The 111,142-nt window shown below is 40.3% G+C and overlaps 3 protein-coding genes and 1 long non-coding RNA gene across 13 annotated transcripts; 1 reads left to right on the top strand and 3 right to left on the bottom strand.

Annotated features, from left to right (window-relative positions):
* Positions 1-4,219: 4,219 nt before the first annotated feature.
* LOC142042405 (uncharacterized) lies at positions 4,220-49,402 on the bottom strand. Of its 2 annotated transcripts, none has more exons than XR_012653755.1 (7): positions 47,746-49,402; positions 25,708-25,876; positions 20,333-20,547; positions 16,869-17,074; positions 10,069-10,791; positions 5,930-6,115; positions 4,220-4,733 (listed from the first exon to the last, which is right to left on the bottom strand). It is a non-coding gene; the product is annotated as an uncharacterized LOC142042405 (long non-coding RNA). The 2 variants fall into 2 exon arrangements; XR_012653756.1 differs by lacking the exon at positions 47,746-49,402 and adding an exon at positions 26,883-29,918.
* Positions 49,403-50,756: 1,354 nt separating this feature from the next.
* Positions 50,757-87,125, bottom strand: MTRR (5-methyltetrahydrofolate-homocysteine methyltransferase reductase). 2 transcript variants are annotated; one of them, XM_075052277.1, is made up of 17 exons: positions 86,990-87,125; positions 86,523-86,711; positions 85,957-86,092; positions 83,045-83,237; positions 78,481-78,634; positions 76,308-76,425; positions 74,848-75,220; positions 71,757-71,879; positions 69,967-70,120; positions 66,173-66,261; positions 64,331-64,511; positions 62,464-62,506; positions 61,834-62,020; positions 59,436-59,554; positions 57,910-58,002; positions 57,645-57,824; positions 50,757-56,644 (listed from the first exon to the last, which is right to left on the bottom strand). In XM_075052277.1, exons 4-17 carry the CDS (start codon positions 83,186-83,188, stop codon positions 56,500-56,502), a joined length of 2,103 nt encoding a protein of 700 aa, XP_074908378.1. In that variant the 5' UTR covers positions 83,189-83,237; positions 85,957-86,092; positions 86,523-86,711; positions 86,990-87,125; the 3' UTR covers positions 50,757-56,499. The 2 variants fall into 2 exon arrangements, with proteins under 2 accessions (XP_074908378.1, XP_074908379.1); XM_075052278.1 differs by lacking the exon at positions 86,990-87,125 and adding an exon at positions 86,802-86,952.
* On the top strand, positions 87,057-97,123 carry FASTKD3 (FAST kinase domains 3). Of its 6 annotated transcripts, none has more exons than XR_012653751.1 (7): positions 87,057-87,188; positions 87,736-89,202; positions 92,493-92,578; positions 93,196-93,358; positions 93,685-93,945; positions 94,551-94,620; positions 95,946-96,013. XR_012653751.1 is itself a non-coding variant. In XM_075052279.1 (7 exons), the coding sequence occupies exons 2-7, from the start codon at positions 87,765-87,767 to the stop codon at positions 96,940-96,942; spliced, it is 1,971 nt and encodes a 656-aa protein (XP_074908380.1). In that variant the 5' UTR covers positions 87,057-87,188; positions 87,736-87,764; the 3' UTR covers positions 96,943-97,123. The 6 variants fall into 6 exon arrangements, 1 of the variants encoding a protein (XP_074908380.1); XM_075052279.1 differs by lacking the exon at positions 93,685-93,945 and adding an exon at positions 96,844-97,123 and having other exon boundaries at positions 95,946-96,060; XR_012653750.1 differs by having other exon boundaries at positions 93,685-94,620; positions 95,946-96,025.
* A 3,074-nt stretch (positions 97,124-100,197) lies between these two features.
* Positions 100,198-110,674, bottom strand: CFAP90 (cilia and flagella associated protein 90). 3 transcript variants are annotated; one of them, XM_075052043.1, is made up of 3 exons: positions 107,692-108,059; positions 104,174-104,290; positions 100,198-100,537 (listed from the first exon to the last, which is right to left on the bottom strand). In XM_075052043.1, exons 1-3 carry the CDS (start codon positions 107,839-107,841, stop codon positions 100,358-100,360), a joined length of 447 nt encoding a protein of 148 aa, XP_074908144.1. In that variant the 5' UTR covers positions 107,842-108,059; the 3' UTR covers positions 100,198-100,357. The 3 variants fall into 3 exon arrangements, 1 of the variants encoding a protein (XP_074908144.1); XR_012653689.1 differs by lacking the exons at positions 104,174-104,290; positions 107,692-108,059 and adding an exon at positions 108,392-110,674 and having other exon boundaries at positions 100,304-100,537; XR_012653688.1 differs by lacking the exon at positions 104,174-104,290 and having other exon boundaries at positions 100,317-100,537; positions 107,692-107,831.
* Between the last annotated feature and the right edge of the window lie 468 nt (positions 110,675-111,142).

Below are 111,142 nucleotides of genomic sequence, written 5' to 3' on the forward strand. Positions count from 1 at the left end.
CTTCTTGTGGTGGTTCCTGGCAGATGTAAGATAATAAAGCTTCATTTTTCTACAAAATCAATCATCTAGGACAGGCAACAGAATTTTACTGTTGCGGTCCTGTTTTTCCCTTTAAGAACTATTTACAGTCCCCTTGTGAGACTGCTTACCACAAAATTCTTTCTTTCTACAGTATCTTTCATTATTCAAAAACTTCCTTGTCTTAGTACTATTTTATGTCTTTATCCTGAAGACAAGTCCTAATGCAACTGATGTATAGACAATCTTGTTCTGTGATACAGTATTAAAAGTTAGAAGTTTTCATTTCCTTTTTCCTTCTTTTTTCTTTCAATCTTGTTCACAATGATTTCTCAGTTGTCATGTCTGTAAATTCTGATATCCACTCCAGTAAAGATCCAGAATCTATGCTGCACAGTCTTTGAAGACAATATATTTCATATAATCTGTAAGTTATTTTTCAAAAAGCTTTTTTTTTTTTTAATAAAAATTCAAATTTAAACTTCTTCAAGTAAACAAAGTTGCTGAACCTTATTCTATGCATTTGTGCCTTCAGGAATGTGTTCCAGAATAGTTTATGTGGAAAGTACTTTTGTTTTTCTCTTTGACTTTTCATGTACAATTTTTAAAATTAAATACTTCACTTCTCAGTTGATACCAGACATGATATTTCAACTAGGAATATAATGGTTTGAGAAAGTTATGAGAAACCAAAAATAGGGCTAGAGATGAAAATGCCAACTTACATATAATGCAGCTAGCAGCCATGATGCTGCATTAGAGCAATGCAGTTGCTTTGTCTGTACTTTGTACTTTGTCACAACTGGTTTTTACAGCAATTAAACATTATTAATTCCAAAGCAGTCTCTCATTGTCTGCAAAGCTGTGTTGCAGTCCCATTTCAAAATAAAAAATTAAATAATACTGCAGTTAGCCTATCCATTAAGGTCTAACAGCAATAATGGTATCAATGTCAATGGAAATTATTGGCACCATCGAAGCATTTCACTACTCTTAGGAATTTTTCTTCAAGATAGTTGAGTACTGTAGCAAAAAAGATAATTCCTTAAGTAATATTACTTTGTTGAACACACTGCAATAATAAAGGCTTCTAAGGAGGTTGATTCGAAGGAATCAGCAGCCTGTCTTCATTTGAAGGCATAAGAACTTGGAACTCTGCATATCTGAAACATCACTGCCAGAGAAGCTAGGGTCATGTTAGCTAGAGTTTATTACTTCACAGTTTAAAACTACTTTCATTCATTAAGCTTTCATGTCAAAGGGACAGTAGAAAACCATATCAAACAAAAATTTTAACATAAAAATATTAAATTCCTTCGATTTTGTCTTGACCAGTAGCTAGAGAGCCATCCAGCAGAAGTCATTACTGGAAAAGTATAGCTTCAGCTTCAGTGATTAAAGGACTATGAAATACAGCTTATACTCTGTGGCACAGATATTGCCGAGTCAAAAGCAGAAACTATAGTGAATGCATAAGGAAAGCATCTCCTTTCAGAGAAAAGCATGTTGATTGTGCAATTCCACATAATGTTCATGGTAGCAATTCAATGGCTCTAAGGGATGCTTGTGAGAAGCTCCGAAGCGATGTCTTATAACACACTTTTAATTCAAATCTTGCTTTGTTCCCAAACCAATTCACAACACCAAATTTCTATAAAGCTGTCATGAGAAAAGGTTGAATAAATGAAAACTTAACAGGTAAATAAAAGCAACAAGACATTGCTCATAATTACCCAAGGAAGCATCATCCACCCATGTGTACACATTTTGCAGCATATTCATAAAAATGTGTACTAGTTTTTGAAAGACAGCACTTGCACAGCAGTGTGTTATGAAATGTTTCGTTGAAAGACTGTGGCTGCGTAGTACAGGGAAATTTGCGGCTCTTCCAGTATTTACTACTGCACTTTGGGGCAGGTGAACCCTTCAGGAAGGAAGGGGAAAACATGTTTTCCCTGGGGACACACAAGTGTCCGTCAGCCAACAGAAGCTTTTAGAGCGCAGGGGGAAATGGGAGCTCCCTGGGAGTGCAGTTCACAGAGCAACAGACACGGATTGCTCCAAAGGAGCGAGGAGCAGGCACGCCGCGAGACCTCCAAAGGGGTGGAAGGGCAGAATTCCTGCAAAGAGACTGCGCTCTGCTGCTACCTAGAAAGACACTTAGGAGTTTGAAAACAAATCCAGGAGATAGGATATGTCCTGCAAAGACAACACAGACAGAGAAGATCTTATGTCCTGCAAAGACAACACAGACAGAGAAGATCTTATGTCCTGCAAAGACAACACAGACAGAGAAGATTTGTCCATGACGCCCCTTTTTTTGTCTCCAAGTGACTTTGTGCTTTCTTTGTTTTAGAAAATTCCATGGTCTGCTGCTGAGTAACCCCTGAGTTTTAAAACCTCTTCAGTGTTTTGATGTGCACACCATAAGGGAAGAGTTGAGAAAGACTCAGCTTGAAGTGCTGTCATAAATACACATTGAAAACATAATAAAAGCCAACACACATTATTTTTCTGAAAATGTTCCCTCAGAAGTGTGTCATTCATTGTATATAGGATCACATAATTATCAGAGGCCATCTAGGTCCCTGGTTCTCTACCTCCTCCTTCCCCCAAGGTTTGTAGGGAACAATACAGTAAAAAAGCCCAGAGAATATTTCATCCACATGTAAGAAATGAGAAATGCTTCCCGCATCACTATAACAAACTCAATAAATTCTAGTACAAAAGGCAAAATCTACGAAGAGCTAAGGTACCCTAGGAAAATGCTGGGGAGATCAGAGGCAGCCAGTGTGTCCTGGGTTAACTGGTAAGCGACGGTTCTGCCACTACATTTCTGGTAACAGGAGGCAAGCAAAGTCCCAAAGTGATCTGGGGAAAAAAAATAAAAATCCTTCCCGAACTCCAAGTTATCAGTTGCAGATTTGAAGGGGGAACTTCCCACACCTTCTGCCAATTCCTGTGGCACCAATAAGGGACACCTCTGCACGGCTACAGGCTCGACTGTACAGGGTCCTGGATGATTTAGCCTTGGAGTTCAAGTCTTCCCTTCCACCCTTACCAGACACTCAACCCGGCCCACGCTGCAGCTCCTAAAACGGCCAGAATCGGGATGAGGAGAGCCTTCCACACCCTTTCCCGTGCTCCCGCAGGGCCCGAGAAGCCCAAGAGCTCCTGCGGAGCGCCGCGGCAGCAGAGCAACGCTTCTCGGGTGGGAAGCGTGCCCGTGCCCGTGCCCGCGGGTGGGAGAGGCACGGGGGAGGACCTGGTCGTGGTCACGGCCGTCCCGGGAATGCTCACGACAGGCAGGTCCGTCCACAGCCTGCCCGGACGAGGTCTCGGCAAGGACAGCAGTCTGCTCCCGGTCTCCTCCGCGGTGCTCCTCCTCCCCGCCGAACCTCCCGGCCGGCCACCCCCTCGCCATGGCTCGGGTGCCGCAGGGTGGACTCACCACACCTGGAAGCTGAGCCCGGTACGGAGTTGTCCTCGGCAAGCCTTAAGGAAGCTCTTGACCACTTGTTGAGCCATCCTGTCCGAAGTCTGCCTCCAAGCAGTCCTTCCAGGATAATCTGTAAGAGAGAGGCGCCTCCGCAGCTGCAAAGTCGGTGCGCGGGAACTGCAGGTGTCTGCGGGGGAACAGGCACAGACAACCGTGCACGGAGCTGCGTCTACAACTGTACTAAAGAGTACTCATTTAATTTTTCTTTTTTTTTTCTTTCGAGGAACATCCCAAAGGGAGAGTTCTGTCTCCAAGCCCTTTCCAGGGCTGCCCCAATTTGAATTATGAGCTCCCTGAAGACAAGAGATGGGAAGCAGAGGCTGAGACACATAGCGGGGATGATCAATACTGGCAGGAAAAATGGTCTGTTCTGACTTGGGAAGTAATGGCTTGATGTAACTTCTCTACCGCACACTTTTTTAAAGACAATTTTTTTTTAATGGTCGATAATTTTTAAGTGCTGGTTATTTCTTAGAAGTCATAGATATAAGAATTGTTATCAAAGGATGGGCACTTCAGCCCAGCTCTCAGTTTTTATCATTTCTTGTAAAAAAAACCCCAGGGTAATAGTGAATATTATTTTAAGTAAAAGCTAACTGCTAAATGGTGGAAGAGGCTACCACTTTAAGAATAAAATTATTAGCCAAACAGCGTTCATGAGTTCACACTGATACAAATTCAAAAGATAATGCATGTATTTATTTCACACCTGGCAATAAGAAGCTAACAGGGGAAGACAGATAGCAAAGATCAGTTTACAGATAATCTCATTACAAGGCGTCCTTCAAAAAGAGAAAATTAAATTTACATTTATACCTGTATTAACCTAATCAAGACAGATAGTACAGAATTAAAAATTTGGCTTAGGCCACGAAGTGAGTCTATGTAAATAAATATATTCAGACAAAAAAATCTGCAAATTTGGTACCCTCCTTAGTAAGTTCCTTTTTCTTGTTAGAAAACCAGAAATCTTGTGAAAGCCAGATCTTTGTGTCTTCAAATCTCCTCCTGTGTGCCAGGGAGGAATAAAAGGATGGGGGCTTAAGGAAATCCCAGGGTGATCATGACTTCCTAATGGGAAGGCTGAAGCAACAGCTTCCATTTTCTCTGTTGGCAGCAGTGCGTGGTGCAGATGCTAGTAGAAGTCCGTCTTTGTAACGTGAGCCTTGACATTTTCTTTCCAGTAGCTGAGTCCCTTGTGAGTGTTGCCTGTGAGCTGGTGAAGAAAAGGCAGCTGATCATGTTTTAGCTATGACTCAATTTTTTTTTGCAAATCTGTTTTAAAATTATTGAAGGAAGAAAGGAAAATGTACTGTATATTACCCTGTCAAGTATTTTTACAAGAAGACAAGTAAATGTCCCCCAAGTTGAACACACAAAGTTGATCATCCTGAAATAATGTGGGTGGATTTTTGAAGACTAAGGAGTTACAGACCTCTTTGATTAATTTTTATCCTCAAGAGCCATTTGATTTTTGCTCAGGATCAATTTCCATGTTAATCTGCAGCATGCTGCACCTCTGATTTCTGGCAAACACCTTTGATATGTCTGGTGTTCTGTCACTATCAGAAAAAAGTGATGCAGCTTTAGGCATATTTCAAATCTGGAATTTGTTTTAACTAATTAAATCTGCAGCTCACTAACTAAATCAGCACAAACTTACTCATATTAAAGCCTGACATTAAATTCAATTTATTTTATGCTTCATACAACATTATTTTTTTATGTTACATAATTATATGCTGAGAACATACAACTCCATTGGATGCTGTCTGGGGAAATGTATCGGGTTTAACTGTTGTTTTGAACTGGGTTTCCCAAACTGTAGATATAAGAGAATACATGCATAAGCAAAATTATTTGAAATAATATGTTTTTAAAATGCTACTGAAGTATCCATGTCTTCAGTTGCTGGGGAACTCAGTAGAAGACATATGGTAGGGACACTAGATTTTTGTGTGTCTTTTTAAATTTGGGGTTCTCTAAAAGCTGTTTGACAGGTTTAACTTAAAATTCTAGCAAATCAGATTTCTACAAGACTGTTGAAGAAAAATGTGCTCCTTGAAAATGTATAGCAAAGTGACTGTGAGAAAGAGAGTTTCTGTGGAATGTGGATTATTTTGTTAATAATTACATGATATTACAAATAGTATTTTTAGGATAAATCTTATGTATTTATATCTCATTCATTCATTTATTCAATATCAGTGACACTACCGCTGTCATAACAGCAAACTCTAATATCAGCTGTCTACTGAGTCACAAAGCTCAGCTGTGGCCATTTGTGCTCCAGCCACATCAACACAATAAGGACTATAAACGCAAGCAACTGTGATCAACAAACCCTGAGAATCTGAATGCATAAAATACAGTGCTAAGTATTCATAATAGAAATTTAATTCCAGTACCCACCTACTCATAGCACATATGCTGCTAAAAGAGGAAGCCAGTTTTCCACCAGTTTCAGTGAAATGTAGCTGGGTGTCCCCTTCTTTCCAAGAGACTGTTTTCTCTTCCCCAAATATATTTATCAGTAAAAAGACCTTCGTCGGGAGCAGCAGTTAAGAGAACTTCCATCTTTTCCAACTTGTGCAAAGTCTTGCAGGACGAAAAACAGATATCAACAAAGAAAGAACTGAATCTTGTGACTCCCAATAATTCAGAGCACTGTGTTTGGCACTCAAGCTGCTTACATAGTGCCTGGGCAGGGTTAAGCATCTCACGGTAGAAGTCAAAATAGCCCAGGTTTTCAGCTGTTCATTCCTAAACCACTGGAAAATACTTAGAGGTAGAGGTGGCCACTATAAGGAAGGAATTCCATCCATCCGTGGTGATTCAAAATGAGAGAATAAAATTCAGTGGGAGAATAATTTATCTGTATAACAACATTCTGTCTCCTGAAATGTTTACCTTTGTGTGGCACATAACTTTAATCTTAGTTCCAACCAAGACTGCTATTTGACAATTAAACCTCATATCCTTTCAAGGATAGAGTCTATCCTCAAGACTGAAAAAAAGGTATTTGCATAAGCATGAAAATTAACATTGGGTGGAGGAATAAAATGTACCCTTTACCCTAGGTGGTTTCTAAACCTTAGCTGATGGTGCATATGTTCCCTGGCAGACTCCTCAGGGAACCACGACACCAATGTTGGATAGAAGCCTTTAGATACAACTGCTGTTGCTAACTCATATATACTGAGTAGGTTTCATCTTTAAGTATCCCAAAATGTTTTACATGGGTTTTTTTGCATAGATCCTTTCATTCTTTAACAAAATGTTTGAATTTTTGCAGTAGAATATGATATTTTGTTCCATTACCATTATAGATAATATATAAGAAAGGATCATTGCAAAGACTGATTACAAAAAGGCTTAGCTTTTAGTACTACAGTGAACATTTCATTAATAGCACCAAGGCAATTATTCTAGCAGGCTCAAGGAGACATGAGAATCATTTCTAGTAACACCCAAGTTTGCCTTAATGGATTCATTTGATCTTGGTCATATTCAACCTGAGACTGTGGTTCAAGGGGGTATGTCCATAAGCATTAGATGCTAAAAATCTAACAAAGCATAGCGTCATAATGTTCTCTACAAAAATCATAAAGTCATCATGCTCTATAACTAATCAAAATTCAGTTCTATGGAGAACTGGATGGGCATTTTTCAAAAAAAAAAGGTTTTTTCTCAGAGATTGGAAAATACTGATCCATCAGAAACAGAGCAAGAGTTAATGATTCTACAATTTAGGGTTCAGATCATTCATCTGAATCGAAATAGAACTAGATCAGACTCTGTGCTTTTGTTAACATTATACTTAATATTAAAAAAACCTAAAAAAACATAAAAGATGCTAGAAAGCAGTTGTCCCTGGCTAGCCAATACCTACACGACTGAGTCTTTTTCATGAGAGGAGGAATACCTAGAGTTCAGACTAAAGGCCGCATTTGGCAAAACAGGAATCCAAACCAGCAAATTGCATTCCAAGTGAGACTTCTCTCCTGAAGCTCATTGGGTCTTCTGGGCTGTCACTCTCGTTTTTGCAGTCTTCGCCAGGTTTGGGGCTAGCTTACTCCACAATGGGAAAATCCTTGAAACTTCAGTAAAGTTATGGCAAAATTGTTTCTTTTACAGCTCTAGTTCCAAACATTTTTTCGTCTAATCCCATCAGGAATTAGTATACCTTAAAATGGATTAGGTAAATCATATTTTACACTACCCGTTATCAGGACAGGTTTTTGCCACCATTCATATAAGAGTTGTTTGATATATATTCCCCACTAAAAGGGAGTAGCCCTCAATATCAAGACAATTCTCATTTACGAATCATAAAAATTTACATCAGAGAATGAGTCACTGGGGATTGAAAAATTAAATTTAATTCCACTTTCCTCATAAAAAGAAAAATAAAGTGCTTTAGCATTTCCCCTGGTTACTTAAAAATGGTATAATTGATTAGCTTTGAGAGGGAATACTTATTGAAATTAACCCATAAGTTGTCAAAGATCAAAATATTAGGAACACCCACATAAAATGCCTCAAAATTTAAGCTTCAGTATTACAGATTGTTATTATATCTCTGAGCAGATGGGTAATTGCTTGAAGCTGAGCTGATCCACTGCTTTCTCATCAGATGTACTTATTTCCTCGAAAAAAAGTTCTAAAGACATGACAGACAGGAATGCCTTCAGAAAGATAATTTTTACAAAATCACAGTTCCTCTGATTTTTAAAAGCACAAACTTCTGAACTGTTTACTTGAAGCTCAGTTTTATCCTATGAAGCTACTAATACAGAGGATGATTAATATGAAAGGCTTTATCAAAATGGCAGTTCAGTGCTGTTCTAGTGTTAGAAGAAAATTGGGTTATGTTTGATGATTTGACAGAGCTGATTAAGGCAGGAGAAAAAATTTATTAACGTCGTGTTTAATTTGGTAAAGCTATTAACCTTTTTTTTAAGCTTGTAAAATAGAATGGTTTATTACATTTTTCTTTTCCAAATGGTCTACACAACGATCATTTGATCACTACCAGCCTGTTTCTAACTACAACCTCGAGAAGGGTATTAAGTCACTCATCAGTTTAAATCCAGCCATTCTCTAACATGCCTTCTTTTCTAAGGCTGACGTTTACTTTAAAGAAACATATCTCTACTGTCACAACATACTTTCCTTCTTGCGATCACAACCTTTCTGAGATAGTGGGAACGATGCTGTAATGGCAAATACATTAAAGCAGACAAGAAAGAAGACCAAGTCAAGATTAAAAAAATCACTCCTCAAAAAAAAAAATAAAATCATTGTTATCCCAATGTATGAGAGGCTTGTTTTTGTCATTTATATTTTCCATGGCAGACTCTTGGACTGAAAGATCAGAGGGTGAACTGGCCCTAGTCAGCAGCACGCAAGAGATTCCTTTTGTAAAATCTTTCCCTTTCCTCTTCTCCCATCCTTCCAGAAACAATCCCATTATTTCCACTTTCAGTATCCTTCCTCAGAAAATATTCTATATTGTTTCCAGAAAATATCTGCCTTTTGTCTTTGCTCTCTCCTCTGCCAGTCTTGTGAAAGATCATGCCTTCCCACACCAACAGCTCAGATTTTTCTAAGAGGTGATGGAGTTTCTGTGGCCATTGAAAGCAGCTGTGGTAGCCAGGGATTTTGTTTGCAACTTCTGGTTTTGCAGTGCTTCCTTGGAGTAGGAGAAAAATTCTTGCAGTAAAGAGAAAAAAAGGTTAGCTGTGGAATAAATTCTGCATGGTGTCCTGGTTTCAGCTGGGATAGAGTTAACTGTCTTCCTAGTAGCTGGTGCAGTGCTGTGTTTTGAGTTCAGTATGCGAAGAACCTTGATAACACTGATGATTTCAGTTGCTGCTCAGTAGTGTTTAGACTATAGTCAAGGATTTTTCAGCTTCTCATGCCCAGCCAGGGCACCTGACCCAAACTGGCCAACGGTGTATTCCATACCATGTGACGTCCCATCTAGTTTAGGAACTGGGAAGGGGGGGGCAGGGATTCGCCGCTGGGGGACTAGCTGGGTGTTGGTCGGCGGGTGGTGAGCAATTGCCCTGCGCATCATTTGTACATTTCAATCCTTTTATTACTACTGCTGTCATTTTATTAGTGTTATCATTATCATTATTAGTTTCTTCCTTCCTGTTCTATTAAACCGTTCTTATCTCAACCCACGAGTTTTACTTCTTTTCCCGATTTTCTCCCCCATCCCACTGGGTGGGGGGGGAGTGAGTGAGCGGCTGCGTGGTGCTTAGTTGCTGGCTGGGGTTAAACCACGACACATGGTCATGGTGTCTTCTAGCTAAAGTAAGGCTCAGCTGGAGTCTGCATACAGCTGGAATTATAGGCTCTCTCTTTCTGCTGATAAGTTATAGGGAAGATGACATAAACAGAAATCAAGACTATCATTTTCAATAATGACTAACATGACAGGCGATTCAAAGAATACACACTCCTGCAAACTACCAGGTGTGCAGGTCAACCATTCTATGACAGACTTACAAGAAGAGGTTAAGGGGAAAGGATTTGCTTACCCTGGAAAAGAGGTGGTTGATGGCAGCTGCGCAGAGATGAACCCAGACTTTTATCAGAAGTGCACAGCGAGAGGACGAGTCAACAGTTGCAAATGAAAAATTTGAATTGGAAATAAGTGTGGCTAAGTACTGGAAAAGGCTGCCTGTAAAGGTTGTAGAATCCCCATCCTCGGGGATTTTGAAAACTCTCCTGGACGAGGCCATAAGCCGCCTGATGTAGCTTTGGCGTTAACCCTGCTTGGAGCAGGAGGTTGGACTTGATGGTCTTCAGAGGTCTCACAGGGCTACAGATAAGCAGCAGGAGAACTGCTAACATAAACTGGAGAGAATAGTTTTTGTTACAGAAAACATAGCTGCGCATAATAAGATGAACTTCATACACTGCAGAAGTGCAAGTTCCATGAAACAAGTCCAACATTTTCAGATCCATAGGCCCATGAAAGCATTTACTATATTTTGTTACTGTAGTCTCAGCAATGCTGTTATCTTTTCCTGTATAACTGGGTTTAGTAAATGAGATGTTCAAAGAGCAGTGTATGTGTCTGTGTGTTTTCTGCTCCAACCTTTTTCCATGACAAGGTAATTGACACTGCAGCCCTGAGCCAGAGTAAACTCAGTGGAAACACCAGTCACCTTTGTAAAGTATTCAGTGTGAAAACATCGAGGCTGATAGCGTTGCTGCGGTGCCTTCAGATGCCACTGCTTCTGCCTTCATGCTGCTGCCTGGGAACCAAAAAAACACTGGGTTTAATTCTTCTCCACTAGCTGGCTAGGTGTCATTATGATTCTGATATTTGACTTTCCCAACGGGCAGTGGGAGGCTTCCCAAGGTCCTGCATTATGCTGAGAAATGCCTTACACTGTTAACGTCAAACCTTCCTTGGGAATTGTATTTTAGCTAAGGTCAGACACAGAAGGCAAACTAGAGATAGAAAGAAAACTTAATTTCCCAGAAAATTAAATAAATTAGGTAACAAAATCAACCATATCCTAAAAAATTTAGTTGCAAATAAATAATAGTACATGAAACACATCTCTAATGTAGTCCTTTGTAAGTCTCGTCATTACAAAACATTTGCAGAAATCACCGTTTCTGCATATGAACAGCACATTAAAACATTTTAACTTGTTAGTGTTATAATACCTATATTAACTATATAGGTATGGGAACAAGACACTGTATCACACAAATCACCCTTCTTGGCTTTTAAACTGCATTTTTTTCCTCAAGTTTTTTCTACATTAACACCTTCAGGTTATTCTGCTTTCTTACGTCATATCAGGGAATTGCATAATTAGTTTTTGTAAGCTAATTGTGCAATTTATTTCTGGACCTAAGTACTGTATATTGAACTCACTTAACTTAAATGAAGCACCCTGTCTAAGGATTTATCATCTCTGCCTTTTGAAACTATAATTCTTGTATAGCGTGCCTGGTTTTCAAACTGCTATCATTCCTGTCATATAGTGCTTCCTTAGCAAAATGTGTAACAGTGTAAAATACTTAAGGGAGCTTTATGGCTCCTCTTTCAAAACAACAGACATTGTTCTTAAATATATACAGGATTTTCTATATTAGACAATAAAGCATAGATGGCAGCCTCTTTTACATAACATGTCCTACTACACGGCTCACTAGAGAGACTATATTGTAACGTATATTTTTCTGATGCATTTCTCAATTAGAACAAAAGGATTAAGGCTAAAATCATGTTCTAAGCAAACCAGGTGAAAGTTTCCTTTGTATTAGTTCATAACTATTTGGAAATTCTGTGTGTTCTGGGCAGCTCGTACCTGACTGAAATGTTGGGAAGATGCGAGTTTCTTTTATTCAAGACTGAAAAACACATTTTCATACAAGTACATATAAATAATTCAAGTATTGAAATAGAATATTTCTACAGGAGTTTGTGTATGATACCATTACACATACCTTTTGTTCTAGCAACAGGTTGGGGAGGAAAGGGTAGCAAAAGGGATGACAGGAATGGCAGGAAAACCAGAGTAACTGCAATGAATTTGTCTTTCTTATCAACTCCTGATGCTGAGTCAGTTTTCTGGGACTATGGCTTGTTCGTTTCGTTGTGATCTAAAGTCTAAACGAGCATTATACTGACTCTTCCTTATCAAAGGCTTCTTTACCTATTATGACTACAGAAAGAACACTTAGATGCTCCTCAGTTTGGATGTCACTAACTTCTTTGCAGGTAGGAAACGGGCATGAAAAAGCTGGGCAAGCACACAGCTGCTTTAATTCCAAAGGCAGCAACAACTCAAACGCTGCATGGCAGGCGCAGGTATGCTGCCCTTGCCGTATGGAAGTCTGGGACGTCACGGTTGTCTTTTGGAGAGGGTCGCGTGTCTCGACCTTCTGTTTTGACAAGAAATGTGAGGTAGTTTTACACATGCTCCTTAGAAAGGATACAGACCCTCTGAGGAGGAGGAGGAGTTGCCCTTTGTAGCAGAAAGCAGCTGGAACAGATGGAGCTCTGCTTGGGGACAGACGATGAGGGCTTCCACAGGAATATCAGCAGCAAAGGGAAAACCAGGGAGTGCTAGGAATGCCGCAGTGCTGAACGGGGCAGGACCCTGGTGACGAGGGGCAAGGAAAGCACTGAGGTACAGAATGTCTTCTTTGGTTCTTTTTTTTTCTGGCTAGAATTGCTCTCAGGAATACCAGGACCCTCAGACCCATGGGAAAGTCTGGAGAAATGTAGACTTACCCTCCACAGAGCAGGATCAACTTAGGAAATGTTTAAATGAACTTGACATGCACAAGTCCATGGGACCTGAGAGGATGCACCCTTGAATACTAAGGGAATTGGCACTGTGAGGCCACTCATTATCATCTTTGAAAGGTCACGGCCATGGGGGAAGTTTTCTGAGTACTGAAAAAAGCAAATGTAAATCCTGTCTTCAAGAAGGGCAAGAAGGAAGACCCAGAGAACTACAGCCTGGTCAGCCTCCCTGTATTCCCTTGAAAGGTGATAGATCAAATCCTCCTGGAAGCCATTTCCAGGCATATTAAGCACAAGTTGGTCACTGGGATTAGTCAGCACAGATTTATGAAGGAGAAAAGCCTGACCAACCACCTTCTATGATGAGATGACTGGCTCAGTGGACAAGGGGAGAGCAGTGGATGTTGTTTATCTTGACTTTAGCATGACTTTTGACACCACCTCCCATGACATCCATAACAAATTCTTCCTCCTTCTCTAACATAATTTCTTCTCCCTCTCTCAGAAATACATATATTGATGTGCTGAGATTTTATCCACAAATTGTGCAAATTATTTCCTGCCAAAGTGATTTCACCCATTTTGTTCAGATTATCGCTTGCCCTCAAAACTGAATATTCATCTATGAGCATATTCATACTGGAAATTGGCAGACATGATAGACTGTGTATTTATTTTGTCCATAGCTCCAGTGAGGCTTTTAGCTTGCATTTATATTTGCTGTTAGCACATGGAACACGTGTCAGAAGATCTGAGAATTAGGATGGCATAATAAAGTTGACAACAGAAAGATAATCAAGAAAACAGATATTTTTCCACAGGCATTAGTGTACTATGAGCTTGCCAATAAAACCCAGTCAGAGCAACACTGACATAGCATGGAGAATTACTGATACTGAGACATCAATAAGGCAGCAGTAATGTTTTAAGAAATACCCCAGAATTTTTTTTAATGAATATCTGTCTAATATGCTTTTATCTGTAAAAGTAAAAGCTGCATTAATTTTGATAAAGGAAGAGTCTTCTATGTTCCAACACTACAGTTCTTTGTTTTGTATCATAAAAGCTGGCTTGTACTCTTTCATATCACAGATGTTGTGTTCATATAATGATCCCACAAGCCACATTATGCAGACGACTTTGTTACACTTAACACACTGACTGAACCATGCGCATCTCAGAAAACCTCAGAAGAAACACTTTTTTTTTCATTTGGAAACTTCTGAAAGTGACATTATAATCAATGGAGTGAAAAATATGGAGGAAGCACAGAAAATTGGAAAGTTTTAAGAGGTTGGTGCTTTTGAGATAGAAGAAAATAGTCTAGCTTTCCTGACCTTTATCTTAAAAGTTATAAGGAGATCACCAGTGTGGAAAAGCAGAGAGCGCAACCAGAGATGAGTTTAGCTGACAGACGAGAGAGAGAAGCAATAATTGGAATCAGTAATGGACCTGGAAACAGAGAAAGGATTCTACAGAATGGCATCATTATTGATGTAAAAACACACCAGTATTTGTGTTTGGCTTTGTGAACGGGTGTCCAAGATATTTCCACTTGTTCCCCCAAGACTAGATCAGTCATCTGTGCAATTAAGTGTTAGTTTGGGGAAGGAAGATGTAGTACACTGGAGGAGAGTCAGGAATCTTTATTCTAGCAAATATCAAATTCCAATTTAAAATTGAAGTTGAAAAATGAAAATGAACCTTCAAATATCAAATATCAGATTTCTCAGCTCTTAGAAAGGAGTGGAGTATAGTGAAGGGGATATAGTGAAATTCTACCTTCCATTCATGTCATTTTTCTATAATTTATGTCATTCATGTAAATTATCATCAATCATTTATATACACTATAATCCTGTTAAAAAGCAACGCTTTTTTCCTTTGTTAACCATTACAAGCACACAGCCTATCAGGCATCTGAAAGTCAACTTGAAGATACAGTCAACAGCTAAAGTTACATCTCCTCCTAGACTAATGCTAGTTCAGGCTTTCAATGTATGGCAGAGCAACCTGCAGATTTAAGCAGCTGAAACAAAAATGTCCATGGTCTTCCCAAAGGGCTGCAGGGGAATCTCTGCTCCGGCACCTGGAGCATCTCCTCCCCTCCTTCTGCACTGACCTGGGGTCTGCAGGGCTGGGGCTCTCACATGTTCCCACTCCTCTCTTCTGAATGCTGTTGCCCAGCAGTTTTTTCCCCTTTTTAACTCTGTTGTCCCAGAGGCACTGCCACCATCGCTGATGGGCTCAGCCTTGGCCAGCGGCGGGTCTGTCCCGGAGCTGGCTGGCATCGGCTCTGTTGGACATGGGGGAATCTTCTAGCAGCTTCTCACAGAAGCCACCCCTGTAGCCCCACCACTGCCAAAGCTTTGCCATGCAAAACCAATACATTCCACCCTTTGTCTCTGTGAATCACATATTTAAGAATTATCATTAAAATACACATTCAACACACAATCTTCATAAACTTCATTTCTGCTGCAGGTTTTTTCTTTCATCACTGTAGCTACTGAAGTGCAAAAGCACAAAAGTACTACTCAGTTTAGGCTGAAGTTGTACTTTTCACTGGAAACCTGAATACCAAGGCAGACAAAATATTCTGCTCCAAATAGGGGACTAAACCCCACAGGCTTCTACATTCAAGTGCCCTGAAAATGTACATAATCTCAAAAGTAGAATGCAAAATTGCTGTTCTGTTCTATTCTGTACTACCCTAGTCTAGTTTTTATGCAGTCAGTTCTATTTGGGTTCATAAAGTGAAATCATGTGGGAAAGAAATGAGAAATTAAGAACAGGTTCTAGCAAAAAGGTGGTAGTGTTATAAGCCATTATGTCCATGACCCAGCAGGCCATTATTTTATTTAAGCACAAAAATATCAGTTCATAGCAGTCTTATGAGTCATTGCTTGTAATTATTTAACCAGTTAACTTCCTTTATAGCTCATTTTGAAACTGCTTTCCTATGTTTGCAAGTTGTTTTATCAATATGGTTACATCTGCTTTCATAAATGATCAAAAAGCAAGAAATCAGCTTTAAGAGCAGATATGGACCTCATTTAAACTTTGCACTTTGAAAGAACTATTTTAATCTGCAGAGTGCATCAGTGATACAACTCTAAAAATAGAACCCTTAAGTCTGAGAAATCAAAAAAGCTAAAGTTTGCACAGCATTTAGTCTGAAGAATCAAGTACTCAAAATTCGAAAGAACATAAAAGGCAATATGGCCTTGCCTCAGTCCTATGGTACACAATGCCATGAAGCAAGTGGGGTGCGGAAAATCCCCTTGGAGGTTTTCAAGATTTGCCTGGACAAAGCCAGGGCTGACCTGATGTTGTGCTGGCAGTAGCCTTGCTGCAAGTCAGAAATTGGATGAGCCACCGCCAGCGGTCTCTGCTAACCGTACAATGTCTGTGATTCAGTGAAATACGCCTGAGCACTGTAAGCTGCTGCTGAGATTGGCACTATCCAGGACAAGAAAAATGAGCAGTGGCGATGACTGGAAGGAGCCCAGGGGTGGGAATGGGACATCCAGTGCTTCAAATATCTCTCCCTGTTTTTTTTTAATCATCTCACTGTGGTTCAGACTTCCTGTCTTATTAAATCAGAGAGGAAAATGCCTGCAATTAGTTAGTGCTTAACTTAACCTAATTACCAAAGCCAAGAGAAACAGACTAATTTTCCCTTGGAGAACAGAGCTGCCCATAGCCTATTGCCCAGTTGTTCGTGCTTTGGTTAAAGGAAAGGAAAAAAATGCATTTTGGTGATTCTGAATAGCAAACTAGTCTTTAACTTCTTGTTCCAAACTACTACTGCAGGATAAAAGCCATGACAAGTATCATTTGAACTATAGAATACCTTGGACTGCATTTTCGGTAGGGTCTTCCAAACAGAACTTTAAGTTTTGTAACAGGTATTAATCAAATTCAGCCCAGCAACAAAACAAATTCCTTTTGGAAAACTTGCTAACACACAATATATACACCGGGGTGATTTTCATACAAATAAAGTGATGTTTAAAAATATGTTCTGATGGTGACTAGTACTTATTTACCTAAATTTACCTTAGTTGCTGTTGAAAAGCAGAGACTGCAGCCATTCAGGAACGCTTAATACTCCAGGCAAGCAGCAAAGTGTAACTGCTGACAGCATTGCCACTTTTAGAGCAACCTTTATAAAAAGGCATGCCTGTTTAGTACTTCCCGTATCCGATCTACCCGATGAAATGCAAATGCTCTGGTTTCTGGTCTCCTCTGCTGTCAGCCATGACCTTTAAAGGTGAAATTTAAATCAACAATGTTTTTCAGTAAAATTATCAATATAATCTTACATTACCCTAAAAGATCAAGAACTGTTACTTCTCCTAATTTATAGAAAGGTAGCTTGTCACATAGAAACATTACAAAAACTGATGCAGAAAAGAACAAATGTTTAAAGTCGGATCCAAAGCCTACTGAAGTCAACAGAAGTATCTGGAAATACTTTTACTTGTGTGCCTAATTTGCAAAAAACTGACCTTTTTTTTCCTGGCAAATTTTATATCTGTAAACATAGACACCACAATTTAGCTAGTCACAGGTACAGCTATATATAGCCACTAGCTACTGCTGATAATTACACCTGCAAATAGTTCTACAGCAACTTTCATAGGCACCTTTGAAAGGTAATTTAGACATGTCTTAACAAAGGACAAACAGAAAAATTTAAAGGCGTGATCAGGTCTGGAGAACTGAGCTTCTTTTTCTCCATCTTATCAGTTGACATCTCTGTCAAGTGAATTTGTCAAGTCATGGTTACTAGAAGCTCAGTTGATAATCTCTGCAAACATTTCTTCTTTCAAGAAAACAGATTTCCCAATAATCCAAGTTTATGTGTAAAGCCCATCACATTTTCCTACATACCTCACCATCAAAACAGTCTCCATAATAACAACTTACTTTGTACATAATTTTACCATATCTTAGATCGGTAAGTGATGATATAAGAGCAAGTATAGTTCTATATTTTCCACAATTTGTGTATTTTCTGCTTCAAAGGATCAGGTGTCTCAGACATTTTCTTGGCATTACTTCTGAATGCAATATATTCTTCTAAATAGCCTGTCTTCTTATTTATTGTATTTTGCAAAATTTGAAGTATCTTTAAGGGTTAGAAGGGATACGATTACTGTCTATAAATACATCATCAGAAGCACAAACTCTGGGAGGAAGAAAAACCTACTTAAACTAAAGGACATTTTTTGACACAGGAATAAATGGTTCTCTGTTAATGAATAAATGTATGCTTGAATCTAGAGGTTTAATTCTACCTGAGGAGTGAGTTCTGGAACAGCTTTTTAAGTGACACAAGGGAAAAAACACATAATTGGTGTTAAAGATGTAGTTTCTATCAGTGTATGGAAGAGATCAGGTAGTGTGGCTGTCTGCAACAGCAGGAAACTGGTCTCAGTGAGCCAAGTGGCCCCTTCCTTGTATATGTTCCTACTCATTTGGACAATAAAATTAGGCAAGAAAACTTCAGCCACTGAAGTACCAGCACTGCAAAACTTGGAAAGCTCTTCATAATGGGTGACATTTATATTACTTTTTAATCCAGTAAAAACTGCTTTATTACACAGAATTTCATCTCATAGTAAAAATATTATCTTCTGGCATTTTCCATCCCAACTGACATTAAGCGGCACCTGTAGACCAAGATGGGAATTATTTAGATTCATCTATTTAGATGAAATGTGTGTTAAAACCACACACATACATCACTGAAGACAAGCATTTGAGAAGAGGAAAAAGTATTCATCTGATTTGAACATTTTGTGCTAAACACCTTCCCTAAATGCAAAAAGAATTGTCTCAAGTTACCAGGTGGTGTTGGGTTATGGACATGCCACTGCAAACTGCCTGGGGAACAACCTGGGGTGGAACTTCAAATGAAATTCTCTTCTGAGCCTTGTGTTTCAGCAGCATACTGATTTCACTTGATTGATTTGACTAATGTAATTTTGGGCAAGCCCTTCTCTCCAGTGAGAATCTGATACTATCTTTATCTTTATCCAGAAATTTTAAGCAGAAAAATGTGGCTGATGCTTTGTATCTTACTCTGCCTTTTGAACTCTTCGACCTAACTTCTCCTTCCTATTCAGGAATGCCCTTCCTGGGAACTTGCAGAACGTAGGACCTTTTCCTTTCAGTTGCATACATCACCACCAGTTGCTTTAACTGTTGAAGATCTCTTTGGGTTTTATATTGTGCCATTTGATATGAGAAACCCTTTAAGATGCTCTACACAAAGTTTACTCATTGCTCATGCGGTCCAACTTTTTGGAAGTATGTTTTAAGAAAAGGAGGCTACAGTATGACCAAGATAGAAATGCCTACACAACAGTGTTGTTTGCAGCTGCAGTTTCCTCACACGGGATGTTGAAATCTGGCAGTGCTGTGATCACTACTAAATACTGTCATCTTGCAAGTCATTCTGTTAATTCACTGCACCAGAGCTCCTGTTGAAACCCTTCTATGTTCCTAGACTTTGTACTGTTGGGTGTAATAAACAAATCAAAGACAAGTTGTACATTTGATCTGTGAGGTATTTTAAGTCAATATAAGCCTCCAAGCAGCGGAGTTAATTCAACGCTTGTAAATAGTCAATCCGACAGGACTTCATTAAGCAGAGGTCAGGGCAAGAGCCACCACATGATTTCTAGGATGCTCTTCCTTTCATTCTCTTTGCAACAAACTGATGGGAAGAAAAAATAGGTGATCACAAGAGAAGTTGACTCAGAACGAGGAGTCCTGAGAGAGCATCTGAGAGGCTCTTTGAAAGCTAATGGTTACTGAAAATCATTGACTTGGTTGTCCAATATTTCCCGTCTTAAAACTAAGATATCTTTTGCTCATGGACTTTGCAATAATGCTGCATTCCTAATACATTGCCTTTGTCTATTATGCTAGAGAATCCACTGGCTTTACTTAAAACTCTGATTGCTTCCACCTATTATCCTCCACTGGAGCACTTAATTAGCTGCTTCACTTGCAAATGCTTACAGTTGGTTTCAAACTGCACTTAAGCAATATTTTGTAGGCAGGAATTTGATATCACTGGAGACTCATTTAATCTTTTCTTGATTTGTTTTTCAATTAAACTAGCTGAAAGTTAGTTGGTATATTCACACATAAGGACATGAGGGTGTCATGAGACTTTTTTCTGTGTGAGTCTAAGAGCTACTAGCAGCTGTACCACAGCTAATTTTACAATAGATAGAGTTTAATACCAAGTGCAGTATCTGTAGGACATTAATCTGATGAGAAAAGCATGTATTTCTTGATCTTTTGAGAATATTGGAGAAGTAACCTTTTACCGGTATGCACCACTTCTGAAAGAGCAAAAAGAGGTACAGAATAGCGTAATGAATTGACTGTTTTGATATCCAGCTTCCTGGTACCTGAATAACTAGGTGCCAAGTTCTGAATTTCACGCAGGAACATGGCCACTATTATTCCAGATAGATTAGGGAATTAATGTCTTTACTCACCGTTGCTCTGCATTGTGTTTCTTCTGTGAGGAAAAAAGCGGTTTCTTTCTTCAGGCCGCCCTGCAGAAGGCTCTGTGGGGCCCACTGGAGCAGCAATTCCTGGGAGCAGCTGTGCTTGGGAGACAGATGTTTCCAGACCAGCAAGGCAAAGGAGGAGGCAGGGTAGGACAGACCTAGCCAGCTGGGAGCCTTCTGCAGAACCAAGGGCCTCCAGGCTGCGGAGGAGAGAAGAGCACACCGATCAGCCCCGGGTGGCAGAAGAGAGGTGGGGTGGGGATGTGCACCATCCAGTATCGTCTCTGAGCTGGGCTCAGAAAACCAGACAGAAAAAGCCATTTGAATTCGAAGGTCCTTTTGGAGATGTTCACTTTAGGCAAAAGAACAAGAGCAAAGAGCCTCAAGTTGCACCAGGGGAGGTTTAGATTGGATATCAGAAAAAAATTCTTTACTGAAGGGGTTGTCGGGCATTGGAACAGGCTGCCCAGGGAAGTGGTGGAGTCACCATCCCCGCAAGCATTCAAAAAACACGTAGACGTGGCACTTCAGGATGCAGTTTAGTGGGCATGGTGGCGTTGGGTTGATGGTTGGACTCGATGATCTTAAAGGTCTTTTCCAACCTAAATGATTCTATGATTCTATGAAAAGGACAGCCTGGGCAGACCAACCCAAGCACTCAGCATGACCTGAGGTCCCACCACAGTGCCTGTGAAGAAATAGAGCCTGCACGACTGTAGCCACCTCTGCACCATGAGACAGTGTTCATGTGATAAGCCTACAGGCAGGTTCCCAGAAACGCAATGATGTTGATGCTTACACCCATCTTTTCTCGTTCGGAGAACTTGAACAACCTTCCCTAATGCATCCGGGAGGCCAGCTCTGTACAGGCAAGCATTATTAGCACCCACAGCTTCCTTGTTCAGTGTCTCTGGCATGTGCATTTTCAAAGTAAATAAATACAGTTGAAACTCAATGACTGTTTCTACAACAGCATGGAGTTAATTCATCTAGAGAAGCAACACACCAGCAGCACAGGCTATGAAGAAATAGCACAGCAGGCAACTTGCATGCTTGTCTAAACTCTGTTGTCTAGGTGTGAGGAAAATGCCATTTTTGTCTCCTGCAGATGCAGTGTTCAGCCATCATTTCACTTACTGTGGTTAATTTACTGAGAAAAATGCAGTATTTTATGTTGCTGTCAAAAGTAGCCCTTGTTATTTTTTTGAGTGCTCAGACACTGGGATTGTTTCCCTGATGACTTCACAGTGTTACAGTGCATCACCAAATGGGACTGGTTTTGCCCCTTTTCCCCTACTCTGAAATCCCTGCCCTTTCAGCTATTAAAAAGAAGGCAAGGACTAAGTGGCAAAGGAAAAATCTACTCAAAATTTGATTAATGGTATTTATATTTATATCTCACACATGGCCAAGAACCAGTCGCACACAGAGCACATTTAATGTCTGGCTGAGAAAGTGTTCATTTACATTTATTCCATTTAGGTCATCCTTCATATCAGCAGTGCGCCTCTGTTGTGATTGAAATGCCAGGTTTTAATATAGCAGTATTAACGTGCTGGGTGTGGGGAGGGGAGAATAGGGTGCTTTATCATACAGTCTCATTTTTATTTGTTTATGATTTCAATATTCATGATGGGCTGACAAGTTTATGAGTTCAAGTCTGGGGATGAAAAATACGAAAAGGGCTTGTGGGAACATAGATCCTGAGAAGATTTCACTTTCAAATTTTGCAGACACAACTTATATTCATCAACACCCCCATATAAATGATCAGCCTTTAAAGCCCACAGGGATGGTTTCAAGCTTCACTCTATTGTAACAACATGTCAGCCAAAGAGTCGTTAGTGAGCAGATAAAAGTGATGCAGTTAGTTATATCTGAAGGTCTCAGGACTGAAAGGTATGAAATAAAAATCGTAAATGCTGCAGCTGGAGTTATCGAGACTAGAATTTGCCATCGTTCAGAAGCACAAGGTGAAAATGGAGAATGTGATAACATGATAAATGGAACTGATCATATCTGTGACAGTCTTTTGATCTTCAAAAGCCCAGAGGGCTTGAATTTTGCTGATAAAGCTTGCTATAATTACTTCATGTCATTCAAACTCTATGCGGCACAAGACTGGAGAAGGCTGCAGGTGATATTGCTATGGAAAACGGGGGCTTGTGAGCCTTCTGATCACCCCTGCATGCAAGATGACAGGAAAAAACAAGCTGCAACTGATGGGATTTGCACTGACAAGTAGGTTTTTACTGTTTCTCATGATCCCGGGATTTCTTGGGCTTTCAAGCAGCTTTTAGACATAAGGCTCATGTATCTTTCAGACACACAGCCTTTCTGAGAGATTTAACTTCTCCAGTTCAGTAAGGAAAATACGAATTCTCCAGTATTAAGTAAATTCTACTGCAAGTCTTTAAGGCCTGTGTTGATTTGCTACAGTGATTTGACCTGTATTTTCTAATCTTTATTTGTTGAAGTATGACTTTAAAGCAGTGGTTGGCCTAAGGAGGAGCACCTGAAAACAGTCCCTTCCCCAGGAGAAGCTAAAGCAGGGATTTCTGTGTGTGACACCTGGGATCACCGGTCCTGCTCCGCAGCCCTCGGAATCTGCTCCCGTCGTGCAGGGCAGGCAAACGCTCTTGGCCCCAGAGGGGAGGGAGGGAAGGCTGAGGAAGCCCAAGAGGGTTCCTGCTGCCTCTAGCATCAGGACCCCAGCTCGTGCAGCATCCCCTGGGCCCTCTGAGGATCGAGAAAGGGCCGTCTGGAACGGGATCAGCCGAAGCGAGAAGGGGGCTCCTCCGCCTCCTGGGCCAAAGGCACGGCGCTGGGAGGCCAGCGTTCCCACCTTCCCGAGGGTTGGCTCCATCCTGCGTGTACAAAACTCTCACCAAAAAGGGAGGAGGGGGTCTGGAAAGCGGAGGGGGATCCGTAACCTCGCCCCATAGGGTTAGGAGGACCTGGGGTGACTACAAATAAATAGCAGGTAGTATATCATTTCGAGGGTAGACTAAACTATCTAAAGAAAATTATTGCCGGCAGATGATGGGGAATCCAAGTCAGAGTGAGTGAATGCACATGACTGCTGTATCCTGGCAGCAAAGATTAGATTTCAAGATATTCTGAGTTCTAGCAGAAGGTAAGGAAAAAGGATTTAAAAAAAAAAAAAAATCCTGTATCTAAATTGCATTCTGCATATTCTTGACCCATTTATTTCTAATGGGAATTTTGAGACAGAGAAATTTTCCAAATGCAGAGCTTCTGTGAGTTAGAGACCTACCAGAAGTAGTCTCAAGGAGTTTCATCATCACTCTACAGCAAAGAAAAATGAACTTACACTCTTCCAGTAAATGATCACACATCTTTTCTGTGACTAGTACAGAGAGGGAGGAAAGAGCAAACACAGCAGCACTGCTATTGTTTATTCCCAGCAGTAGTCAGTTCTTTTGGATGCAAACAAGAACAGTGAGCCTTAAAGAGCTGACTAAACAAACCCTTACTATCTAGGGAACCTCTGGAAAACACGGATTCTGGAAATAGCAATTCATGTGGAAAAAAATAATATTTCTTCCTGTGTTCATCTTAAGACAGACTGTAATAAGTTTGACAGACTCCGCTGCCACAGTGGTCACTTCTTTTGGTAAAGGTACAATAGTTCTGGCAGAAAAATTGGCGTGTGGAATAATTGTCCTCACCTATTAAAGGAACATGTTCTTCTAACTAAGCAGAATACCCTGAAGTAAAAACCCAGCATACATGCAGAAATTATCTATGTACATTTATTAATCATAGGAGAAGACTGCAGAGGACTTCCTTGGATAATTCATGGGGTAGCATTAAAAGACACACAGAAGTTCATCAAGGCCAGCCAGGTTTGTGATAACTGGAAGTCCAGTCATGACAGTCACCATAGCACTTAGCCAACAAGGAATCTGTGAGATTATGAACATGTGCCTCGGTGCATGTCACATACCAAACAAATGTCATTTCCTTCTAAAAATACCACAGTCTTCACAAGGATAATGACTAAAAGGGATTTTGTTTTAAAGAGAAAGTTAAACTCATGTTGGAACGTTATTGAAAAATATTATGTTCTAAGTAGGAAAAGTGTGAAAAATTAAAAAAGGGTTTTCTCCAAAAAATAAATTTGCCATGCTAACACAAATTCAAAATTAAATTTGGCATACTATTATCTCAAAATAAATCTGTAAAAGCCATTTAATATGAGGGTTTATCCCTGAACTAGAGCACAAGAAAAAAGGGAAAACAATTTGTTGGTTTTAGTCAACCTAAAATATGAAGGCACACCCTATTTATTAGTCTGAATACTGTTAAAATGTGTTGCACCAATGATCACTGCTGCAAGAAAGATACATCATTACTGAATTTCTAAGGTGCATGCAATGGCATGAACCCTTCTACTAACACTGAGATTAGAACTGGAATTAGCTCTCAGCTACTTCCTCAAAAGTAGCTAAGCAAAAAGATACACCAGACACTGTTCAAAATTATTTCAAAATAGTTCAGAACTAAGATACAGTACAAAGGTTCTCTATATAATCTAAAATTAAATTATTAACTCCTCATTTTCAGGCATTGCAGTTTCTACTGTAATGTCAACTACCACCAGCTCTCTCTCACCACACTCACAGTCACCTCTGTGCGAGGAGCAAAACCACAGCTACGTAACGCCAAATCGACCAGGGGAGTACATCATACACTCAGATCTGGATAGAGAGCATTCTGGAAACCTTATGCCAGAGAATGTTTCATTTAATCTGAAGGCTATGCAGTTTGTAGAAGGTCCTTGGCTTGTTTGAACTTGTCCAGTTTGACTGGCTAAAACCACCTAATGTTCAAATGCTGGGCATACTGAATGTGTTATACGTATAAACACATATGATACGCAAACAATATATTAAATACATATATATTGATTTTTTCTTTGAATCTTAGTTTTCCTGTGACACAGAGATACATGGAAAATATATAAATGTTTACTCAGTGATTTTTTAACTGATGGCATCTTTATCAGGTATGTTTTCTTCTACACCTAAAACAAGCTTTTGCTGCAATTTGTCTGTAACCATTTCAGATCACAGGTCCTGTAAGGCTACTTTTAACGCTACCGAACTTGTAATATCACCAGGAGCCACCAGAGGACACTGTTACAGAAAATGCTTAAGAAGAAACTGGTTTTGTCAATAGTTCCTTTTAATAGATTCCATGCATCAATAAAAAAGTCTGTTTCCACCTGACTGTCTTACTGGGAATTATTTTCTAAGGTATCGCCTAGTAATTATCTATTCACAAACAAATGTTTTAAAACATCAGACTTTATAAGGAAAAAAAAAAAAGGTCACCTCATTTTTCTGTTCCTAGTGCCTTGGAGTAGGGCAGTGAAGGGCTTGTCCAAGCTTCAACAAGTTGCACTAAGCTATGGCAGCTGTTTCACACATTTTTCACTCAACTTCCAGGTCAGTGCGTAAGTCCATTCAACATAAAGATGAAGATACAAAACTTCTCCTTTCACTGAGAAAAAAACAAGCAGCTGTTGAGACAATGATGAGAGAGGACAAGCTGAGGCAAGGCAGGAGGACCCCTTAGGAAGGAAGAACTGCAGGATAAAGCGTAGCTGAGTGAATGAACCATGCATGAGAGGACGGAAAGCTGGAGTAACAACCCAAACTGTTGGCCAAAAGCCCCAAGTATCTGTCTGATGCCAAATGTCTGAATCTTCTGAGAGTCCCCGATACAGAATCCCAGCCAGTACAGCCATCGCTTGTTTGGACTTGACTGCAAATTCCTACCTGCTTTATTAAGCTGCTCTCATTTGATCTTTAGCCACATACGTCTCTGCAGTTTACTACAAATGGAAGACTTTCTATCTTGCCAATGCCAATGAACGTTGCCTGCCAGGGCTGGCAACTGGGAATTGTACGGACATGAGCACATTAAGAAACCCAGCACATGAGGCAAAACCTTTTGTGGTGTGACATTAATCCTAACGATACCTCAGTAAGAACAACACAATGCTTGCAGAAACATTAAGTTAGTATATCAGTGATTGGATAGTGGAATGGAGTGAGTTAAAATATGAGAGATCTGTAAGGTGTCTGAGAGACTGCAGAATCCACAATCGATCAGGCAGCCAGAACTGGAAAATTAGAACATGCCTTGTAACAACTCAGTAGACTGAAATGCACAGAATCAGCAAGAATTTTAAATTGGTTGATTTTTTGCTGTATTGGTCATTTATTTACATTTTTTGCTTTTTACAAATGTCCTATTATATATTATGTGAATACAGTCTATTTACACTTGCATGATTTGAAGAATAGATAAGTGAAATAGGTGTACGCTAATGTTCTTGCCATCTATAAAAGTAGCCTAAATTAACTACAGTTTTGAGCTGATCTCAGTAATGAGCTTACAGTGAACTTCTGTAAGAATGGCATGTTTTTAAATGAGACAAAGCAAAATAAAAAAAAAAAGGAAAGCAGGTTTTATCTTGTATCCAATAATGTAGAATACTTACTTAACTTTCCAACCAGAGCAAGTAAAAGGTGACAAAAACCCCTAAATGATAAAAATGGGCAAATCAGAAATTTTAAAAGCTCATAAACCAGCACACACCCCCCGCCCCCCATCTATTATAGTCGTGCTTTCAGTTTAATCAAGAATTTTCTGGACTGCATGAAACGCTGCACGATCCTCGTCAGCCCTGGGGTTTCACCGTCACCTCTCAGGCGCAGGTTTTGTCTGCTCCCTGTCCCTCCCGGAGCGTCTCCCTGTGAACCGCAGGCTCCAGTTCTTTGCCTCTGCCCCCAAGTCTGTGGGCTCCAAGACCCCTCCAGGAAAAGTCTCAGCTACTCCCAAGAGAAAAGACAATCATCTGCCCTGGAGGATCTGATCCACTTACTTGCTTTCTGAAGTAACATAGCACACAAACTGAAAACAAACCAAAAGAATGGATGCTCTCCATTGCCCCCTGCAATCCCTTGGATACAATTTGCACTGTGGTCCAATATAAACAATCCCTGTAGTTCACTATTCTTCATGTACACAAAGAGCTGTTTAAAAAGGAAAAAAGAATTGCTATGTCTTCTGCCTTATAGCAAAACCATATAGGAAAAATCCTTAGAGCTTAGAATGTAATAACTATTTATTGAGATGGATGATTTGTCTGCAATGAACATTTTTCCCCTACTTTCCGCTATACAATAAACTGGCTGAGTTGTATTGCCTTGTTTTCATTATATGCATCTGCTAATTTTTTTGTATTTCTGACTTGGAATGTTATCTTTTGAAAAGACAGCGCACCCCTGAAAGCAAAGAAACCACACATAGCAAAGCTTAAAACAAAAATCAAACCCATTTTGTATATTTAAGTAATCCATTCTTGAATCAAATATGCTATAAACACACTGCTAGTCCTTCCGGACAGTATTGCTATACATCATCTTTGAGAGACCTGAAAGAAAGAAAATTGAGTAGGACCTAGAGATAGACTAGCCTGAAGGGAATCAGTCATTTTGGCCAGCAGCACTTGAAATTTGTTTTCATTAAACACTAGAACAACTGCAGAAACTTTGCACAATATTATCGTTAAGAACCGAATTGTCTGGGCCTAGAGATGAAGCTGGCCAGGGAGCAGGGAGGAAGAGCCCACTCACGCAGCTGTGAAACTCTCTCAGATGCCTTTCCCTTCCCCACAATTTTTATTAAAGTAATTTCAACTTTAACGAAGGTTCATTTCATCAAAATTAGTTTTGACGGGCTCTTAGTAATAGCACTAACAAGTACACTGAAGTGCAGCACTTACAACGGAAGCCGCTCCGATTCCAGCGGACCCAAGTTACTCCAAGGAACAGCAAGCGAACTCGGTCTCTGGCACAGCATACGGCATCTCCCAGCAGAGCCATCGCCCTCCAGCTTGACAGCAACCCTTCCAGGATTAGGAGGGAATCCCTGAGGGCTGACCTTGCATGGGATTTCTGCTCTCCAGGCTGCCTTGGTTTCTGCCGCTGCCTACACCCTCTCCCACTGCAAGCCTCAGTCGAGCATCGCGTACGGCAGGACGCAGGAGTGATGGGAGGACGTGCGCCGTGTGTGCAGGGGTAGTGGAGGGGATCGGGGGGGTTCTGAGCGCAGGGTCCATCGTAGACCATCGCCTGCGGGAACCTGGAACAGCTCAAGGCATGTGAAAGCAGCTGATCATCAGGGAGAAGCACGAGGATTGTAACAGCACAGGAAACAATAAAAAAGAAGAATGAAGAAACATGGAGATAAATACAGAATAAAGCTAGAATGAACTCTTCTGAGAGTGCAAAACACTGAAAGATAGGAAATTGGATGTTTCAGATAGACATAGAAAGTTCATGTCAAAGCGTAAAACCTAAGAACATTTATTTGGGTTTAAACTACTTCTGCCAGCTTCCTTGCAAACTCATGTCTCAGTCCCAAACGCCACATGGCCGGTGAAAGGAGAGACTGTGCAGCATGACTCCTCGTGTTGGTTCAGTAGGTGTTCTTTGTGATCCTGGGGCTGTTTCAGCTCCTGCCAATGCAAGTATCTGCTTCCAAAGTTCAGGCTGCCACCTTAAATCCTTGCGCTTTATCGCTCCTGGCTCCGTCTCCCGCCTGTCTCCTGCTGCAGATGCCAGAAACTGAGTCAAGGTTTCTCCTCTGGAGGTCCTCAGTTACACAGAGTTGGAAGAACTCCAATGCTATCCCTGCATGAGTTGCAAAGTGCTACACACTATATGCATCGATGACTCTCTTGCTTTCCTTCTACTGCCTCCTTCAGTGGCAAAAAAAATATCTCTCAAAAATGCAAAAAACTTTGAAAAGTAGAAACTCATGTGAGTCAAATGGTTTTTCTAGACCATGAACTCTCTCAACAGGTCAAGAAGAGAGTTTGTGACAGCTTTCCTAATGATCTTCAACTATGACAGCCTGAAGTCTTGGATATTACACCGTTAAGAGTTGCAAGTTTTAAATCAGATTTATAAGTGCTTCATTCTACCATGACTTTGTGTGCAGAATCTCCTCCAGGAACCACCAGGGCTCAAGTCCTGTCTTGTCAACAATTGCAGTTTCACTAAGTGCTGCCAAATTTTAAAAATTCTTTGATGCTTTCCAATAGTCCGAGCCAGGCGAGTGGTTGTCAGCTCTCCACATGGGCTGTCAGGGTGGAATATTAAACTAACCTGAGCATTTGTTTCTGGTCTGCTCTTGTCAGAATTGATTTGCGTGTGAAAATTCCCAATTCTCAGCCTGTATATTTAATACATTTCTCCAGCGAAGTGCTTTGAATGATCTGCTAAACAAACAGCCGCAGGGATTTCTTTAAATTCAGGGAGAACAGCATGAATTCTCACTTCCCGGAGAAACTGGGCTAAACCCCAGTGATCATTACCAGTATTTGTGAATATGCAAACAAAGGATGCCAGGATCTTACTTCATGTCAGATGCTAACTGTTCACCTTCAGGGGTCAGGGAAGGATATTCTACCCAAGTGTGGCATAGTGTAATTGTCCAGCCTTTTTATTACTTTTCTGGAAGTTAGCTCTTGACAGCTGCTGGCTACAGAGGATGTGACCAGCTAAATTAAGTGTTTTGAAGTAACTTGAAGGTGAAATCATTTGTCGTCTTATTTCCTGTTTGAAATTGGAGAGCTTTCCCCGGGAATTCAGAAATTACATTTTGGGTGTAAAACCATGCATTCCTAGCGACACAAATACAACTTCGTTCATGTTCACTAAGGAAAAAAGATGTGGAATATGATTCAGTTTCATGCTGAAGCTTCAGATGAAATTAGGATAACTGGATATCAGATCCCATCCTTTCTGGAGGAACTCTATATAATTCTTAATAAACCTGATAATTCTTGCAACATAGATTTCTGACATCGGACATCATTTTGATGAAACACATGTAAACCTTGTAGGCACTCTCTCCAAACTGGTGTAACTGGGGACTCATTTCAGCCTTCCACTCATTCCACACACTTACAGCATTGTCCTGGTCCAGGGGACAGCACATCGTCCCTGACAAAGGGTTAAGAAAGGGTTGCCAGTTCAGACACAAATCTATTTCACCAGTATTTATGGGTGATTGAGTCTGATGAAGAAATGTTTTTTCACTGATTTTCTCTGATTCTTACAGCCATCCTCTGGATAAATGATAGGAAATTAGAAATGGCTGATGTGTACAACTCTACAACACATTAATGCCATGCCTCCAGGACAGGTCACAGCAGGCCCACCTATTATTTTCCATTGAACATCAGCAAAAAGAGGGATGGTTTGTTGCTTCTAACACTATTTTTGTGTTGCTGTGGACCCAAAAGAGCCCACAAACCACTGTTCTAGCCATCATGCAAGTGCAGTAAAAGCTATAGCATTTTCTGAAAAGGTTGTAATGCAATAGTAAGGTAAATACAAAGTGGAGGAATTATCATTATCGTGTTTATACAGCTTGTATTCTGAACCTACACAATTCTCCAGAGGCCACATAAGAATTGTATGGCAGAACCACAAATTAAAACAAATTTTCTGAGTCCTGCACAAAAGCCTTACTCACAAGGCCATTCTTTCATGTTTTCTCTGTACTCGTCACCAACAGCTGATAGCTTCTAAGTGCTGAAGGAGCGTGCAATTTGCAAGTCACGATTTTCCTGACTGACGCTTATTAATGAAAGACAATGCCTACAATAGGTCAGCCAAAAAATAAGTAAGTAAAGCATGTGATGACTGAAATAATCACTGGAGATAGAGAACTCTGGCGCTGGACAGAAAATCCTACCAGTAAATCACACCATTAATACAAATACACATGTTGTACTTTACTAAAGTCTCTGTGTGTAGGGATAAGCTTATTCCAAAATATAAATCATTCGAACAAATTATTAATTTAGATAAAATGAGGAAGGCAACTGGATGTAAAATTAAATGTGAGGGATTTTGTATTTTTAAATAGTAAATTCTCAGGCTGGGAAAATCTCTCATGGAAGTACCAGATGAACTAGACTGTCTCTAACAACCAACAGATCATCTTCTGTGAAAAAAGTGGCATATGGGTGAAGCTAGTTCTGCGGATTTCATTTATATACTAAACAAACAATAAACAATGCTTCAGCCTATTCTGCAACAGCTTCTACTTTTATATCGAGATGTCCATCTTCCTATCCTTTTGGGGCTTCTTTCTCTTCATCACCTTTGGGCTAGATGTGAAAAATCTCAAGCTCTTGCTGCCCTGAGGCCTGACTATCTGGGATCAATTCGCTCAAAAAGAAATTCATAATGACTTGGGTGAAAGCTAGAAAGGTGAACAGACCCAAATAGTGTCCTGTGAGGGGAATTGAGTCCAAAATGCTGGCATTTCACAGCTCAGCTGCAGTTCCCAAAGACTGGTACTACGGTGACTTGCTGGGGGTCCCAGAGGGGATCCCTTCTCTCCTTCCGCCTGCTTTTACACCCTCTATCCAGGAGCAGCACTTGTGCAAATGAAGGTGCGAGGACAATCGCATCCACCGGCTGCTCCCCACTGTCACCATAACAATGGCAATTTTTCCACAGCCTTAACAGTGAGTAGTCAACCAAGTCCACAGGCAGCCAGAGAGGGAGAATAAACAAGTCTCAGCGATCGTGAGGCTTTCTGTCTCCTGAAAAGCAATGGTTTAATCTGGTTTTTGCATGCCTATCATGCAGAAGAGCAAGACTACAAACCTTGTACCACCAACAGGTTACTCAGATACCAAGTCGGGGGTTTTTAGCACATAATGAAGAGATCTTTGATAGCACTTTGATTTCACGTCATTCTTTCTGTAAACATGCAATTGTAAAAGGGCCAGTCTGCAGCAATTCATCACAAATGGACAAAACGTTTCTTTAGGACAAGGTTGTTCATAGCGTTTATAAATCGTTTCTGTTAGGACCTTTTAATTCAAACATTGTCAGTAGAGTGTGACCCTAAGACAGTGAGTATTGCCAGAAGCAGGTCACTTTTAGCTTAGGATTTACTTTATATGGTTACCTGGGGTGGGACAGGGGAGGCCAAGGGGTCACTTTTGATAAGGCTGAGCTGTGCCTGTAGGATCCTCTGTCTTAAAATTGTGCCGATCCTTTTTAGCTGCCATCTGAGGGCAAAGTTAAAGCTTAACATTTGGCTTTAGGGCACAACAAACTTGGGGTTTATTGGCTTATTGTGGAAAGTACATTTAAGAGTCTGCTATACCTCTCATTTTCCTACCTCTTTCCCATCTTTCCCTGAAATGCTTTTCCAACACAGATATCCAAAGAAAGGCAATATATTTGTATGATTTAAAAATTATTATTAAATGATATATCACAAAAATGAAATATTCGCTTTCATAATTATTTTATGATGTCCTCAATCTTGATGTAACACCAGCTCCTTCTAAAATCAAACTTTGTCTCACACAGCTTCAGTTTTTAGAGATTGTGTGATGGTAGTCCTTAAGGCATGCCCACCCCCTTCACTTTCCAAAACACTGAAATCTTCCACCATTATTTGAATTTAAAAAAGAGGTAATATCACACTTCTCAGCCAAATCAGTTCTCAAAAGAACAAAGGTTAAAATAAAATTTTAAAAAATCACTGTTATTTCTGCTTACTTTCTTACTTTGGCTTGATATGTTGTTGTTTTACATAATAAAATTTATTTTGTAAGTGAAATTAGAAAGTAAATAAATCAAAGTAAATAATAAACAAAACCAAATAATAGATAAAACAGATTAAAAAATTATTATGTAAATAAGATATTGTTTTGTTATTATTAGGACATATGCTCCAATTCCTTAATCATCTTTGTGGCCCTTTGCTGGACATGCTACAGTATGTCCATGACCTTCTTGCCCTGGGGAGCCCAAACCCAGGCACAGCAGCCCAGATGTGGCTGAGCAGAGCTGACCAGAGGGGAAGGACAACCTTTCCTAAGGCAGCCCTGGACGCCGTTGGCCCTCTTAGGGGCAAGGGCGCACCGCTGGCTCGTGTTCAACTTGTTGGCCATCAGGACCCCCGGGCCCTTTTGTGCAGAGCTGCTCGCCAGCCACTCGCCCCTCAGCCTATGCTGGTGCATGGGGTTGTTCCTCCTGGTGTTTAGGACTTTGCGTTTCCCGCTGTTAAACTTTGTGAGGTTATTGCTCCCAAGCACAGGACTTGGCATTCCCCTTTGCTAAACCTCAGGAGGTTCCTGCTGGCTCCATGCTCCAGCCTGTCAGGGTCCCGCTGAAGAGCAGCACATTCGTCTTGTTAATTAACCACTGACCTCCCTGGCCTGGTTCTGCATTATCTGCCAACTCGCTGAGAGTGCGCTGACCCGTCATCCAGCTCATTAATGACGTTAAGCAGGATTGGACCCAGTACTGGCCCCTAGGGCACGCCGCGAGGGGCTGGCCTCCAGCTGGGCTTCGTGCTGCTGCTGACAAGCGTCGGAGCCCAGCAGGTCAGCTAGTTTTCAGTCGCTGTCTACTCACCTACCCTACACTCCACCAGCTCGTCTGAGGGATGTTACGGGAGGCAATGTTGAAAGCCTTTCCAAACTCATGATAAACACCACCCACCGCTCTCCCCTCCTCTGCCAAGCCAGTCATCTCATCGTGGAAGGCTGTCAGGTTGTTCAGACTTGATTTCCCCTTCATAAATCTACGCTGACTACTCCCAAACACCTTCAGAGTGCCATTACAATCTTCTTGATGTGGGTGAGAACCCGTGTCTCTGCCTTTAACTGCAGCCACAGATTCTCTGCTTCTTTCTGGTGTGATGTTTCCCTGTAAACTTTTTCAGGTCATACAATATGGCAATCTGCAAAGAAATGTGTTGTGAAAGGGAGATCTGGGGATAAACTGGAATTTTAGAAGAAAGTGTCCAATGACTTAAAAGAAACCTGCTTTTAGTTAACCCAGAAATTCTTCTTCTACATATGCTACCTAAGAGCGAGCTCATCCAAGAAAATCACATTGTCCTAATACCAGAAACAAGTTTGCAAGTGCTGACATGCTGATAACAGGCTGTCACACAATTGGTTGTCATGCTTCTTTCTAGCGTCAGTACAAAAAAAAGTTTCATTCCTTCCATTGCAAAAACTTCACTTGTATTGATTTAATGTACTTACTATTTCTCCCTTTGCAGTGGAGTAAAAGGGGCAATTTCTGAACCACCGTCCGTATACTCTGTTAATGTTTTTCTGGTTTAGCAATAGATGACAACAGTTGATTATTCTCCAATAATTACTATTCTTTTAAGTAGAGAAATTGTATTATTACGCAGTAAAAACACCAGCACATACTAAGAACAGGATACTACAAAACGTGAATATTGACAGGAAAGAGATGGAATTCAGGAGATAAAATAGACACCAAGAAAAGATTGTTCCCTAAGAATAAGCAATACTTTCAAGACCAACTCTTTGCATAAATCAAGTCACTGTGGAGATGTTTAGATATTGAAACTATAGAAGTTAAATCACATATAATGAGATCTTCAGTCATGAACCTCTCTTCCTATTAGTGGTAAGACAGGCAAGACATCACGTATAGTAAGTAGTATAGACACATTCAAATATTACAGACTCTTATAAATGAATTTACCTCATCATTTTTAATAACCAAATAACATACCTAAAAGCATACCTTTTGTGTTGAAAAAAGTTTCCTGTTTCAAAGGCTTAGAATTATGCTCTGACTCAAATCATACCTATACGCTGCCCAGTTCTGTATATTCAAGGTTCATTCCGCACACCATCCTACACAGCTTTTAGTGTTTATTCCATGCCTGAGATGAGGCAGAACACCACAAACTCCAGGAAAGCAGCTCCTCTCTCCCTTTCTGTTGATTTTACAGATGTCGTAGAGTAGATCCACCAGCAAAGCTGTGAAACTTTCTAAAACTAAACCAGAATTTTTTAAAAAGAGACCATGTTCCACTCTCTTCCATGAATTCCCTCTGTATAACTGTAACAGTTTCAGAATTTGAAATGGAAAGCTAAACTTTGAAAAGTTATACTGATGTATGTATAGATATATGTCCTTCTCTACCCTTAGCAGTTTTTGAGCTGGCTGGACAGTGCCCAGCTGACCCGAGGTGGTGCTGGTGGACGGAGTGCTCTAAGCAGGGGGTTGGACTAGAGACCTCCAGGGAAGGAGGGCTTCCAACCAACAATTCCCAATGTTGCCTTACTTTCACCATGGAAAAAACAACACTGGAAAGGGAATCATTGGTTTAAACTCCTTTGAGTGGTTCTAGAACATATTGTGAGACCTTCTGAACACTAAAGCAAAAGCCTAACTAAAATTAATGAACTATTTTACTGAACTGTAGCTGCAAATATAAAAGAATTAGATGAAAATATAAAATCAAACTAATTTATATTATTTTTTATAATATAAAATCAAACTGATTTCACAGTTCAGTTTGAGTACAATTCAAAATTATGATGTGTATTACCTTTGGGAGCCAATGGAGCCTGTCATTTTCCAGTTAATATATACTTTTAACAGACGTAATAAAAAATTTGCACTTACCCATTTAAATCTGAGAATACTTTTTCAAAGCTAAATTTGCCACAGGTACAAAGAAATCAGTCAGTGTTTGGATTTTACTATTTATCTGCTTTAAAAGCTTCCATGGCATGTAACTTGAGTGTCTGAGAGAAAAACGGGCTGTACAGGCTAGATAAAGTAACATGCTACAAGGAGAGAGATCATTATCTCAACCATTTTAAATTGAATCCTGCTAACACTTGGCATGCAAGCTGAAAAAACAAAGACCTGACTGCCAATATTTGTTAATAGTTTGAATTCACTAAATCCCTTGTGCATTGGGAGAAATACAGAACAAAATTAAAGTGCACATTTAGATATACAAACTTTTCAAGACCAAAGGGTGAACTTAAAAAAATGTCCTAGTGTGGTGCAGTACCGCACTGCAAAAAAGACTTTGAACAGTATTTCTATATTTCCATGTAACTCATAATGGAAATGGACTCAAAAGTGTGAAAGAATAAAAAGGACTTGATAAGAAAAACAGGTCCTGTAGTTGTCCAAACCAGCAGTGCCATGCATGGTGCTTCCTACTTCATCACTTTGGGAGTTGGACTCCTGGACGTTCAGACAGAGTCGTCTCAGTCAGCCTTGACCAATTCCCCCACAGCAGTGATGACAGCTGATGGGAAATCTGCTCAGTCGTCCATATTCTCTCTACACCTACATTATCTCTTAGGCATATACGCTGTCTTTATCATTAAGTATTGCTATTTGCTAATGGCTTTTTTTCCTCTCCCAGCTGCGGGAAGGACAGTTTGCTTATTTTCTTGCTTACCTGGGCACATGAATGCATACAGATAACTCCACTTCCAAACCTGACGGGCAAAATCTCTGCCTGCCCCTCCTTCAGCGCAGTGGGGAAGTCGGGCTCTTGGACCCACTGAGTCTCAGAGAAGCCCTGTTAACCTCTTTCTCATCACTCCTGGTGCCGCATGCCCTTGTGACTGCCTCCCACACTCCCTGCCCTGCCAGCACGGATCCTCGACAAGCGCACACCTCCCGCGCCCTTCAAGAGCATCTTCCAGTGCCCAGGCCCAGCGAGGGGCCACGGGCTTGTCCTGCAGCCTGAGACCCGCAGAGAGGCATCTGCCTTCCGGAGAGAAAGTCAAAATCCCCATCTGTATATGCAGACTTCAGTCGTTATTCCAGCATTTTGTAACAAAGACTTCCATTTAAAGAATGAACATATTAACAGCATATTTTTTGCCACTGCAGAAGAGACGCTTTTGTGGTCAGGAGGATCAGTGCGGGGATGGAGTAAGATGCTTTCCCAGGATGGCAAAGGAGCACCTGGATGGATGAAGTGAGGATCCTGTGCTGGTTTCCATCCCAGGCCTGAAGACATCCGTCAATACCCTCCACTTGGTAACAACATCCAGAATTCAACTTAAATTTCCCTTTATTCTACTGCAAACATTTTCAGTCACTTTGCAAGCTAAAAGGCTGTTTCATGCAGACTTTTTGCAAAATGACTGAAAACAATAAACAGACATTATGTTGTGATATGTTTGCAGCATAGCATGGAATTGGACCAGTCATTAACTGGGAACATGTTATGCTATCTTAAATAGCTTATGGACTGTGGTGCTCAACTTTTGCAAATAAACAGAGAGACTATTACTGGTAACATTTTGAATGCCTGTGGAGCAAATTGTTAGCAAAAAGGAGACGCGTTTCTGCAAAGTTTGGGAGGTTTCATGTCACTGGGCATTTTCAGGGCTCCTGCCCAGGGCGTCTCAGCGGTGAAGGTGGTTCTGCTGCTCCGGGACGTTCTGCTTCAGTGGCGTAGACTGAAGGCACCTGCCACAGGCAGAAGGACTCGGCGTTGGCAAAACAGTTGTTGACGCCTAGAGCTCACCAGAAGAGCAAAGCGGGTAGAAAATGCTCTGGTTCCAGAGAAAACCAGACAGAGAGAATGAAACGTCGTGACGGAGCCATCTCCCCTTGAGTAGTAGAGACAGCGTGGTTATCTGTGGCTGCAGCAAGCACAGACACTGAACATCTATCGGATTTGTCGATTCAGTAGAGCTGATAACACAGAATACTAAACCTAACCAACCTTATTGTACAGTCAGCTGACAACCACTGACAGCAGCAAGTCCACACTTGAGATCAGTACAGAACAGCAGGTTTATAGCAAAATTTTAATCCAGAAAAATGTATGGTAAATTCTTGATAAACAGGTGAGAAAGAATTCCTACGATACATTCCTATGAATTAGTATCTGCCATCCACATTACAAATGTAAATGTAATACTCTCATTGCAGCAATCACCTAAAAACTGGCTCTGAAGATGTCTTAGCTTCTCAGGTACCACCCCAAGCCACAGCTGTAAAAACTTTCCTTCTCAGATATTTTGTTATTTACTTTATTCAGTTCTGGTGTTTCTCTGCAGTATGTAAAAATCGTGAAAATAAAAAAGATATCACAAGTCCAAAGCACTCACTCCCTATCAATCCCTTGCTATGAGCCTGGAGATGAGGTTTTGGGTGAGTTATCATATGCAGGGTTAGTATGGAAATGGAAGAAGTGGCAGGTTGTGTGCACTTGGGGAACCAGATTTGTTACAACTGTTTGTGTCTGAAGATTTCCTGAAGAGCTGTTTTGGGAAATGGGCCTGATTCAGGTGCCACACAGCTGCCAACACCTCTTACCAAAGAGAAGAGAACAAGAGTTCTCCTTTACTTCCAGAGGCCAAGTTAAGTTATTATGAAGGAGCCAGTCTTCAAACAGTAATTCTGAGTAGAAGAAAACTCCTAGAAGAAATGACAGCTTAAGACTTTCAGGCTGAAGCCTTGACCTCAGAGCAGAAATCAGAATCAGAAGGGGCTTTTCCTTTAACACTTGCATTTGTTCACTGCTCCTCTGAGTGAAAGAAAACTGCAGGAGATGCATCTCCATGACATACTAGGCTTTTCACTAGAAGAGTGTGACCAAATGTCCAAAAGGCCCTTTTTCACGTTAGAGCTGCTGAAGTGACAGTAGCCATTTCAAAGATGCCTGGAGCTTCTAGGCTTTTCATGGACCACTTGAGGCAACATTCAAGGACATCAACAGTGGTCTTCTAAATCTTGCAGCTTTGGGACAGTTAGCAAAAATGACTGCTTTCAGAATAGCACTGCACAATAATAGGTAAATGTGTTCATCTCCCATTCAGTTGCAGCTTTTATATTTTAATGGATAGGAAATGTTATTACTTAATTTATCGGGTTTTGCACACAACATTTTAAACAGATCAACTTGAGTTTTACTTTGCTAATAGTACAACTGTCTGCAAAGTATTCCTCATTATTTCATGGACAGATCAAAATGCTTATTTAACCAGTGCTGGCTCAAACAAAGTCTGAAAAACATAATGAGAAAATAAGAGAGGGGAAAATGTCATTTACTAATACATTTGCCATAAAAAATAAAACCAATAAAGAAACCTCAAATAAATAAATACGAAGCTGATGGGCGTGAATTAGTTTCTTCTCACACACACACACACACATTTAGCCCTTCCTACCTTTACAAAAATAAAAAATATGTTTGTCCAAATATTAACCATGTTTGTTTCCTATCCTAAATGTGAACGAAAGCAGCTTTATAAGCTTTACCACAACAACTATGCTTAATACCTCCAAATCTAGATTTTTGTAAATGATTGAGAACACCTAATTTCCCAAGTCATATTTAAATAAGTTTAGATTATGTGAAAGTTTCTGAGTTTTAAGGGTAGTTTTCACTCAGGCTCTCAGCCCAACCTCTTACATTTCAAGGAACTGAGCATGTCGCTTTCAAAAAAAGGATACACACACGTAATACTTCTCTCTGCTGGATGCCAAAACCTACAGAACTGCACACTGTACAAAACTATTAGCATTATGTTGATTAAGTATCTGAAGGCAGATGAGCCTTAACAATTATACTTGGCAATAAAATAGATTGATCTTTTTACAGCCAATAAAACTAGAATACATTTTAAATACTGGAATTTTCTTTTCTGGCCCTCAAAATATATGTACTCCTGAAAAAGGTACTTCTCTCTGTAAACTATCTCTTGATTTTCTGGCAGCATCAATTGCTTCTTCATGTATTATCCAAAACCATAGCTGTGGAGATAGTGGGATCCACTGTAACTGGGTCTTTTCATTTGTGGTTTTTTTTTTATTTACAGGCAGAAAGCATCTGATTTTCCCATATGTCCAAAGAAATAGGACTAACAATTATTTCTCTAATGCTCTTCTGCAGAAACTTCTTCCACAAGTCAGTGGCTGCTTTTAACATTTTTGCTTGCAAAAGACCCCAGTGCTGAATTCCTAAGAGCAGAGAGAGCTCTGAAAACGTTATTGAAGCTAAACAGACAGAACAGCCATTCCGAACTGGGGAAGAGGACTCAGACTGTGATCTGATGCAGACTACACTTCTTCATTACCCAAAAAGTGGAAATGGACACTGCAAGTAAATTTGTCCTCTCCCTAGGTGGGAACAGGGGAGATGGCTGTAGTTTTTGCTTGCCAAATGAAGGTTAATGACTGATGACTGGCTTTTTTGCCTCCACCCCTGAGGTAGTCTCACTGAGAACGATGATCTTGCAAAGTGAAAGGGCTGCACCAAGTATTCGGCTCAGTTAGGTCAGGGCAGACTAGTTCCACGCTGAAGGAGCTGCAGGCAGCTTCACCAGAAGTTTTTGCAGGAACGAGCATGCCCTGCTCTGGTGGACGTCTCCCGGCCAACCCGGGCGGTCTGGGGGAGAGCGAGTCAAACGAAAATCACACTACAGCTCCTGAAGCCTTCCATGCTGAAGCCTGGATAAGTAACATTTTTGCTCCCTGAAGACTTAATACCAACTCACTTACTCTATACTGCAGAGATTTCAGTTTTGCACGTATGTTTTTATGTGGTCATACCTAATGGGCTCCCACTATCTAGGAACCAGAGCAAGAACTTGGATTTCTAATGTTAACAGGCAAGTACTGATGTCAACTGAAAATTATACCATCCTTCAGCCCCAACCAAATGAACAATTCCCATCATCAGGAAACCTGTTTAGTTCATTACTTTTTCTCTCATAAGAAGAAAAAAGATGAGGTCAAATAAAATACAGAATGTCTGGCATCTCACTGTTGGTATTTTCCAGTTTCCCTAGTGAAAAGGTTCAAATTCTTACCCTCGAGGGCAGTAATAAAATCTACAGTTTTTTGGCTTTTGGAGATAAAGGAGAGATCTCCCTAAGGTAGAATCTGAGGACAATTTACTTCAAAACCAAGATGAATATTCAGATTGTCTTTTCTTTGTTACCTGTGATCTGGAGAGCGGACCCCAGGTGATGACCAGCCTTGCCTCCAGCACTGCCTGTTGCAATGGCAGCACCCCACAGCTACTGGCCTTCACACAAACCTAAGCAGAAGCTCAGACAGGAAACACAAGGTATTAGTCATTTATTCCATTTCATACCTCAAATTGTTTTCCTTAGATTTTTGTTTGCAAAAATTAAAACAACAAGTTTGAAAAATCAGGCAAGTTGGCTTCCTCATTTAAAGAAAATTATATTACGCTACCTTAACAGATTATTAGATGGGTTTTACCTAACCTGCTATGCATCCTTCCTGACTGGATTTAAAACACCAAAGCACACAAACACACATGCAAAAATCCTTTTTATTGTCTCTCACAAAAAAAAAGCAATAAATGCAGATAAATAGACTTAAGGCTGAATGTTCAATTGCTTTTGTGCAGTGGGTACACATGTTTTATTTATACTAACAACTGGTATCGTGCCTGGTTGTTTTGCCTCAGTGCAATCCTGCAAACATATATCAAACATGATACAGATAGTCTGTAGCTATCTAATGGCACTCAGGAGGTATTCAAAAATTGTATCAAAGCTGATTTGTTTTGTTATTTTGGAATTCCCTACATATGGTATTCTGGAAAGAAATAATGCTTGGTTTAGCTAGTAGCACATCCACACTCTTCAGCAAACTGTTTTCCTCATAATGAAAGAAAAATCATAGGTAATTCCACGCCATGAATATCCTGATAGGGATCCAAAGTCACCTCCACCATGCTGTATTCTCCTCACATTACATTTCATTACAAACTATCACTAGAAGCAGATTTATTAACGCATCCCAATTCATACATCATTGTAGGAAACAGACATACACAAGCGTACGCTCACATGCACACATTATGATAAAACAATTCTCTTAATGCCCAGCTTCAGGTGAACTCCAGACCGAGCACCTTTTCAGAGAGCGAACGGTGACACGAATCAGTTGGTCAGTTGTGTCCTGCCGCTCCAGAAACAGAATCTCCTGGCAGCTAGAGTTCCTCAAAGCTCTTTGGCTTTGTCCTTTCCTTTCTTACTCACTACCCTGCCAAGACGGCAAGGTTGGCTCTCATTACGCGGCATACTTCAACACACGTATAGTGAAAAGCACTGTCCCTGCTTCAGGAGGCTGCCCTGGTATTTGGACCTAAAGATTAATTTTGACTCTGCAACTTATGCCATGTTCATAGGATCACAGGATAATTTGAGTTGGAAAGGAACTCCGCAGGTTTCTGGTCAAACTTCCAGGTCAAATCAGAAATCTAACACACATTTAAATACTAGAGCAAAGCAATGAGAAAGAGTGGGTGGGAAGGAAAGAGAATAAAAGATAACCAAATAAACTCAAATGCTAAAATGCTAAGGACAGGGTCAACTTTCTAAACACATCCAATTAGAAGTGTAAATAATTAAGCCCACTTGAAAAATCCTGCCAAGCTCTGGTATGTGTCTATCTTTGGGAGAGCAGAAGCACCAACATTCATAAAGGTTTCCCTAAACTAAAGCCCAGCCAGGCACAGAATTCCAGCTCCCAGACACTCTCACTGCCCAGTTTGTTAGTCACTGCAGTTGCCTAAAACTTAAACACCACAGTTAAGCCATACTAAGAAGCATAGATACAAGCCTGGAACAAAACCACCAGTTTTGAAAAACAAGTCGCTGCTTTAAAAATATTTTCAAACTCATTGATGTGTTGGGGTTTTTTTGATATCTTATTAACAACAGTTTCACTACGAAAGATTATAACTCCTAAAAAGAAAATTAAACAGAGCATCAAGATTGATGAATCTCTTTTGTAAGATGTGACTTTGTGGCTACACTAGGAATTTGCCTTACCTTCTATTGGAGATCAATCCTCCCATAGGTCAATACAAAAGATTTCTGCTATAAGGGTTTTAAGAGGCTATTTCAGGCCTCAGCCAAAATATATCATAAATCAAGAAGTCTATCTGTCATTGCTTCTGAATTGAAGCTAATTCCACCAGCCAAAAATGATAAATAGAAGTGCTCGAGGTTAAATTTGTTAAACAGTCTCTAGACTTTGCAATCATTTTCAGCTCTTCTAAAATTGTTCTGAACTTAAATCAATGGACAGCCTTATTTTGCTTTCTCTCCTACTGTTTTCTTTTAAAGTGATCTTTTATTTACTTCTGAACTTTGTCATGATACTTTCAACTCTCCTTACAAATGTCATCACAATGGCTATCTCTTCATGTGCACTCTCTCTGGTTGTCTCCGCTTGTATGGTACTGATGCTATTGAGGCATGTCCACACGAGCAAGAATAGTACAAAGAATATAGCCACAAAAATCAAAAGAGTACAACCAGCTAGAGCTCTTGTATTCTTTCTCTGATCCAATCGGCAAAAATAAAACTGTGGAAAGAGAGTAGAGGAATATATAGGTAATGACAGGTAAGTGGAACGGACTGAATGTAAAACTGTAGAAATGGGTTGTCAGGTATTAGCTAGACTAGAACACAAACATCAGATGGCAAAGGATCATAGCAGTAATTATTCACTGTGACACAATGAGGGTGGACACTGCAAATAACATGTTTGATCATCTGAAATAAAGACACAATGGATTGCTTTTATGTTTCACCCTTAACGTTATGTTTTCACTGATGATTTCACAAAAGACTTGTGAGAGGCTGTGCCAACAGAGGGGTTGTGCCAACCATCCACAATCCTTAATTTAGGACATAAGAACTGATGCAGATACCCAAGCACAGATTTCTGCTGATTGACGGTATTATTTGCTCAGAAGTTCCATCCCTGTTCACTTCTGATATAACATCATATTTTGCCTTATTTTAATTAGAGTAACAATTTTCTCTAAAGTAATTAGACATTTTTTTCTCCTAGTAAATCTTAGTGCTATCCTTACTTCTTTTCTTTCTACAAGATAATGTCAGACAACTCCTTTTAACATCACCTGGGCTGCCATTTCCAAAAGCATTTTACCCTTTTCACCCTTCCCCACCTCAAAGAAGGTAGATATTATAAACACCACCAAAATGTGTTCTCTGGCACTGCAGCTGCCCAAGGCCCTGGCAATGAGCGACTGGTGATATAGTCTTCGTGTAACAAGGCAAGAGTGTTTGAGGAGCACAGGACGCTACTGTTGATGTACTCAGTAGCATGCAACACACCGCGGGGCACACTTCTTCTCCTGCAGAGGTCGAAGACTTCACCGAAGGCAGACGTGCATGCCACTCTCCAAAACACTAGCTCACCAGGAACATGAGCTGGCCAGAAAGCACTCATCCTTCAAAGCAGTGATTGACTGTGTTGGTTCAGCACATTTCCCATGGTCCTGACTTTGATGGAATTTTTATCTAACTTCAACTGCAAATTAAAGCTGACAGCAAGACAGTAGAGTCCCCAGCAGCTGACAGCAGTGCAAGCATCCTCTGCCTCCTCAGAAAGCAAGTCCACCTGTGGCAGAACTGCCTTTATTTTACTCCTCTACTACAGTTTGTTAGCAGAAATAAGGTGTGCCGCCTGTCTCAGAAAAGCCGCTCTGTTTACTCTGAATGATGCAAGCAATGAATCACAGGCGCCTTGTCAAGAAATCTTCTTAACCGCAGCATGCAGCAAGGAGACAAAAATCTGAGAATGAAAACCAAGTATACTGAAAACTAATACTCGTGACTGTTCAGATATGTTATTCCCCCTTTAATGATCCTTCTCCTCCTGTCTTAAAAAAAGGCTGATGCATATACCATGGGCAGATTTACAGCAACAGAAATCTGTGTGTGCTGCATCAATCACTGATCGCTTATCTGCTGGCTTACCAGGGGCCGATTTCCACACACAGACTGTGCCTGGGTGATGACAAGAAAAGGAAAAAAGAGGATGCACACTCTTTTTCTGTCACCTTACACACGACCAGTGCTGGATGCATGTATATTATGAATGTATATTTTTGGTTTCCCTTGACGGGAGATTTTTGAACCTGGAATTAAATAAACCCAAAGGGTGACATGGCTATCTGCATCATATTCACTAGGAGTTCACCAGTATCAGTGCTAGATAAAACAGTATTTCCATCTCTTTCTCTATGCTGAATGGTCTGTCAGAGAAGAAGGACATATCCTCTGCAGAGGACAACCCAGAATCTGCAGAAATTCCCTGGTATGAGTTCAGAGACACAGAACCAATTCATTAAGAGACGAATAAAGTATTTTTCCTATTAAAAAAGGGGGATTTTACAGCAGTCATTTCTGAAATACACAGCAAGAGGTAGGAAAAAGTTCTTGCATTGCCGACACTTGGCTTTCAGCCATTTCTATATGCATCTTTACACTTTGTTGCAACAGAAGTCCCAGATCTCTACAAGAGAAAAAAAGAGACGGAGTTCCAGCCTAGATGCTGCCATTGGACTATTGCCATGAAACACAAAAATGCATGGAAAACATGAGATAGCTTCAGGAGGGCAGAACCACCTTTGGAAGTAGGTATATTCAATTGCGAATATTCAAACTGCCAACAGGATACCTTGTACCATGAGAAACCCAGCCCCAAGTGTGCAGAAGAGAGAGGAGAGGGTATCAGAGGAATACCTGCATCTGCAAAAGAAGATAAGCAGGTGACAGAAGTATATACGTGAAGGTGCAAGGACAAAGAAGCAAGAAAGAAAATTAAAAAAACCAGAGAAATTAGCTACACCTTTTCAAAGATTCTACACGGTTACACTACAGAAAAAGAACTCTTTAGTCCAGCTTTTCCATACAATTAACAGCGGGAGTTGGCGATAAGGTATTATACAAGAATTAAGAGGCATGGAGGTGGTTTGTGCAATCTGATAATGGAGGATCGCACGATGTGAGATAAATTGTTAAACTAAAATGTGCATAATACTATAAAACATTTGAAACAGCTTGATTTACAGTGGTTAACGTTTATACTCAGAGCCACACAGAATCTGAAAAGTAGTTATTTAACAAAAATTATACATTTGTGGAGGCTTTATGCTTTTTAATGAGAAAATAATTTAAAGCAACTGTGTTGCCCCAAGTAAGCATAACTCACCAGTGAGTGGAGTAAGAATTTCATGGAGATCTTTGGCAAAATGAACCAGAACTCCCAACAGTAATTTAACTGCTATCTTATCATATATGATAAAACATGGATTGGCATGCTGCACATACAAGGTGATGACAAATAACTTGTGAAACAGTTCACTTTACTATTCAGCCATCAGCAGGTCATAAATACAAGAATTTACAGAGTCCCTCACTGACAGGAGCACACGCATTCAAAACCTGTGAGTCCCTTATTTCAAAGTAGAGTGCTGTGGGTTAGCCCCAGTAGGCTTAGCTGTATATTAGCATGTACTTTCTACTTGAAACTTTCAGAGTTGTCTACCCTGCACATCAACATTACAGGTAAGTATTAACCACCTTCTTCAGATGCATTAGAAATTTGATTATAAGTGATCATCTGAAACCTGGATCTCTGTCCAGATCGAAGCTGACTATCCTCCAGTGCTGCAGAGCTTCAATACACAACTCAAAAAATAGCAATGTAATCATTCTTCGCATGAGCCCAACAGTAAAAAGATAAAACAAAATTTGGTTTATTAGGCCAGCTGGCATGTATAATTTGTCTTACTGAAGCCTGTATGCACCCTTTCTTGCAGCCTGACTCACAGTAAGTCAACCAGTTTGATTTTAATTTAGCTCTGTTGAGGATGAACTTGCCCAGATGTAGTAAATTGCAGAAGTTCATACCATGCCTTGAATATTTTCTTTTAAGAGATTAATCTGGCTTTGGCCCAAAACAAAGCAGGAACACAAAACAAATGTAGTCACATACCAGCACTTAAGATGCTGCTGAAAATCTTATAATGGAAAAGTAGTGTTGAACTTCAACATAAAGTTTTATTAGGAAACAAATGTGACCACTTTTAATGCAAACATCAGGGAAAGAGAAACGGCTCTACTGGATAGACTGCAGCCGTGGTCCAGGAAATCCCCTTCCCCAACCTGCCCCTTCCTATGTGTAATATTGAACATTTCAGAAAGCACTAAGTGTCAGGAAAAGAAAATGTAGACCATAAACCACCATGTAATGCTGTAGATATCAGAGGCATCAAAGCACACCTCAGACTCCCTGATGCGCAAGCTCTGAGTCACCTCTGCAGAACTCCCTCTTCATTTTAGGCTTCCTCGGCGAATATCTTTCCAGTGCCTGGAGCTCAAGTCAGAAACAGGACTGGACCCAGTACTGTCCCCTGGGGCACACCGCTAGTGACTGCCATCCAACTGAGCTAATCACAACCAGTGGAGACCAGCAGTTCAGCCAGTTTTCAATCCACCCCACCGTTCACTTCTTTAGTCCGTATTTCACCAGTAAGACAGTGTTGAAAGCCTCACTGCAACTGAGATCAAATGACATCAAAATGACTGCTCTCCCCTGATCCAGCAAGCCAGTCATCTTATTTTAGAAGGCTACAAAACATTGGTCAGGTACTATTTCCTCATTATCCATGACAACTAATCCACTCACCATTTTGCCCTTGGAAATGGTTTCCAGAAGGATTTGCTCCATCACTTTCCCAGGGACCAAGGTGAAGCTGACCAGCCTGCAGTTATTCAGATCTTCCTTCTGGTCCATCTTGAAGACAGGAGTGACATTTGCTTTCCTCCAGCCTCAGGAACTTCTCCTGGTCGTCATGACCTCTCAAAGATAATGTAGAGCGGACTCACATCTACGTGTTGAACACATAAATAGAAAGAATGGATAATAACCTATTTACAAAATACACAGATTCTCTCATTCCCCTGTATTTTGACAGCAATGTCAGCTGGTAATATGCAACTCTACAAAAGCCTTTACAGTCAGTGAGATTAATATGAACTAGATCAGCTGTGTTTCTTCATGTGTTTGAAAGCCCCTAGCAAGTTATAGGCACTACAAGAAACAAAGAATGAAGGAAATAAGTATTTCTACCACATCTGTACAGCAGTATACAGATTTATGCCCTCCTTTTTATTTACCATTTGTACACTCATAAGGTTCTTTTCTCTCTGCAAAATGAAAAAGTAAGGAAAACCCTACATCCTTCTGATAGCCTGAAAGAATAAAGGGAACTACACAGTGTCTATTTTTCTCTTAGAAGTGTTCATTTGACATTTTCTGAATAAAGGTCTACATATATCTTAAAAATACAGCTGTGTAAACTGAAGGACACAGTTATCCAGACAGATATTTCAAATTATTGTCTTACCTGTAAAGCAAGGACAAAACCTAAATTGAGATCTTGGCAATGCATAGATATATAGATTTAGATTTAGATATATACATGCATGTGTATAAAGAAAACAAAGATGTTTTACACAGCCCATTAAAAAAGAAAAAGCAAAACAACTACAAATTGCTGAAAGAATTATTATCCCCATTTCCTATGAGTTCTAAATTGACTTTTGCAGGAAGTTTTACAAACATGAAAAATGTTTCCATTTACCTTAAAATGCAATACTCTTCTTGTGCAAAGCTGTAAGAGCCTTAACAAACTTGCCCATTGGTAAAGAAATATAGCCATTTCTACTTAGGAATTAGCTTTCTGTTTGAGAATTTTACAAAAAAAAAAAAACTTAAGAAAAAAATCAGTGTGTTCTGCTTCTCATAGGAACAGATGGTTTAAAAACCAACTTGCATGAAATTCTTGGACATCCAATCATATCTTTAAAAAATGTTACAGGATCCCTTTCTCCCCCTCCTATCTGTGTTTGCTCCAGCTGTTCTTAGGCAAGGAAAACCTAAAAATTTACTACCATCAAGCTGTGCCTCTGGGGCTTCCATTGGCACCAATACCACCCCCTCCCAGCATGTTTAAGACCTGTAACATGAAAAAGGGAAAAAGAGATTCTGCCTTGAAAAGTGTCTTCCAAGAGCCACAAGCTGCTGATCTGACTGCAGTTTTGGTAGCTCATACACCGCTCCTTCCTCACCTTTACAGAAAACAAAAAGGAGTGCTGGTGACATGAAGAGTGGCTTATTCTATAGGAATCTGTCCCCACCAGAAGGAAAAGAGCGCAGTGTTACCTTAGTCTCAAGAAGTAGTGGTCTGTAAGACCCACAAGCAGGGAGCTGGCATTTAACTGGAAGACAGAGTAGTTCATACAGACACACAGGAGGAGATACATGTACGCACAAGTGCCGATTTCAATACCTGGCCCTGCCCCAAAACACTGAGTAGTCACAGCCCCATGATTCTGCTTTGGTTTGGCGATGTTCATAAAGCAAGGGCAACTGACACCGTTTTCTTACAACACCTGAAAAACAATTAAAAAATGCCATTGTGCCACCATGGAGGAGAAAATACTGGTAACAGCCTTGCTGATCTTCTATAGCAAGTTACAATAAAATTAATTTAAAAAAAAAAAATTAAGGAAAACCAATCGATCATCTAAGCAATATTAGAAATTAATATCCCTGACTGATGGAGCCTTACAAAACTGTTTTCAAACCAACTGTAGGACCTTTTCTTTTTTGATAAGCACAATGGGCTTTAACTGCTTTGTCAGCGTGACAAACCTTTTCCCCAGAAGTGGAGCATTTATTCAAATGCTAATGAAAGTGAATGTAATTTGTAGTGGTGCTGAATCAACTTTTCAAGACTGTAATTTGCATTTGTATAAAACTCGGAATTTTCAACATGAAACATATTTGAATAGGGTTTTGAGACTAAACAAATTGACATACTGCTTTTGCCATCAATTTAAAAGTATTTTGATTTCTTTATGATAGGCAACTTTAATAATACCGAGGAGCTTTTTATATTTACAAATTTTCTTCAACTGGAGAGCAGACTCTCAAGATTCATTAAAATAGTCTATAGCTCCTATATTAAACCATTGTATCAACCAGTTCAATTTCCAGATCCAAATCAATTGCTCGTACCATTCTGCCAATGTAGATTCATCTCTCAATTCATCATAACTGACCAGGGCTTGTAGACCATAACTTTTAGCGATGTAATATTCTTCCTGTAATCACCAGCAGGCATGCAGCTATTCTCCCATTTTTGTTCCTCCACAACACCCCCAAAACCAGCACAGAATAGAAAGTAAACTGAAAATATTCTGTTATTTATTATATAATCACTGTCATGTCTCAAGTTGGACTGCTAGATTCAGTTTTGTACTTCCCAACTCAGATGAAGCATAACTGAAGTGAAATGGATCCAGAGATGGAGGCATAAAGTTTCCATTTGAAGAGCAGGAAAAAATCTGAAGCTGTCAGGTTGAGACGCAGGATGACAGAGCTACTCAAAAAAAAAAAAAAAAAAGTCCCTTTTGTACAAGGGACATCCAGTGAAACTGAGACACTAATAAATTGGGTGTGCAAAGCCATCAACATATCAAACTGCTAAATGCATAAATATGCAATGAGAATATCCATATTTACATTATAGAAAATAAAAGTTGCAAGCATATGACTTCATGTGAACCGTAAAGCTTGATGTTGACCTTTGAGCTTCAGGCAGGTCATTTCATATCTGTTTGCTGTAAGTGTTCTTTTATTCTTTAAAAAAAAAAAAATCACCTACAGAATAATGGACTGAATATATATGGTTATTTAAGTGGAATTTAGCACTATATACAGCTGCAGCTGAATTTGTCCATTCAAGCAGAGGATTTGAGTCAGATACATTTAAAATTATCTATCGCATGGTGTTGACAAAGGTTTTAAAAAGCACAAAGTCTTCAGGTATGGGCATCTGATATCATATTCACCACGGACACTACTTCAGCCAAGCACGCAACCTGACAAAATATTTCTACCCTCAACAACACAGATATACTATCATCTGGGAAGTAGTATTAGTAAGGCTACATGATAACATTTAGGTAAAACATGCAGTATATATTTTCCGTATGGTTTATGTGACAACACATCTTTGTCTAGTAACAGTAATTGCTATTAGGCAGCATAAAATATAACTGCTGGAGAAGTATTTGCATAACATTCAGGGATGGTTTCAAAAAAGTTAGGATTTTCAGAGTATTTACAATAACTAACAGCACAGTAAGCCACTGATTAATGGAAGAGTCCACGTAGAAAGTGCACAGATGCCACTAACTTTGGCATTCCACACATCTCCTGCCCTGTGCAGCAATATGAATGACTGCAAAGGACAAGCAGGAAACTGAAGAACATCTAACAAGCAGAAATGGAATATTTTTTTCATTGAATATATTGGAATAGTAACACTTTCACTGTCTTGATCGTCTCTAACCAGCTGAATAAAAATTGAACAATATAACCTGCCTGGTAAATGCTCTTAAAAGCCTTAATGGAAACTAATTCTCACTGCTGCTGGGCTCTATTAAAAAAAATAACCTGAAAGCACAAGAAAAATAAATTAAAATCATTACAGAAGGATGAAGGGTCAACTGAGGAAGATGGTTCCACCAGAAGTATCTTGCTGCACAGATATTTCTGTTGGGCAAGGAAGAGAAAAATCCTTCAGTCCAGGAGTCCCCCTAAGAGCAGGACATATCCGAAGCTACCACCTAACAGGGGGTGCAGTGGATGGGAACAATCAAAAATACACCTTGTCAAAAAAACAAGGAAACAAACAAACCAACCAACCCCCACAACACGATTTCACCATGTTCCTGAGGATAAGCCAAGCAGTACCTGGGCTTCAGAGACCTCTGGAATCTGCACAAGAACACGAGAGGTACTGCTACATTTGACACTGCCTTCACATGTAGAAAAACAGACGTTCCCATGTGTGACCTCGTCTTCTGTTACACTGGATGCACTACCAGGTGATGAAACATAAAAAAACCCAAAACCCAAACCACAAAGTTTTGACAAATACAGGCTTGGGCTTTTATTTAAAAATACACTTAAAAGTGCGTTCTTTCAGGGATGAAATTTGAGGGCAAGAACACTCCCTGGTATACACGTAGGTGCCAGTCTGTATCAGGCCCTGATCTGAACTGGCAGTGATGCCAGGTCCAAGCAGCGGTTGTCCCTCTCTCGCCCTGACCAGACTAAAGGTCCTTGGTGGGAAATATATACATACATACGTACAAAGTGGATCCCACCTGAGGCTTAGATTTTCCATCCCATTGTACAAAAGTTACTCAAACTTATCGTTACAAAACACCTCGGCTCTTTTGGAAAGTAACCAGATTTTCTGTGATATCAGACAGTGCAATTAGTGAGGAAACGCATGAGAAAGATGGGATTCATGAGCTACTCAGTAGCATGGCACTTGGAGAAACAGCAGCTCAAGTCTCTGTTCATCTCATTTACTTCGGGCAGTTTGGTGTCCTTTCCTTGCCTGGGTTTCCCTTTGTATAAAATGAAGGCAAGTTCATCTAAGAGCAGCGCAGAGCAATAGCTGTTAGGATCGTGTACATAGCTGGCAAGTGCTCAGATAGAGTAACAGAAGTACCAAAGACAGAAAGGAAGAGAGTTATGAGCACAATTCCCAATTACATCACTGATAAACCTTAGCAGACTCATTTTCTCTTAAGCTAATACTTGTTTCCCCATTTTTAGTTCCAAAGTAAAACTGGAATGCAGTTAAGCCAAAACCTGTGGCCTTGGGGCTTAAATTCCAAAGGAAACAAGCAGACAGCAATACACCACACATTCCGCGGGAGTGATCAAAAATAGGATAAGGCTTACGCATGAAACAGGTTCAACCAGCACAGCATACAACTTGATGTTGCCCTGCTCCTTTGAGGTAAAAAGCAAAAGTTAATCAGCCAAGGGTGTGTGTGTGTGTGTGTTTTTTCTTTCTTTGTTTGTTTGTTTTAAAGTCTTTTCCTATCCTACTCAGGAAGCTGGACAGAACAGAAGTATTTACGGAGGCCAAGTCAATTTTACCAAATAAACCAATGTTTGGAGAACGCAGCAATACATTTCAGCTCAGTGATCTAAGTTTCCTTAGAACAAAACATTTCATTTTGGGTAAAATGATGTCAGATTCATCTCCAAATCATAGTTGCTGATAATTTGGAATGGTGCAAGAGGGAAAAAGCTATTTCCACATTTTCAAATTGCCTACAAACTCTATGGTTTGCAACAAGTCCCCTGCCTTATTCCACAAGCTTATTTTATTTTGAGACTTAATCAACTTTGACTTTTACTTCCAATAACCTCCCCCCCCCCCCCATTCCTGTGCCATTCAACACCTAAGGTACCATTCAGTAGTGAAGTTCAATCCTTAAATGGACATGCTAGCCATGTTCTGTGATTTTGACACTTCTCTCATCGGGCCTTGTTATTTTTCAGAAGAAACTTCCCAAGATGCTCAGTATCTTCAGTGAGCTGTATTGATCCTATTTCTGCCAATATTCTAGATTTTCTGAAAAGCTGGGAGATTAGGGGAAGGGAGAGGAAATAAAGGTGCAAAACACATGGAAACACTACTTCTGCTTCCAGATGCAGTGAAGTCAGCTTGAACTTAGAAGCAGCAAACTGAAAAAATACGGCATGAGTTTAGTAACTTGAAAAGTAAATCCTATTTTGAAACTGTAGATTAAAAGAGAAATTGTAACATCAACCCTATTTCACAAATTCAGAATAACATTCAAAAACTGATGAGAAAATAGGCCATAAGGAATGCTTCACCATTAATGCTTCTCTGGAAACAACAGCTTTAGCATAATAACCAGTCCTTGTTACCAGCATAAAGACTATAAGCCTCTCAAATGTAGGAAACAGTACATAACCCTCACTATTTCTTTTAAACAACAAAGGAATTCTGTAACCAATTCTGGAATTACAAGGAAAAGCACATACATGATATTCCTCTAATGAAAGAAAGCTGAAAGACGTTAAAAAAATCCGCTGCTTAGCTTTAGGAGATACTAGTAAAATCCATCCCATAATGCTTTTCTAAGGCACACTGAGGAGGAGTCATAGATTGGCACTATCCAATTATACGGAGACACAATTTAATTAAGAAAAACGTACAGTTCTTATTGCAAGCCTTCTTCATCCCCATGACTCCTGTATCTCAGAAGTCCTTTCCTCCCTGCCTTTCCTGCTTATTCCATGTCACCGAATGTGAATGCAAAAATACATCCTTCAGGTAACATGTGGTGGTGTTTGTTAGGGTTATTCCAGTTTGTTTGAACTTTGGGCTTCGCACCATGCAGTTATAAATTTAAGAGTAAGCTGCAACTATTTTTTGTTGTTCTAAGAGGTCATAATAAAGCTCATGTGCTTCACTACAGACTTACCACTACATTACTACATAACCCAAGTGTTTTAGTTTTGTAGAGAATGGGTAACAGGAGCGGGGAAATACATGAATATCAGTCGTAGATCAGACCCTGTGAAATGCAATGCACACAATCAGAAAAGGACACTCAACTGTTAATATCCCAAAAGGTGCTATGCTATTACCTGTAGTATTACTAAAATGGTCATCGCAACTTCCGTATTGTGATATGATAAAAATGAATGCCTGTACGAGATCTGGGAAAAGCTGCAACTTGCAGTCAGAAAAACACTGTTTTCTCTGTAATCTCCAAGAACTTCCAAGTGGCACTGAAAACCATAAATCCTATCTGAGAAGACACATGATATAATAAGTGCTATTTCCAAACAAACTCCAGTTAACAGAAGGTAATTAATGATTTATCTTTACTGTTGCAATACTGGTAGCTTTTTCTTTTATTAATAATTTTTAAAACCATTAAAGGTGATTGGCTGATGCAAAATGTTGATGTTTGTATCACATTAGTCATTTCCATTAAAGTTTAAAATTGGAGTATTTTTCAAAAAGAAGCACTTCTTCCCTTCTTATGTGCCAAAGATCAAAAAATACAGTCTGCAATTACTGTAAGCCATCTCTCCCTATGGAGCTTTTTTTGTAGAGATTACTTGACAGTGATTGATATAACCGCTCTGCTGAAGAATTTCTGCAGAAAATTTTAGTTGATCTCTTCCAATGATATTTAAATAATCATTACACAGGTTATATCAAAACCTTAATAACATGCACTTCACTACAATGTTTATTCTTTAAACACACAATTTTATTCTAACTGATTGTCCTATTTTTTCCATATGTTTTTCTTGATTCACCTACCAATTAACTAATAATCACTAGACAACCACAAGACTTGGAATAAGTGGATTATACGTAAGGCAAAACAAAACAAGAATCCTCCCTAGGAAAAAACCAATGATTTGTCTAAAAAACTCTCTCAGACTTTGTATTAATCTTTAAAGATCTAAGTATGACAAGGAACCAAGAAGACAACACGGATGTTTAGAAGTTAGGAAAAGCAGAGGGAAGAGAGAAAGGATTTGAAGAGAAGCATGGATGACTGACACTTTTACTCTTTCACCTGTGTGTACTCCAAATGGCCCTTGTTAGAAAGAAGACCAGATACTTCAACAATTTGCTTTCAACAACTTGATTTTTGCAGTGGATTGTCATATGTAAGGGCAACTGCTTTCAAAACACTACATTTTACTATGTCTTCAACTTAAAAAAAAAAAATTAGCTTAGTAATCTGAGAATATATTTACTCAGCAGTATTTCTCCAGCAACCAAATTCAATGCAACTGGTGAGTTTGCCCATAAATTAAACCACAAATATTTTAGAGACAGGAATGAAAATAAATTCAAAAGACTTATGCAGGAAAATCTGATAAGGGTTAGCATGGAGTGTAGCAAAACTTTGAGATACGATGTAGCGATAGAATGAAAAAGCTAAGTATTTAAAGAAAACTTCAGCGTTGAAATTCTGCAGTAACCTTTCTGTGCAACACTAAACATTCATTCCTTTTTCCAGTTACTGTCACTGTGTAAGCTGAAAATATATAAATAGTCTCAGGAAGGATCTAGCAAGTGTTTAATTAAATCTTGGCAAATCAGCAATGTATTTGATGGTGCATAGATCAATGTGTAATATATTTACTCTGTAGCTTCTTTATGTACGCATTATAGGAGACAATATATGATGTAATGTAAATATACAATTATACCTGTACTAGTGCAGAAGTTTTTACTTTCTACATTAAACCAAATCTCAAAATGAGAGAATCAAGGCACTGAGACAGTCCATTAGGTAACACCGTTAAAAACACCCACACTTCAAAAGGCAGCCTGGTTTGTTGTCATTTAAAAGGTTTCACGTTCCTGATTGAAAGGTCAATAGAGAAAGTTAAGATTTGGGTGACTACAGGCAGCACTTCTGACAATGACTTTTAGTCAAAAGCCTGTGTTTGAAACAAAATCTTTTGTGTTACAAAAGCATAGGAAAAGCTAAATATTTAGCTCCAAACATCCTGCAAATATCGTTTTGCTTCTCGAAGCGTGGCCAGGATTTTCATTGCTTCCAATTTGTCAGCTTCCATTTCCATGCTTAAAATGTCCACTACAGCATCACTTACACCATCAGCCATGTGCTTCTTATCTCTGAAAAAAAAAGAAGGTGGGGGGGAGGAAAATGCATAATAGTGCATTTTTTCTTTTATCAATAGCTTCAGAGGCAGGATAATATTGGAAAAGAGGCATTTAAAAAATCCCAAACAAAAATATAGCTTGTATGGCAAGATTCTTACTGAGTTTTCATGTAGCTGAGCATTGACAGTGACAATGGTTTCTCTCAATCAAACATTACAAAGTTTTCAGCATGCTGTAATTTATAAGAAAAAAAAACCCTTGGAAGCTTAGTTGAATTGTCACAGAGTAATTGTTTTCTTTTAGGGAGAATTGGACCTGCTGAAGTATTTTTTATTATTGTATCACCATAAGGGTCCAATATATAAAAAAAACCCAAACAAAAAAAAACCCAAACAAAAAAAAACCCAAAAACCAACAAACAAAACAAAACCTCCACTTACTAATAATGCTATTTTTAATACAAATAGCTGGCACTTATTCCTGAAGAAGAACATATTGACGTTGGGCTCTATATTCAAACAGTTTGTCCATTTATCAACAAACTTCCTACAGATCTCAAACCTCCAGGTAAGTTAGCATCCACAAAAAAAACTTCCCACTGTAAAATATATTACTATTACAGAGCTTTAGCATTCTGGCCTACCCAAGCCCGCAAAATAGCAGAAGACTCTTGCTATCTCACAGCTGTGCAGTTTATCATCACATGTACTCAAATATCTCATTTTCTCAGGAGAAATCTTTCAGCTTGAAACCTCCTATAGCTTAACTGAATACTAAAAAAGAATAAGAAAGAATAAGTGACTAAAGCAACCACTGAAACTGTGTGGCTACAAGCTATGCTTTCAAGACCATATTGGAAAAAAACAGACATAGTGATGAAATTCTAGGATTCCAGGAAGGCTCTTTCAGCATCATGTTGGTCCTTTCTTTCAGACAGCTCTAAGCCTCTCTAAAGCCTCAAACTTCTGCTAACTCTGTTATTTCTGAGACAGTCCATCTGCACGCTACTCACCCACATACATAGAAGTAACCTCTCTCTTTCAGCAGGACTCTGGCAACTTCCTTAGCATAAAGCCTAATGATGTCTTGCACATATTTAGGCTGGGCTACTTCTGCAGTTGAAAAGTCTCTTGAGAAACAAACCTTAAGATGAGTTAACGTGCCATTTTCAAGAAAACATCTGAGCTCATCTCTGAAAGGCAATAAAAACTGTTAGTAATGGCTCAGAGATCAGCATTCCCTCATGAATACAAATGAATGCTAAATAATGAACTTGCTTGAACAAATAGTCTCGATCCTGATGCCGACAACCAAAAAACAGCCATGTCTCTCCAAATTCCCAGTCTGCATGTTCTTCTCTGAGCTTTTGCCTAAAGAAACCAAAAAAACCAAAATCCAATCCTGTTTTATCAAGTGAAGAATCTAAAAGGTCTACAACCTAGTTCTCATTTAAAATAGTGCTTTAATAAACCTAAGGATTGGCAGAAGTGTGAAACGACTTAAGGTAAATCGCAGTAAAACCCTCCTTATTTGATTTTCTTGACTACTCACTTTTGGCCCAGCTCAAAATCAATCAACTTCAAAAGGGGTTTTTTTGCCATAGTTTCATATTGGAATAGTCAAGACTGACACTTCCAAACATCTTACAAAACTATCCTGACTGCTGAATAAGGAGATCATTACCCTTTATCCTTCACTGGAAGCCCTATAAAAACACCTGGGAAAACTCAGCACAAAGCAGTTTTAAGCATGCTTTCCATTTAGCTGTAGAAACCTGCTAGACTTTATGAATAACAATCTATTTACTACTATATCATCAGGAGAGTTATTGCATTTTCTTGAAATAATGCTGAAGGTATTACTTCAGAGGGGGTTTAGCTGCAACTTTCTAGTTACATTTTGAGATAGAGATTTCATTTATCATTGATCAAATGATTATGAAATGCAATAAATCCTTTAAAATAAAATGCAAAATACTTCTGAGAGATAAAGGTATATTTAGGAGTTAAAATTAAAGAGTAAGGATTGTACATAATGATTTGCTTAAAGCAGAAGCATGGAGTCAGACACATCATGGCAAAATTTCACTTTTCTCTCAAATAAAATGGTTTAAAAATAATTGTTAGAGGACACAAGAAACTCCATTACCTTGCCGGAACTAATGAGTCACGTAGGAATGATATATGTTGATTACCTATAAAACTTGCAACCATTCCCACCCAAATATTCCACTCTTCCCGTTCTTCATTTGCTCCAAATGATCATGTTTTTACACCTCCTTGGTGATGTGGTATCTGTCACTTTTTGAACAAGCGTCTCTTTGCCTTGCAAAATTACACTGCTGAAGTTGGAGGGGGGAAAAAAGGGAACTACCTTCCCTCAAATACAAACCCAAGACTACTGCCCAGTTGTGGGTTCAGGTGCCAAGCTCCTCATCTTAAAACATCAAAATGTGTAAACACACAGAAATAAGGAAATGTGGGAGAAAACTTGACATTCATCATGCCAAGACTTTTAATATAGATGACACTTCTGGAGGAAACGGATTTTGAATACCAAACTTAAGCCAATCAACACTGTTTCTAAAAACTACCAACCTCTTACAGGACTTCCACTAGCAACACAGAGATAAAGGACTTAATTTCTTATTACTGTTTCTGCAATTCACCCAATTCCTCATATATTCACTATGAACATTAAATACAGTCAGATGAAAGTATAAGTTGCATTTGTACTCAAAACCTGAGGCTGTATTTTCTTCAACATAGAAAGGCTGCTTTCCATGTAACAACTTGGTACATACCTATGTTGTAGGAAACCAATAAATGGTGAAATTCCTGTTCCTGGACCAACCATCATGAACGGGACAGATGGGTCTGCAGGTAAGTGGAAAGTATTGTTTGGACGAGCAAAAATAGATATCTAAAATGAAATTACATAGAATACAATTGAAGAATATTTTTAAGCAGTGAAAATACCATGAAATTTTTAGAACCTTCAGGGTATTTACATAGTGTATGTGTCCAAACACCCTTCCATATCCTAAGCTTCAGAGTTTAATGCCACATAGACATTTAGAATAAAATTTCACGTGAGTTTCTGAAAAAAACCACACCATATTTACAAACCTATTAATCCATCTGGAGGAAAACTAGAGAAAAACACACAAACATGAGTTTCTGAATATGAAACTTGACTGGACCATAAATGTGGGGAATACTGTTACAGAATTCATGGAAAGTTTGGTGTTGGTACTCAAAGGGATGTAAAGCTAGTTTATTGCTATTATAGGCAACTCAACCTTCTTTTACATTGTGAACATCTAAAAATATTCCAATGGAGGTGAGGATTTGCTTATAGGGAATTGAAGCCTACTGATCCTGAGCTCGCTTTCTTAATTTTCATAAAAGTTTTACATGATCTCCAAAAATGCATATAGGTAAGAGGAGGCACATAACTGCTCAAAGATCTTGGAAAATGGTTCATATCATTCCACTGATAAACTCTAACTCTGATCTTCAGATCTGTGTCTGAAGGGAAGTCTAAATGTAATTTTCATAGGAACTCTACAACTATTCTCTGAGGCATGGCTAACATGATATATAGAAAATGATAGATGACTATTTTTAATTCTTTAAAAGATTATTCAAGACTTAGCAGCAGCCATAGCAGAGCTTCATCCATTAGTCATAAGCAACCATCCAATTTATTTTGCATATTAATTATGAAAAGATTTGAATTTACTTTCAAGTTTAAGGAAGGAGTGAAGCACTAGACCAAGTTATTTTAACTTTGTTCTGTAAACCTGAGTCGTTTAGCACTACTCGTTTCTTATCATTTAATTCACTACAGATACTACAACATTAAAAAGGATTATTTTTCTGGTTTCATGATGGTAAGAAAATAGTATAATTCTTGCTGGTGAGGGGCAATATTTGTATTTCTGTTACACTTACTACTTCAAATCACGCTTGAGTTAGGAGGACATTTTCCCTATTAATGATTCCAAACGGTCATTCCTTTAAAAAATACTGCAAGTGGTAAACACATTTATACTGTAAAGTGTCTTCAATTAATCTAAGGTATTTTGCATAAGATCACACTCATCTATTTTGTACTGGTATTCCACATATTTCTGCAATCTACATGTATTGCTGCACATTTACATATGCTGAATTCTAGCTTGCACAGCAGATGCAAATAGTTCTGAACTTTACTCAGACTCATGTTGTAATAAACCTTTTTTTTTTCTTTTTAACTCCACCTCTTTTTCATGTTTGATCTTTAATATACTGCAAATCAATTATATTTTAAATAAATAACAGAATACTGGAATAAGATATATGATGCACATATTAATGAGTTTGTCTTTTGAGTTAGTTTTAAAAAATGAAGATAACTTGTATGGGGTTTCCTTCCATTTTGCCAGACGAACACCTTGAATTATTGGCACAGTTTTCTTGTAACCAAATTCTATGCTTGTTTCCATTTTTCTTAATCAAATATAGATTAGACTGGCAGTAGTTCTTTTGTCATATTAATTATATAGTAGAATTCCAAATTTTTAATAATTAGCTTATGCCTAATAAGTCTGAGACCAATTAATTACATAGATTCTCTGCCATGAAAGGAAAAGGAGGAGGGAGAAAGTACCTTCTCCTAATAATACCAACCATGCCAAACCATCTTTGATGGACATCAGAAATACCACAGACAACTGTCCCGTGTCTTATTCAATAACTGGGCCTTTGCAAACTGTGTGAGAGCTGACAAGAAGTCAGTTTTACAATTTCTCTCCTATTACCTGCACCCGTTCTGGAAGTGACCAAGTGCCTCTCTCCTACAACACTAACAGTCATAACCATTTAATTGCACAGTGGTATTTTAGTCCACAAAAACATCATCCAAGACTCACTTAGGACTACAGTGGGGTATAAAACAACTCTGGCCTTTCAGCAATGGGAAGTTTCACAACTCAGGTATCCACAGATAAAGTAAAATGTAAGTTTAGCAACTTAGCAATGAAGTTCTAGACATGTTACAGGGGGAAGGGTAAATTTACAGGTAGGGTAGAACTGCAAAATGAAGGTGTATACTGCCAAAACACCTGCATGATATCAGAGCAGTGAACAAAGAAACCTGCAGTTGTTTCAAACATGCATAAATTTAACGGTTAAGGAGTTTAGGTCTAATATTCATACCTTTTCAGTTGAAGAGCTTCCTCCTTCTGTATTCAGAGTGTTTTTATTGGGGTGCAGTAGAGGTGCAACTAACTCAGCAAGCCACCCTGTACATACTCCTTTCCGTGAGACTGGTCTAGCGGGACAGGCAGGGAACTCCACAATATTAAATACAAACCACAGTTTTCCTGGCTGATATAAGTTTGAACTGCAAAGACAAAAGTATAAAAAGAAAAACCCAAACCTGAGAGATAGCTGTACAATCTCACAGCAGGTCCATTTGCAGCCCAAACCACCTCAATTAAATCAAGATTCTCAGTGTTCAAATAACCATGTGATAATCACATATAGCTAGAAAACGCCTTAAGGTTGGAGTCAAGAGGCCAGTGCCTACAGAAGGGAATCCAAATTCCTACCAGATTCACGTGAGTGTGAGCTTGTTCTTGAGAACTCTACCAAAGTCTTGCCATACACTCAAAACAATGTTGTTTGAAACAGTCAAATCCTGTGGTTTTTTGCAACAGGGACACAATCACTTTTTCCTCAGGTTTCATTCCTTTCTTTCTTCTTTAGATCATAACGTACACACACACATTTGAGAAAAATGCATACCTAAATTACCAAGGAGATATAGTTTGAATATTTCATTACCTTGACACTGAATAGGATCTGGCTTGTAATTTAGGAAGATGTTCTGAAAAATAAAAAAAAATTAAAAAAAAAAAAAAAGCATCACTTATTATTTGATTCACCCCAATGAAAATGAAAATGTCATATAATCAGTGTTTACACTACAACAGATTACAAGCATATTATAATTGAACTGTAATTTTATCCTATTAACATTCAGTGTTTGTGGTTCAGAAATAAGCTATTAAGTCATGAACTCTACTTTGAATGTTTTTAGAGTTTATGGAACATCTGTTAGAGATCCTATAAAATGAGGCCATGACAGTTAATTTATGGGGTTCTTGGTCAATTAAAAACAACTGTAAGGTGCACAGAAGAGATGCCAGTAGCTAGTGGACGAGGTGAAGCTTGAAATTTAATTTTCCCCACTTTTCATCTAAGAGCTCAAAAGCTCTCAGAATAGGAATTGCTTGATTGAAAGTTTCCTATATATCATGTCCTAGAAGCAGATATGCCAGTTCAATTTCAAACCACTATGAGTACCTAAGCAAATTTTTGAAATCACAGCTAAAAAAACAACAGAGACATAAGTTTACTGGGCATTTTTTCAATGAGAAATACACTATATATATATCACACACACACATTTATATCTATGTATGTATGGACATATACAGAAAAGGTCAAACTCACTGGTGCCTTCAAAGGAACGACTTGCATGCAGACTGCACATTTTGGCTGAGGAGAAGGGCATATTAAAAGGAGACAGACTTATCACTAAGTGAACAATGTGGTGGGGAATGGTGACAATAAGCAAGCAATACCAGAAAAATTGGGTGTAGCAAATGCCAGAAAACATACAGTGGAGTAACAGGGTAACATGCAGTTTAACTGCTTTCTACTTGTTTTTCCACATGTACCACTGTTTTGCAGATGTTCCAGCTAGTACCTGGACATCCTGACATATTTTAAAGATGCTCTGCTACATAAGATAGTTGCGAGTCAGAGTTAAGAAAAGCTAGTTCAGTGAAATCACTTAAAGAAGATGCTAAGCCCATTCAGCACATTACTTCCCTGAGGCAACACATTTTAAGAACTTTCAAAATTTCCTTTTATTCAGTTCAGTTGCTACAGCATGTTCCATACCACTTTGAAAAGCTAAGTGTTTTTGCTTTCACTGTGAAAAATCATGTATTTGTATAAAGTGAAGCAGAGATTGTATTTATTTTCTTAAATCCCCATAGTGTACTAAGGAGGAGAGATTTGGTGTAGGCGTGGAGAAGACGATTGCAAGAATATAAAAGGCAATTTTTTGTTTCATATAATGAAGCATATTAAGAAATTCTGGTTTTTAATCTGGAAGATAACTGCCAGTATTTTCAGATGTATTTGAGATGGTTACAGCTGGAGTCTCGTTCCTTCAATGTTTCATATAAGGAACTCAGTGAGTGTGTTGGACATTCCATAAATACAAATATACTGGGCAAAGCTTTCCATTTTAACAGGTAAAGCACAAGAAAAGAACATGTAGACAGGGAAATCAGGAGTTGTAAAAACATGTCTTTTTTCATTGTAAACAGTTGATGAACTGTTTCTTAAAGACCCTAATCCTGCAAACACCTTATGCTTAGTTTTTATGCACAGGAGCAATCCAGAGTCAGCTGAAGCATAGATATGTGCCTAAGTGTTTGCAGAATGAAGGTCAAAGACTACAAACTGGAGAACAGAGCTTTGATCCCCAACAATAGTTTTAGTTTGATCACTATGGATACTATAATATTTCTAAAGCAGTTAACTGAAAAATTATTCCCCTTCCTTGGGAAATTGAACATTTAGTCTGATGCATTTTCAGAAACCAAATCTAATTATATTTAAATCAGACACTTACCAATTAACAGGTTAAGTGAAGGCTTGCAGCTTGGAAAAGCATGAAGTAAATCCAGCAAGCATACATTAGAATCTCTAATAAAGCGTGTGTAATCAGAGGCTCCTTGTCTGCTGCAAAGCTCTTGAAGCCTCCGTTTTTCTCCCGCATCACTGGTACATTCTACAAGAGCTCGCAAAAATGCCTGCAGGGAAGAATATAAGAGTGAAGCGTAAAAAAAACTTGTCCACTTTGGAAAATGGTCACAAAACTGGGTTGTCTGGGGACAGGAAGCAGTCACCTGATGGGTTAATGGATAATACAATTTATTTCCCAATGCACACTTTCACCTACTATAAAAAATTTACATTTCTCTCTCTCTCTTTTTTTTTTTTTATTGGCTGTTCCTCTAATGTCTGGGACAAGCTAGCAGATCAGAAAATCCTACTTAGCCTGAGCAGGGGAGAGACAAATAAACAGGCACAACCCATTCCCTGAAAATTTCCAAATTTATGAAAGGCTTTCTTATTTATGTATTTGCACTTTAGTTAAGTAAACAGCTCCATAACACAAATTAATTCAAGACAAAACACCATTTGTTAAGTAACAGAAGCTAGGAAAGGAATAATAAAAAGCCTTAGAAGAGATATTACTGTAAATAAAGTATGGTATTTAATGAGTCATGTAAATATCACTGTGGTGTTTTATTCCATACTTTATGCCTACATAATAGTACTGCAAGCTTTTCTTAAGGGAAAATTAAATTGAGCATTGTGATATAAAGTAAAAATCAGATGTAAATAGTTACAAGGTTTTTCCAAAAGCAACATGGAAACAGACACAGGGCATAAAAGAAAAGTGATCCAAAACACCAAGTGCAATCAGATGACATATTCTACACAAATGAATACCTGGAAAGTAATTTGAGTGTGCTCAAACACTGAGCTTCCGGACAATAGTTTTGAGTATGGAGTTAGATAAAGCACATTCTACACTGAACAGGTAGTAAAGCAGATAGGTTATAAAAATTGGCTTGGGCAATATTCCCCAGCCAGCACTCTCTGCCTACTCTTATTGTTGAGACAAATTTTCAAAATTGTTAAATGCAGTTTTGAAAAGGTTGAAACAGTTGGAAGGTTGTCTTCTCTTCTGCTGCAAAATCCACTAAATTGAGTCAAAAGGTCCTTCCAAAAACTGATTTCCCTCAGAGACCCAACCAACATAACTGTTTAGCTTCATCCTTCATACAAAGTTATCTTTAAAATGTGTTTTGACAATACCAGCAATACACATGCATTTCCAGTTGCAAGCTTTCAACTTTTTGCAGGCACAGAATGAAAGGAAGAGAATATTCGCATGTTGTAGGAATAAATACTGTACAAGCAAAAATCTTTCTTTGCATTCTGCCAGGTTACTGAAATGCTAAGGAAAGTTTTAAAATAATTTAAAAGACATTATGGTATGTTTGCATACAGCAACATCCGTATTTTCAGTGACAAAACTTGACAGATATGGCTTCCTCTGATTTGAAAGAATGATTTCTCTAAAATGCCTATGGGGCCAGGTTCAGTCAACCTTCCAGTTATCTGGCACCAAGTATCTAACACTTTTCTCTTTACTTCCAGACTAGTTAGGAATCAAGGTACTGCAGAACAGGAATAGAGATTTCAGTATCTCATAGCTTGTCAGATAAAGTCCCACAAGTGAAATTTCTCAGAATAAAGTACAAACAGCAGCATACAAACAGTCAATCCTTATTCACCAAGAAACATGGTAACTACACAGAAAGCAAGGGTAGATCTGTAAGAGGCCATACAGCATTGAATTACTAAGGATTTATCTTTAAAAGAACAAACACATAAACACCTTTTTGGGAATTGCTCTTATTTCCAGACACCAGGTTAGAATGAATTTCAGAGTGCTTCTTTCAGGGATGTGTTGTGGACGAGCTGCTCCTGGTTCAGTGGGAGAAAAAAACAAAAAAAACCATGCATCTATTAACATCCAAAAATGGCATCACAGAGTGCTTGTTTGTTCAAGAAATACAAGAGAGCTAAACTGCATTCAATTCTGTATGTTTGAGCCCCAGCTGGTTAGTGGAAATTATAAAGTAAACAGCAAGACAGTTTTCCAATGAAGTATCAATCACAATATTTCCAATGAAAAGTCAAAACTTATCAGGAAAGCAGGGAACAAAAAGAGGGGTATAATACATGAGTGTTCAAATAAGTTTCATTTCTAAACCACTCAAGGCTTTGTTGTCACTTTCCACCTTGAAGAAATTCAGAGGAATGCTTACCAAAGAAAGGAACATACACATTTTTTCCCCTCCATCAATAAGCACTCCTGAAAATCGGAACATACTGAAGTTTTCTAATGATGTAGCCAAAGGTGTATGCAGCCAGTGCCAAGGAGGAGCTTCTGAGGCCCAACAGATCCAAGAGGTTTCTGTACTAGCACATAATCCCTCCTGTACTCTCTACAGGTTCCGCTACTGGGAAGGAGGTACACTGACATTCCATCTATCCCTTCACGGAGTCAGCTAGCATGCAGCCAGACTTATCAGCCTCATGCCATGTCATGCTAAAGCAGCTATTCTAAGTTAACCCACAAAGCAATATAAGAGCATTTATGTGACAAAACACCTTTAATTAATAAGATCTGCAGGTCTCAAATCGTTTCCTTACAGACCCAACATGTATGTTGGGATTTCTCTTGACAACATTGCTTGGCTTTGACCTCTAGCTACTGATTCTTACTATGCTTTTTTCCATGCTCAAGAGCCCTTTAATACTACAGAGTTTTCACTCCAAGAATATACCTATATAACTTGTTAAATTACCTCTTCATATCAGCATTACTTGACTGAACCCTTACTACAAGGAACAAAATTTACTTTTAGAACATAAAAGGATTGGCGTAAATATAATGCAGGAAAGAAGCATCCATTTTCACATTTATATAAACTTCCTTTTCTTGAACATGCTGACAGCATGTTACACGTAGTACTTAATTCTCTTCCTAGGATGCTCATACATATAGTAAAATAACTACAGAAACCCAGAACTTGAACAATAGACTTTGTACCAGACTGCAAATAATTTCTGTTTTGTCCTCTCAGTTGATCTCATCTACTTCATCAAAGAATTCATAGACTGAACAAAGAGAGGTTGTGAACAAAATTCACTGGAATTCCTGGTAAATCTTGAAGATGCAGCAGAGGCACAGCCTGCTGTTCATGCTCTTCTCTTCTCCCAGGTTTTTCAGCTCTGTTCATTCAGTAAACCCACAACCATAATTGTAGTAACTATTACAAATTCCTCAGAAACGTGAATGCAGTTAAGAGACAACCATCTCAAAAGGAAAGCATCTCTGGAACATTGCTAGGAATTGCAAAGCTGCATTAGAGAGCTGAATTCTTTGGTATAGATTGGTAACAAGAAGTAATTAAGTTATAGTAACTTAATGAGTCTCTGCTCACCAGCACAGCTCCAAAGGAATTAATTTGGGTTTGATCCTAAACCATTTAACTTCATAACTGCAGTGGATGAAAGTCATTGTACAAGCCATGACTGGAGATCTGTTGATCAGCAGCAACTTGCTAGGTCCTGGCCAAGTATCCAAGGCAAGTGTAAGAAGTCAGCATGGTTTGCTATGGGTCACTCAGAAGACTAAAAAACAGAACCAAAAATTTTGATTCTCTGTGCTGCAATCCATTGCTATCATCTTCCTTTCCATTATCGTTCATTAAGATTCACAAACAGGCATGACATATTACATACAAGATACAGCAAAACATTGCATAAATGCATTATTTCACATTTTTTCCCCGATTAGTGCTACATTAGGCAGGCAGAGATGCAATATCCTGGATTATTTACACATAGGATGAGAGCACTGATATTCCAAGTTTCACTCAATTATTTTACCAACTTTGCCTTGGAAGGACAGGTTTTTTGGTATACAAGAACAATCAAGGGACTAAGCTATGTTCACTTGGCTATACAGGTTCTGTTCCACATGGAAGGTGCTCTGACACTCAAAGTGCCCTGTTAGGGCAGTTCTATGTCCTCCCTGCAACATCAGTATAGCAGAATAAAGGAAACTCCTATAGGCTGTAAGGAGAGAATATCTTTCTGTGCCCATTCAAGGAGACCTTCACTTTGAATGTGCCATTGATGCTGTCTTTAACTTAGAGAGAGACTCACAATTTTATGCAGCTAGATAGCAGGGCTCTGATTTGCACAGAAAAACCTACTAGCATTCAGGAGGGACAAAATTTCAAGCCCTTCTTCCTGTGAAGATCTGATGCTTTTGGCCCTGCATTACCTCCTTCTTCACTGTAGCCTTCCCTTTCCATTGCTTCCTTTGCAAATGTGATTGATTCTGTAAAATCTGTAAATAGTGTAAACAGCAGAAGTGGCATGCCTGTGAAACCCCCCACACCACCCAGTCTCTTGCTGCTTGCCTGTGCATAGTTGTTGGGCCCTGGACGAGATGACACTGCCTTGAGTTTGAGGGTGCTCAGGACCAGCCCTGATCCAAAGGGAGATTGTTACGAAGTTGGGACCCTCCTGGGACCTTTTCTTTTTTCTTCTTTTTTTGGGGAAAGAAGCAGGTGTGTTTAGAGGGGGTCTGTCCCAGAGGAACAAAGACAACAGGGGTTCCCCAAGAGGGGGGTGCAGAGGGAGGGGGTTCAGCACAGTGGGGCTGGGTAACGGCCAGACCAGCTCTGCAGACACAGGGCTCATTCCCAGTGCAGGGACCAGGCTGTAACTGATACTGGCTCTGCACCACATCTACCCAGTGACCCCTCCCAGCAGAGGTTAGTTACTGGAGTCGGGATCAAGGATGGGGATCAGCTGGGCCTGGACATCCCATATGATGTTACCACATGGCCTGTCATGTAAACTCACCTCATTAACAATTGAATTACTCGGCAAGTCCGAAAACAGAGGTCCATTTACACCTCACACTTAAGGGACAACTTGTGTTGCCCTCAATGATGCAGGGAATCTCACCATGGGAACTGCTTCACCCATAGACTAAAACAACAAAGAGTGCTACCGCATCCTGCAGAACTAAAGGCACAACTCAACAGCACCATTAAGACATCAATTGCAAGGCAAGAGAAGAGTAATTCTCACAGGCCCAGCTGGCAGTACACGGGCATACCTTGAACCTGCAGCTACCCTTTCTGACGTTTGGGATCATAAGACTCAGCAGAACAGATCCACATAGACCTACAAGCCCCTACCCCTAAGTCTTCTGCTTCAGGATTGTGGCCCTCTTGGGATGTAAAACAGATTGATGTGAAGTGGTGTGTAAGGAGGGGTTTTACTTTCAAGTGGGGGATTGCTGGTTTATGTGATTAAAGACTCATCTCCATAAACATAAAGGAGCACAGAGGAAGAATGAGATGGATGAACGCCAATGCCAGGCTCAAGTTCCCAGTCAGAAGCTAACTCATCTACAGTAAAATCAGCAGCAGCATTCTATGTGTCCTCTCGTTTTTAACACATCTCTGTGACTTCCAACATGCCTCCATGAAATGACAGCTGTGTCCCAATATTAAAGACAAAAATGTTCAAAAGTATGCATACCAATTACTACCAACACAGAAAGAAGCATTTGTTCATGAGCAGTGCATCACACCATACCTCTCTTTTTAGTGCCCTGCTTAACCTTTACACAAATGAAGTGCTCTCCTTTTTCAGAAAGTCCTAAGATTTGAAGAAGTTCTTCCACCTCATTGACGTTGTTGGGACATATTACACAGAAGGCATCTCCAGGCTGGTAGTCAAAGACTGTATCCTGTTTTAAAATATGAGATCATTTCTATTAAATTGTATCACAAACCACGGCCAACAGCATCCCCATTCCTAACAGCAGCAATCTTCCTACTATCGCAGTCACATGAAGTCCCGTGTTCTTTTACTCTGTACTAGTGCTCCACTGTTTGGATCGCATCAGAAACTAAATACTCGTGTTTTCTTCTCAGGTTTAACCTTACTAATTAGAAAAATCTTTCCTTATCTGGTTTAAATATTTGAACACTTTTTAGTAAGAGCTGCTGATCGGCCTAAACAGAAGGAAAATAAATATGTATTAACAGGATGTCTTATATAATCAGCCCAGATCATTAATTACTGGTGTACTTTGTCTTCTGGTTTAAGAAAAGCAGAGGAATGAAGTCCTCATAATTAATGCAACTTTTTATTGAGATACGTTATCACTATATGCTGGTTAAACTATTTGATGAACTGCGACTGAAATGACCCCAACTGTTTTTATTTTCTGGAGCTAAAAAAGTAAAACAGCAAGGGAAGAGCACAGTGAAAATTAAAAGGCATCTCAGATCTTAAGACCTGGATTCTTAGTTGCCTGAGGTTCTTGTGCCCAACTGCTAAAACCCTACTCAAGCTTTTGCCTGTTATAGAAACATACAGAATTATACTTGCATCATTATGTTTCCCTTATGCATCAGGTGAGGTGACTTGCATACACAGGCCGTTGAGAATGTGAGAAAAAAAGGGCACAAAATGTTCAAATTTTCAGTGCGTGCTGATGGCAGGACATATGTATACATACAAATATATGCAAAAAAACATGTCATCTCAGAGACTCACTTGCTCAAAACTTAGTAGACTTTATTTAAAACTGAGATTTAGAGATGTCCCATGGAACACAGATTAGGCTAACAGAGCTCAATAAAAGTTACTGTCAAAAATCACAATACCCCAAAGGCATAATTCTACAAATTTGGAAAACCACTCAAAAGCAACATATTTTCCTTTCAAAGATTTCTTGTAAAGTAATATCAAGCATTCTTTGTCTTTCATCTTCAAACCAGTATACAAAATATGATCTTACCTGAATAAACTAAATCAGGTTTTACATCTAGGGTAACAGAAGTTGACAGTCTGAGTATATTAACAAGTCAGAGCAAATGAATGAGAGAGCTAGAAACAGTGCTCAAGACCTAACGATTCTTACCACTTGATCATACTAGTCAAATTATTACTTGTGTAGATTACCCACCACAAAGAATAGTCACAATTTACTACATAGTTTCTGAATATTTCCTAAATTGTATACTTACAAACTAAAAGATTATTCATTTTCAGTATTCCCTGTCTGCCCTTCTCCACTGCAAATTCCCTTCAAAAAGGTCTTTCAGACAAAACAATATCCATGGAACAACAAAGAAATTAATCTGACACTTCATTTCCGTTTTGACTTCCAGGGAGTCATACCTTTCAGTGAACAAATCAAGCTTTGCATTTACAAAATGGATCAGCCTAAGCTGACATCCTGTTGTATAGGGAATTATTTTTTCTTTTTAGACAGTCAAATAAATCATTTTCCCCCCAGTTATGTACTATACATAACACACATGCATTTCACCCTTTATTTTAACCCACTAAAGAAAAAGCCATCACTAACTTACTGCAATATCAAGTTCTAAGAGCAATGCAGTTTTTATTGCATCTTCTCTAGTGAGCTGAACTGCTTTTGTAACTGGCACTTCAAAGGTTGTTCCCTCTGAAATCAGTGAGGACAGATCTGGATTCTGAAAAACAGGACATGAAAACTAAAATACATGACAGCTTACTATGACATACAGGAATTAGTGTTGGTACAATTTTTTTGAAACAATCTTAGAAAACAAATCAAAACAATAAGGAAAAACATGAATCTTCTATATACACAGAGTGTTTTGCTCTACATTTTTAAAAATCACATCCAAGCAGTAACAGGCAGGTATTCAACTATAAAAAGTCAGTAGGCTTGAACAGTCTAATGGGCCTAAACAACTATCAAATGCAGCTAGCTGTTTCCTTTTTCAAGAGCTGCCTTGAAAATAGCCAATTAGAGAATGGCATTTATGTTAAACCCCCCCCCCCCCAAATTCCTGCCTAATTAAAGGATTACTAGGTGTACAGAACAGACATAAGAAGTAAGAACAAAAGCTATTTAAAAACATCATTGCAGATTTACAGAATAAGACTTTGGGGTGCAGATGGGGCTATTATTACAGGCAATTTATAAGAGGAATTTTAAAACCTACAGTTCAATTTAGAGCTAATCAGCAAACTCCACACTACAAAACAGCATCATGCTATGGCACAACATTTCTACACAGGTGAAAATGTGCCCCAAGAATAAGTCCAGACCACCTCTGTCAATGCCTGTCACTCGAAGATCAGACTACAGCCCTCATTTCTCCATCACTATTGCCAGCAAGCTTCATTTAAGATCAATACAGACAAAAATGAAAAGAGGTGGGAGAGATACCAAATGTCCATAACAATACTCTGTCAAATGGAAAGGAATTATTCTACCAATAAGAGAATATTGCTTAATCTTAAGATTTCCTATTTTTATAACAAGTAGACAGGAGAACCACTTGAGACCAACAGTTAGAAGTTTTACGATTCTCTTAAAATTTTGACATGGTGATTAACAGCTTGGGCTGTATCAAGTTATTGTGCATCAGCTGGACTGTGATAACTGTCTACATTCATATTCCCTCCAAGGCAAGTTCAAGGCATAGTGAGATGAAAATTTTTAAGCTAAATTATATTATCTCACACTTGCCACAAAGGCTTAAGATCCAGGCCGTTACTGCTCTGCTTAGTAATAAGCAGGAGCTTGTTAATTCAACCCTGAGGCTCAACAGCCCAGGGCATAGATCATGTAAGTAGCTAGAGAGACCATGTACCCAGACTTCTTTAAATGGCAGGGAGACTTTCTTTGGCAATAGCCAAACCTCAAGCTGATGGATTTCAAAACAACCCAACTTCAGCTGTGCTTGGCAAAAAATACCCATGCTTGTTGCAGTGCGAGATACCGGAAAAGGACATGAATTGTAGGGTCATGTTTGTTTTTACAAATAGGATGCATCGCACCTATTTGTTGCCAAGGTCTAGCCAACTATGTCAAAAATAGTGCCAAAGGAAAAAAACCAAACCTGCGTTTGGTTCTTTCCAAGGCTCAAGCCAATCATCCAGCTTTATACCTGAAATCTGAACTATAATCTCTGTCGCTCAATACCAGGTTATCAGATTCAGCTTTTTCAATTTGCTGTTTGAAAGCAAAATTTACTTTTTTTCTATTTACAGAACAGTTAAGGCATCAATATTAGAACCTGATCAGTTATTTCAGAGATCAGCCTGAATATATGCTATGATTTTAAAATAAGAAAATGGGCTCTTTTAACCACTTTAACACCACTTTCAATCCCAGTATTAGTCTTTAATCAAAGAGTACCTCTAAATTATAAATCTTTGTTTCAATAACTTGGATGATTTAATTCAACAACCTGAGCAAAACCAACCACAATATGAGGTTTAAAAGAAAAGCAAAATTATCCAGTGTTTAAATTCACACACTCTTACAAAATTATATTAGCTAGACTAAGTGGTTCTCTCAGCATTACCATTGATATTCTCAACCGAGAGAGTGTCAGGGCCCTGAGGATACTAATGGGCTTTCATGGTCCTGACCAGCCTCACCAGAGGAGTCCACCCCCAGCTCTGCTTCCAGGCGCAGGAGCACCATCTCAGCTCAGCCCTGGGTCTTCAGTCCCTGCCCGAGCCACATCACAGGAGCACTGCCGGCAGCTCAGCCGCAACCATGCCCATGGCTGGCCACAGATCCTGTTGATCCGAGCCTGGATCTACAGATCGACTTCCCAGCGTGGCCCCAGACCTGCTTCCCTTCCACAAACTTGCCTGATGATCTGCACTCTTGGCTGATCCTGGCTGCCATCTCCTGGTTTGTGTCGCTTGGGTATCAGGAGATGGGGCTGGCTTTTTTACCACACTCGGCTCCTGGCTCCCTGTCATTTAAAGAGCAGCCAGACCTCACTACTCCCTCGCACAAATAACTAAAACGTCTGCCCCTTGGCAGGCAACCAGAAAAGTTTGAGTCACGCTTTCCAGTTCATTTTGAACACTAAATATGCCAATTGGAGATGATTCCCAGCTCATGCTAATTCTTCTCTTTGTACAGCAGGTCTTTGTTCAACATGGCTTCACAGGAAAAGCACGCTGGCTTTTGATCTACAGTTCATCTTCCATTTCCAATAGTAAAATTAGGATCATGTTTTTACAATGACAAGTTTCTCTGTTATTAAATATGCAGCAAGTTTTTGAGCAATTTTACACCCTCTTAAGGCATTCTGAAAGTTCTAAAAATTTGAACAGAAATTGTGCTATATTCCTTACTACAGGAAGAGGTTTTCACCATCCTAACGTAAGTCACTGAGGATTTAATTCTTCCATCCCTGACACTGCAATGCCAAATTATTATTTAGCTAAATTGTACCTTGACATAAGCGTCCATAACTCATATGGTGGTAACTATATTTTCACAACATAAAAGAATCTTTCACTTACAATTCAAAACCCTCCTGCATTCGGGGACGTATCTCCTTTATATAAGTATCCACTTGCTCTTTTGAGCCGTATGTAGGAGTATACACTCATGCTCCTAGCAGACGTGGAGGCTTTCATCATTCAAAGTGAAGTCCTTACCTCACCATGGGTGTCCTGAAACTGCACCTCTATATATTCTGGTGGCAAGGCAGGAATATTAAGAGCAGACTGAGAGACAGAAGGGACAGAATGAACAAGTGAAGGTTCGGTGTCTCTAGTTGAAGCCACAAGATTGATGTCAACCAGTTTCTGTGACAGGACATCAGAATTCCTCACTCCCTCATCTTCTAGCTTCAAGTTCTGTACTTCTGAGCTTAAGTTTAGTTCATGTACACCGTGCAGGGCTGCAGAGAGTGAGCTAGAAACAGCATTGACAACACTGCTCATGCCTTCTTTTTCTTTCTGCGATAGAAATGCTTCCTTGAGGGCAAGCCAAAGTCCATCAATCCAAGGATCAACCACTAATTCCAAACTGGGAAGGGAGGTAGAAAAAAAAAAAAAGAAAAAAGGAATGGATGAATTACTGTGACTTACTGGACTGTTAATTTACAAATAATGAAAAGACTACACAAGCTAAAAATTCTCTTCATTTTCCATTTTTAATATATATCTGCAGCTGTTGCCAAGATGACTTTTTTGTTAAGAAAATATTTTCATTTAGTTATTACCACTATGTAAATTTATGAAGTCTAAAGTGTATAACAGCCTTGCTTTTCTTCCAGTTTCTCATTTTTATTTTCTTATGCTGAACTTTATGGCAGGAAGTTGAAGAGATGGTAGCAAAATATGCAACTTTTCATTGTGCAACAGCAACATCATAGCTTACACTAACGGTCCATTTTTATTATTTTAGAACACAAGATATAAGTTTTATGGTTATGGCAATGTTTGCGTTCAACTGTCTTGCATCATCATGCACAGAACCGATATAATCTGCAGTTCAAAATAAGTAAGCCAAGACTGCAGCCTACCGGCCAGAAAGAACAACAGAACAGGAAGGGAGTTGTTTTCTTATATAATTCCTCTACAGCAATCGAAAAAACCTTCTTAAATAATTCCTCTGCAGTGATTAAAGAAAAAAAAAAAAAAAAAAAAGGATGTTTTACAGAAGAGAGAAAAAAATTAAAAAACATTGTAGGGTTTGCCTAAAGCAGCTCCACTGCAAGATGTGAGCTCAGATAAAAGTCTGATGTGTATGTAGAAAGAGATCCCACAACCCAGAACCACACATACTGGGAACTGGATTTATTTTTATTTGCTTCAGTAAACAGACTACATTTTTAAACCCCTCCACTTATTCCGAATTACTTAATTTCTAAACCTGCTAAATACCTTCCATTTTTCCAGGCACTACAGAAGTTTGCTCACACTTATAAAATGGAGTTTTATTTAATGGCAATTGAGATTGAAAAGGCATACTGTGTTCAGACAGGACTCATTCCTACGAGGTGGTGAGTATTCAGGTTCAACTGATTTCAATGAGTTCACAATGTTTAGCCAAATTCACATGTAATTATTGCATCTTGAACAAATAAAATCCAAACTCATTCAGCTCTTACCCTACACAATCATCTGCTAATCCTGTGTCATAGAAGTGCTGGGCACCAAGTTCCTGAAGTCGTCGGTCTACTGTCTTTCCACCATTACAAAAGAACGTGTACTCTGAATCTCCCAGACCTAGCAAATTCAAGAAAAGAGGAATCGTGTCAGTCAGCCAGCCACCCAGGCTACACAGACAAAGATCTGCAAAGACAATACAGGATTTTCCTGCAGGCAAACAGAAGAATCTGATATAGCAAAGTGCATATTACCAGGACGCTTTTATGACCTTCAAAAAAAAAAATTGTGTTTGTCCCAAAGTAGAGCTGAAAAAGTGGTTCCTCCTTCACAAATGTAAGACACAATCTCTCTGAAAACACTTTGCTTTCAGTATTTCACATTTAAGAATAATGTTGCTTTAGTTTGAGGCTCTTAAAAAATACAAAACCACTCTTATAGGAAAAATTTAAGGAATTGAAATAATTAAAAAGAGTGAAACTGATAAACTGTATGTGAATTACAAAAAGAAATTCTCTCACCTTCAGGTTAAAATTGTTAATATATGTCAACAACATAAGGGAGAGAGTATTAAAAGTAATTAAAAAATATTGGAACCTTGAAAAAAATTAATCAAACATAGGAGTGATTTTAAACAATATGAAATAACAAATGTAGGAAAACATGCATAAGGGAATCTGGTCCAACATCCTCCTCCCCAGGAATCAGAGATTTCTTTATAGATCTTATTTTCACTGCACTGGGTTTTCTGCCCTTTAACAGTCATGAAGATGTTTTGTTAGAAGAAGATGCTCTTTGTTATCAGTTAAACAGTCAGTGGACTCAGGAGGTATGTTCATGGAGGACCTGAGATTTTAAGTTCTCAGCTAAAGATCTCACCCTTAAAGTGATCAACAACACACACCTCATCCCTAACAGATGCTTATCTAACAATCCCAAAGACCACTGGTCAGGCAGTCTTCACAAATTCTGTAAGTAACCCACACCACTGTTTCACTATCCTAACTATGAAAATTTTTCACAGCCTGACCCTTTCTTGTGTGCAATTTCAAACCACTAGATCCTTATTATCCCCACCTAATAATGGACTATTCCTTTCTAACAGCCTAATTTTTCTTTTTCTTTTTTTTTTTTTTTTAAAGACTTCTGGTCTCTCTCAAGGATGGTACTTAAAGTGAACACTTCATTGGACAAGCTGAAATGGATACCATAAATGTATTTTAAGACATAACTTTTTAGACTAGAATCGCAAAACATGTTAAAACTTAGATACTGTAATATCTGTTACAACAAAAATAAGTATTAATACAATGCTTATATTCATAGATGCATATGCACATATGCATTCAGTCAGCTATGAAAAACCTAACCATTTCACAAACTGTAATGTATAACTAGGCAATAGCATAACATTTTCTCAAAACGTTACATGATTAGGATGCATATATTTCAGACTTCCACATTATATATCCACTAGAAATTTCCTTCTAGGAGGTACTTTCCTCACTAAAAGTCTAGACGTTTCCTCGCTCCTACCTATCAACTTAAACTTGTCAGGCAAAAATAACCAAGGTTCAAATAGAAGTTTCTGGAGTTTGTTTAAACACAACCTGAAAACTCAACAAGCTGACCTTACCATCAGCTCGAGATATATCAGATGCATTTTGCCAAATCTGTATTTTGCGTGTCAAACTTTAACCTGAATTTACATTCCTTCTATTGATGAGTATGACCTTCAAAATTTTAAAAAAATTATTGCAAATTTAAAGGGATGGGATGATCTTAAAACATTATTTTTTAAGAACATTTTATACTGCTTTTCTCTCTGTATAGAAAAATGCCCAATTACTCACAAAGTCAAGTAAACTCATGTAGTCCATAGAGACTTAACATGAAATTAAAACTTCAACAATTATAGATAGCTTATATCATATGTTTATGCAAAGAAAATTAAACTATTAAAAAATTAAATTTGTAGCTTACATTCAGATAATTTCTGTGACACTTTTCCTTTACTGCCCATAGAGGACATTACACAAAAAAGCTGTTTACGTTATAAAAATAAATGTTTTACAAGCACTTAAAAAACCCCAAACAATCTATTCACAAGGAAAAAATACAAAAATTATTCACCAATAGATGAGTGCTGCAATAATATAGAAAATACTAAATCACCTAGCAATCCATACTGGAGATGTGCAAAATGATCAGGTGGCAAGGTCGTGTCTTGAATTTTCTTTACAAACTTGCGGGCAGTGTCTGGTGGGTCTCCAGTACCGGTAGTAGAAATAACAATAACTACGGGATCCTTTTCTGTTTCCAGGTTATACTACAAATAATAGAACAAGTAAGTTACAAGGTGCCATTTGATACCTATTTGTGGCCTTAGATATTATCTTCCACCCTTCCTTTTCCCAAAGGTAAATGTTTAATCTCACCTTACCTGTATTAAACCACAGAAAGACTTTCAAGGAATTACAAGTCATTTGGGGGATGCAACTTACACTCTTGGCTGGAGTTTTCAAGACCAGATAGGGTAAAGCCCCAAGAAACCTGCTCTGACCTCAGCTGACCCCGCTGTGAGATGACCTCATGAAGTCCCTTCTGAACTGAATTATGCTATGATCCCATGCACAAATGCCAAGGGGCAGCATTTTGAGCAGGCTAGTACACACACAAAGAATACTTCGCAACTGCACTCAGACAGCTTAAATACACAACTCCTACAGCATTTGCTTTGTCAAGTGGAAAAAGTATTTTTGTATATACAATCGCAATCAGAGCCATAATCCTGATAATTTCACACAGAAGACTGGGGTGTGGCCATACAAACTGTGGGGATCATTTTTAAGTTCCATTAGGGATCACTTGGTTCTGTCTGTTAACTTCCATGTTACATCTGTCTTTGCCACAAAACCCCCCATGTTTTGGGGGAACCAAGGTAGCTCTGAACAGTCACTGTGCTCTACAGTCTGATCCATTCTGGCCCCTTCCCCCTGCCCCCAGTTCATTTCTCTCCCCTTTGCTAATACCGACCTTCCATATTTCCCATGGTTTTAGGGGGGCTACTCCTGTTATGCCAGGTCGACAAGAACTGCCTGTATTTGGGATTGTGCATCAGTTCCATAAATTCAGGTCTCGTGCAACCATTTATTACTTGCCAAGTAAAAAGAATTCTGTTTCTTTGATTATTCCAGCTTTCCACCAACGGCGGGCTCCAGCACCGTGCTCGCATGCCGTCTGTCAGGCCACCCGCACAACGCACTCTTTCACAGCACCCCTACGGGCTACAGGCTTTGAATTACACAGACAGCGAGTGACCTATGTGAAACCCAGCTCCGCAGAATCACAGCCACCTTGTTTGGGAGTGACCTCTGGAAGTCACCCAGTCCCACCCCGTGCTCCGAGTGGGACTAACTGCCAACGCTGCATTAGGTCAGCTATGGCTTTGGCTGAATTTTGAAAACTTCTAAGGGTAGAGGTTCCACTTTTCTGGGCAGCCTCTTCCACCAAGAACTTCTCCACTGGTGTCAAATCTGAGCTTATCAGACTGCACTCAGTGGATTTTGCCTCCTGTTATACAGTCTTCTGCTGCCAGGAAGAGTTTGGCTCGAGTAGGCTGCTATCAGGTCACTCCATAGCCTCCTTTTTGCCACAATAAGCAGCCCAAGCTCCTTTTACTGCTCCCTGTAGGTTTCAGTTTAAACTCTCTCCCAGAATTCCAAGATTAATAAAATAGTAGGGTTACGAGAAAGTATAAATAAAGATTGCAAAAGATGCTACATTTCATTTCAAGCAGTTTCAGGACTGCAATTCAAAACTTCAGAGTTTGAGGAGTTACGTTCTAAACACTTCACTCAATAAATCACCCAAACCTTATCCCCTCCTCAAGTCATGTAAAAAGTTACCCCTTACACCTACAATCCAAAAAGGTTAGGCATACAAAGAAACAGAGTATCAAGGGGTTTTGCTGCTGTCATTTTTTCCAAAACCTTCCTGAAGAACCTAAAAGCTGTTGCATGGAGCAACTCAAATTACCGTCTGGAACTGTGTCCTGCCTCTGACCGCGGCCAATAGCAGGTGGCTAGAGGAGTACAAGAGAAGAGAGTAAGCATGCAAGGATAATCCCCAAGTACTTTGCCAGACTTGAGTGAGTTGTGGTCCAGGGATGTTCCAAACTGAGGTTTTGTCTTTCACAAGTTCAGTTGAACTCCAAGTACCCACAAATTCCCGAGACTTCCAAAACTGAACTCTAAGTTGCGCAAAAAAAGGTCCTAAGGGTCCTGTTGCAGTAACCCAGATTTTCAAAACCTCCACAGCTGATTTGGTAAGTACAAATAAAACAGCTTCTGCAGTGCGTTGTCACAGGTGACTGCTGCATTTGTAAACAAAAGTAAATTCTTCAAGTAAAAAAAGCAAGGGTCTATGGGTGTCACATAAAAATTTACATTAAATTGTGTTCCATTAAAAAAAAATAAAAGGAAAAAAAGATACAAGCTCAGAAAGTAAAAAGTGGTGTATTAGAACAGAGGTATAATTAGTTCTCTAAATTCTTGCTTGCTCCGCTGCACATTCTCTTTTGCAAAGCTGAAGACCTTTTGGAAGCCAAAAGTTTGGCGACAGAGGTCCTGCACTAATTTGTGTCAACTACTGGGAGGTCTGATATATCACTAGACCAACAAAAACCTTACACAATTACATAGTTTCTTACTCTCCCTTCCACTTCTTCCTATATCCTTAGTGTTACATCTTTGTCCCATTCTTTCTCTTTCCTTCAAAAGTACTCCTCAACCATGTACAGTGAGCAGCCTGCTCAAGCCGCAAATGACTGCTGAAGGAAGAGGATGGGATCAGACACCCAACTATGTCTTATCCAGAATAGTATGTACCATGGCAAATGTTCTTATTCACACAACTCATCCAAGGCTGACTGCATGCACTGTGACACAAGATGATCTCCATTTAGCCTCCTATTTTACTGCTCCTACCTCACTTCCACTTCATTTCAGTCTTTCATCAAGCATAAAAAGCAATCACAGTAACCGACCAAAGATTTATAACCTTTTCTCACCTACGAGAGTGTAGGTGAGAGATACTACTTGGAAATCACAAAGTGTTCCCGAGACTTGAGCAGTATTTGACCATTCATTTTTGTATGGCAACAGGATCACATTATGACTATTGACTCTGTAGCCACCTGTTCCACCCACAGACCTTCACAGCAATCCCTTTTAAGTGATGACAAGGTCTGAAAAATACCCAACAGCCACATAAAGATGGGCCTTCTAGCTGACAAATACGGACAAAACAGAAACCTCTTACTTCCTCACCTAAAGTATACACACACAGCTCTCTGAATTGTGCTTGCTGTGGAATAAACTCTCAGATCTAACATGCCCGAAAGTCTTCACAAGAGGTTCCACCAGATTCAAGCAAGCTCTTGCTCCAGTACATTACACCACCCTGCCTTCCCCTCCCCAAATACACTTAAGCTTCTAGAAGTTCCCTTTATTTACAGTGAAGGCTAAGGAAAAGCTTAAGTGATGAAATCTACAAAGCTGCAGAAATTACTTTTTTCCTCAGTGCCCAATTCTCAGATTCTCAATTCAGTACATCTCTCTACCTCATCAATAACTCGCAGCTCTGAGTTGTCTTGCCAAATTTGACAAAATAGATTTATTCAAGTGTCAGGCCACTAACAGGGCTAGAAATATCCTGCCTACCGCCTTCCTGAAACTAATCTCCCAACCCGTCAAATGCAGAAGAAATGAAATGGAAGAATATAAGGACAATCTTCACACCCCCTGCTGGTTGCATAAAAGTCTCTTTGTAACACTTCGCTACAGACTTGGTGAACATTCATTCAAAAGCAGATGTCCAGCTACCCAACATGTAGTGTATCCCCCAAGAAAGCAACCTGCTAAAAAGGAACTAAATTATTTTTGTAAACTTCTCACATTTTCAAGTGCACGGAAAAAACTCTTTTAGGTGTTATTTTCTGCTCATCTCATAAGAAATATCAGGCTATCAAGTTTCGTTTGTTTGGGTTTTTAAGTGTTCTTGTTTGAGGACATACAGTTGAAAGTACTTTGTGAAGGAAATCACAGCCCATATTGCTTTTAGTTACAGACAGACAGGAACAGTTTTCAGATCCTTACCCTTCGATAGCAGCAAATAATAAAAACCCACTTCCTTGCTCCAGCCAAGCTTTTTATTTCTTTCTACAACATAACTTGAGCGTATCCAGTGTGAACTGGAGGGAGTGCCTATGCTAAAAGTAACTCAAGAAGACCCCACAAAAGCTCAGGGTCGTGCTGCAGCCCTCAGTTAACAGAACACAGGACCTCAATGCAACATAAAAACAACAGGGAAAAAAAATGTGTCACTTCTAACAACAGGAGAGCTGACCAGTAAATACTGAATTCATTCACTACTGCATACATAAATAGTTTTCAAGAAGTCCCTGCACTGTTGTTAGAAGAGAGATCAAAGACATATTCATTTACTGTTCTAATAAAAAAAAAAAATCACTAGAAAGATGTACCTTTGGCTAGTAAGCATCTGTGAGTATTGGTCCAAATTACTGATTCATAAGAAGCAACAATTTAAAACTAGATGGTGTATTTTAGGTGGGTACATGTGCTCAGCCTTCACAATTATTAACAGCTACTACTCAAGCACATGAAGAAAAATGCAGCTCTTAAATACCTGTTTTTCAAACCAGCATGGAGTATCTCACCTTGTCCATTTCACTTATACAGTGCATATCAGCTTCAAGTCCACGGGCACCTGCTTGCTCCCATATTTCCTCAGCTATGGCTTTTGCCTGCCCCTTTTGTGTTGCATAGAGGAGCAGAAACCTCCTTTTTAAATCACAGCACATTTCCCAAAACAGAGCACTTTTTTTTTTTTTTTTTTTTTAAATAAAGACACTGCAGGGGAAACAAGAAGAAAAAGAAGAGTGAATTTATTGCATGCAGAAGAGCAAGATTTTGTTTTGCTTAAGAGATTAAAAAGAGATACTTTAAAGAATAGCAGTATCGGTGTTTAACTTGGAAATGAGGCACCTGCTCTGAAGAGAAGCCATTTCTCACAACCAAGCTTTGTAGGCCAGGTTGCTAAGGACTCGTGGTATTGGTCATACGTGTTGCACTGCCTTGATTTTGCAGTAATATTGCAATATGCCCAGTATCAAGAATCTAGTTTGCAAACAAAACAATAGATAACCTAGTTTCATGAAAAGAAACACTATTTTATTACGAGAGTTGTATTTTCCACTTTAAGTCAGTGACTGCTTTGGTCGCTTTTCTGAGATGTATTTGAAAACAAAACAAAACATAGACCTGGTGAAGTCAAAATACAATGCCTGAGAAAAAAGATAAATTAATATTCTCAGTTTCTTCTTTTCTGAAATCAGTATTTTTTGCCTGAATGCCTTTACACTTTACTGTCCATTAGGACTATATTTTAGAACACAAACATTGTTTTTCATTTCATATTTCAAAAAGGAGCTTCTTACACAAGTGCAACTACAGAATTGACTATTTGGGTTTTTTTCTCCTAAAAATAAGAAACCATCTTAGAGAAATCTGCTGAAAATGCCACTCCCTCATGAAGTCTTACAAGCAGTAGGATGAATGAGATGCATATCTTTATCCTTTCACCTGTCCCATGGAAGTTTGAATGCGAGAACTTTTCTTTCATGATTTTGACACAGACAGAACACAACAGATGTAAAGGCAACTTCAAGAAGCAGTGAATAAGAGAGACAAGCAGAATGTCTCTCATGTGTATATTACAAATCAATCTTCTGTCAATATTTTGTTGCTGCTAGGGAGCTGCAGTAGAACTCAAATACCTAGAATTACAACCGATCAATTTTCAGTTCCCAACTTCAGATTTTTTTCACGTGCCTGGGCCCAGTTTGCTGTACTTCACCTATTGCTCCCACACAGATTCAGCTACAGAAAGCATTCAGTGTCCTAGCCACACACACACTGATTACGGAAACCTGTGGCTAAGTAATTTGAGGCATATCTTTTTCCCGTTTCTCTCATGGGAAAACAAACACAGCTCAACTGCGTAAGAATACTGCACTCTATTGATATGGCATGATATTTCTCCCCACAGTATTGTGGAAGGTTTCTCCTACTAGAATTGGCTTTTTTTTTTAATAGCATACATGTAAATCAAAAGTGGTAAAACTAAGTGATAGCTTCTTAAGAGTACAGTGCCTGTACCACACATGAATTCCATGAAAAATGTAACTACTAGAAAATTTTGAGGCTTTCATTGTATTTTGTTTTACTACATTTTCCATTATAGTTTTCACTTTCATTTGATTACATTATATTACCTAAAAATATTAATAACTACCTTAACAGTCACTTTAAATAAATTCATTTAAATAACTGGCTTCATGTGCATGTGCACAGAAGAAGACACATAGGCCAAAACAATCCACAAAATGATTTTTCACCCTCCTTTTCCAAAAGAAATACAAAGAAATTTGATGACACGCAAATTATGATGATTCATATGAAATAGTTTAAATACGGTTTAAATACTCTCAGATCCCTGTAGTAATACAGATTCATCCTAGTCACATGCTATGTTTTCACTCTAATTGTCCTCTTGTCAGCAGGTGGCAATGCCCGACTATAAACAGAGAAAAACAATAAAGATGAAGCGGCATTTCATTACTACATTCCTTCTTATACGTCAGAAGGGGAGAAAGATAATCAGTTTTCCACTGGGACCGCACCATAGCACAGAAGCCTTCTATACACAAAAAGCTGAGGGATAAGCTGCCAACATTATGGCCAGGGGATTACCAAGAGACTTCAAACAAGTCAGCTCGGGAAGATGTGCAAGAGAAGCAAGAAAATTGGCATAGTAGGGGGAGAGGAGAGGGCAAGAGAAAGAACAGCAGTCACGATGTGGTTTGACATAGCCAGGTGTTGCCCTAACAGCACCATGACCTCTGCCTAGGCCAGGCAGAGCAGCCTCCCCATAAGACACTGTGAGCTGCTTCCACTCCAGCTAGTACAGTAACAATAAAGGGTGCAAAAAATAGCTACCCACATCTTGGCTGCATGTATGTGAACTTGCAGGGAGCTTTCTGACTGGTGTGTGGACTAGCAGACTGCACAGACGCAAAAGTTAGAGCACAGAAGGTGTGTGTGAACGAAAGAACCCACAGGGCCAGAAGAGGGAATCATGCTTGAGATGCATACCTCCCGAGAGAGGGAACTGTGTGTGTATGTAACAGTGAGAATGTGTACTTGCGGGAAGGGGGGAGGCCACAACTAGACAATTCCTTGGAATTAGATACAGAGGGCTGTTTAAATATTTGTAGGCATTTATTAACATTTTATAAGTGCCTACTATCATATCTGTTGCATTGTTGCTATTGATCTTGAATATATAGTTCAATTAACCAATTAAACAGTAGTTAAATTAACTGCCTGACACTTAATTATGTCATTAATAGATCAATAAACTCCTTCGATCCTGATTCGATTTAAACTACACAAGCTGAGGAGTTTCTCCCTGTGACAGCATCTTCTCCCTGTTGTCAACCAGAATAGCTTCATGCACAAACTGATGAAGCAATGCCTGCTAAAAGAAAGGAAAATTAATGATGCCTACCTGCAGATGAACACAATCATAAACCAGGAACACACTTGCACTCAGGTGAATATACTGCCTATGTTGCTCTTGCTTTGCTGCACTGTACAGTCTTCAAAGACAATGTGCCACTTCCACTTATGTGATATGAGTTCAACTGAAATAAAGAGGGGAAAAAATGGTAATTCTTGACTACCCAGCTTTCTAGACAATCCCTCTAACTTTAACAGTATTACCACGCCAGCGGCCTTTATCATGTCAATGTGTTGGCAGTCAGATGTCAAAAAGCAAAACAACGTTTAAGCTGGGAAAACGACCCAGGACTCGCTGGCTCAAACCAGGTTTTAACATGAAACTAAGGATGACATTTCGAATTATAGCTCGTCTGATCAAGCGGTCAGAAAACGCAGAAGATGAACAGTCCACACAAGATTAACGGGGAGTCCATCAGCTCCGTAAGTCCATGCACAGTAGGAGCAAACAAGCCATCTGTGAGTGCCAGCCACACAGTTTCGCTGGGCCAGATGTGCTGGCCCCAGCGATTACGTAGCTGTACTTTAAGGCCAGACTGTCTGCTCTTCACGTACCTGCTCTGTCAAAATCATGTCAAACTGCGCGGCCACGGACAGGACAAAACCGCGAGAAACCTCTGCAGCAGCTTTACGCGCTTCTGCGTGGCCTCACACCGGGTTGCGGGACCGTGCTTTCAGAGCCACGAAGCCATTCCGGTGTCATTTCCTTCAGCAGCCAGTGCCTTGCTCAGAATCGCTCTCCCTCTACGACCAAGACAAACACAAAAACTTCAGTGCGGAACCCTCCGCGGCCCAGGGCTCACCTCCCGCCCGCAGAAACGCGGCTGGGCCTACCGGCACCCCGCTGCCAAGGCGGGGAGAGCCGTCCCTGCCGAAGGACGGCGATTTCGGGGAGCCAGGGCCAGGTCCGCCCCGCGGCCTTCAACGCCGCTACAGCACCAGAAGCCTCACAGAGAGAGACGGGCCGTGTGCGTGCGTGTGTGTCCCCGGCTTCCCGCCAAGCCGTCCCTCAGAGCGCGTACCCGCCGCCGGCCTGCGGGGACGGCAGTGCTCGGGCTGAAGGACGCGCTTCTGACCCGGGCGCACACAGCCGGCTCCCGCGCTCCGCCGCGCCTCCGGCAACGGCGAGGAGGCGGAGGAGGCGGCGGCGGCGGCGGGGGAAGGCGGCGGCAGCGGCGGAAACTCCCGGCAGCTCCCGCGCCGCCCGTCATGGCGGCGGAGGTGAGGCCGCCCGCGCTCCCGCAGCTCGGCCGCCGGCAGCGCCGGGAGGCCGAGGCCGAGGCCGAGGCCGAGGAGGGGAGCGGAGCGGAGCGGAGCGGAGCGACGCCCCGGCCCGCGGCAGGCAGCAGCAGGCGCTGGGGCGGGAGGGACGGCGGAGGGAGGCGGTGGGGCCCGTGAGGCGGGGCGGGGGGCGAGAGGCCCCGCCGGTGCCGCCCGGCCCCTGTCAGGCTCGCCCGTCGCCGCCCCGCCGGCTGCCAGCCCCCGCGGACCGCTCCGGCCGCCGCTGCCCGGTCCCGGTCCCGGTCCCCGTCCCGCCTCGGCGGGCCGGGCGTCCGCAGGGAGAGACGGGGCAGAGGTGCCTTGCAAGCCGTCGCGGGTCTGGGGGCTCCCGGCAGCTCCTCCTCCTTGTCCTTGCCCTGCCTTCTGCCGGCGGCCGCGGGAGAGGGGTCTTCCCGGTCGTGTCCAGCCGCTACGAGGGGGGGTTGCGGCTTTTGAATGACGCCGGTGCTGTTTTCCCAACTAGGTGTGTGGTTTTTTCTTCCTCTAGGGATCTTCTGAGAACCCAGTTGATCCAGTATGGCTTTGATTAGCCGAAAAAGTTTCCAGTTTTATTCATCGAGCGCGCCAGCAAGCAGGTCCATTTTGATGACCCTAAGCAAAAGGTTGAGCTTTATCAGTGGGCAGCAGAAGCCCCAAAACTGTAGCTCCGTAGCCATGAGGATGCTATGTTTCAAAGATAAATCTCAGTATATGTTTTGTAGAAAAAACCACGTACAACTGCGGATACAGTCTCTTTCTGTTAATGAAACTGTGCATCTTTGTGGGGATAGTGGGAGCAGTACTAAGTCTAATAATAACGTGTGGATGGATGAACAGCTGTTTTTCAAGAAGTTGAACAGCCTTTGTACATCAAAAGAGATTTTTGACTTTCTTAGCTCACTGGAAGTCATGTCTGATACTATGGCCTCAGGAGCCCTGCAGAGGATTTCTGAAGTTGAGATGGATGACAATGGTCTGAAAAACCCTGAAGGAGTGTTAGAGAATGAAGTTTTCAGGGCATTATGCTTCCAGTTTGAATTTGAATCCTCAAAACTGTCAAACACTGGGCTGCTGAATGCATTGCAAGCTTTGATAAAACTGCGTATAGATCCCCAGAGTACGCTGATGGCAAGCTTGCTTTCAGAGGGCAAGGAACGGCTTGATAAAGGACAGCTGACTGTTAAAAACCTGTGTGCTCTCGGAGAGAGTTTGCTTGAGGTAGAAGGCCCAAGCTGTGTAACACTGGAACAAATTGTGAACCACATGCAAGCAAAAGACGTTGAGAAGTGGAGTCCCAGGGAAATGGTGACGGTTTATAAGATGCTGCAGGTGACTGCCAGGGAAGGGGAACGATACCAAGACTTGCTAAACAGAATGAACAGTGCCACTTTAACCATAGTTTCCCAGCTAAGCCCAAAGTTCACAAGCATAATACTGAACTCACTGGTTGTTCTTCATCAGACTCAGGACATTCCCTTAGTCACAGCTCTGTGTAGACATTCTGTGAAGCATGTTCCATATTTCACAGGTGATGAACTGGTAAATGTACTGGAAGCCTTCCTATGCTTTGGACATCGTGACCAGATTTTTACAGAGGCACTGGAAACGCATGTTCCCAAGTCCATCTTTACCATGCATCCTCAAACAGTCAGCAAAGTCATGCAGTACTGCTGCCAAAAGATGATCCTTTCTAAACCCATCTTTGATGCAGCGGCAGAAGGTTTCATTTCCGATGCTGACAGATTTACCACCGACCAGATTGCTGGGTATATTATACCATTTGGGACTCTTAACTATCTGCCTCCAAGTGCTTCTGCCTTGTTTCAGAAGCTTGAAACAGTATTGCATGCTCGCCTTAGTCACTTTCAGCCTCACACCTTACTGAACCTGCTGCACTCCTGTGTCCTTATTCAACGTTATCCGGTAAATTTTCTGCCAAAAATATTTAGTCCCTATTTTCTGCAGCAGCTTCAAGGTAAGGAGCAGTGTTCTTCTTGTGAGGTTCCACATTTCTTTCTATTGCATGGTGTGTCTCTTGTCAAGCCCCCCTTTCTTATCTTTCATCTGTCAAATCAACAATGACCCGATGAAGGTGACTGGAGAATGATGATCAGGAGGGCAAAGACTGCTGCTTCCTTGTCACAGTTGCAGTGGTCTTTCAGTTTATATTGTTTAGAGGAGTTTGAAATTTGCACTGTACAATCTTAGACAGAGATTTGAATTCCCTTGAAAAAAACTATTTCAGTTAATCCTTCTGCTTTTCTGAAAAATACTGATCTTCTGTTTTTCCCCATGTTGGTCCTTGGTCTCACATAGGCTTTAGACACCAAGTTTCTCTGTGCAGGAAATGTGTTACTTTTAACTCTGGCTGTTTAAACTTCTGTGCCTATCCGGTGACAGATGTGAATACTCACAATGAAGTGAGACTATGTTACTAAGAGACTGGTAAATGCCAGGAAGGCTAGTGAGACCAGTTATTATGGAACTAACAAGACTGAGACCAAAAGTGGTAGAATTTTTAATGGCAATGATACTTGGAATGATGCATGAGTGATGTAGAATATAGTGTAGTGATTCAGGGTTCATTTTTCTCTAAATTTTTGCATTGTAATGACTGCCACACGAGGGATGTGGCATAAAAGTGGAACACTGGATAGTGAGTCCTCAGACTTGACTTTTATTCTGGGTGTAGCCCCCCATTTGCTTTGCAGCTTTGGGCAAGTCACTTCACTTTTCTGTATCTATTTCTTCACCCACAAGTGTTTGCTTTGCCTGCTTTGATCTCATACTCCATAGGGTTGGGACTGGCTCTTAGGCGTTTTACTCAGGGACTAGCCCAAGGGAGGAAGTATTTCAAAAAACAATAGAAATACTAGTAGTACTTATTGCGAAGCTAAAATAATTACCTTCTGCTTGTGCACTGCTGGTTAGATTAAGATTTCGCTGCCTGTCTTTTTAAGGTTGGGTCCTCTGTGACTTTGCATAATCCTTATTTCTGGATATTTTCCTAAGCATTGAAACGACTCTCTTCTTGAGGCTCTCAGGGCAAAGTACATGATCGTAGTTGTCAGAAAACCTGTTCATAGCCTTTAAAAGTGGGACCAAATTATAATATGCAAGAAAAGTTACAGTAACTGTTCCACAGCTTACTTATTATTGTGTTACTAGCAAGCTCACCTATTACTATGGAAATAATTCATTGTTGTATTTTAAAAAATAGTCCAAAAATCCTTATAAACTTTAGTCAAGACTAGTACAAATTCTAGAGAGAAGTGAGGTGAAGTGTAGCCTTGGGACAAAAAGAATTTAAATTACTATTATTGATAAGAACGTGTTACAATTATATACACAGAATTTGTAAACCTCAGGCAGTACAAAATGTGTTTTTCAAATACTGTTTTGCCTTATGATTCAAACAAGGTCCATTGCATGTAGGTGATTCTAGCGCTTTAGTCCCTACCTTTTGCCAGCCTGCATCATGTACAGCTTTTCAGGTGGGGGTAAGGTCAAACCAGATATGGACTTCTGCTGTCATCTCTACTCTTCTGTTCTTTCAGGATAAGGATTATTGTGTTATATTCTTGCTTCCAACTTGGTTGTATTTCTGTTTCATATTGTTTATTGTGAAAGCTGAAAAGGGTAGATGGATAAAGCTGAAAAAATTAATTTGCAGCGCGTAATTGTTGGCTTAATTAAAACAGAAGTGAGATCTGAACCAGTAAAATGTAAGTGTCATAATATGAGCTGGTATTTTTTTTTAATTATCTAGGTAAAAAATGTAAATTGAATCCTAAGGCTTACGTATGTTTTAACAAGGCATAAAGATCGGTGCTTCGTCCTGGTTTTTAAATTACTTTTAATCCAGAATCTGATGCGCTTATGTGATGCTTCTTCCCACTGGCATCCTGTCTGCTGACAACACTCTGCTGGTGGAGGCTTCCTGTGCCCATCTTTGTTCAGTGCCCTGAGCTCCTTTCCTCTCTGCCTCTGTGCAAGCACTACAGTCCCATCCTTGGCCCTATGTCCCACCATACCAAGGAAGACATTACGAAATTTAAAAATCTACCCCATGATTTATCCCATCTTGCTTAGGCGATCCCAGAGTCTGCTCACCCGCTGCTTCTAAGACTGTCTTGTCTGCAAGGGCTGCCTTCACCTAATTGTTTTTTTTCTCCCCAGTCTAGTAAGCTTCTAGAACATCCCCCATGTGATAGTCTGTCCTTGGCTCTAACTATTGCATGATCCAATGCTTTTGGATGCAAACCTGTTACAAACAACACAGTTGTAAGCTACAGATTTTAAGTAATTCTGTGTTAGATAGTAAAGCATATTTAGCAGCGTTATAGGGATATGTAAGCTATGCCAGAAAGACGAGTGACTTCTCAAGATCTCAGCTAAGGTTTCTTTGTTAATAAAACTCTATATAAGGTCAAGTTTTCAAAGTGATTAGAAACTTTGGTCACTCAGTTTTTTGCTGTTCAACATGAAATACCTTAAGGGGTTGATTTTTAGGAAGCAGACATTCCTCATGTCCTAAAAAACCAGATGTCTTTTGAAGTTCTCAAGCTTGATACTTACAAAATGAGAAACATCATAGTACCAGTTACTTCAAATATGTTCTTTTAAATCAATAAAGGTATTCCACTAGAGTGGTCTAAGTTCAGAACAGAAACTTGAGAAGATGACCTGCATGATTAGCATCTTACACTACATCAGGTTTTTACCATTCTGTAATAATACTTTGCACGTAACATGAAAGATGCCTCAAGTATACACACTTGTAGACAAACCTCCGTAAATTATTCAGTATTATCCACTACTTTCAGGAAAAAAAAAAACCAACAAACAAACCTGAGTGAAACAATGAGATCCTGGGATTATAACTTGGGTAGAAGGGGTTGTAGGAAGAAGGAAATGGGAAATTTCTCCAAGACCTCAACTCAAACATATTTCTCCCTGTATAATGTCCTGCATCTCTTGGAACCTCTTCCCCCCCCCCAAGAGAATACGACAATCTTAACTGAGATCTTGCTAGTTGTATATTTTTTTCTATGTTGATATTTCTGTAAGTCATGTCCTGATATTTCTAACTACGTCATTTCACAACTGGTCTTTCTGTTCATTCAAACAGTGATCAGGCATGATAATGATCGAGTAGCTTCTCTGCACGTTAAACTGAATAGCTTTTCCTAACTTCTGCATGATGGTTTGTGTAAAGATGCGTTGTTAAAGGTACACCTGAAAGCCTGAATATTGTTGTTTCAGCCCAGCCACCTGGTTTAGACAGAACTGTTACCTCCCAGCTAACCCAGCTTTTTCTGACTGTAACCCTGGAGTGCCCATTTTATGAGGTATGGCACATATGAAACCAGAACTGATGTTAACAAAAGGTGATAAAGTCATTAGGGCCCTGTTGATAATTACTTGAGGACTGTCCTCCCCATAAAAGCATTGGAATTGGATGAAACAGCTTTTTTTTTTTTTTCTTGATGAAAATATGAAGCATTTCTACCTGTTTGATTGACTTAATATATTTGTATGTTTGATGGAACTGACTAGTTCTAAGTTGAAGTGCTTTTTGTGTATTTCCGAGTACTCTTCCAACAACTATTCCTTTTTATGTTTGGCTTGTGATGTCTTGCAGCACAAAAGAGATCAGGCACTTGGATGTTGGCCTGACTGCAGAGGAATGGAAACAGTTGTGCATTTCTCATGAGTGATATATTCAGCGTGATAGCGTGGAAGCTTGCTGAGGATGTTCTGGTGGTTGTTTGGGTTTTGTGGTTTGGTTGTTTGTTGTTTTTTGTTTTTTTTTAAGTTTCCAGCAGATCATACCTCAGACTGTAAGTGTCTCAATAGACATGGCTTTGAAATGCACAGAATGCATTTGCTACGTTAAGATGTGGTAATTACAAAAATGTTATCTCCCTTTTTCTTTTGTTTGATTTGGTTTTCTGTCATTATGTAGGGTCCCAAACTCCTTCCAAAGTATCAAGTAAAGGCCTTTCTCAGACCTCACAGTTCTCTGGATGTTCACCTTCTCAAAAGGGTGAAGACTGGATTACTTTGTTTGCTGAAAAAAAGAATATATTTTGCATCAGAGGTATCAACACCATATTTCTATACAGTTGGTAAGTAACATTTCTTTAGACTAATAATAAAACGTGTGCTTATGGTGTCAAAACTTTAGGCTCAGTTATTTTCCAGAAATAAAAATTATTTCTTTTATTCCCTTTGTGGGCATTCTAAATTGAGCAAATACAGAAAAAGTAAACTGGAATACAAAACTCTGTAGAAGGTCTGAAATGAGGAAACATCATGGGAACTTTAAGCAAATGCATTTTCAAAGGCAGAAAGAACAGGGAGAGAAAAGAACTGCAATGTTACTTGGAATTTACGCAGCCAGTCTGCATTGAAAATAGCTGCTAACTTTTGTATTGTGTATTTTTGCTATCAGCTCCTCTTTTACTTATCCCGTAAACAACTTGTATAATTGAAAGCAAAATGAGGCAACGCCACTTGCCTGATCTCTCTGCTTTGGTGGTGAGTAGAGAAAGGAAGAGCTGGAAGGTTGTCAGCCCTCTGCCCTGCTCAGCTGGGCTCCTCTCCCCTTAGCAAGAACTATTGACTATGTATCGTCAGTGGGGGTTTGTGGACTGAAGGAGAGGAGTGAGGAAAACGGAGTGTTTCACGTGCCAGGGAAGGAAACGGAGAGAAGGTAATGATGAGGAAAGATGTGTGCTCAGGAGGGATAGATGATAAATAAGGTGTTGAGGGAAGGGTCTCTTGGACCCCATGGACATCGGAGGGATTAAAAACAAAAAACACATCCACAGAGGGATGATTCCAGAATTATTTTGCATTTCAGCTTCCGCATGGGGTTGAAGCTGGCAGGGTTTAGGTCCAAAGCTCTGTTTGCAGATGGACATCATCGATAAAATTAGGGAATTAGAAAAAATAAAGGGGAGGGGCAGAGAGAGACAGTCTCTCCCCAAAGCCCTCAAAATTCCAGAGGCCCTAGCCAGCCCAGCAAAGTGCCATTTAACGACAATATGGTTTATAGTGGACTTGGAACGCTACTTTGCTGTTAACATTATGAGAGGCTGAAGTGTTACTAATTATCACTCATTTGTGTTAAATAGTCTATACACATCTTTTGCAAGCCTCTGTGATGCAGCAAAAAGTACTGCGATAGTATTTTAGTTATTTTTATAAAACAATGAACTGTAAGAGAATGAGAATTACAGTAAACATGAGAATTACAGTAAACAGTTTGTTATGTGAAATGAGTTTTAATGTCACTTCTCTTTTCATTTATGCTAGATATTGAGATTAAATTAGATGAAGAAGGTTTTGTGTTGCCTGCTGCCCAATGTGAAGAGGTACACAGACGGTAAGGAAAAAAAAAAAGAAACCGCTGGTAAAATATTAGTTAACATTGACAAACAGCATCCAGGGTGAAACCCGGGCAAAATTTAAGCTGATTGGAGTTTTGCCATTGACCTCAACAAAGTTCAGGTTTCACATTGAAACCTCTGGCAAAAGGGCAAAGTTGGCAAAATTAATGATCTGTTCTTTTTCCTCATTGTTTCGCTTCCTAACTATATGGTGTCAGACAGTTAGTCTCTTTACCCAGTGACAGTCAGGATCAAAGTGATCCTGATTTGGCTTATAGTAGTGTATTTTGATCTTCTGTAATTCATTTTCAAATTAAAACTAAATTAATTCCAATTGAGCATTTCTGCATAGATTTAACACAGTTCAAGCCAGTTTGAGTTCACAGATGTACTTCTGTAAGGAATCCTGTGTAACGAGGGTATTTGCTATAGATGCTGGTTTTTATTGAAAAATGCATAGGTGTTTAAAAAAAATATGTGAAACAAAGATTACTTTGAGAAACCTTGGATACAAAGTTAAGCAACCTGCCAGTGTGGTATTTGAAACTGCAATTCTGTGGATAAAGCAAAAGTCTTTGAAAAGGTTATGTGTTCTCCAGCTTAACCTTCACAAGACTCACAGACTAATATAAGTTCTTTCAAAAATCCCATGCTTAAATGTTTAAGAATGGGCTTTAATTTTTTTTAAATTACACCTTTCATGTGTAAATAAGGTCACGATATCCTTAACATGCTGAAAATTTAAGCAACTTTTTTTACAGTGGATATACAAATTTTGGTTTAAGTTGATGTGATTTTTATCACCAAGGAGAAGAAAATATAGTTGTAATCCATGATGCTGCCAACCATACGTACAGGTTTAAGCAGATTTAGCTTAAACTTAACTTTAACTTGAACTCTAACAGGTTTAACAAGTAGACTAATAAGTTGAATAAATTTAGGTTCTGAAATGTTTTCAAGCTGAGACAAGTATTTTGTATGTTTTTGCTTCTAGAATTCAAAACAGCTTACCAATAGTAGCATTAAAAATATCAAACTCTTATTATTATGGTAGTTTTTGTTCAGAGCATATAAATAAGGTTTTAAGATCAATTTTACTAGGTTTCAGGCTTTCCCCTTCCCACCCTTAAATTGAGTGATTTAAATTGTCCTGAACAAGGTAACTCCCATCCTACAACATCTAATTCTAGGAGGTATTAAGGAGTAAGAGAGGAGGTATTGTCTCATGCTTCTTAGGAACTGCAGTAGTTGTGGTGATTAAAATAACTGAGTTTTGGGTTGGGTTTTATTTTTTTTGATACTACACTTTTTTTTATTTTAGAATTGCCCTCTGTGTTGATGGTCAAAGCAGATTTTGCATTAATAGCCACAATCTGTTGGGAGAAGAAGCTATTAAACAGAGACATCTTCGGTTACTTGGTTATGAAGTCGTGCAGGTAAAGTCCAAAGACAGTGGTTTGCTTTTGCTCTGGTTAGCAACAAGTGAAAAATGATTATTTTATGATGCTTAAAACTGTAGTTCCAATTACTTCCCAAAGCAGATGTAGTCTTGTCCTTTCTATAGTATGTTCTCTCTGCCTAGGTGTTGCCTTTTTGAGGGTGTTACGGAAATTCCATTTTCTTCCTTGGACCAGTTAGTGTATTCTGCCTGTGCTTTCCACCAAAGAGTGGAAAGCTGCTTGGAAGAGTACTTCTCTGCAGTGATTAAGGTTCAAATCTTGGCTTAAAGGAAAATGTTGTCTAAGAGTTCAGTAGAATTGGGATTTTTAATTAAATACTTTTTAAAAAAGGCCTGAATTTGGAGTTTAAAAAGAGGAGTTAAAAAAAAAAAAAGGAACTGCTTTGTATTGTAAATAATATTTTCTCAAGAGAGTATATCCTTTATTTTGCGTGTTGAACTAATAGGGGTATTTTTATCTTTAAACATACTTTGGACCAAAACAGTTACTTTTAGATTTTCTTGTCCATTTATAATCACTTATTACATAAACCTAACTCCAGTATATTTAACTTAGTTTAAACTGTAATGGGTATCACTCTGTTTTACAGTAATCTCTATTCAGGTGATTTACAGATCAATAATAAGCTTAGGATTAAATGTTTAATTTTAAAACAGACAAATCTTTGATGTGTAATTTTATATCTGCTTAATGAACATCAATCTTACCCAGTTATTTATTAAAAGGTATTTCCACCAATCATTTTTCTTCTGTTTCCAGATTCCATTTTTTGAGATAGAGAGTCTACAAAATTGCAGAAAAATGGCAGACTATCTACACAGAAAAATCTTTCCTCATACATATGGACTCAGCTGCTGACACTGGAGAATAATACTAAATCACAGGTTGACCTCCTGTACTATAAAGTGTACATATTGTGCGTGGAAGAACAATTCTGTTTTCTAAATAGCTCCACCTAAGGTAATTTGAGCTTCTGAATGTGAGACCTTCCAATATTTGGAACAATTGACATGTAAAGAGTAATAAAGAACAACATATTTTCTTAAGTTTTGTGTCAATATTTATTGTAAGTTAACAGATGTAAGTGCCAAACAGTCAGTGCTGCACTTCCTTTGCGTTTTCACTGGTTCTAACTCACAACTGCAAATGGACAGCTGTGACTATTCAAAGATACTGGCCAGTCTGAATGTACAGAATGTGCGAGGCTGCCTACCCATCAGGGCTTTTCTTGACAATATAAAAAGAAATTGTGCAATTTACTCACAGCTGTTGGTGTGATTTCCCAAGTGTTTCATAAAACTAAAATTTAGAGTAGCTGCACAAGCAGTATTGACTTATTGCTCATACTTAAGAGATGTAGAGTGCTGTTCACTAAACAGCAATGCCTTACAGAAAGTAGAGCGTTTTTAATGAGAAGATATGCTTTACTTACTTTGTAGAACAGCTGCCACAGGGTAGTGGACTTGCACAGCTGTCTCTGTGGGGGCTGCCCAATGTTCTGGGTCTGTACTACTTGTAGTTTTGTCTTTGGTGGCAGCTCTAGCTAAACTGTCCAAATGGGGTCATGAATACACTCCAGAGTTCCTTCAGTTTACAGCCTGCCATTCCAGCCTAAACTGAAACTTGTTATGCTCTGAAGCTCAGAAGAACTATGTCCTACGTGGTCCTTTTTTATATACGAGTATAAATTCTGGCAGAAGGGTGAAACCGAGAGCTGGGACTAGTAACCGCTTCGGCTGGAAGAAGCACGCCCTAACTTGGGTCAACATGTTGCTTTACAGATGGACGAAGGGAAGCTAACATGGCCTTAGTTCTGATCGCATAACGTATACTTGATGAACTGCCATGTAAAACACATTTTCAGGTTAGCTTGTGCATCCTGTCCTGTGTGGAATTATTACTTACAAGTAGCAAAGAAGAATTCCCAGCATCACCTGGTTTGATTTTAACTTATGATTTGATACAAAAAAGGTGAAACTTTGACATGCTTGAAGTTCTACATATTTCACCAGTACACGGCCATTTTTTTCCTTCCACAGCTACTGTTAGTAATTTGTGAGTTGCAAGTGTCTGTCAACTGTCCCAACAATCCCTGGAGATTTTTGGATGCAAAATCCAGCTCCAAAATATGATCTACATTGCATCATGCTGTACATTCTGTTCAGGTTAATTTGCTGCACGTATAAAACCCTTATTCAGTAGTATGTCAGCACTGACAGGTGAGGGGGCACCAAGAGGTAATGAGATACTTTCCAACGGTGTAATAGGAAGCTTACAGCACATTGGTAACCTAATAGTTGTCATCCTAACAAAAGAGAAATTGAAGGAAAGTGATTGAAATGTCTTTGCAGACATTTATAAGGAATTTCTCCCTAATACAGAAGAAATCATTAAGGTATTCTTTTGACCCTAACTGAGCACTGGAGGGAGATGTTAACCACTCCAAACTGTGTAAGAAACAAACAGTACGAGGAACAACCTGTGAAAAGCCTTCAAAAGTGAGGAGGGGTGAGAAGGGACTGAAAGAGAAGGGGGTGACATAAGGAAAGAAATGAAACAGGAAAAACCATACCAGTGTTTTGATGACTTCACAGTGAAAGTGAGCTGGCAATGCTTATTTCTCATATACACCAGAAGGTGGTGGTGGTGTCAAACAAATCTGATTTCCAGTAGGTTTTTTTTTTTTCCAAACACAGATGGTTTGTAAATACAGTAAGACTACTTAAAAGAAGTAATTTATACTGACTGTCCCAAACTAAAAATAACCTGCCTAGAATATGGCCATATTCAATCTCATTCTCTACTGGCACACATTTGATACTGATTTTTGAAAAAGCATTCTGGTATTGTTAGAAAACATTTCCTTCTCACTTTGTTCTCGCTGTGATTCCTTTCATTGAATGCTGCTGGAGTTGTTTAACGAAGTATTTGTTGTTGAAAAGGAATGTAGCAGTTACTGCCTTCTTGTCCCTAGTTCATTGAACATAAAGAAACTTGCAGGTCACGAATAATGAAAGTAACAAACACCTCTCGGAATGGGCTACTCTGTGTGCTCTGCTTCTCACATCATGCCAAACAAGTGCTATTGATTGCCTAATTTACTACTTACCCAGGCCCCAGATTAAGAAGTTCTTTGGTTTTATTATTTTTTACTAGGAGGCTCACTGTGTTCATGAATGATGTAGGTTTCCTATGTGTAAGTACCTGACAGAACTCCAGTGTCAGTCAAAGCTGTGGACTTCCAGTCCTTGTTCTGCTATGATCCGTCTGGCTGTTGTTCCTTTCTGAACACTTCCTCAGCTTTAAACAACAGCAGGATCAATGGCTCTTGAGAACCAAACAGATGCACACCCTGCAGGAGATATTCCTTCTCCTGAAATTATCTTAAAACTTCAATGCTGGATTCAGTGAGAATACAAGGCACTAAACATTTAAGCAGGTTTAGACATTTACTGTAAACATGCTTTTTAAATTACTACTGCTCAAATCCTTGTGTTCTTTGCATCCTTTCTACCAAACTATTCAGTGCTTGTTCTGCTAGTATTACTTTTTTTTTTCAGCATTGAATACAGAACCAAAGATGATTTTTGTTCTGACACTCTTGAACAGATCAATCCCTCAGACACCACATGTATTGTGAAAGCAAAAGAGATGTCTGAAATCAGCTAAGCCTAGATTTTGTCTTTTTAAATGCCAAGTACGCAGAAGTTCCCTTTAACTTGCCTTCCACTTGAGGTCTACTGAAACTGCTAAGCACTTCTGGAAGTCAGAGCATTTCTTTACTTGCCCACTTATGGGTAAGCCCATCCCCTTTGGAAAATCTGTGTTGAAGCCCTCTTTCAGCTGTTGGGCAGATAAAATGACACCTCACAATTCTGTAGCAACACTGTAAGGATTAACGAGTCAGTGACCACTGATATGCTGAGGAGCAAGCTTGCTTAAATGTTAAGTTTGTGAATAGTTAGGTAGAAGCACTGCCTAAAACTGCAGAGAGACAGCTGTTGACCCAACAGGTCTCACTTCCAGTGTTGCCACCTAAAATGTTCAGCTCTTGCTGAGCCTGTTCTTCATGAGATTTTTATGTGACTGTAAGGAGAAGACATGCATTTGAATAAGCATGAGGAGAAGTACAGCTGCTATTTCATCCTATTTTTAATCCAAATCATTAACTAAAATGGAGAGGAAAAAGCAAAAGCACCATATTGCTTTTGATGTGAGTTGCGGGGGGGGGGGGTCCACATAAATGCTGCTGGCAATGACAGATACAAGAGATTTAGCATGGATCCAGGCTTGAAGAAGGTTTTTCCAATAAGCAGGTGATGCCATTTTTCCTGTAGAATTCTGCCTGCACATGATTAATCCTTGCATGATCTCTGATCGGCTCCTCTATGGGCTTATTTATGCGTCTCCCATACTCTGAAGATGACAAAACAGCGACAGGTCTTGCCCTTTCCTGTGAAAATATAAAAGTCTCCTTAAAAGAAAGTCACAGAGCAAGTACTTGGCAGTTATCTATTGCTAAATGTGCTGTGGCCAGAGGCAAAATAACAGACAAAACTGTACAGCATCTGCTATATGGATATATACTTATTTAGCAGTGATCTGCACTCTTACTGTTCCATCCCTGACCTAGTTTATGTATATTAATAAACCATGAATGTATCACTAGATGACAAGATGATAAGATATGGAGCTGTGCCATGAGTTACTGCAGACTGATAATTTTTTTTACACGCTTATACACACACACAGGCAATTACCATGTGATTACTGGCAAACTAAGTGCTATGTTACTGGAGAGTGGCACAGATTTTACTTTCATTCTTATTTTTCTTGTGCACTGACTTGCATGATTCATTTGACAGACAGGACAGATTTCATGTGTGTCCCCTGTTACAGGAACACCTACCCTGCTTGCACAGTTCAGTGAAAGCACTGCATGAAAAAAATTAAAGCCTTAAGAAAAACCCTGAGCAACCACTAGTCCATGCAAGCTTTCCCTGAAGGACATAAAGCATATACTACTGTAGTTTTTGCACAATGAAAGGTTTTTAAAAAAAAATGCTTGTAGCTGTAAGATTACAGAAATAACTGCTCCGCAATGATAGGAAGTGGACTTGGTGAAAAATAACCTGACCAAGAAAAGATCATTTTAAGCTTGTTCTTAGTAAACTGCACTTTAAGTGACTGTGCAATCACTATCTGCAGCCTGCAGTTCCTTCCTGTGCTACAGCAACAGGGAGCTCTGGAGTCAGAAGGGAAAGACAGGATTCTTTCTTTGTTTTTCTTTCCCTAGTCAAAGGTCTCAGATTGACCCAGCTGCTTGTATCTTTGCACACTGGCTAACACAGTTAAGCCTTGGTCCCCAATGTGTTTACCTAGACTTATGATATAAAGAAGATCTAAAAGGAGAATCAAAATGCGGATGCCACACTTCGGTTCAAGTGCAAACAAATGAGTTCTTTGCTACAACAGACACAAATCTGAGCCATATCAGCACTTATGATAGAGCCCAGGACGCACGTGAGCCCCTGCATGTCCTGCAAGGATGCAGGCGGGAGCAGAGATCCGAGGGTCTCACAGCAGGGCAGTCAGCTGAGAGACATTTCCAGACTCATGGACACAACTAGACCCGAGATTCTTGGGAGGATGCCATAAACCCCTTTTTCAAAAAAACCCAAACCAAAACCAACAAAAAAAACCATTCCAAAACAACCATTCATCTCCCAACTCTCCCACGACCCTTCCTGCCTACCTTGTTGCACCCCATTAAATGCTATTCAGTACACCAACTTTTAACCCCACCAGAACACAAATCAAGTCAAGAACAGTGGCAGGCAAAAAAATGAAGACCCTTTCTGCCCCCCATGCCAGTTGTGGGTATATGTTGAAAAAGGAGAAATGACAGAGTCTTTGTACCATCAAGAAAGACTTTGCTAGCTATACAGGGTTTACAGTGCTAATGTCAGGCAGCAGTACGTAATTCCAATAGTTTGTGTTCCCTTTAAATAAGAAAGATTGTTTTCAGCACCCTTGGTAGCACAGCACTGACTGTGCTCAGTGGCATTTCATCTTTGCAGGTTCGTCATTCAGCAGATTTCAGATTTTCCAACAGTTGGCCGGGAAGCGTCCCGCTACACGCCTTCGCAGCATGTAATTCTAGCACTGTTAACACTTGAAATTAGCAATGGCAGCCTCGTGCAAACACTCCGCTGCAGTCACTGCGCTACGTGTAGCTACACTGAGTATCTGTGACTGTACTCTCGGATTCCCGGGGTGCACCCAGGCTCTCTGCAGGAAACGAAGGGCTTACTTGCAGTGGTTCGGTTTTTGCCACTTCAAGGAAATCAGTGTACTGTGGTGGATTCAGCCCATCTGCTTTCAGTGTTGTACTAGAAAGATGTCAATTGTGGCCTTTTTATTTATTATGTTTTATAATATAGTTGCTATTATTATATCAAGTCGGGGGGGCCACTGAGGTAATTAAAGAGCAGGAGTTGAGTATGTGACCTGCACTTCGCTCTGCATAAGCGCAGTGTTGGGTGTCATCACATGCAGGAGGATCATGTTGTAATATCTACCCGCTGCAGGTTTGGGGTGTCTCCATGCTAATTAAAGGGGTGGATTAAGGGACACCTGTTCAGGCAGGGCCCCTCACATGCTCTGCCCAGCAGGGCTGGTATGAATTCTGGCCCATACGCATTTGCTTTAGGAAGCAAACTGGTAAGAAAGTGAGGTTTTTTGATACGAGAGCTCAGTGAGAAACCTTAACTCTGCACTGATAAACTTTCTACACAAATTTCCCAGCTGGAGGTTGAGCTTGGTATTGGGGGAGGGGGGTGCGTGGCTTTTTTTTTTAAATAAAAAGGCTAATTTTTAATTGGAGTAGTCATCTACATGGCTTTTGGCCTCACACAGATTTGCAGCTGAGTTACTAGTCGTGAGCAGGTGAGGGTAATGGGCACTCCTGGAATTCCTTTGGGAGCACCTAATACTCCCTGCACTGTCTGACAGAGTTGAAGGACATCATGGCTATGCACTTGCACTGAAGTGTCTGGCACATATAGCTGCTAGTAAGACAAATCACAAGCAGTGGCCTTTGTCACAAAATATCAACAGTTTCATTACGCAGCGATTACAGTAATTTTAACTTTTGTCCCTCTCTTCCATCGCTGTCACACACAATCACCAATATGGGCAGCCATCCCTAGCCTACCCATCTCTCTACATCCCATGAACCCACTGAGGACATTAACACAAAGAGGTTGCACTTAATTCGGTTTTTGACAGCCTCTGCGTGTATATAAATATATACACACTTGTGTATGTATTACTCAGATGCTGCATGGAAAAATACATGTGTACATACATATACATATTATAGTATTTCTGTTTTGAAGGCAGCTGTTTAAAAACATGGCTGCACGCTTCCTTAGCTACCAGGCTGCACACCAAACCCAGATTCTGCTGGCCTCGAGTGCTTTGCCCAGCCTTTTCCAGGCATGTCTGTGGTCTTCTGATTGAGCCCTCCTTTGCACTAGCTCCCTATGAATTTCCTTCTGCAGGGCGATCGGGTGTAAGTTTGCGTAACAAACTCACCAGCTCGAGAGACCCGGGCTCTCTCGGCAAATGCTGGTGCCGGGAGGGTGGATGTCAGAGGGCGGTGGTTGAGTTGGGGCCCCCAAACCCAGCCCTCTCAGGCAGAAGAGTTTTCAAGCATCACAGAAATAGCTGTGGGACTGCAACTCTCGAGGGCACAGACGGTCCCAAAGTCACCCTCAGTGACCCCGAAGCTCTGCCGCAGAGGGTTGGCCTTGCTGTGTGCATCTCTCTCCCCACACTTTAACTTGGATATGGCTCATCACCTGGAAATCTACAGGGTGCCAAAGAGCAGGAGCGGACTCAGGTGCCTTCACTGGCTAATGCTTTCTCCCGAACCTCCAGGCTGAGGACAAGTCCTCCTTCCCAATTCCTTTGCTACCACATAGGCTGCATTGTAAGGGGTAAAACAATGCCTACAGTCCCCAGCCATGTCAAAAAGTAAAAAATACCTTTAACAAAGATAATTATTAATTTATCAAAGGGTTACCTCCTCATTAATGTTAAGACCACGACCCTTTGCATGCTCTCTGTCACATCGGTGAAGATTTTTGTTGTAACCCTCTGGTCTTTTAAAAATGGCATCATAAGTGGAAACATCTCCTGTCTTGAGAAAAGCAGAAAAAATGGCTACTTCACAGTATTGCTTAACTTTACAGGTTACAGAATATAAGTAGTCAAATCAATACTTAAACAGTGCGCATACAGCATTAGACAATGACAACTGTAACATGACTGAGCTACCACAAGCAAGTTTGAGTCACTCCTTTGGAATAGTCTGCAATAAAAATACCTAATGACATGTGGTATCTTTTTTTAAGTCTGTTCAGCTCTGAAATTTCCCCTGTGGCAACTTACCCCATTTTTTTCCCCTGTAATCTGTTGTAACTTTTGGAAATTTAACTGCTTTATTTGTTTTAATTTTCTGAACTTTATATTCTCCTTCCTAAGTTCATACACTTATCAAATGACCTGCCACTGTAACATGAAGGGAAAGCAGGCAGTTTCAAAATTCATTTGGAATGAAAAAGACAAAGGTATCCTGCAGTGGAATCGCCATTTAATTTCTGATTAAAGCAGAACTGAGAAGAGTTCAGAAACATGCCACACTGGTAATCCTGTGATCTGGTTGTATGCATGTATCTGTCACATATGAAAAACCAGCACACCCTAATCCAGAACATTACTGTATTTATGATACCTGTTGACACAGTTGCATCCAAATAAGCAACATTAAAGATACGCATTTGTTACCAGTTGTGAAATCCAATCAAGAAGTTCACCAATAGAATCAAAGGAATTTCATACCAAAAAAGTTTAAGGAAAGCAAAATCTCCTGTTGAAATTAGCTGTCTGTTGTTAATGAACTTCATTAAAAGATCCGTGTTCTGGTAAACATGTCAATCAATCACTGGTTTTGTGCATGGCTGACTATAAATCCAAGAAATTGTGCATTTTGTTGGGCTTTTTTTTACCTCTAATTTTACAGTGTGCCCAAGTTAACCTTTGAAAAACTCTTGTATTTTGAGTCTTACAATTTACAATGCTCTCCTCCAGAAACAGTCAAGTCAGGGCAGGTCAAGAAGGCTGTAATGGCTCCATTAAAAGGAAACCATGGTTAAGAGTGCTAGTGAGGCACCACTGTAATCACACCCTTCCAAATGAAGCCTATCTCCATTACTTGGTTCTGCCAAGACAAGAGGTTGTTTGATATTTAACCTATCCATCCCTTCATTTCTCAGAAGCCATCAAGCCTCAGAGCATTTCAGGCACATTCAAGAGCATCCTGCATCTGATTTGTCACCTCCATTATTATTATTTCTGTGCTTCCTTGCTTCTCTTCCCCCCCCCCCCCACGCTACCAGTTTCATTTAGAATTTTAGTGGGCATCTAATTTGTGCTCACCACCAGGAATGTTATTTGCTCCTTTGTTTTTATTCACATGGCATTATTCAACCATTATTTGTTACCTGTGTCAGAGCAGATAATTCATTCTTTCTGGAACTCTGAGATAGGTAGCCAGCCTGTGACATTAAAGAAGATCTCTTAAGATCTTCTTCCAGGCCTGTAGAGGCAACACTTCTGTCCTCAATATACTGACAACCTTCTGCTGTTACTTCCCTTTGTTGTTAAATGCTGACTTAGCTGGCCTAGGTGGTGGTGGTGAGGAGCTGTTTCTTAAACCCATCAGAGCAAGGGAATCCCGCGGAGCAGACAATAAATTTGCACTCACAGTGGGCACCCTCTGTGTACCACTACTAAAGCTAAGCACTTTGCAAACATTCATTAATATTCCAGACACACACAGAATAGGTGATAGCTTTCTCCATGTCACAGAAGAGGAAACACAACACGAACTGGCCACAGTAACTTATGTAAAGCAATTGAGGGAGCAACTGTCAGCCAAAGGATTAAAAGGCAGGAATTTCTCTCTTCTGGCCATGTGCTGGGCACATCCTCCTCTGTTTCTCTCCACTTCAGTCCCTGACACAGAGTTGGGTTTAGGCATTTAAGCTACAAAAAGGAATGAAATTCCTTTTCCTGTATAAATAAAAAATTTCAACTGATCTAATTCCTTAATTGTGCAGAAGAATGGGTTGAATCTGCTTCCTCCCCTGCGGCCGAGGCCTGTGCTGTGAAGAAACCCATTAAACAGCTGTTACCACTTTTTGCTTCCATGCCACTGGAGCAGCATTTTCCACAGACCAGGTCATCGGGAGTGTGAAAGCAGACTTTATACTGCAAGCAAAAGCTCTACCATATGGTTGCTAATTCCACGCAGCTCGGGCGGGCTGCGAGCTGCCGCGGCCCCGAGTGCCCCCCGCCAGCCCCCCGACCTGCCCTCGCTCCCGTTGCGTTAAGCACGGCACCAACCCTGCCCGCTCGCCTTCGGTGCAGAGCACCTTCCCCGCCCTAACGCCGAGATCGCCACGGAGGAGCCTGAGGCGACAGATCTACTGGCCTTTAGCAGGGCCGCCCAGCCAAGGCGGGGAATGGGCTGTTCCCCGATTGCCACCCCAGCTGCAGACCCTCGCAGCTCGCCCCTCACCGCTGCCCAGCGCCTCCGGCCGCCTGTCACTCGGGTGGGGAGGGCATTCCCCGGGTGTGTTTGTGGTTATAAATAACACATGTTCCCATAACATTGCTGTATTTCATTGATATACTAAGACAGAACTTTCAGAACTTTCTAATGTTAATTTTTTAGAGGAAAAAGCTGTTAAGTTCAATGTCTCACAGGGCTTTTTTCTCAGAGAGAGGTTTGCCACCCAGGAAGTATAGCCCAGCTGAGGCCTCAGATTGTTTTAACTTCTGATTTTAAATATGAGGAGAAAGAATGAGGAAAAAGGGCGAGATAACGCAGCAGAAAGTAAGGAGCGAGGCTCCCTGCCAGCCTACTTGAGCTACTAAGTGTCAGCATAACGCCTTCAGAAGCAGTTGGTCATCAAGGCACATTTTGATGCGACTGTTTTGAGTAGCTCTATCGATTTTCTCTCCTAGAGCTGAGCCTCCAGAAAACCTGTGCAACGTGCACCGAAAACCTCTTCCCTTGACTGAAAACGGAGCAGCTTCTTATTAGAGGGTCCCCGGGAGCACGTGTGGCCAGAAGCCCCGCGGCTGCCGCCGTGACAGACGCCGCCTTTCCTCCTGCTCCCCCCAAAGAAGTCTCCTCGCGTTTCGGTGACGCCACGCGCGGCCTCTCGGCCCTTAATCCTCGGCGAACCTCTGTCCCTCGCCACCCGCCCGGAGCCATCGCCCCCGTTTTCCACCCACAAGCAGCAAACACCCCTCGCGCTTCGCCGAGGCCTCCGCGGGCGAAACCCGCCGTTTAGGCGTTTGGTAGCCCGTAGCGCCTGGCCCTTCTGCCGGAGGAGTGACGGGATTTTTTTTTTTATTACTATTTTTGAAGCGCCCGCCTGACCGGGTCCCTCACGCCACAGCACCGACGACCCCCCGCTCCGGGGAAGGCTCGTCCCGCCGGGCCCGGCGAGGCCGCCGGCCCTCCCTCACCTCGGCCTCCCGCTGGAAGTACCGGAGCTCCGGCGGCGCTGCCCGCCCGGCCGGGACGCTGCTGAAGGCGGAGAGGGCAGAGAGGGGAGGCCGCCGCCGCCTTCTCCCCGCCGCCTCAGCCTCGCCGGGCCCCGCGGCGGGGGAGGCCATGCTGCCGTTCCCCGGCAACGCTCCGCCGCCGGCCAAGGGAGGGCCCGGGCGGCAGCGGCCCGAGAGGAACCGGCCGCCGCGGGGGAAGCTCCGGGAGCCTCGGCAGAGCGGCGCTAAACGCGGGAGCGGAGCGGGGAGTCCGCGGCAGCGGGGCTGGGTGCCCCCTCAGCGGGCAGCCTGCCCCGACCCGGCGTCCCCGGGCGGCGGGGGAGGAGGAGAGCGCGCAGCCCGGCCCGAAGGGAGCGCTAATCCCGAAATCCGCTCTTTTTCAGTGGCGAAGGTGAATAAAAGCAGAGCGCGGGGCGCGGCTCCCACCGGGTCGAGGGCCCCGAGGAGCTGGGGGTCTCCTTGGCCCGCTCGGGCACAGGTTTTCGCGTTTTGGGCAGTGCCAGGTGGACATCGCTCTCTCCTGCACACACACGCTCAGAGGGTGAGCGTCGCCCGGGCACAAACCCCGAACGACAGACTGACCCGAAAGCTGCTCTGCCCTAGCAGCGCATGGCTCCTAAACGCAGTGTTCACCCCACGGTTATCCCGCTGGAATACTTACACGGATCTGTGCCCACGAGGCTCCTTACTGGGCTGCTTGGAGAGCTGCAACTCCCTGGCTTTACCTTTCTTTTCTGCAACCACAGTTGCAGAACCGATGTGCTGTAAGTACGGCATTACTATTATTACCACTCCTAGTATCTTTTGGCAAGCGCTTTCACTCCAGCGCTCTTCCAGGCATCTTGAATTTTACCGAACATCAAAGATTTACTTAAAGAACTCCACCATTCAGAGTACCAGAAGTCTTCACAACTGATTGCTTTGGGCATCTTGGACCCAAGCGGTAATTCAGGCCTACTGATGAAAAAGTCCCACCCCGACTACATAGCTGCTGCTCCACCATCACCAAGGCACCACATAACAGAACCTTTTCTTTGTAACTGCAGTGTGGAGGCATTTATACTCTACAGGCTTGGGTGGGTGTTCTTCTAATCATTTGTGACAATTTCCACCTACTTATCTAATAAAGGCCCTCTACCAATTAGGATCCTCTTCCTCCTGTAGCATGGGCCAAATTAGCGCAGCATAAGAGAGCAGTGGCATTGAAAATCCAACAGCTGCCTTACATCAGCTTCCTAGGCAGAGACATGTTTGCCACTGCACAAGCGCTTTTTTGTAGTTGAGTCCGAGCACCAAGTGATAGCAAGCCCATTTATAAAAAGCAGCTCAGCTGAAGCTGCAGCTATAAATAGAGCTGCAAGAAACCATTTGCCAGAAATACAAACTAAGCTAGGCAAGAGCTCGGAAGATCTGAAAGGTTTCACTCCAGTTTTCTTTCTACTGTTCACATGTAGCTCATTTTGATTAACCTTTAAGATGGCATTAAATTGAATTACACTATCTGGATGCAATACAGGTTGTTAAAAATAAATATTGCTGGATGCTTGTTACAGATTGGTCATAACCCCCCATTTGAAATAATTAAACCGGATGCTCTTCAGCTCATCCTTCCTTCCCAATGACGGTATAAATCCCTTTAGCATTATTTGCACCTTGCAAAGGCTTTTTCTTCCTGGTCACCTTTTGCAGATTCCCCAGAAGCAGGATATGAGTGCCCAGGGGTTTTTGTTCCACTTACAACCAATATGCTGTGGTTAAGCTTATGTTCCTGTTACAGAGTGGCACGGGAGGTCAGCCTGTTTCCTTAGTAACTTAAATATGAACACGTAAACAATGGTGAGAGGGTGATGGAGCAATTTTAATCTATATGGTCAAAACTATGCATTCAAATACAGCTGAGCTCAGAGGCCAAAGTGTTAAATGTTGCTTTGAATTCAGTGGCGTAAGGAGGAGAGGTTGTTGCCTGCCTTTTTAGGGAGAAGCCATATCCCCCTCAGGTTCCACTGCTGAGGTTCCTGAATTTCGAATATGTCGATGTGTACTCTTATAGCCATAAAGGTGTCTCAAAGGCAGGGTCACTGTTCTGAAATGTCAAACCAGCTTATGGAATAACTTTGCAAGAAAATTCCTGAAGGGAATTTGTGAGACAAATGGTGATGGGGCGGGGGACGGGACAGGGACAAGAGAGACAACGACGACGGGGAATGGAGACGGGGTGGACACACGAGGACAGATGACATGTAACTGGACAGGTCGTTGATACACAGAAAAACCACCGTAGCCATGTTCTTACGACAAGCTGGTGTACCTCTTTCACACTTGCGCCACGTAGAGCTGAGATGGCCAGCCAGCTGTCAAATTAGGGCTTAGTGATTCACCTCCTGTTCTCGCTCTTCAACCTCACTGTGTTATCCAGCTGCCGCCTGCTCCTGACCCTCAGCTGAGCCACGAAGGAGAGCCGGTCTTTGCCACAAACGTTCCATCCAATGGCCCTTGAAAAAGAGTCTGAAACAAAAATGGCTCCAAGAGTCTACCACAGCTTTGGTCCAAGCCAGCCGTTTCACCCAAGTGCTTGCTTCTTCTAGAGCCCAATTAGTGGCAGACTGCCCGTCGCAAACATGAAGGGTCTTCAGAAGTTTTCTGGAGACAGAGACAACCGTACGTCACCTGCAGAAGTCAGCACATCTTTTGCAATCTTCAGGGTTTTTTTGTTGATGAGTTACTTAGGAAATTTTTTAACTTTTCTTGAATATATCTGTTGTTTCAAGCAATTCTCTACACAATAACTATGACTGAGCCTTGGTCTGCAGATTGCAAAGATTTCCTGGTTGGCTTGTGACTAGAATTTCAACTGCTTGACTGGAGAATTAGGCTTTTCAAATAATTATAATTATTTTTATTTTAATACTTTTAAAACAATTATAAAATGGTAACTGGTTGACTGATATAATTTGCAATTATTATTCGTATGCTGACGGGTATCTGCTGAATGGATACTCCAATTCAGATGAGTATTCTGTTCAATATCCCTCTTAGTAAGTAGAGTAATACACAATTTTATGCATGAGGTGACATTACTTTCATTACAGTTGTTGTTTGTAACACTGTTTTGGAATGCAAACATGAAAATTTCTAGTCCAGGAGTGTCAATCTTTCAAAATACTTCATGCACATTTTTTTCTGTCAAAACTGAGATTCTTCATGAAGAGCATCTCAATGGCTACAAATTTATTTGAAAAATACTCCATCAAAAAATTTCAAATAATTCTCAGCAGAATCTTTGTGTTGAACAGTGTCATCCTACAACATAAAGGGGCTCTTATCTTCATAGTTGCAAACAGGATTAAAATGTCCTTATCTTGCATTTTGACATATTAAAAACTACATTGACCCGAGTAATTCCTGCCCCTAC

The sequence above is a fragment of the Buteo buteo genome, chromosome 20 (assembly GCF_964188355.1).
Source record: "Buteo buteo chromosome 20, bButBut1.hap1.1, whole genome shotgun sequence".
Lineage (NCBI taxonomy): Eukaryota > Metazoa > Chordata > Aves > Accipitriformes > Accipitridae > Buteo > Buteo buteo.

Bases quoted from the DNA above. Each gene is read 5' to 3' on its own strand.
- MTRR (XM_075052277.1), bottom strand. From the start codon at position 83,188: ATGTGCTGTGATTTAAAAAGGAGGTTTCTGCTCCTCTATGCAACACAA. The intron at 70,121-71,756 runs GTAAGTTAGTGA...ATTTTAAAACAG, and splicing joins TCTTAGAACTTGATATTGCA to GATACAGTCTTTGACTACCA. The intron at 58,003-59,435 runs GTATGTACCAAG...TGGTTTCTTTAG, and splicing joins ATTGGTTTCCTACAACATAG to GCAAAAGCTCAGAGAAGAAC.
- FASTKD3 (XM_075052279.1), top strand. From the start codon at position 87,765: ATGGCTTTGATTAGCCGAAAAAGTTTCCAGTTTTATTCATCGAGCGCG. The intron at 89,203-92,492 runs GTAAGGAGCAGT...TTGTTGTTTCAG, and splicing joins TTTTCTGCAGCAGCTTCAAG to CCCAGCCACCTGGTTTAGAC. The intron at 94,621-95,945 runs GTAAGGAAAAAA...TTTTTATTTTAG, and splicing joins TGTGAAGAGGTACACAGACG to AATTGCCCTCTGTGTTGATG.
- CFAP90 (XM_075052043.1), bottom strand. From the start codon at position 107,841: ATGGCCTCCCCCGCCGCGGGGCCCGGCGAGGCTGAGGCGGCGGGGAGA. The intron at 104,291-107,691 runs GTGAGGGAGGGC...GCTTTTCTCAAG, and splicing joins ACTTCCAGCGGGAGGCCGAG to ACAGGAGATGTTTCCACTTA. The intron at 100,538-104,173 runs GTAACCCTTTGA...ATATTTTCACAG, and splicing joins GTCTTAACATTAATGAGGAG to GAAAGGGCAAGACCTGTCGC.